The sequence below is a fragment of the Leopardus geoffroyi genome, chromosome A1 (genome assembly GCF_018350155.1).
Source record: "Leopardus geoffroyi isolate Oge1 chromosome A1, O.geoffroyi_Oge1_pat1.0, whole genome shotgun sequence".
In the NCBI taxonomy this organism is placed as follows: Eukaryota; Metazoa; Chordata; class Mammalia; order Carnivora; family Felidae; genus Leopardus; species Leopardus geoffroyi.
In genome coordinates this window covers 40,785,055-40,929,233 of record NC_059326.1, presented here as the reverse complement: position 1 = coordinate 40,929,233, position 144,179 = coordinate 40,785,055, and the positions used below count along the sequence as shown (strand labels likewise).

Sequence of the window (144,179 nt, the reverse complement as noted above, 5' to 3'; positions counted from 1 at the left end):
GTGGACATCTTTGTCATGCCAGGCTTGCTAGTATCTTGTTGAGAATTTTTGCATCCATGTTCATCAGGGAAATTGGTCTGTAGTTCTCCTTTTTTAGTGGGGTCTTTGTCTGGATTTGGAATCAAGGTAATGCTGGCCTTGTAGAACAAGTTTGAAAGTTTTACTTCCATTTCTATTCTTTTGCAACAGCTTCAAAAGAATAGGTGTTAACTATTCTTTAAATGTTTCATAGCATCTCCTGGAAAACCATCCAGACCTGGACTCTTGTTTGTTTGGAGATTTTTGATTACTGATTCAATTTCTTTACTGGCTATGGGCCTATTCAAATTTTCAATTTCTTCCTGTTTCAGTTTGGCAGTCCATATGTTTCTAGGAATTTGTCCATTTCTTCCAGATTGCCCAATTTGTTGGTATTTTATTGCTCATAAAATTCTTATATTATTGTTTGTATGTCTGCATTGTTGGTTGTGATCGCTTCTCTTTCAGGATTTTATTTATTTGAGTCCTTTTTCTTTTTGATCACACTGGCTAGGGGGTTATCAATTTTGTTAATTCTTTCAAAGAATCAGTTCCTGGTTTCATTGATTCTTTCATTGATTCAAAGAATCAGTTCCTGTTTTGTTGTTGTTGTTGTTTCTTTGTTTTAGATAACATTGAGTTCTGCTCTAATCTCTATTATTTCCGGTCTTCTGCTGGTTTGGGGTCTTTTTTGGTGTTCTTTTCCCAGCTCTTTTAGGTGTAAGTTTGGTTGTGTATTCGAGACCTTTCTTCCTTCATTAGGAAGGCCTGAATTGCTATCTACTTCCCTCTTATGACTGCCTTTGGTACAACCAGGAGGTTTGGGGCTGCCATTTTATCATTTTAATTTGCTTCCATGTACTTTTTAATTTCCTCTTTAATTTCTTGGTTAGTCATTTCATTCTCTAGTAGGATATTCTTTAGTCTCCAAGTATTTGTTGTCTTTCCAAATATTCTCTTGTGGTTGATTTAGAATTTCATAGCATTGTGGTCTGAAAATATGCACAGTATGATCTTGATATTTTTGAGCTTGTTGAGGGATGATTTGTGTCCCAGTATGTGATCTATTCTGGAGAATGTTCCATATGCACTCAAGAAGAATGTGTATTCTGCTGCTTTAGGATGAAACATTCTGAATATATCTGTTAAACCCATCTGGTCCAGTGTGTCATTCAAAGCCATTGTTTCCTTATTGATTTTCTGCCTAGATTATCTGTCCATTGCTGTAAGTGGGGTGTTGAAGTCCCTTACTACTATGATATTATTGTCAATGAGTTTCTTTATCTTTGTGATTAATCGATTTAAATATTTGGGTGTTTGACATTGGGGTCATAAATATTTACAGTTGTTAGATCTTCTTGGTGGATAAACACCTTAATTATGCTATATTGTCTTTCTTCATCTCATTACAGTCTTTATTTTAAAATCTAGTTTGCCTGATAAAAGTATGGCTACTCCAGCTTTCTTTTAATGACCATTAGCATGATAGATATCTCTCCATCCCCTTACTTTCGATCTGAAGGTGTATTTAGGTCTAAAATGAGTCTCTTATAAGCAACATATAGATGGGTCTTGTTTTCATATCCATTCTGATACCCTATGTCTTTTGATTGGAGCATTTATTACTCACATTTATCACTCACATTTAGAGTGAGTACTGAAAGATATGAATTTAATGCCATTTTGTTGTCTGTAGAGTTGATGTTTCTGGTGATGTTCTCTGGTCCTTTGTAGTCTTTGTTACTTTTGGTCTTTTTTTACTTTGTCTTGTCTTTTCTCCACTCGGAGAACCCCTCTTAAAATTTCTTGCAGGGCTGGTTTAGTGGTCACAAACTCCTTTAGTTTTTGTTTGTCTGGGAAACTCTTTATCTCTCCATTTTGAATGATAGCCTTGCTGGATAAGGAATACTTGGCTGCATGTTTTTCTGATTCAGCATGTTGAATATATCCTGCCACTCCTTTCTGGCCTGCCAAGTTTCTGTGGATAGGTCTGCTGTGAACCCGATCTTTCTTCCCTTATACATTAAGGACTTTCCCTTGCTGCCTTCATAACTCTTTCATTGTCTGTGTATTTTGTGAATTTGTCTATGATATGCCTGGTGACAGTTGGTTTGTGTTGACCATCTAATCTAATCTAATCTAATCTAATCTAATCTAATCTAATCTAATCGAAGTACTCCATGCTTCTTGGATTTTGATTTCTGTGTCATTCCCCAGATTAGGAAGTTTTCTGCTATAATTTGCTCACATAAACCTTCTGCCTCTTTTCTTCTCTCATCATCTTCTGGGATTCCTATGTCTTGGATGTTATTCCTTTTTTTTTTTTTTTTTAATTTTTTTTTCAACGTTTATTTATTTTTGGGACAGAGAGAGACAGAGCATGAACGGGGGAGGGGCAGAGAGAGAGGGAGACACAGAATTGGAAACAGGCTCCAGGCTCTGAGCCATCAGCCCAGAGCCCGACGCGGGGCTCGAACTCACGGACCGCGAGATCGTGACCTGGCTGAAGTCGGACGCTTAACCGACTGCGCCACCCAGGCGCCCCCGTTATTCCTTTTTAATAAGTCACTGAGTCCTCTAAGTCTTGTATCGTGCTCTTTTGCCTTTGGTTCCCTCTTTTTTTTGCTTCATTATTCTATAATCTTATTTTCTATTGTTTTATTTTATTTTATTTTCTATATCGCTGATGCACTGCTCTGCTTCATCTATCCTTGCCGTCATGGCAGCCATTCTAGATTGCATCTCTAGATGGCATTTTTAAATTCATTCTGACTAGATTTTACTTCTTTTATCTCTGCAGAAAGGGACTCTATGCTTTTTTTCCAACCCCAGCTAGTATTATTGTCGTGGTTCTAAATTCTAGTTCAGATATCCTGCTTATATATGTGTTAATTAAGCTTCTGGCTGTCATTTCTTCCCATTCTTTCTTTTGGGTAAATTCCTTTGTTTTGTCATTTTGGAGGAAGAAAAAATTAATAAAATAAGAAATTAAAATTAAAAAAATTAAAACAAAACAAAAAATCAAATAAATGAAGCTAGATTCTAGGTGTGTTTTGGTCTTCTTGTTGAAAGAAACTTAATATAATAGAGTAAAAATGAAAAGAAAAAAAAATTAAAAGGTAAGAAAAAAATAACAATTAAAAAATTAAATAATAAAATAAATTACAATGAAATAAACAAATTGAAATAGAATAATATATTTTTAAAAATAAAAAATAAAGTTAAACAAAAAAGAAAAATAAAATGTTCTCTTTCTGTATCCAAGAAAGAAAAAGAAAAGAAAGAAAAAAGAAAACAATTTAAGCAAAAACAGAAGGAAAGAAAACGAATAAATGAACTAGCAAACAGAATGAAACCCACATGAGGTTATATCCAATTTCCTCTAGAACTAAAACTATGAAGCCCTCTATAGACCGTACACTAAGCAGGTAGAATGACTTGTGCTGGTCTCCTAGGGGGTGTGCTTGGAGGGCATAGTTGGGCTGGGTTTGGTGTAATGGCTCTGCTCTCCACTAGGTGGTGCTTCTTAGTTTAGTGGGGTGGATCAGTGTGGAGTGCATGCACAGGTGCAGGCGAGGTGGAAATGGCTTCACCCAGCTTCCTAGTGTCTGGAACAGTAATTTCACACTTTCCCTTACTCATGATCAAGCACCCCTACTTTGTCTCAAGCCTCCATCCACTCCCTGCCTCTACCACATCCAAGCTGTCCGCCTGCCAGATGACACCTCCCTCCAGAGTTTTATCTCAGATGGGTTTGTGTTTTCAAACCTCATACTTCAGAGACCCCCACGGCTTGGATCCACACCAACTCTCTGGGGGAGGGTCTTGCTGAGCAATGGCTGGGTGCCAGACTGCCCCAGAAAACATTCATGTAATCATGCAGTGGCAGAGGTTCAGAGATTACGGCAAATCACAACATGCAGTTGGTGCCAGATTTCACTGCACTCTGGCTTCTTTGTTCCAGTCCCAGCATGGTGGCTGCTCTATGGGTTATGCTGAGATCTTTGCCTCTGGGGAGGCTGTATGGCCTCTACCAAATGCACTACAAGCAGTGGAACTGCTTCTCCCTTTGTAGCACACAGTCTTCTCAGAACTCACTGCCTGCTTCAGGGCATTCACTCTACTTCCTCACCAGAACACTGCCACGCATTGAGCTTCAGAACTTCAGACTCTGTGCTCCACTGTTTATAGAATCCTGGTGGTATTGAAACCTCCTTTCTTCCCATCAATGATTTTGGGGAACATATTTCTTGATCAGTCCCCTGTGAGTGTTTGCATTCTTCCTCTATCTTTCTCTTTAGCTTCATTCAGGGGAGTACTTTTCTTGCATGATCCCAATGTGCTGCACTCTCCCCCTTTCCCTTTCTCTGTCCTCTCTCTGCAAAAACAGCTCCCTACCCTCGGTGGCTTTTCTCTCTCCTAGTTCACCTCTCCGCACCAGATACCTGCCAAGTTCTATGGCTCAAGTTATGCAGACTGTTGTGCTAATCCTCAGATCAATTTCCTAGGTGTTCAAAATGGTTTGGTGCTGATCTAGCTGTATTTTAGAGACGAGACAAGCTCATGGTCTCCGTGCTGCTCCACCATCTTAACTCCTCTCTCTGGAATCAGTTTTTCATCTCCCAGTTTGAGATACTAACATTTGAAGGAAGAATCCATGGAAATAAGAATCCATCTTATTTTCCAGGAGATGCCTGACATTTTCACATATAATTGGTCTATTCAGACTAACATCTGACACCAGCTATTAGGCTATCATTCCCAAAGATTGCTTTGAAAAGGGTCCATGCACTCAATGCACAGCAGTAGTAGAGTCGCACAGTTCCAGGTATCTGGGAACATGTGTCCGGGCACACACCTCAACCACAGATCATGTATATGACAAGATCTAATCTCTATTTCTAAGGCTTTTTTCAAACTCAGTTTACTCCTTCTCATTCTGTCTTGAGAGATCATCAAGTGGAACACATCACATCACCATATCTTTTTAGTAACAGTTACTTCATTGTTTCATTGACCATTCATTGAGAAAAACATCCTCAACCATTTGCTCAGGCAATGCTTATGTGTGGATATGCATGTGCACACAGGATTAGTTCCAGCTTATTTGGGTTATATCTCTGTAACAGGACAATCTCCAAGGAATTTTGCTGTAATAACCTTTCACTTCCCAAATAGACTATTACCATGTTGCTAAGTGTGTGGGGCCTCAGATAGTTTTGTAAGGTTAGCTTAGTGATGTGGTAGGCAGAATCTTAAAATAACCCCTGAGATTTCTCCTCCCTGATGGACATGCCCTAAATAATTTTTTCCCCTGGAGTGTGGTTAGGGTCTGTGAATAAGATGGAATATCGCCTCTATGATTAGGTTACCTCATGTGGCAGAGGTGAAAGGATTTTACAGATATATTTAAGGTTTGTAATCAGTTGAATTAAGTAAACCAAAGAAAGTTTACCCAGGTTGGGTCTGACCTAAAAAGGTAAGTGATTTACAAAAGGACCTAGGTTAGAGACAGAAGTGAGAGAGACTCAAATAAGCTGAGACAACCCCTCATTGGCTTTATAGAAACAAATTGCTAGGATGTGGGAAAGGCCACCTGGCCAAGACCTGAGGGTCCCAGTACTACAACCATAGAGAACTGAACTCTGCCAATAACCAATGAGCTTTGAAGAAGACTCAAGCCTCAGATGAGACTCCAGCCCCAGCTGAAACTTTCATTTCATCCTAGGAAGAACTTAAGTAAAAGATCCATTAATCTGTACCCAGACACCAGACCTACAGAAATTGAGAGTTATTTTAAGACGTAGAACTTGTGATTATTTGTTACTCAGAAATAAAATAACTAATATAGTTAGCCATTCATTTTTCTATCTTGGTAAAAGGCATGGGTAGGAGAAGAGAAACATGCCCTAAGTACTTCAGGCCCAAAGACTTGTCATTTCTCCTCCAAATTTGTACTTGTAATTATACTTTTTGCTTTATAACTCCAAAATCAATTATTGAAAGCAGGCTAAAAATAGGTTTATGTAAAGATGTATACTTCCTTTTACTGAATGTGAACATTAGTTATATAATAAAAGTTGCATTCTAAGAAATATGTGGGGAAACTTCAGAGAAGAGCATTTCTCCCAGAATTTCAAACACATGTACACAAACAGACAGTCAGACATGCACATACAACTTGCCTCCCTTCAGGCATTGTTGAGTTCCCAATTGCTTGGATACAGTCTCATGACATATTAGTCTTATGTAGTGTCTGGCTTAGGAAATCCATCTTATTAAATTCATTCTAATACTGTACTAGTAATATATAATCACATTTATTAAGATAACAAAGCCAAACTTCTGATGTATAATCACTTAACGTCAAATTAGGCAAAGTTTGACAGTTTGGCATTCTAGCTTCTCATAGTCATTCCTCCAACAACAAAATATTATAAAATCACCCCAAAATTTAACAGTACCACTGCAAGCCTTGATGTCCTATTATTACTCTGCCTCACCACAACCATTAAGGACCTGCCTGTTGTCCTGAAATTGTGCAGGAAGTGTCGCTAATATATTAGTGCCAACCTGTCTCTGGAGTTCAGCGTATGGAATATCCAATGACAGATGACAGGGTCGTAGATAGCAAAGCAGACAAGTTTGTGTTCTAAGATATCTTTGCAATTATACTGAACAGACTCATCTCAATCCATATAAAAATTGTAAGTTTTTAAAATAAATTAACAAATTAGTTCTAAAATTTCTGTAAGAAAAGTATCTACTTAGAGTAGCCAAAATATTGTTGGAAGTGTTAAAACTGGATGTAATTTTAAGAATGATGAAATGATGATTTATTTCCCTTTGTCATCATCCTTCTAGGAAACTCCAATATTTCATCTTGTGTTATTATTTAGAATTTTTAGCATAGATGACAATATTGATAAGTAATAAGTAATTACTGGGGTGATAAAATAGCAAGATATTTCAAAAATATGAGAAAATAAGTTAGTGATTCCACTATGTATTTTTTAAGGCATTATTTTATTTTATTTTATTTTATTTTATTTTATTTTATTTTATTTTTAGAGAGAGAGAAAGCATGTGTTCATGTGGGGGAGGAGAAGAGGGAAAGGGAAAGAGAATTTTAAGCAGTCGCCACTGAGCACAGAGCCTGATGCAGGGCTTCCCATGACCCTGGGATCATGACCTGTGCCAAAATCAAGAGTCAGATGCTCAACTGACTGAGCCACACAGGTGCCCCTGCACTATGTATTTTAAGTTATAAAACATCCAATTGACTACTAATATCATTGCAAGATAAAATGTTTTATTCTATTAAAACAAAAGTAAATTTTCTTTTGTTATTTAGAAGACAATAATAGATGAATGAAAGCCATAAAAATAGATATTTACAAGAAGTTTTAACTTCTCAAAAATAAACTAAAAAATTTTGATTGAGGTCAATGGACCTTGATAGCATGTGAGGGTTAAAGCAGACGGCTACCAATTTACACCAAAAAAAAAAAAAAGAGAGAGAGAGAGAGAGAGAGAGAGAGAGAGAGAGGAGAGAGAGAGAGAGGGAAGGAAGGAAGGAAGGAAAGAAGGAAGGAAGGAAGGAAGGAAGGAAGAAACTAATGAACAAATGAATGGATGAAAGGAAGGAGGACAGACAAGCTTATTATGCGAACGAATTTTAATAGTTCAGTACATAAATACTTTATTTTCAGTGATGGCAGAAAGAGAAACCATGAGCTTAGAAATAAATTCTTGAAGCAAGAAATAGGTAGCACAATTAGAACAGTGTGGGACATCAGAAAGATGGGACAAAGAGGGAATCTGGTTGAAATCATGTGTTATTCTTCTTGATACTTAGTGATATGGACTAGACATTCATTTTAGTATCACTTCATATCCTTAATTTGCCAAATATAATTGTAGTATAATGTATTCCTTTCCACTTTTGACAGTAGGTATAGTCTTTAAAAATACATTATATTAATAATGAGCAGAAATCATCTAGGTGTCTACACACATGTTGGCGGACCCTCTCTGAGAGACCGAGAGACTTGTATACTATTGTGTACTCTGAGAAGGCAAACCAGGTGAGCCAAGACTTTGTTACAAAACATAAACATAGGTATATTGCTTTTGGGTATGCTATTTCTGGACACTGAGTTCTAAAAGTCTGACTTTTTCAACATTCCATTTAAGTTTTTGAGTATTATAGGACAGGTCATGATAGGCACTCCATAAATATTATTCAATGAAAGAAAAGGGTACAATGCTCTCAAGAAATATCACCTACAAATTTTTGTGGAAACATTTCACTTAATCTGTCCATGTGTCAATAATATGTCAAATGAATTGATGAGAGCAATCAGAGTGTGATTTGAGAACTAGAAATTAAGTGGTTTATGCTCTAACATGATTAATTCTGCAAAAGGAAAGATCTACATAATATCTTTATTTTAAGTGTCATATTCAACACCCCAAATTTGTTGAAAACCTAATGTGTACCTAAAAACACATTTTTGTTTAAAAAAATGAAAAGAATGTCATGCAGCTACTAAAAATGTATTTATGAAATGTATGTGACATTATTGAACATATCTTTCTATTCTTAAATTTTAAAAATATGCTCATGCAAATATATCTAAAATAAATCAATACTTTAATGAAATTCAAATTATATCATTAATTTTTTTATTGAGAAAAATCTCAGAAGTACTTTTCTTATATTCATCTCAGAGGAAAAACTATTAAAAAATAGACTGGTATATTTTCTGGAATTAATGTATTCATATTTGTAAGATATTTTAGAAAAGGCAAATTTAAACTGTAAAATAGGTTTGACTCCTAATGGAAAAAAGATGAAACAGAAATGGCAAAAGACATTCGAGATGAAATATACTGTACTTTGGTGATTATAACTCTTTTTTAATATTAATTATTTTTTGCTTGTTTCAAATAGCATTTGCCTTGCTTGGCAAGACATGAAGATAGAAATAAGAAACACTACCATCTTGAAAATGCAAAATTATCAACCAAACTGTGATTAGACATGCATAGTTAAAATATATTAATTGCATCTTATATATCTAAATCACTAAGCATGTTCTTCCTACTGCTAACTCACTAATATGTAGTTATGGAGACAAAAAAACTGTATTATTTTATACAATAATAATGATTTCTCATTGTTATTTAAACTCTTTTGAATGTATTCCATGTTCCAAAAATAACTTGTTTGCCTTATAAAAGTCAAGGTTCTTACTTTAGCCTTCCATTCTACCCTGATAGTCCTTGAACACTGGGCTAAGTAACCAGAGCTTATTGAATAAAACAATCAAAAACAATTTTATTCATGTAAAGATGATCTTATTTCTAAAGTGTATTTTTATATAACTAATTAATATATGTTAACATGATTATTTAGTATGGTAAATGGCACATCTCCTACATTATTTTCCCTGTTTAAAAAATTCATTCACTACAGATAGATAGTAAGAATTTTAAGGAACTTTTTGCTACAGATAAAAAAAAATCAAAGATAATTTTTATTTTTTAAACAAGTGAAAAAGCAAAAAAGATGATGCATTTTGCATAAAATTCCAAAATGACTGTATTATGTTCGTTTATTAAACACTTACTAAATACAGAGTGATGGCTCTTTCCCTTTTTCATTCAAGTAAAATAAACTGTAAATAACTAGAACTTTTGAGATTCAGGAGAAAACTGAAGTTCTGTTTTTAGTACCTTACTTAAGAGAAATATTTGTGGTTTGTTCCTGATACTAATGTGCATTAAATTTCAACAGAGAGTTTCACGTTATATTCTCATTTTTCTTTATGTAAATTTTATTAAGGAATTTGGTGAGAAATGTGTTGTTTTTCTATGGAAAGAAAAACAGATTCAAAGAATCATTGATTGTCTTGAATTTCTCTATATACCATCAAAGATAGTTAATATAGGAAGTTAACCTTTTTAGTCTTTGATAGAATAATCATGAAGTTATAATTCCTTTTATTGGAGGTTTCCAAGAGGTTATTTCAAGGAGATTGCTCTTGTATATGAGATGTAAGTAAATGTTTTCCAAGGTATAGAATGAGAAATGTTAATGAGTTCCTTGAAAATGTTGGGGAACAATAGGTCAAAATGAAATTGTGGCAGAATGTGGAAACACATGTTTTGAATTTGTATGAAGAAGTTTTTCAGAAACTTGACTGCTTTAATGAATTTTATGTTTATATAAGTATGTCCAAATTAATTATTTCTAGGTTTTTATGGAAACAGTATATAGAAATTGGTCTCATACTAGTATTTTCTTTATTTTTTATTTTATTTAATCATGCTTGTTTTTTATTAATTCAAAAACTTATGCATATCTTATAAGGATACTTCTTGGTATTTATTTTATTTGCATAATATAAATATATAATTTGAATTTCTTGCTTTTAAAATAGGCATATATTCTCAAATTTTTTCATATTCTGGTGTTTTTAATTCCAATTCTTCCCACCTCCATCCTTACTGCTTGCAAAAGGTGAATCTTTAATATTCACAGAGTGAAACACAAACATGCACACACAGAAATAATTTACCTTTCAAAAAATAAACTGAGCTGATTTTTCATTAGCTATACATTCATTTACTCAACAAACAAATGACTTTGAAGACTGGCTATGTGTGGGGCTATGTGTGAGGATTTAGTGATGAAACCACTAGGTGCCTGATTCATGGAGTTAATAATGTGATGGAAACTTACAAGCTGTGATCAGTTGACCAAGATCACTCTCAACTTATTAGGCGTTCAGGGAATCATTTATGAATTCCAAATTGTTTATAACCTTATATTTTTACCTAAATTTAGTAAGTCATTCACATATCTTCCATTTAAAAATGCATTTGTTTCCTGTTTATGCATTAAACATGCCATAATTGATCAAACTTTGTAGCTTCCTGCACAGAAAGCTGTAGACTAAAATCTGAAGCACTACAGTAACTGTTTGATATTCCAATTATGCTATTATCAAAATGGATGTTCTTCTCAATCTGTAATTTCAGATATCAATCATATATATTATGATATATATTAACGATATATTGTTAAAATTGACAAACTTTCTGATAGGCAGTTCAATATATTAATCATATTTATTTTGGATGGTCATCTCTAATACATGGCTATACTTATATAGGAACTACTTCAGTAGGTTTTATAACTCTGGAGTTTAATTACTGATTCTGTTGTTATTGACTCAGTTATCATTTGAACATCTATTTGTTGGCTATTTGGCATTAAGATTTTATAATACAAAAACAAAATACTTTGGTGGACTGCCATGAGCCATACTTTCTGATATTCACATTCTTGTGCAGTCTTCTTTTGAATAGGGGACTTGCCTGTGACTTGCTTTTACCAGTGAGACTGGTTTGAACCTTAAGAAAGCCTAACAGCTTACACTTTTACACTTTGGGGGAAGCTAGCTACTATACACAAAGTCTAACTTTCCCGAGATGGCCACACTATGAGAATCCTAATCTAGCCATGTTAAAGGAACACTTCACGGGAAACTGAGGACCCTGGCTAATAACCTCAGCCAGGCTTCTCACCGACAGTAAGGGACAATTCACCAGTCATATTCTATGAATGACAGGACTGCAGCCTCAGAGATAATGATTAGTTCCTGGCGAGTCAGCAAACTTCACAATTTTGGTGATCTTAGAAAAACAAGACTTGATCAAAATCTATAGATACTACAGATGAAACCTCATGGAGGGGGTTGAGTTCCTATTAACAGGATAAAAGAGTAAGTAAGTGAGGCTTTAAAAAGTCCAATCAGGGGCGCCTGGGTGGCGCAGTCGGTTAAGCGTCCGACTTCAGCCAGGTCACGATCTCGCGGTCCGTGAGTTCGAGCCCCACGTCGGGCTCTGGGCTGATGGCTCAGAGCCTGGAGCCTGTTTCCGATTCTGTGTCTCCCTCTCTCTCTGCCCCTCCCCCGTTCATACTCTGTCTCTCTCTGTCCCAAAAATAAATAAACGTTGAAAAAAAAAATTAAAAAAAAAAAAAAAGTCCAATCAGGGGCACCTGGGTGGCTCAGTCAGTTAAATGTCCAATTTCATCTCAGGTCGTGATCTCAACGGTTGGAGGGTTCTCCAGCCCCTCAACAGGCTCTGTGCAGACAGCTCAGAACCTGGTGCCCTCTCCAGATTCTGGGTATCTCTCTTTCTCTTCCCCTCCCTCCCTCACGTGCTGTCTCTCTCAAAAACAAATAAGCATTAAAAAAATTAAAACAAAATTAAAACAAACAAAAAGTCCAATCATGCATTCAGAATAATATTTCTAGATGGACATTAATTTTCTGACATCAGGAGCTGCTCAATACAATGTGGTCAAGGGGATTTCTTTGGTTAATTAACATCTCTTACTGTATCTACATAAATAATCCAAAACATGAGGAAATCTTCAATTTCATGTGATCAATAGCAGTCTTCAGAGATTATTTATTATTTAAATGGGTAGATTGTTAAGAACATATATTTAAAACATGTATTTTTAAAAATAGGCAAAAGGGACATTGCATATCCTTTCAAAGCTATTACCTTAGGAAATGAATGCTCTATGGCATCTATATTCTTTTTAAGAATTATCTCTGCCAGGGTGCAAATGAATATAGTGGATTGAAAAAAAATGGGCTCTGGAGTCATTCTGGCTGTAGTTAGGTCTCAAATCTATTGGTATATGTTTAACTTACAGTATATTCTATAAGTTAACATTCACTTAAGAAAGATTTTGCCATTAGCACAACACTCAAAGAAGACTGCAAAATTGAAGAAATCTCCTGTTCCCCTTAATCAGAAATGTTAAATTTTCCTAGGAACACTGCCAGCTCCACCCCACCCCACCTCCACCCCACCCCACCACCTTTCCACTTAGATCTCACAGGCCAGAACTGGATATAGTGCCATCGTTAGCAAAAGCAACAGAGGGGATCCTGCTAATTGGGGTTACATGATTGGGTTATACCAATTTATGACCTATTTCCTTAAGCTGGGCTCAGTGTTACCCTGAGCAAAATTGGAATTTTACTGATAAAGAAGAATGAGAACACTTAGTGGATAGGCAATTAAGTGTCTGTAGGGTTCTGTTCCTTTGTCTACCCAAGATACACACACATATTTTATTTTACACACACAAGTTTCAGGAAATACATTCCTTTCCATTCACCTCCAAAGTAAACAAAGTCTTATAGAGCTTTTGTTTGAGTTCCATTATATTCAGGGATCCTAGACTCTATCAAGTCCAGAAACGGTTCCATGTATTGATGCACCATAGCCAAAAGGCATCTATCTCCCCAAATATCACCAATACATAATGATGGAGATGCAACCTGATAACTGCAATAAAGTCATCTGTTCAGAATGAAGTGTTTAAGAAACATCAAGGAGTATGTATGAAATTATGATTGACAAGAATTATGAAGACTCACTGGTATAACAGTGGATTTGTTTTTTAGTTCTACTTTCTGAGATGATCTCTCCTATTTGTTATCCTTCAGAAATACAACTGAGATGTATCTTTTTTGGGGAACACATAACTTTCACAGTCCATTTCTACTAATGAAAATTCATGGGTCCAAATAATGCTTTATGTGTTCAAGAGTCACAGGAAGTGTCTAGCTAGTTTTGTTTTTGTTTGATTGTTTGCTAGCCATTTGTTCGTTCTGCATTATAGTTCCTTCCAATACTTCATAACCACAGACAATGAGATTTTAGACATAGCTTTTAAGCCTGAGGGTTTGTTTTGTTTCTGCTTGTATTTTCTTATTTTTTTTAATTATTTTATATATTCTTCTCTTTCATTAGTCTTAGGTTAGCTTAATGGACACTGCTTTGAAGTATTTTAAAACAATAACCTTTTGTCAAAAGGCAATGCTCTTAATCTACATTTTGCTTGGCAAAGATTTTTTAATGTTACATATTTATTAACAAAATGCTAAAATTAAGATTTAATCTTTTGCTGCAGCATTTATTACCTTTGTTTTGGTTTGCAAAATTTGTATTTTTCATACCCCCAAAGCTGTAAATTTGGAGACTCTCTGTCAATTTAAGATGGCAGGATATAGGCAGAGATGACTATTTTGGGAAACATTATTTCCCAATTATTCCCAATAATTTCCCAATTATTTCAAATTGATTACTTCTAGTCTGAGAGCAAACGTCTCTTAAAGGACTTGTTGAATGTGCTGATGAATCTACCTACACATTCCAAATTTTTTTTCCTATCATAGATTTTAGGACTACAGCCTTTCTCAGCCTATATTCTAAGACCCAAAGTATAGCAGTAACCAATAAAATGCTTCACCAGCACATAAAAAGGATACCAGTTTCTAGTTGGGGATGGCTATCTGTTCATTAACATTGTTGTATCATCTACATCCAATGAACTCAACATTATAGGTTTTGCAATTTGCTTCATTTCAGGTATGAAAATCGATCTTAACTTCCCTGCCTACAAGTTTTGAAAGGAGGTAATAAAAATCTCCACATAATAGGATGGTTGTGAAGATTAAATGAATTCATCCGTATATATAGCCTTAAGACAGACCGTAACAAATGGATAGATAACCAACCATTTGTTATTCACTTGTATATTTAGAAATGTAGAGTTTCTACATTTAAATTGTTTAATTTTTAAACCATTAAAATATTGTTTAATGTATGTTAAAAAACAAATAGGTTAAATAATTTCTGATAATCAAGTGCTAACTGCACATCTCAAATAAAAAGCGTATGAATCAAGAAATCACTGAAGCAAGAATGTATCTAAATAATCTGTTTTACATATTTTTAAGAAAGTGTAATGTAAAAATGTATTATTCACTAATAAATATTCACAGACTTAAATATATCAACTAGAAGACACATAAATAATTATTTACTAACAACTTTTCTTGCTGGACTCTGAAATGACCTTGCCTTAGCAGGTTAAGCAGGGTATTTTTCTCATTTGGAGACATGGAATTTTGAGCCCTAACAAAGAAATCACATTAAAGTGAGGTCTAATGTCAATATTAATCCACTTAACATATATATTTTAACAATTGAATAGGAATATAGCACCAATTTTCATATTTTTAATATATTGTGAGATATAGTATATTATAGATCAGAGAATATCGTTTTTGACGTCCCAATTAAGAAATACAAATTGAAACATATAACCTCGTTATTAATCATCTTGGGAACAAAAGACAAAGGAAAGTCATTTCAAAAGGATTACGCAGCGACAAGTTCACATTCCTGGTCCTGACAGTGGACAAACCTAGTTTTTGGAAACCTTGTGAGATCCATTTATTTTGAACATCTATCTTCAGTTCTGCTTGAGCTTCTCAAGCATTTCAAAAAGTGAGAAATCATCAACAAGGGTCTAAGAAATTAGAAAAAACAGGATCTGATTATCTCAATGTTACCTTGAATAGAAAATTAAGAAGGGCTTGTTGATAAACCTTTTTGACAGCAGCTTATCACTTGAAATTCTGAACCTTTCCTTAGGTGCTCTATTTAAAAATAATCAAATAATTTAGGGCCTAATATTTGGCCAAAATGTCCTTTAAAAAATCAAATTGTTTTCTACTCAGTGTACACAGAACTTTTAAAGTGTTGTTTGAGGGAAAAAATTGTTTTTTCCATTGAACTGTCTGTGCTTGAATAAACAGATTTATAGTCAAAATAAACTGGGAAGTATACAGATATTGATTCATTGTTCCTTGGCAAGTTACTATTTTTTCCCCCACCTTACCTTTTATCTCAAAATCCTTACCACTTCTCACTACTGATTGGTCCCAGCTACACTGAAGGAAGAAAAACACTAATAACTATACATTGAGTTGTAGTGATACGATGTGTTATCTGTGTTAAACCTGGCAACAGTAAAATAAAAGAAGGATAGTCAGTCTTATTGGTTTAGCTGTTTATTGAAACCATAATAAATCCATTAGAAATCTTCCCTGTATATAGTAGATAAATTAAAATATCCATAATTCAATAATGAATTGAAATAACAACAAAATAATATGTAAAGATAGTCGCCATTGGTGGATGTGATTGCTTGTAAGAGTGAATACTCATTTTGCAATATGATATTGTGATAGACCAATAATTTACTCATCCATCATATGAACATCTAATGTGGGAATTTTTGGTACAGCAGTATCTCAATAGGGAGTATGATTTTGGGTAAAGACTATTTTCTAGGGCTTACCACATCTCATGTTCTGAATAGCCTGATCCCAAATTTGGTAAAGTTATTTCTTTACAAAATTGAATCAGTTATCAAAAATCTCCCAACAAATAAGAGTCCAGGACCAGATGGCTTCCCTGGGGAATTCTTCCAGACATTTAAGCAGACATAATACCTATCCTTCTCAAGCTATTCCAAAAAATGGAAAGAGAAGGACAACTTCCAGACTCATTCTATGAAGCCAACTTTGATTCCTAAACCAGACAGAGACCAAGTAAAAAAAGAGAACTACAGGCCAATATCCCTGATGAATATGGATGCAAAAATTCTCAATAAGATACTAGCAAATCGAATTCAACAGCATATAAAAAGAATTATTCACCATGATCAAGTGGGATTCATTCCTGGGATGCAGGGCTGGTTCAACATTCACAAATCAATCAACGTGATACATCACATTAATACAAGAAAAGATAAGAACCATATGATCCTGTCAATAGATGCAGAAAAGGCATTTGACAAAATTCAGCAACTTTCTTAATAAAAACCCTCGAGAAAGTCGGGATAGAAGGAACATACTTAAAGATCATAAAGCCATTTATGAAAAGACCACAGCTAACATCATCCTTAATGAGGAAAAACTGAGAGCTTTTTCCCTGAGATCAGGAACACGACAGGGATGCCCACTCTCACCGCTGTTGTTTAACACAGTGTTGGAAGTTCTAGCATCAGCAATCAGACAACAAAAGGAAATCAAAGGCATCAAAATTGGCAAAGATGAAGTCAAGCTTTCACTTTTTGCAGATGACATGATATTATACATGGAAAATCTGATAGACCCCACCAAAAGTCTGCTAGAACTGATACATGAATTCAGCAAAGTTGCAGGATACAAAATCAATGTACAGAAATCAGTTGCATTCTTAAACACTAATAATGAAGCAACAGAAAGACAAATAAAGAAACTGATCCCATTCACAATTGCACCAAGAAGCATAAGATACCTAGGGATAAATCTAACCAAAGATATACAAGATCTGTATGCTGAAAACTATAGAAAGTTTATGAAGGAAATTGAAGAAGATATAAAGAAATGGAAAGACATTCTGTGCTCATGGATTGGAAGAATAAATATTGTTAAAATGTCAATACTACCCAAAGCTATCTACACATTCAATGCAATCCCAATCAAAATTGCACCAGCATTCTTCTCGAAACTAGAACAAGCAATCCTAAAATTCATATGGAACCACAAAAGGCCCCGAATAGCCAAAGTAATTTTGAAGAAGAAGACCAAAGCAGGAGGCATCACAATCCCAGACTTTAGCCTCTACTACAGAGCTGTAATCATTAAGACAGCATGGTATTGGCACAAAAACAGACACATAGACCAATGGAATAGAATAGAAACCCCAGAACTAGGCCCACAAAAGTATGACCAACTCACCTTTGACAAAGCAGGAAAGAACATCCAATGGAAAAAAGACAGTCTCTTTAACAAATGGCGCTGGGATAATTGGACAGCAACATGCAGAAGAATGAAACTAGACCACTTTCTTACACCATTCAAAAATAAACTCAAAATGGATAAAGGACCTGAATGTGAGACAGGAACCCATCAAAACCCTAGAGGAGAAAGCAGGAAAAGACCTCTCTGACCTCAGCCATAGCAATCTCTTACTCGACACATCCCCAAAGGCAAGGGAATTAAAAGCAAAAATGAATTACTGGGACCTTATGAAGATAAAAAGCTTTGCACAGAAAAGGAAACAACCAACAAAACTAAAAGGCAACCAACGGAATGGGAAAAGATATTTGCAAATGACATATCGGACAAAGGGCTAGTATCCAAAATCTATAAAGAGCTCACCAAACTCCACACCCGAAAAACAAATAATCCAGTGAAGAAATGGGCAGAAACACGAATAGACACTTCTATAAAAAAGACATCCGGATGGCCAACAGGCACATGAAAAGATGCTCAACATCGCTCCTCATCAGGGAAATAGAAATCAAAACCACACTCAGATATCACCTCACGCCAGTCAGAGTGGCCAAAATGAACAAATCAGGAGACTATAGATGCTGGCGAGGATGTGGAGAAACGGGAACCCTCTTGCACTGTTGGTGGGAATGCAAATTGGTGCAGCCACTCTGGAAAACAGTGTGGAGGTTCCTCAAAAAATTAAAAATAGACCTACCTTATGACCCAGCAGTAGCACTGCTAGGAATTTACCCAAGTGATACAGGAGTACTGATGCATAGGGACACATGTACCCCAATGTTTATAGCAGCACTCTCAACAATAGCCAAATTACGGAAAGAGCCTAAATGTCCATCAACTGATGAATGGATAAAGAAATTGTGGTTTATATACACAATGGAGTACTATGTGGCAATGAGAAAGAATGAAATATGGCCCTTTGTAGCAACGTGGATGGAACTGGAGAGTGTGATGCTAAGTGAAATAAGCCATACAGAGAAAGACAGATACCATATGGTTTCACTCTTACGTGGATCCTGAGAAACTTAACAGAAACCCATGGGGGAGGGGAAGGGAAAAAAAAGAGGTTAGAGTGGGAGAGAGCCAAAGCATAAGAGACTCCTAAAAACTGAGAACAAACTGAGGGTTGATGAGGGGTGGGAGGGAGAGGAGGGTAGGTGATGGGCATTGAAGAGGGCATCTTTTGAGATGAGCACAGGGTGTTGTATGGAAACTAATTTGACAATAAATTTCATATATTAAAAAAAATTATTTCTTTACAGAGGTCAAGAGTGAAATCCTACCTAGATGTAGCCATAGACGTATCTATATGTGGAATTCTTTCCTGGCATAGCAAGGCATTTTAGCATGAAAACAAAAAAAAATGATAAAAACAAATTAATTGTGGTGAATTGGATAGGTGAATTCCCGCTCTTCAGTATACTTAACTATGTATTTAAAATAATAAAAGTTATATTGGTGTCATAATTGCTACTAAGATAGAGTCACTGTCTCCAAACTATAAGAAATGTGCACATTTCTCATCTCCTGCTATAATAGAGTCTATCTCCATTTTTTGATGGCTGATAAAGGCTTGAAAGCTTCCTCTTTCCCTTCTGCCCCAAATCCAGGCAAGCTGACAAGAAAGCTGGAATGCAGCCTCTTTTGATCCAAAAGGTTCAAACCATGAAATTTCATCCCCCTCCCTCTTTCCGTACAGGAAGGGCCTTCACAATAGTCACATCAGTCTTCTTTCTCTGCTTTCTTTGCCATTTTCAGACCTGCTTTAGGGCTTCCCCTGTGCTGCCCAGAGAGTTTCATTATGTGAGTAATAACTCTCTTCACATTCTCTTGGTGCATACATGGCATTATTAGTTCCCATATCAAAACAAATTTTGCTAAATTTAGGTTACCAACAGTTTCACTAAGATGATGCTAACTAACTAGACCAAAATGGATCTGTGCTACATAGATACTTTAATGTCAAACCTGTATACTAGAATTGATAACAAGGATGTAAAGACACAAACAAAAAAAAATTTTTTTAAAGACACTATTTCTTTTTAAGTTTTCAAATCTTTATTTTTTTTTCTTTGTAGAGCCTATCTTTGTTTTATATATAAAGATGAGTGTTTATTGTAATGAAGTGTTTGGAGACATAATTAAAGAAGGTGTTACTCTGGTTATCAGTTTATGTGCTTCTGTGAAAACGTGACTGAGTCCAGAGAAAAATATTTTTCTATCATAACCTTATAAGACAACAGCTTTGCAAGTGAGAGCTAGATGCACAATTATAGTCAGAGGAAAAATAACACAATCACTTTTGAATTTCAGAGAGCTAAAATAGAAGTTCATTTAACTACTTCAACATGACAGTTATGAATTCCGTGTTTTGAACACAGTTATAAGTTGGTGTTTTTTAAGAGTAGGATACAGAAAGTTGAGTGTACAGACCTACCTTGTAAAATCAGTATGTGTTTTTAAAGTTCAGTTTAGATGTTTTAGAAAAGAACATTTCATAGATACATAAATTCTTCGAAGAATGGTGTAGCAAGATTATCTTGTTACTCTAAGTTGATTCAGAACAATAGCTCTAAATATTATGATCACAGAGTAATTATGCCCGCAAATACTAGAATATGGTTTCTTAGATAATCAGAGTCTATTTCATCCAAAGCTTTCTTATTAGAAAACCAAATGAATCTGGGGGAGGAAAGATGGTGGAACAGCATGGAAGTTTTTTGTGTGTCTCACATTCATAAAAAACAGACAAACCAACACTAAACCACCCTGCACACCTAGAAAACTGATTGGAGGATTAACACAACAATCTGCACAACCTGAACCACAGAATTCAGCAGGTATGCAGCACGGAGAGGTGAACTTGAGGAGAGAAGCTGCGGAGGGCAGAGAGGTACTTTTGCGGGAGGAGACAGGACGGAGATGGTGGGGAGAATACGGGAAAAGCACCCCCCCCCCCAAAAGCAGCTGGAGAGAAAGTGGAAAATTGGAAACAGCTGAAGGGACTGAACTAAAAAGGGAGAAAGAGGAAAGGAGAAAGGAGAGGGTTTAAATTCCATTAAGACTGTAAACAAGGGGAGCGCAAAGGCTGCAACTCCGCAGCTCCATACCTGGCGGTGCTCCGGTGGGAAGGACGAATCTCCAGTAACAGAGTGGGGTCCGGGAGGTTCTCAGGCCACACGGGGAAAAGCAGTTCCACTACTGGAAGGACATTTGGTAGAGACTGTTGAAGCCACCTGGTCCCAGCAGACTGCAGAAAATGACCACATTCGCTGGTGCTGGGGCAAGGTCGTTAAGGGTGAAGCCTGGTGCCAGATGTGTGTTGTGATTTTCCATAATCCCTGAAACGCTGCTGCTACACTTTCTTGCAAACATTTTCTGGGATGGGCTGGCACCTGGCCGCAGTCTCGGGGCAACGGCAGCAGCAGGGTCCAGCAAGCAAGCGTTCCCGGGTGCAGCCGACATTCAGACATTGCTCATTCGGCCATTGCTGGGTGAGACCCTCCCGCAGAGGGGCGGAACAGGTCAAAGCCGCAGTCCTTCCAAGTAAGGAGCCAGGGAAAACAGCCGCATCTGAGACAAAACTTGGGAGAGACGTACTGCCTGGGGCCTGGTTACGGACAGTGAAAACCGGGGAGTGGACAAAAGCTGAAGACAGAGGATGGGTACATGATTGCTGATCTGAGAGAAAAGTTCCATGCTAGAGACTGGGTACCTAGGTGAGGCTATTTCAACACTCCCGCGCATGTGCATACGCACCTAAAAGCGCCAGGACAACCCACCTCAGTGGGCTAGCAGCGCCATCTAGTGGAGAATGGAGCCATTACACTAAGCCCCACCCAATTGGACCAACCTCCCTCTTCAAGGACACAAGTCTCACGGCCTGCTTAGTTTATGGACTATAAAGTGCTTCGTAGTCTGACTTCTAGGGGAAAACGAAGTAATTTCAGTCATATTTAAATCTGTTAGCAGTTCCATCTATTCAATTTCTTTTTCTCTTTTTCACTCTTTTTTTTTTCCTGAATGCAGAAAGAGAAAAAATTCATTTTTATTTTCAGTTTTTATTAAAAATATTTTCTTTAATTTTTTTACTATATTTTTTATTTTTATGTAAATTTCTTCAAATTCTATTTTATTTCCATCATTTTATTTTAGTCTACTACAGTGTATTCACTTTTTCAAATTTTCAAGAATTTTTTTTCTTTTTTCTCTTTATCGTTTCTTTTCTTTTTCTTGAATACAGAAAGAAAAAAATTCCTTTTTATTTTTAATTTTTATTAAAAATATTTTTCTTTGATTTTTTCTACTATATTCTTTACTTTTGTGTAAATTTTTTCAAATTCTATTTTACTCCTGTCATCCCAATTTAATCTATATCAGTGTATTCATTTTTTCAAATTCTCAAACGATTTCCTTCCCCTCCCCGCTTTTTTTCTCTAATCTGTCAAACCACTTTCAACACCCAGACTAAAACACACCTAGGATCTAGCATCATTTATTATTTGTGTGTGTGTGTGTGTTTAATTTTTTTAATATTTAAAATTTTTTTTTAATTTTTATTTTTCTACCTCATTAATTCCTTTTCTCCCTCCAAAATGATGAAACAAAGGAATTCACCCCAAAAGAAAGAGCATGAAGAAACAAGAGCCAGGGATTTAACCAACACAGATACAAGCAAGATCTGTGAACCAAATTTAGAATCACAATAATAAGAATACGAGCTGGAGTCGAAAATAGATTGGAATCCCTTTATGCAGAGATAAAAGAAGTAAACAATAGCCAGAATGAAATAAAAAAAATGTTATAACTGAGCTGCAATCACAGATGGATGCAGCGGCGGCTAGGATGGATGAGGCAGAACAGAGAATCAGCGATATACAGGACAAACTTATAGAGAATAATGAAGCAGAAAAAAAGGGAAATTAAGACAAAAGAGCACGATGTAAGAATTAGAGAAATCAGTGACTCATGAAAAAGGAACATCAGAATCATAGGGGTCGCAGAGGAGGAAGAGAGAGAAATAGGGGTAGAAGGGTTATGTGAGCAAATCATAGCAGAAAACTTTCCAAACCTGGGGAAAGACACAGACATCAAAATCCAGGAAGCACAGAAGCGTCCCATTAGATTCAACAAAAACCGACCATCAACAAGGCATATCATAGTGAAATTCACAAAATACTCAGGCAAAGAGAGCATCATGAAAGCAGCAAGGGAAAAAAAGTCCCTAACCTACACAGGAAGACAGATCAGGTTTGCAGCAGACATATTCACAGAAACTTGGCAGGCCACAAAGGAGTGACAGGATATATTCAATGTGCTGAATCAGAAAAATATGCAGCCAAGAATTCTTTATCCATCAAAGCTGTCATTCAAAATAGAAGCAGAGATAAAAAGTTTCCCAGACAAACAAAAATTAAAGGAGTTTGTGACCATTAAACCAGCCCTACAAGAAATTTTAAGGGGGAATCTCTGAGGGGAGAAAAGATGGAAAAAAATACATATATATATATATATATATATATATATATATATATATGTATATATATATATATATATATACATCAAAAAGCAACAAAGATTAGAAAGGACCAGAGAACACCACCAGAAAGTCCAACTCTACAAGCATTATAATGGCAATAAATTCATATCTTTCAGTACTCACTCTAAACATCAATGGACTCAATGCTCCAATCAAAAGACATAGGGTAACAGAATGGATAAGAAAACAAGATCCATCTATATGCTGTTTACGAAAGACCCACTTAAGACCTAAAGACACCTTCAGATTGAAAATAAGGGGATGGAGAACCATCTATCATGCTAATACTCAACAAAAGAAAGCCAGAGTAGCCATACTTATATCGGACAATCTAGACTTTAAAATAAAGACTGTATCAAGAGATGCAGAAGGGCATTATATCATAATCAAGGGGTTTATCCACCAAGAAGACCTAACAATTGTAAACATTTATGCTCCAAATGTGGAACACCCAAATATATAAATCAATTAATCATAAACATAAAGAAACTCATCGATAGTATTACCATAATAGTAGGAGACTTCAAACCCTACTCACAGCAATGGACAGATCACCTACTCAAAAAATCAACAAGGAAACAATGGCTTTGAATGACACACTGGACCAGATGAACTTAACAGATATATTCAGAACATTTCATCCTAAAGCAGCAAAGTATACATTCTTCTCCAGTGCAGATGGAACATTCTCCACGTTCTCCCACATACTGGGACACGTATCAGCCCTAAGTAAGTACAAAAAGATCGAGATCATAGCATGCATATTTTCAGACTACAATGCTATGAAACTAGAAATCAGCCACAAGAAAAAAATTGGAAAGGTAACAAATACTTGGAGACTGAAGAACATCCTACTAAGTAATGAATGGGCTAACCAAGAAGTTAAAGACAAAATTTAAAAAGTATATGGAAGTCAGTGAAAAGGTAACACCACAACCCAATACCTCTGGGACACAGCAAAGGCGGTCATAAAGGAAAGTATATAGCAATCCAGGCCTTCCTAAAGAAGGAAGAAAGATCTCAGATACACAACCTAACCTTACACCTTAAGGAGCTGGGAAAAGAACAGCAAATCAAACCCAAAACCAGCAGAGGACAGGAAATAATAAAGATTAGAGCAGAAATTAATGCTATCGAAACCAAAAAAACAAAAACAAAAACAAAACCACAGTAGAACCGATCAATGAAACCAGAAGCTGGTTCTTTGAAAGAATTAACAAAATTAACAAACCACTAGCCAGTTTGATCAAAAAGAAAAAGGAAAGGACCCAAATACATAAAATCAAGAAAGAAAGAGGAGAGATCACAACCAACACACCAGAAATAAACACAATAATAAGAGAATATTATGAGCAATTTTATGCCAATAAAATGAGCAATCTGGAAGAAACGGACAAATTCCCAGAAACATATACACTACCAAAACTGAAACAGGAAGAAATAGAAAATTTGAACAGACCTATAACCAGTATGGAAATCAAACTAGTAGTCAAAAATCTGCCAAAAAAACAAGAGTCCAGGGCCAGATGGCTTTCCAGGGGAATTCTATCAAACATTTAATGAAGAGTTAACACCTATTCTCTTGAAACTGTTCCAAAAAATAGAAATGGGAGGAAAACTTCCAAACTCTTTCTATGAAGCCAGCATTACCAGACAGAGACCCCACTAAAAATGAGAACTATAGACCAAATGCCCTGATGAACATGGATGCAAAAATACTCAACAAGATATTAGCCAACCGGATCCAACAATACATGAAAAAAATTATTCACCACGACCAAGTGGGATTTATATCTGGGATGCAGGGCTGGTTCAATATCCGTAAAACAATTAACGTGATTCATCACATCAATAAAAGAAAGGACAAGAACCATATGATCTCTCAATAGATGTAGAGAAAGCATCTGACAAAATAGAGCATCCTTTCTTGATAAAAACCCTCAAGTAAGTAGGGATAGAAGGATCATACCTCGAGATCATAAAAGCCATATATGAATGACCCAATGCTAATATCATCCTCAATGGGGAAAAACTGAGCTTTCCCCCTAAAGTAAGGAAAAAGACAGGGATGTCCACTCTCACCACTGTTTTTCAACATAGTATTGGAAGTCTTAGCCTCTACAATCAGACAACACAAAGAAATAAAAGGCATCCAAATCGGCCAAGAGGAAGTCAAACTTTCACTCTTCACAGAAGACATGATGTTCTATATGGAAAACCCAAAAGATTCCACCAAAAAACTGCTAGAACTGATCCATGAATTCAGCAAAGTTGTTGGATATAATATCAACACACAGAAATCAGTTGCATTCCTATACACCAACAATGAAGTGACAGAAAGAGAAATCAAGAAATTGATCCCATTTACAGTTGCACCAAAACCCATAAAATACCTAGGAATAAATCTAAACAAAGAGGTGAAAAACCTATACACTGAAAACTATAGAAAGCTTATGAAAGAAATTGAAGAAGACACAAAAAAATGGAAAAAGATTCCATGCTCCTGGATAGGAAGAAAAATTTTGTTAAAATGTCAATACTGCCCAAAAGAATCTATATATTCAATGCAACCCCTATCAAAATAACACCAGCATTCTTCACAGAGCTAGAACAAATGATCCTAAAATTTGTATGGAACCAGAAAAGACCCCAAAAAGTGAAAGCAATCTTCAAAAAGAAAACCAAAGCAGGAGGCATCACAATCCCAGACTTCAAGCTATACTACAAAGCTGTAATCATCAAGACAGTGTGGTACTGACACAAGAACAGACACTCAGATCAATGGAACAGAATAGAGAACCCAGAAATAGACCCACAAACATATGGCCAACTAATCTTTGACAAAGCAGGAAAGAATATCCAATGGAATAAAGACAGTCTCTTCAGCAAGTGGTGCTGGGAAAACTGGACAGCGACATGCAGAAGAATGAACCTGGACCACTTGCTTACACCATACACAAAAATAAACAAAATGGATGAAAGACCTCAATGTAAGACAGGAAGCCATCAAAATCCTTGAGGAGAAAGCAGGTAAAATCCTCTTTGACCTTGGCCGCAGCAACTTGTTACTCAACATGTCCCCAGAGGCAGGGAAACAAGAGCAAAAATGAACTACTGGGACCTCATCAAAATAAAAAGCTTCTGCACAGCAAAGGAAACAAATCAGCAAAACTAAAAGGCAACCGTCAGAATGGGAGAAGATATTCACAAATGACATATCAGATAAAGGGCTAGTATACAAAATCTATAAAGAACTTATGAAACTCAACACCCAAAAAATAAATAATCCAGTGAAGAAATGGTCAAAAGACATGAATAGATACTTCACCAAAGAAGACATCCAGATGGCCAACCAACACATGAAAAAATGCTCCACATCACTGATCATCAGGGAAATACAAATCAAAACCACAATGAGATACCACCTTACACTTGTCAGAATGGCTAACAGTAACAAGTCAGGCAACAACAGATGTTGGTGAGGATGTGGAGAAAGAGGATCTCTTTTGCATTGTTGGTGGCAATGCAAGCTGGTGCAGCCACTCTGGAAAACAGTATGGAGGTTCCTGTAAAAACTAAAAATAGAACTACCCTATGACCCAGCAATTGCACTACTAGGCAGTTATCCACGGGATACAGGTGTGCTGTTTCGAAGGGACACATGCATCCCCATGTTTATAGCAACACTATCAACAGTAGCCAAAGTATGGAAAGAGCCCAAATGTCCCTCGATGGATGAATGGATAAAGAAGATGTGGTGTATATATATACAATGGAGTATTACTCAGCAAGCAAAAAGAATGAAATCTTTCCATTTGCAACTACGTGGATGGAACTGGAAGGTATTATGCTAAATGAAATTAGTCAATCAGAGAAAGACAAAAATCATATGACTTCACTCATATGAGGACTTTAAGAGACAAAACAGATGAACATAAGGGAAGGGAAACCAAAATAATATAAAAACAGGGAGGGGGACAAAACAGAAGAGACTCATAAATATGGAGAACAAATTGAGGGTTACTGGAGAGGTTGTGGGAGGGGGGATGGGCTAAATGGGTAAGGGGCACTAAGGAATCTACTCCTGAAATCATTGTTACACTATATGCTAATTTAGATGTAAGTTAAAAAAAAATTAAAATAAAGATTTATAGTGAGAAGAAAAAGAAAGCCAAATCTAATTAAGCTATAGGGCATGTACTATGGAGGGAACATCTTTTTATGTGCATATTTCACATATATTTTATATAACATATTTTATATTACATGTAATGTATATATTATATTTTATTAATTATTTTGGTTATTGTATATATGAATATATATGGTCAAGTGGTTGCATACATACAGTAAGGTACAACAATAATACCCTCATGAGCCACTGTAAACTAATAACGATCCTTTCCTGTGATATTTGAGTCATTTGGACAGAAGTAGCTAAGACATCATAGATTAGCGTCTGGGGTCATTACCCAAAGCAGCAAAATTGTTTGAATTTAAATGTTCTATATTTGATATCAGTAAAAATTAAAATATAGTCTATAATATGTCTGTGTAATGTAATATTTATTTAAATCATCACCAGAGGATTTTAGTCACATGTCCCCATGGTAAATTTTCAGAGATTATTCATTTACGATCTCATTTTTCTGAAATAGGCATCATTCATGAGAACTGATGCTAAATATCAGTGTTCCTTTTATTTTTGTTTTTTTTAAAAAAAAAATTTTTAATATATTCTATCCCCAACATGGGGCTTGACCTCATGACCCTGAGATTAAGAGTCTCAAGCTCTATTGAGTAAGTCAGCCAGAAGCACCATCACAGTGAGTGATTTTTAATCACTCATTGAAAATTAATTAATTTTAAATAATACGTATTTGCTTTCTGTTTCCTTAACTATAAACATTACACAGTATACCTTGATACCTGAAGGGAAGATTTAATGCCCCCATAATTTTTCTCTTCACCCCGTCTTTCACCAGCCACCTCAAAATACTACTTAATATATTATTTTTTTAATATTCCTTTTTTGAAAGTTTATTTATTTATTTATTTATTTATTTATTTATTTATTTTAGAGTGGGGGAGGGGTAGAGAGAGAGGGAGAGAGAGAATCCCAGACAGACTCCACACTGTCAATGCAGAACCTGACATGGGGCTCGAACTCAAGAACTGGGATGTCATGACCTAAGCCAAAGTGAGGAGTCAGATGCTTAACTGACTGAGCCACCCAGGAGCCCCTCATCAATATAGCATTAATTTTACATAATTAATATTAATGACATATTAGGTACCTTCTATACTTGTAATGTATACCATTTCAATATTTGATGTTAATAATTAATAATTAATTAAATTTCTATCATTTCAAGAGTTGAACACAAATGGCCAGATTGTATAATTGCCTAGGTATTAAATACTAGTCCTAGAAGAATCAAAAGGTATATTTGAATATAGATGAAGAGAAATATTCTACAACCTGTGTCACTAAAACTAGAATGTTTCATATAGAAATGGAGAAATGATTAGCAAGATGGAAGAGGGGTTAGTAAATTGCAACACACTTATTTGCTTTGTTATCCTTTTACTTCCTTAGATTATGCAGATTCTAGATATGTCACTTAGTACCTGAAATACATTTTCTCCCTTGTGATTTTTTTTTTTCTTTTCTCACAGCTTACAGATTTCCATCCTAATTTGAACTTTTGTCTTTTAGTCTAGAATTGGGTAATGATAATTCCTGCTCGGTCAGTCATAACCTTTCTCTAAAGAGAATATATAAAGGGTCTTCAATTTGTTTTCAGATTGGGGAAATAGGCCACTGGACAAGCAGGGAGGACAAAAGTACTGTGAGGATGGCCAAAGAATATGGCCATTTTGAAGACAAAATTGTGTGTAATTTCACACTACTTTCTCTGACCTCAGTAACTCATCAGTATGGCCTCTGCCACGAACCACATTTCACTCTGAAAAATTCTGTGTTTCTCAGCTGTGGGCATCTTAGTTCTAAGGTATTTGTGTGGAATATCAGTATCATTCCAACTGCTTTCAGTCTTTGAGAATTTCACTAAAATAGTTCAGAGAATCTGACCCCCCACCCCCATACACACACTATGGTCATCAGTATTTTTGTGAATACATTTGCATCTCTAATTCTATATTCTCATTTCAATGGCTTTTCAAAGGGAAGATAAATTACGTGTTCTCTTCTCACCATCCTCAAATAGATGTCTCCATTTTTAAGGGAGCTCTCATTCAAACTACACCTTCCCCTTGTAAGCCTTTTAGAAAACCTTAAATAGCAATTTTATGATATTCTATTTACTTATCCCTGGTACTTAAATGTGTTACTTTGGTATTATGATAATCCCAGTCTTTTTTTTTTTTTTCGAACAGTGTTAAATTTACAGATAAATCACAAATAGTACAGAGAGTTCCCATACGCTTAGCACCGAATTTCTCCTATTTCCAACATCTTACATTATGATATACTTTTTTAAAATTAATGAAGTCAATACTGAAACCTTAGGATTAACTGAAGTCCATAAATTATTCAGTTACTTAGCTTTTATGTAATATTTTCTGTTCCAGGATCTTATGCACAATACCACATTACATTTACCTTCCTGAATCATTCTTAGGCTCCTTTTGGCCATGACAGTTTACTCAGACTTGCCTTGTTTGGGATGGACTTGACTGTTTTGAAGAGTACTAGTCAGATGTTTTGTATAATGTTCCTCAGTGAGGATTTCTGTGATGTTTTTCTCATGATTTGACCAGAATTTTTGCTTTCACGGGATCCCAGTTTTAATGTTTATTTATTTTTGAGAGACAGAGAGAGACAGAGCACAAGCAGGGGAGGGACAGAGAGAGACAGAGACACAGAATCTGAAGCAGGCTCCAGGCTCTGAGCTGTCAGCACAAAGCCCCACGCGGGACTCGAACCAACAAGCTGAGAGATGATGACCTGAGCCGAAGTCAGACTCTCAACTGAATGAGCCACCCAGGCACCCCTAGGGATCCCAGTTTTAAAACCATAGACCTATGTCAGTTTTGTTTTTTTTTTTTTTTTTTTTTTTTACTCTTTATTCTGTGTCTATAGTCTACTTGTATCACTATGAAATTAACTAGTAACTTCTTTCAACTTAAGGCATTTTAAAACGTAACTAACTCTTCAACACTTGTTCTAAAACTTTACTTAAAATTTTAATCCTGGGGCGCCTGGGTGGCTCAGTCAGTTAAGCGTCCGACTTCAGCTCAGGTCACGATCTCACAGTCCGTGAGTTTGAGCCCCGCATCAGGCTCTGGGCTGATGGCTCAGAGCCTGGAGCCTGCTTCCGATTCTGTGTCTCCCTCTCTTTCTGCCCCTCCCCCATTCATGCTCTGTCTCTCTCTGTCCCAAAAATAAATAAACGTTAAAAAAAAATAAATAAATAAAAAATTAAAAAAAATAAAATTTTAATCCTAAATAATATAAAATTTCTAGCTTTACTAATGCCTTAAGAAAATTATATTTTTGTGATTTAATATTTACTCTATGGTGATTTTTTTACAGCCGAAACTATGTAGATACAGCAAGTGTTCAAGAAGCAATTTTTTCCCATCCCTGATCCTACAAAATACTTTATATATTTTTCCCCCTTTAGGAAATGTCCACTCCAGGACAACTAAAGGTTACTGATGGGGGTTTGTAGCTTTAAGGGGAGCAAAAGGTGCCCTCCATGTTGAGTGCTATCCTGTTCATTCCCACGGAATGTTCTAGTGGTTGCTGACTTACATTCTGCTCTCAAAATAACACTTTTAGAAACTATTTTAAATGTATATTTTTCTCATTATAAAAATGTGCATGCCTGTTTCTGTGAAAACATTTTGGAATATATGGAAAAGTTAGAGAAAATACAAATTATTTTAGCAATCAGATATGTAAACTTAATGCATATTTGAAAATTCACATATATAAAAAACATACTTATACATATGAATATGTATATGTATATATATATATCAAAATGTATTCAAATGCACACTTGAATATATAATTATTACCATTTTCAATATAATTTTTAATACTTCTTTATAACAGTATTTCATATATTTTCCTTTATTCAATATTATTCAAAAATACATTTTCACAATAATTGTATAATATACCATTGTAGGGATGAGCTATTTTGTAGGACATTTTTGCATTCTCCATATTTTGAGATTTTAAATAATGCAGTGAATAGTATTCTTTTAGGTAAGTTTCTGGGATAGATTCCCAGAAGTGAGATTAACTTTTCAAAGTAAATAAAACTCCTAAGAACTTAAAACTTAAACTAATTGCATTTGACAAAAATTATACAAATTTATTCTATCATCAGAGTTGTCAAATTTTCTTTTTCATTGTTTTTCATCTTCAGTTTCTGATTATTTATAATTCCCCTCAGAATACAGTCATTCCTGAGTGTTTTCATTTTAATGAGAAATGACTCCTTGACCTTAAACACACTTTGGCTATTTTTATTTATTTATTTAATTAAAAAATATTTTCAGTGTTTATTTTTGAGAGAGAGAGAGACAGAGATCATGACCTGAGCAGAAGCTGGATGCTTAACCAACTGAGCCACCCACGTGCCCCATAAACACACTTTAACTGTTAACTCATTTGTTTACTGTCTCTCTGTCTCTGTCTCTTTCTGTCAGAGTGAGACTAAGATAAAATATCACTTACTCTTTATTATATCTTTCCTTCTATTGTTCTAAAAAAGTCTTATCAGACTTTGATTCTACTTCAAAAAAGGAATAGAAACTTCTTTTAAAGTCAGTAAATACAAGATTACCTTTCTGTTCTTATCTTCCTTGACCTCTGAGTGGCATGTAACTAACTGATCATGTCTTCCTTTTTGAAACACTTTATCTTGTTTTGTATGACCACACAAAACTCTGGGATGCTTCTAACACATTACCCAATATTTTGTGTCTCCTTTATTTGCCGTCATTCCTTGTTTGACCTCTAAATGTCAATCTCTGAATCTTCCCAACCTGAGCTTGTAGTATTCAGTATACAATTGGCTTATACCAAAAATTTAACATCTCCACGATTCCTTGCTCTCATTCTCTCATCCCAAACATTTAATATTTCACCAGTTCCTGCTGTCTTTGCCTTCACCCAAACCAATGACCTTTTCTCCATCACAATTACTGCCACCCTAAGTAAGGCAGGACCACTGATCACTGGTTTTTTACTATGCTCTGAAAATATACATGTATGGGGCGCCTGGGTGGCTCAGTTGGTTAGGCATCCAACTTCAGCTCAGGTCATGATCACGCTGTTCGTGGGTTCGAGCCCTGTGGGGGGCTCTGTGCTGACAGCTCAGAGCCTGGAGCCTGCTTCAGATTCTGTGTCTCCCTCTCTCTCTGCCCTTCCTCTGCTCACACTCTGTCTCATTCTCTCTTAAAAATAAATAATAAAACGTTATATAAATATATATAACATTTTATTATAACATTTCATTTTCAAATAACACTTTCATTTTCAAAACTCTCCATCACATTTAAGTAAAAGCTAACAGGTCCTGCTTAATTGCTCCCTTTCTGATCTCCTTTTCCATACTGAGCTCCAGCCCTGCTGGCCGTATTTCTGGGGATGCTCAAGTTGACACTTACTTAGATCCTTAGATCCTTACTTAGATCTAGCTTTGGAAAACAACAGCAACAACTATTTTCTGTGCTTGCAAAAAAAAAAAAAAAAAAAAAAAAAACCCACAAAAAATTCTTTCCTCAAGGCTGGTTTCTTGCCATTCACAACCCCAAAAATGTTATCTCTTCAAAGAAGCTTTCACCGAGCACTCAATCCAAAGTAGCTCCTCCCAACTTAGTCGTTCTCTATTATACACTCTATTTAATTTTTGTTCATATAATTCTGATATTTCTGAATGCATTTTTATTGTTTATTTAGGTACTTGTTTTCTGTATCCTTTCACTAAAGTACAAATTCTACAAAAGCAAGTACTTTATCATGATAAGAGATGCACCTCTAAAATTTCAAGTGGGGCTACATAGCATGTACTCAAATATTTAACGGACAAAGAAATAAGCCATCTCTTCATCTTTTGTGTTTTTTATCAACCTTATATGGAAAATATGTGCCTGGTCTAGTTTGAATTTGTGTTACTAGTGGACTTGAATCATTTCTTATTTTTAAAAATTATGTGTATGTGTGTGTATGTATATATGTGTATGTTTGTGTTTATGTTAATGTTTGGTTTAGTTTTGTCTTTTTCATTTTCCTTATATATCTGGTGGGTAAGAAGACAGATTAAAAACAAGCAAAGAAACTGTATGAAGACTCCCACTCACCCCACATATCACTAAATACAGCTGTTTTCCCCTCTAAATGTTTTTTTTTTATTTCCACTAAATACACTTTCTTTACTGATAAAATGTACATTTTGAAAATGGAAATTTTTTTGTATTTATTGAAACCTCATACAGAAATTAGCTTAGATTGCCCTATCTGATGTACAAAAGGGGTATACTCTGATGATACTAAAATTTCTAATTAGACAATTTGCAGCATAGCCCTGGATGCCTCTCTTCAACATCAAAGTACCAGGATCGTGAGGAAGACAGTTGCTACTCAGTTAAATCAGTCAAAATCAAATATATGCTTCAGTAGAAAATAAAAGCTAAATGAGGTGATTTAGATAGAGACAGGAGACTGGTCTTCATTAAGCATCACAAAGAGGGTTGACACCAAGAAAGTAAAATTCTGAGTTTAAGAATTAGACTTTGCTGGGGCACCTGGGTGGCTCAGTCGGTTGAGCGTCCGACTTCGGCTCAGGTCATGATCTCACGGTTCGTGGGTTCAAGCCCCGCGTCAGGCTCTGTGCTGACAGCTCAGAGCCTGGAGCCTGCTTCCGATTCTGTGTCTCCCTCTCTCTCTGCCCCTCCCCCGTTCATGCTCTGTCTCTCTCTGTCTCAAAAAAATAAATAAATGTTAAAAAAAATTAAAAAAAATTAGACTTTGCTGCCAATTTTTGGCTATCTCTGTTTGCTAAACCAAGTGACACATCTACTGTGTCTGAGTCAAGATGACGTTTTGATTGCTCTTAAATCTTCTCTTGGCACACTAGAAGAGCCATTGCTCAGAGACCAGCATCAATGCTGATAGCCACTTTACTATTCTCTTTTCATGGATATTGTCCCTGTTTAATATCCATCGCATTAAGAAGATATAACTGCAATGTTTTAATTACTTTATAATGCTAGATTTTAAAATAATAAATTACCAATGATATATTCCTTGTTGCTTCCTAACAAAAGAAAAGCATTCAGTCCAGGGATGCCTGGGTCGTTCAGTTGGTTAAGCTTCCTACTCTTGATTTTAGCTCAGGTCATGATCTCATGGTTCGTGAGATTGAGCTCTGTGTTGAGCTCTGCGCTGATAGCATGGAGCTTGTTGGGGATTCTTTCTCTCCCTGTCCCTCTGCCCCTACCCCCTCCAGCAATTAAATTTTAAGAAAAGAAAAGAAATGCAGTCAGTCCAAATATGTGAGTTCAGAGAAGAAATGTTTATGCTCCAGATTTTTTCAGAGATTAATCAAAAAGTATGGCATTTCAAAAAGTGCAAAAGTGGTTTTATAGTGTTTCCCATGCTAAGGAAACCATATAAAGATGCATCTAATTTTAAGTACTGAAGCAAAACAGATAAAGTGTAGATCAACAATTATGATACGATATCGAATGCTTTAGTTTTGGGTAGTATAAACTGAAGATATATGCATCCATGAATATATACATACATATATATGTTCACATGTGTGTTTATGTGTTTATGTTTCTTAACCTTGGCTTCGTGGAATTTTATGTAAAGAGTGTATATATATAAATGCATATATATGCATTTATTCATTTTAGTTGACTGCAAATAACATTCCCAATATTCTCCAAGTAATTCATGAGCATACCTAAAAGCAAAAAAATCATATTTTTGAAGTTTCTGGCCCACCCAGAAAATTTTTACTCTATTGGTCATTTCTGTAATTTGAAGCTGTTCTGAAGGACATTGAGTTTTTTATGTTGTCATTAATTTTAGAAGAGAATAGAATGATAAGGAAGAAAGTTATCTTTTTGGATAGTTATCAGCATTAATTTAAATTTAATGTGTTCCTAACAATAATAAGAATAAAACAACACAGATTCTAGCCACCACATATTGAATGCTCACTATGTCCAGGAATTGCAGCTTGTGCTAGAATCTTAGCAGTTGAGTTTATTTAACTATCCTTATTTCACAAATATGGAAACTCAGAGAAGTTGGGTACTCTTCACAAGTTTACATCTGGTATACTGGTAGAGTACTTCATCTTTCATTTTCATAGGTAATGAATTCTGTAGAATGAATTCTGGCATTAAATCAAGGCCAATTTGCTGTCAGAAATTTTATATTTGGTTCAAAAATATCTTGGTGCTTCTAAATAAGGACAGCTAAGACACACATGATGGGTGTTGTTTATGAAGATCTTAAATATTACATAGTTTAATTTTATAGTAGACAGAAAAGAATCAGTATGAAGTCTTTAATTCAAATTCCATTTAATAGTGTTCAGTTCTCAGAGCCATGCTGGGTTCCACTGGCAAGGTGAAGAGCCTCATCTCTCTGTTTCCCTGGACAAAACACTACTCTAACCCTATCAGAATATGTAGGAACTGGGAAGTACCTCTCTCTTCTAATAGATGGTGAGCTTGTACCACAGCAGGAAGTTTGTCATATTCATTTCTGTATTACCTCTGAGCACTGCAGTGTCAGAGGCATCATCAAAATTTAATAATTAGTACTTTAACTGATGTATTAATTGACATCAAATGCTGTAAGTTTTATATTTCTCATACATGTTAAATTCATTTGCTTAGGTGGACATGTTATCCCATAAAAATATTTTGAAAGAATATTCCTACATAAGCATTTTAAAATACCGGTAGAGGGGTGCTTGGGTGGCTAAGTCAGTTAAGCGTCTAACTTTAGCTCAGGTCAGGATCTCATGGTTCAGTTTGTGAGTTCAAGCTCTGCATCAGGCTCTCTGCTGTCAGCGCAAAGCCCACTTCGGATCCTCTGTCCCCTTCTCTGTGCCCCTCTCTTTATATCTTTCTCTCAAAAATAAAAAAACATTTAAAAAATTTTAAGAAACCAAAAATAAAAATGCCAGTGGAAAAAAAGAGAACAAATCCAATGAAGAAAATCTGGATATTTACAAGTGCATTTATTTTTGCTTAATAAGAATCTGACATTAAAAGTCTGCCATTTTGAGTGTCCTAAGCTAAATATTAGCATATTTTGCCTATGTGTTAAACATTTTTTAAAATTTAACATTTACAATTGCTGTTTTGTATTTTTGTTCCTCAGTTATTAAGGCAAAAATATTAATTAAAGATCATAATAATAACAGAGTATTTACTAAATTACCCTCACATTTTAAATGATTCTAAGTGTAATATTCTAAGTGCTATATATATATATATATATATATATATATATATATATATAACAAGTCAGTGAGGTAGGTATTTCTCTAATTTTAGAGAATGGAGAAATGACATATAGCTCAGTGCCTCACCCAAAATCATACTGTTAATAAATATCAGAATGAAGAATTGAACCCAAGCAGAATGAATTTATATTTCTTGCTCTTCAACAAGCTATATTGCCTTTGCATAAATAGTAAGTCCCATTTCATTCCAATATTTTTTCTAAAATTTTACTTTTATTATTCTTGATGGGTATATATTTTCATATGTTTTCTTACTCAAAGTCTTTTGTTAATATTTAATTAAATTTCCCTGTATTAGCTCTTATCAGTGATACATAAGAGTTAATTGCTTTAACTCATGGCATTAAACAGCTAATACATAATAATTTGTTTTCCTTTTCCTAGAGGATTCTAGCCAAGCATTTATTATCTAAGACTTAAAATCTTTTTATGGACCTACTATATAGGAGAGAGTTCATCAGTCTTTACAATTTGGAATGAAATAGATTTTTATTCTCATTTCACTGATTGTAAACAAATATCAGACTTTGAAAATTTCTTAATACAAAACTAATTCTAGGATATTTTTGTTTGTTTCTATCCCTCCTATTTCTTTCCTTCTTCACATCCATGCTGTCACCTAATCAGGGATAATGTATATTGGGTCAGCTCAACTTGAGAAGTTATTCTGACTCAATCCTGAGAGGTCTCTCAAGTATTTGGAGCAATGAAGCAGTGTTGTAACAATCCTTATTGCACTTTATTCGTTCTATACTCTTCACATTTTCCCTAGCAAAATTGCTTTTTACAATTGGTACTTCACAGGATATAAAAATTTTATATGCTGGTATTTGTAGAATGTTACCCAGAAAAATGTTTACTGATTATAGCATACTGTATTTGTTTGTTTTCAACAGCTTTAAAAAACTGAACTGTCCTTCAACTTCAGTATTTGTATCATTGAACTTCAGGAACATTGCAATGAGTAAAGTGAGGAACTGATAAAAAAACAAAAGAGAGAAGTCATTAATAAAATGAAAAGCAGTAACATCTTCTTTGATGATAAGTATCACAGCTCACTTCCCTCAACTTTTTCTCATATTTTTTGGAATGATTTTTCTATTCCAAACCCTTCACTGGTTTCCATTTTTGTATGTATTACAGTCACATTAAAGTCCAAATATCTCATTATATATAGCCTACAGAAGTTCAAATTTTCAAAAACAGATGCAGAGACAAAGATTCAAATGCAAGTACTTATTTATTAGGTTTATTTATTTTGAAAGAGAGAGAATGCAGGAGGGGCAGAGGGAGAGGTAAAAAGAGAGAATCCCAAGCAGACTTGTCACTGGGAGTACAGAGCCCATGGTAGGGTTTGAAGTCTCAAACCTTGAGATCATGACCTGAGCTGAAACCAAGAGTTGGTCGCTTAAGTGACTGAGCCACCCAGGTACCCCTGCAAGTAATTTCTTAAGGAAGTACTACACAAAGAAACTGATGAGGGAGAGGAGGAAGCAGAAAAAGGAAAGGGATGAAGTCAAGTGAGGATGCAATTTCAATCAAAAACTCCTGCTACAGCTAATCACACAAGGAGCTCTGGAGCAGAAAATATATACTAGTGTTTGTCCTACCTGAAGGTGAGGGTGCTATGCTTGGGGTGGGGAGGTACTTACAATCAATATGAATGACACAAGGAATAAGATTGTCCAATTAGATGCATAGTAATCAAAGATCTTACCTGGTTGCAAGATTTACTAATAATTTTAAGGATACATCAAGAGCCTTTGACCAAGTAGGGAGAACTCTGGGCTATCACAGATATCTACAAGGCATGCATCTTCTGGCACAGAATAAGGGATGAAGTCTTTAAGTGAGGTTCCTGGTGTTATCTCACATAGAGAAGAAAACATTTAAATTACAAAACATCTAAGAGGCTGATAATTTATGTGACACTCATCAGGAAGGCATGCCTTATAGACTATAGTTCATTTACTATAAATAACCCTTATCTAAAGACATTCAACAGGAGTTGTCCTTCAAGCCTGGATGGCTCAGTTGGTTAAGCATCTGACTCTTGATTTCAGCTTAGGTCATGATCTCATGGATTGGGAGTTTGATCCTCATGGTGGGCTCTGCGCTGATGCTTGGGATTCTCTCTCTCTCTCTCTCTCTCATTCTCTCTCTCTCTCTCCCCCCAACTCTGTCCCTCCCCTGCTTGTGCTCTCTCTCTTTCTCTCTTAAAATACATAAAATAAATATTAAAAAAATAAATAAATACATTCAATGTATAAGTCCTTTTCCTCCTTGTAAACATCTTTAGTTTATTTACCTGGAAGGCTAATTGCCTAGAATAGTAGACCAGGTCACTTGCTTTTGTTCCTACCCCAGGGGTGAATGGATCACCACTCCCACCAGCAAATGGATCATAGGCCAATTGCTTCAACTGCTCAGAATACAGGAGATCTAAAGATCTCCAAGAGATCTAGCAGAAACCAGTCCACAGCATGTCCAAAACCAATCTACAGTCCAGACTCTTTTCTCAAATACCCTTCTCTGTGCATTATGTTCCAATCCTAGCAAACCAGCTGAACTTCCCCAAATGAAATGTCTTTACACATATTTTCCTTTTTCCTCTTGAGTGTTTTTTGTCGTTGTTTACTTGTTTGTTTGTTTTTGCAAATAGTATTGCATGGGGGAACTCCTACAGATTTCAGTGCCAGTATGATTTCCACTGTGGACTCCTCTTAAGACTCACAGAAGTGAGGTGGTAGTCAGCCCTCTCTGTATCATTGTCCTACATTATTTTTGTTATATCACCTACCATGCTCTGATACAAATGTTTACTTACATGAAATTTAATTCTGAGTATATTAAGTTTTGGGGGTCACTGACTCCTTTCAGATTCTGAAAATTTTCATATGATACCATATGCCACAGATTTTTTTTTTTGCATTCAATTATATGGGTTCAAAGATCCCTGAATCCCAATTGTGGATACCAGATTGAGAAACCCTATAAAATATATGTTTACTGAGAATACATTCTCTTTTTCACCATTTCACATTTTGTTTACACCTTAACATGATGAAATATATGTTGGATGTGGGAAGATTAATTTTTAAGACTTTTCATATCTCTTACATTGATCTCTCTCAGGCGTATCAACTACCCTCATTAGCAAACTTCCTACTTCCTCTTTGCTTTCTTCATCCACTCTCAAAAAATAGTTTATATTACTATATGCTAGGTACTGATCTCAGCATTTGACATATATTGGCCATACCAATTCTCACTGCAAACTGAAGAAGTATTTTCCATTATATCTCAATTTAAAAGTAGGAAACTTGGGCACCTGGCTGGCTCAGTCGTTAAGCATCTGACTTCAGCTCAAGCCATGACCTCACAGTTTGTGAGTTTGAGTCCCACATCGGGTAAGCACAAACCCTGCATCAAGTGAACAGGATTCTTGCTTCAGGTAAAACATGAGCCCTGCATTGGGTGAGCCTCACTTCTCTCTCTCTCTCTCTCCCATTGTGGGATTCTCTCTTCTCTCTCTCTCTCTCTGTCCCTTGCTCACTTGTGCCCTCTGTCTCTCAAAAATAGATAGATAGATAGATAAATAAATGTAAGAAACTTGATGACCAGAGTGGGCAGGTGAATTGCTCAAGGTCACAAAATGACCGAATAGCAATATATAGGGATGCCACATAGGCATCTAGACTTCACTTTTTCTCAGCCTTTTATTTTTATTTTTTCATTCAAGTCATAATTGACATATAACACCATATTAGTTTCAGGTATAGAACATAATAATTTGATATTTGTATATATTGTGAAATGATCACCAGAACAAGTCTAGTTAATAGTTAACATCCATCACCTTATGTAGTTACAAATGTTTTTTCCTGTGATAAGAAATTCTAAGATCCACTCTTAGCAACCTTCAGATATGCAATACAGCATTATTAGCTATAGTCACCTTGATGTATATTACATCTCCATGGCTTATTTTATAACCTAATGTTTGTACCCTTGATGCTCTTCATCCACATCTACACTGCTAATTGCAATATCAAATTCACTCTGAGGGGTTGCTATATCTCTTTCAAAAATGGCACCTGACGTTTTGGCAAATTCATTTCTCAAACAGCAATTTCTTGATTTGAGTGAAAAAAAAGAAAAGAAAAGAAAGAATTTCCTAGTTCTCCAAACACTTTGATTACTTTTTCGATGTCCTTTGAATGTTTCTAATCTTGGCCTGTATGTTGGATATTGTACTTTCTCCTGAGTTTCAATCTTAGTCTTCATTTATCACTTTACATATTTTACTTACACGATCACATTTTCTAACATCACTTCATTCACTCTCTTTAAAATGATGACTTCCAAATATACATTTCACAACAGATTTCATATAGACATTTAAACTAGTATTATATATATATATATATATATATATATATATATATATACTGCATTATATACGTGCCTGTGTCTCAAATGAATATGTTTAAAATTAAAACAAATATCTTTTCTCCTCATCTTATTTTGGTGAGTTTTGTCATTTACCTTATTTACAATAAAAACCAACCTTTCTCATCTTCCTTTCATTAATATCCTTTATCCAGTTGTTGTTAGAAGTTTGGTAAATCTAGTGCCTTAAAAATCCTTAGACATGTTACATCCTCTTTAAGCATGTTGATTCTTTCTCGGTCTAGATTCTCCTTATTTTAGCATGGGAAATACTACTTTCAGATACTTTTGTCCCCAGTCCAACATATTTCCTGGTAGTGCATAGATCCTTTTAAAACACAAAATCAATCATGCTATCTCATGGCTAAAAAATTTTAAATTACTCCTTACTTATTACACAGTAAGAACATGAAAGCCATACTATCATGCATCAGTTTTCCCAGAATATTAAAAGAAATATGTGCCAAAATAGTCCTTTATAGGTTAAATGAGTGACAAATGCCAAGAATATAGATTTTTTTTGTACTGGAAGATTTCCCAACTCTAAAAGCTAATGTATATTGGAAATTTCTCAATGGAAAGCCAAGCTTTCTATTTTCCTTACATATCAGGACATCCCTCTCACTCTCTCAAGAAGTATTTATTTGCACTCATTGAAACTAGTTGCAATAGTCAGAGTCAGGGTCAGGTTCACCAGAGAAATAGAATATACATATATATATTTACACACACATTTAATATCTATTATTTATCCACTGAGAGAGATTGGGATTTATGATGAGGAATTTATTCGTGTGATTATGTATACTGAGAGGTCCCACAGTCTGTAGTCTGTAAGCTATAGACCAAAGAAAGTGGATGGTGTAGTCCAAGTTTAAAGGCCCAAGAGCCAGGAGGAACAATGGTATGTGTTTCCGTCAAAATCTGAGGGTCTGAGAACCAAAGGACCAAAGGTGTAAAATCCATTCTGAGGTCTGGAGACCTATATTCAGCTCAAGCAGTAAGGTTGAGAGGCTGAATTTCTCCCTGCCTCTGCCTTTTTGTTCTATCAGGACTTGAGTGGATTGGATGATGCAAACTCTATTATGGAGGGTGATCTTTACCCAAGCTTTGAATTCAAATGCCAACTGCATCTGGAAACACCTGCACAGACACACATGGAAATAGTCTTAACCAAGTATCTGGGCATCCTATGACTTAGTCAAGTTGTCTTATAATAAATCAATCTCTCTCTCTCCCTTCCTTTCTCCCTCTCTCCCTCTGTCCCCTCCTCCTTCCTACCTGTTGGTTCTATTTCTCTGGAGAACCCTGATATATCAGCTGAGGTCAAACAAGATATAACTCTGCTTCCTTATTTCATCTCTCATATTGTAAGCAAGTATTTTTTGGTGGTCTACATAGTGCCACTTTTCTGCATTTTTGTGATCTTCGCTTGTGAGTTCACTGTTTAAAAGACCCCCAGGGGCAGAGCTGAAATCTATCTAGTGTTTCTAAACGCAAGAAGCTGTGATGTGCCTTACAGAGAATATGTATGTTAGACAGGCTTTGTTCAGCATGCTGTTGGACATGGTTCAATGTTAACTAGTTGACATATTAAATAAGATGTCTTTGAATAGAAATACACACAAAACAAGGTTATATATTGATCTGTTGATGGCAGCATGACTAGAAGTTCAGAGAAACTTAACCAAGTTTTCTCAAAGGAAATTTGTTAATTCAGTGTTTACATCAACTTTATAGAACATAACTACCAAGAATAATGAAAATTGCCTAAGTGTTAATGTATGTATACTTTCACAAATACATATTTTAGAAATCTCAAGTTCACATCAATATCTCTAATTCTAATTCAGTTTTTTTTCTAAATCATCCTCTATCAAATATCTGTAACTCTCTTCCTCCAAACTGATAGCCCTGGCTCCCAACAATATTAGCAATTTATTTATTTGCTCAATCCTATAATATATCTAAAATAATTTCAATATAATATATATAAAATAATTTGAATATAACTTCATCTGTAAAACTAAATGTTCGTAGGGGAACTGCTAAAAGAGTTGAGCATTTATTTGCAGTTTTCAAGTATTTCATCTTACTCAAAACTAAAGGAACATAGTCTATCACCATACTCATTAATTACTTTAATTAGTTCTTTTTTCTTTTTCTTCCCTATTCTTATTTTCATCACTGGAAACTCACTGTTCATTTTTAGAAAGTAGAATCATTTGTTTCAAGTTTTCTTCATAATTATGTTTTTGTTTTCCCCTTTCCATATCTTGTAATGTAATATATTTTTTGAATGTCTAGAACATTGACCTGTTTCCAAAAGTTAACACTGTACAAAATGGTATTCTCAGAGAAATGTCATTTCCTTTATATCTCTTTCACTCCATTACTCAGCACCTGCAGTTAACCAACTTCATTGTTTTTCAGTTTATCCTTATTGTTTTTTGGTTGACCTGGACATGGAAAACTACAAAACATTGACTAAAGAAATTGAACAAGATACAAATAAATGAAAAGATATCCCATGTTCACTGATCAGGAGAATTAATTTTGTTGAAATGCCCATTTTACCCAAAATGACCTACAGATTCAATGCAATTGCTGTCACAATTCTGATGTTATTTTCACAGAAAGAGCAAAAAAAAAAAAAAAAAAAAAAAGTCCTAAAATCAAGCTGGAAGCACTACACTTCCTCATTTCAAAATATATTATAAAGCTATAGTAATTAAAATAGTATGATAGTGGCATAAAAGCAGACACATAGATCAATGGAACAGAATAGAGAGCCCAGAAACAAACACTTACATATATACAGTCAAGAATTTTCAACAAAGGCACCAAAAATACCCAATGGGGAAAGGAAAGTCCCTTCAATAAACTGTGTTGGTGAAACTGGTTATCTACATGTAAAAGGATAAAGTTGGATCTTTTTGACATTAAAACGCACAGGACATAAAAGCAAAGTAGATAGGTGAAATTACGTAAAACTAAAACATTTCTGCATAGCAATGGAAACAATAAAAAAAAAGAAAAGGCAAACAAAAGAAATGGAAACAAAATTCTGTAAACCATAAAACAGATAAGGGGTGAATATTAAATATATATAAGAAACTAATATAAAAACATAATGGCAATAATAATAATAATAATAAATAACCCAATTAAAAATGGACAAAGGATCTGAAAAGACATTTTCCAAAGAAGATGTACAGATATCCAGCAGGTATATAAAAAGATGCTCAACATTCCTAATCATCAGAGAAATGTTAATCAAAACTACAATGAGATATAACCTCATAGTGTTAGCATGGCTTTTATCAAAGAGTCAAAGATAATAAGTGCTGACATGGATGTGGAGAAAAAGGATCCCTTGTGCACTTTAGCAGGAATGTATATTGGTACATCATCATGTAAAATAGTATGGAGATTCCTCAAAAAAACTGAAAATGAAATCACCATATGACTCAGAAACCCCACTTCTGAGTATATAGCCAAAGAATATAAAATCACTGCCTTGAAGAGATATCTACACTGACATGTTTGTTGTAGCATCATTCTCCATAGCTGAGATATGAAAACAACTGAAGAGTGTATAAAGAAAATGTGGTTGAGATATATACAATGAAATGCTACTCACCCTTAAAAAGAGAGAAAATCTTATTATTTGCAACAACATAGATGAACCCAGAGAACATTATACTAAGTGAAATAATCCAGACACAGAAAGACAAATATTACATGATCTCCCTTATATGCAGACTCTTAAAAAAGGGGAATTCATAGAGACATAGAATAGAATGGTGGTCATGAGATGGGGTTGGGAAAAAAAGGGGAGATGCTCATCAAAGGATAAAAACATTCAGTTCTAAGATTAAGAAGTTCTGAAGCCCTAATGTACAGCCATGGTAATTAAAGTTAATTAAAATGCGTTTGAAATTTGCTAGGAGAATAGATCTCAAGTGTTCTCACTACAAAAGAAAAAATCAGGCAAATATGTCAGGTGATGGATGTGTTAATTCATTTGTCTGTGGTCACCTTTCTGCAATGTATGCCTACATCAAAACATCATATTTCACACTTTAAATATACACAATGTTTACCTCTCAGTTATACCTCCATAAAGCTGGCAAAAATATTAACACCCCCCACCTCAAAAGCTGTGTCATGCAATAAGATGCTGATGGAATGATTTAATTGGCAGAAGTTGAAAAACTTTAAGGGGCAATAGAGTAAACATTTTAGGTTTTACAGGCCATATGTAGTCACTGTCACATATTCTTGTTCTTTTCCACAACCTTCTAAAAATATAAATTTATATTTAGCTCATAGTCTGTACAAAACCAGTCTGTGGGCCAGATTTGGCCCTCAGCTAGTAGCTTGCCAACCCTTGGACTAGATAATTTCTGAATATTCTAGACTCTTAGAAATGGATAAACTCCAAATAAGACATGTTAGCTGAAGGCAAATTAAAAAGAGATAAAAGTAGCACATCCAAAAAGTTCACATTCAGGTCTCTTTGCTTTGAAACAGAATTCCTCCCTAGAGAGAGAATAAAGTCTAAAGCAGATTTTTGTTTTTGTTTTTGTTTTTTTGGAACAACATCCTAACTTGCTTTACTAGGTAATACTCCAAGGAATTTCTAGAATTGCAGAGCAATGGAAGATGAAAATCTTTCTAATCAGGTAGTATTTGTGTTGAGCTGCGAGATACATCAAAGGTTTGCATTTTATTTGTAGAATAAAACTTACTCATAAGTAAATACCACGTCATTGTCTCCTACACTGAGGCAATAAAGTGCTAGTCTATCTCCTTTGAATTTGTACTTGAGGAACAGAAGTGGCAGCAAAGTTACTAGTACGCAAAAATTCCTGGACCTTTGTTGATAGCCTGTTTTTCATTGCATTCAATGTTGAGTTATTAAAATCCAGTGGCCTGTGAGTTATTCAAACCTAGTGGACTAGTAGCATGCCCAGCCGTCATCTACTATACTCAGTGCCTATGCTCAATGCCTGTAGTTCCATGTGGCACACACTGAAGTAAAACGGTGGAAGCCAGTCTTCCATCAAGAAGTGAATGAGTCTAAAAGAAGAGATATAGGTCCAGAGAAAAATATGAGAACCAGAAAATATACGTGATGTGGCACACAATGCATAGGGGTACCCATTACTTTGTCACAAGGCACATACATGCCCAAACATACAGATTAAATATATATTCAGGGCTAATCAGAGGAGGTGTTCTGGAAGTGTACATGTAAAGGTACCCATAAAAGCATGCATTCCATAATTTCCACATAGTAATAAATGATATATATCCTTGCAAGGACACAGAAGAGTATTCTATGTGACCTTGCCAGAATGGCTACTCAGACATTTTGATGTTTTAGGAAATTGAATACTCTTGAGTAACTTGATAAAACACTGCCTTTCTAATATATTTCTGTGCCTTACACTTTGGCATCAGCACTCAACTTTTTTGTTGTTGTTCTTTAGTTTTCCTGTCTCTATAATGGAGATAATGTTAATTTTCCTCCCTTAGTTGCTGAAAATGTTGATTTATACTTGTAAAGCACTTTGAAGATGAAAAGCACTTGTGCTTATTATTAGCAGTAACATTGGCCAAAAGAAAGAGAAGAATCATTTGTCTGAAGAGGGCATTTACTTTAGAGCAGTGTGGGAGAAGTAGCAAGGGCAACAGTAGAGGAAGAATGGATTGAAGAAATAAATATAGGAAGAAAGCTTTTCAAAGACTGCTATTTTTCATGATTCAAATCTCCTAAAATGATTTGAGATTCTTTTTTTTTTTTTTTTTTTTTTTACAGTGCTCGTAAGAGTAAGAGGCTTCCTAAAGTCAATATATAAGAAGAGGGCAATTTCATTTTCTCCATTAAACCTAGAGAATCATTACCTTCAGCTGTAAGGAGGTTTCCTAGTTTAGGAAGTATCAGGTTCGATTGAGACTGAATGAAGCATTTAATTTTTCCAATGTGACTGTAGAAGAGCCTTCACTGAATTTAATTTAAAGCATATACATTATCTTTCATTGTGCTAAATTATTTAAACACTCGATGATTATAAACACAAATTACTAATTTCTCACTAAGACTGACAAAGTAAACAGAATTGAAACACCCATGATATGTACAGATTACATTTGCCAAAAATATCACCTATTAATCATACTCAGAGAAAATAACAATGGCAAAGTCAAGAGCCTGACATTTTATATCTTATATAATTTGTGTTATAAGTACTTGGCTACAGCAAAGGGAGCTGTCATTGTAGTTTCATAAATGTAGCATCTGATTGAATTCTTTATATAGTTCTACTGGTTTATTGTTCTGCTATTCTTTTTATTAGTAAGGAGGCAAGTTTATTTCTCTTAAAGTCATTGATCAATAAAAATAAATCTATTGTAGTAAAAACTTGATAGAATAGAATTCTATATTGAGCTCAGATGTAAAATTAAGCAGTAACAGAAAATTGCTTTCAGATAATAGTTATGCTCTATCTGTAAGAGAAAGCAAAACAGGAATTCAGCAATTGATCAGAGAACTTTATCCACAAAGACAGAAAAATAGAATATATTAAGCACTTAAGAACATTGAGATACTTTTGTCAGGAAATTGTATTCACTTTCATTATTGAATCTTCTAGTCTAAGAATCTAAATTCAGTAAATGTTGAGTACATGCAAATAAATTGATCCTATGGACTAAAAAAATGGTGACAATTTTTAGGTTGATAAAAGTACTACTATTTCAGTGATAGTGATTTGCCATTTTACTTTAAAAAGAAAAAGAAAAAGAACATAAATTTCTTACCATGGCAGGTGGGTTAATGGCAATTTTTTACATATGGTTAACAAACATGCTATAGGATGTGGAAAAACCACATGTACATGCCTTTGAGTTTATTGTGTTTATGTCTGGAATAAATTGGCTCTATACAGGAACAAAGGGATACTTCTCTTAATGTTCCATTTCGTTTTTGTTTTTGTTTTTGTTTTTTTCTTTTTAACTCTTCAACGAACTATTACAAGTGTTCTGAATAAATGGAATAACGACATCCTTGCTTAAAACATATGTAGCCAGTTGTATTCTTAATAATTAAAAAAGCCATTCAAATTTTTTTTTTTTATTTCCATGTTCTCTGACCTAAAAAATATCTGGGATCAGTAAGTATTCACTTTCTACTGATCCTATTATTGATGGATATTCTACTGAGGAAAGTGAAGTAAGGGGTTATAGTAAATTGTAATAATTTAGAAGCATTTGGCAACCATTCAACTTGTAATAGATAAGATATTCCCATGAACATAAATTATGCATCTTCATTGACCATGTTGACAAGATAACTGCCAATTTTTATTTAGTGTTGACTCTAAAATTTAGAGCATGATAAAGAACTGAATATAGATAAGTAAGGAAAGATATGACATATCAGATATACAAATATATATGATATATAATCAGCACTATATAAGATGTATAATCAGCAATGTATAATACATAATATATATAAATATATAATATACATAATTAGCAACAACCATCACAACACAATTACTAAACAATAATAAGAACAGCTTTCCTGTTCTATTCTAATAGCAAAATGCACAAAGGTAATTAAAAGATACAGACTTCCAGTTATAAAATAAATAAGTCCTGGGGATGTAATGTGCAGCATGGTGTTTATAATTAACAATATTATAGTGTATATTTTAATATTGCTAAAAGAGTAGATGTTAAAAGTTCCCATCACAAGAAAAAACTGTGTAACTATGTGACTTATTGTGGTGATCATTTTGCAACATATACATATATCAAATTATTATGTTATACACCTGAAACTAATATAATGCTATATGTCAATTATATATCAATAAAAATTAATAGCCTTTCTTTCTACAATTAGAAACATAGGTAACAAATTCACTGTTGTTAATATTATTTGCTTTATAGAGTCTGTCCACTTAGGTTTAGATATTTCTGTCTTGCCCTGTGTAACAATTAACTGGTTGGAAATCTTTACTGGTATAATATAAATAAAAAGGTGTATTTTATGTATTATGGATTGAGATTCATACTATAACCAAATTGCATGGTTTTCCTTATCTTCCTAAAACATAGCTTTTCCCTTTCTCTTCCTTCCACATACCTCCTTTCCCCCTTCTCCCACAGTTTTCTTCTATTGTAACTGCCATAATAGTGGATGTTGTGGGATTTTGCCATCATAAACAGAAACCTAATCTCCAAGTGAGAAAAAAATAGTTAATAGGCAAGAATTAACTGCTATTTAGAAGAATTACAATCACCATCATCACAAAAATTTGAAGGCTTCAAGTTATTTATTAGAAAAGAGTTAAAATGCCATGTGAACAAAGAGATCTCAATCTGAGAAATCAATTGAATGAGTTTATTTCTTTCACGTTTTGAAAGAAAACTATTAGCAAAATATCTAAAATAAGACCTCTAACAAGATTAAATAAATTGAAGTATAATATTTATGTTAAATATATGAATTATAAAATAAAATTGTATTTCAGAAAATAATACTGTATATATGATCATCTTTTTAAAAGAGTAATATTGGTTTATCTTAAGAACTCATAATTGTTTTTGCCCACAAGCTAAAGAATTGTATCCAGATTTTAATTAAACTACCTTGGTATTTTTGTTCTGTACTTATTTATTAAAATAACTCATCTCACATATTACAAAGGTTTACATAATTAAAATTTCATCATTTAACTAGAAGAGGAGAATGTATGCTATATTACCATAATGTAATACATTTTCAAAACGCCCTACTTACAAGTCAAAAAAGAAGTGTATGAGAACTCAAAAGAAAAAAAAGGAAGAAAGAGAAGGTGTAAGTAATAGATGTATAAGTAGTTGCCCATTATATCTAATTTGACTTAATGAGAAGTAGTTCTTAACTTTCAATCAACCTGAATATAGCATAATATTCAAAATAACTTTTAGAGGAATCTTTTAAAGCTGGAATCATAGCTCTTTTGCATTTTATCCCCTTGATAATAGATTTTCTTATTTAGCTCTAAATTTTTGAGAAGTAATTATTAAAATACATGGCATGGAGTCCATTTTTTATTATAAAACTTTTATATTAACTAAGAGTTGTCTAGGTTGTCAAGGGAATTTACCAATTTATGTCAATCATTTGGGTTCATAATTAAACACAGTTCTTTTTTGAGATTTTTACATAAAACCTGCACCGTTTTCTATAATGGGAAAAGGGGAAACTAGGTCTTAGATACCTTAGATATCTTACATCACTAACTAACAAGAATCCTTACAAAATACTGTTAGAAGTATTTGTTTTATTATGAACTGTCTTCAAACATGCTGGCCAAGTAAGCCTTGTGATGGTAAATAGGAGAATATATTAATTGTAGATACAAACCTCATTCATAGAAAATAAGCCCATTTAAGTTGGAATATTTTGTACTCTCATAATAATTGCAAGTTCAGAAACAGGGTTGTGACAGCAAAGCAGAGGGAATCTAAGGTTACAAAGAGGAGTGGAGACAATGTGATGAGAAGGGCAAGTCACTTCTGCGATGTTCTCCACACAAATCCATAAATCCAGTGATTCATTAGAAAACAGCAGACAAACCCAAACAGAAAGACATGCAACAAAATACCTGACAACTAGTCTGTGAAAGTGTCGAGCTTATGAAAAATAATTAAGTATGGAGAACTCGTAAATGGAGAACACTGAGAAAAAATGCAACATGGTATCACATAGTAAATGCTGGAACAGAAAAAAAAAAAAAAACAAGGAAATTAATGGAAAAAGAAAACTGGTAAAATCTGAGTGAAAACTGTTGTTTAGTTCCCATATTGTATCAGTGTTAACTTTCAAGTTGTGATTAAGTGTTATATAAGATGTCAACCTTAGAGGAAACTGAGTAAAGGGCAGGTAGGAAGTCACTGAACAATTTTTACAACTCTTCTGAAAATATAAAATTATTAAATAATAATTATAATATGAAACAAGAAAAATCAGCCAAAAAATGAATAAAAATGAGAAATGAGCGAATTTATAAGGAAACTGAAAATGAATCAGAGGGTACCAAATTACATGGACATCAGTTAAAACTGCAACATTGCCTACACACTTATTTCTTAATGATATTAAGCATTATATATGAAGATTATAGAAATTTATATCTGTATTGATTCTAAAGACATGGTATATATATATATTAAAACAATTTGGAGTTGTCATGAATTTTCTACATGTTTCTGAATTCAGACATCTCCAGGACGAAAAATAGTCTTTACTCTATAGCTCCTTAAGAAAGCTTGGAGGTATACAATGATATATTCTGCTAAAGTAGTCTTGCTTTAAAGTAACATAGTCAGGGGTAAGGGGAGGAAGTAAATACACTCTTCAAACTGCATCCCTCGGGTTAGACTAACAGGGAGGATTACATGGGAGCAGAGATACAAGTCAAAGTTTTTTTTGTTGTTGTTACCAAATACTCATGACTCCAAAAGAATAGGAGACACCAGAGCAAATCGCTAAATAAGAACAACAATAAATCAAAAAAGATATCCTTCGGATTTCCACAACCAATAAGGCTGTAAACATCATCTGAGTTCAGAGAATGGATCCTGTAACCAAACACTGAGTAATACGAAAACCATCAGTGATGTGCAAACAGTGAATATTGAGGTAAAGTGTAAAATTTTCAAATCCTGTTTTACTGAAGATTTACTCACATCCTCAAAGATGGACGGGGGGAAAAACTTACTTAGTAAAAACATTTAGAAAAGATTGTTTTAAATTTTTTTTTAATGTTTACTTATTTGTGAGAGAGACAGAGAGAGAGAGAGATAGCACAGTCAGAAGAGGACAGAGTGGTAGACACAGAATCCGAAGCAGGTTTCAGGCTTCAAGCTGTCAGCAAAGACCCAATGCAGGGCTCAAAGTCACGAGCTGCGAGATCAGGACCTAACCCGATGCCAGACACTTAACCGACTGAGCCACCCAGATGCCCCTTGTATGTTTTAAAGAAAGGTTAAACGGTTTCTTATTGAATACTCCTAGACTTTCAGATGACAATTGTTTCTGTAAAGCTTGATGCTGAAGGGGCTGGGCATCTGAAGGGGAAAAAAAAATTAAAGAAAATATTGTATTTATGAAATTATTTTGTGGACCAAATTTAGTTTTTTTTTCCTTTTTTCTAGGAAAAAAATAAATATTTATATATTTAAATAAAGATACACTGAACATTCACACAGCAATTGTATTTACTGTTACTTTAAATATATTTAGTGGGACTATTGCTTACATATTTGAGTCTTTGATTGCTGGATCTCTTAGCACTTTCATATTTCCGGGCCTCTGATTTCAATACCTGCTAATGCCCCTGGTTGCTAATCTAGAGAGGTCTTATGAGTTCTCTGGTTACTCTTAGGTAATGTAAGAACTCTACATCAATAATTAATATGTCCAAGTCAATGAAATAAACCAAAGCATGTGTATAAACACACACATACATACACACACACACATACACACATGTACACGCACACACACATGCATACGCTGAACTGAGAGTAAGTCCCCTTCCCCAGTCTGGACTACTGTAGGTAAGCCATCGGCAGGCAAGCGATGGGGATAACAGTAGGTTTTGGCCTCTTCCAGTCTGAATCGGAGAAGAGAGGACAAAAAAATTGTCAAGAGTATAGGAAAAAACTCTTTTTTTTTCCGCTTAATAAAAATAAAACTTAGTAGCTCATATAAATGGAAATCCAGATGGAGGGCAGAAATCGAGGTTTGGTGATCTGTCAGCTTATTGTTATCTCAAAGAACTCAGTAGTTTTGTTTCTGTGCTGTGTCATCTGAGATGCCAGAGCAATTAGTCTCAGGGTTGTAGGACAGTGACCAATAGCAATCAAATATACAAGGTGCTTAATAAATACACAGTAAAAGAGAATACTTTTACCCAAAAGCCATTCTAAAATTCATCTTGATTGGCCCACATCTTTTCCCAAAACAACAGCTGGGTCTAGGAGAATGGATTACATTGATTGGTTTAAGCCTACCAAACTTGAACAATGAAGCAGGAGAGGGCTTGAAAGCAGTTTTGCCTGAAGGGAATGGGAGCTGTTATACAGTATTTGCTGTGCTGTTAACTTTCTGGTTTACATCAGGAATTTCTTTAATTCCCTGGATTTAGGTACTTTTTTTAAAGGTTTAAAGAGAGGATTAAATTAGACTTCCTCCAGGGAAGTTGGTGGAGTTGGAGCACCCCAAGCTCACCTCCTTCCATGGATACGAATAATTAACAGCCACCTAAGTGTAAATGATGCAGCAAACAAAAAGACAGGCAGAAAGAATTTTTCACAGCTAAATGTAAAGAAGAGGCCACATGGAAGAGGGCAGGAAGAGCAGAGATAGTGGAGCTAAATGGACTGTCTACAGGAGAAAAGGGATGCCATGGGTACAGAGAGGGGGGGACATAGACTCTCATACCAGAGATCCTGATAATGGAGACAAATCCCCATAACATCTGGCTCTGAAAAAGAGGGGCTGAATTTCACAAGTTCTTAAAATCAGCAGGGCTTAAAACCTGGAACTTTAAAAATCGATAGGCTCTGGGGAGACTCAGGAGGTCTAGAAGAAACTGAATCCCTGCCCTTAAAGAGACACCACAACTAATGGCCCCACAAAGATACAGCATAGGAGTAGCAGTTTGAAAAATGCTTGGGACATATGGAAGGCAGATTTGTTTATTAATCTCAGAGCTTGTGCTTGAGGGGCAGGGATTGTTGAGAGGTTTCTCCAGGAACAAAGCTGACGGGTACCATTTCCTTCCCCCACCCCCCAGCATAAACACAGAGACACATGTAGGAATCAGCATGGCTCCAACACTTGCTACCTAACTTGCTAATAGTGTGCCCCACCCACGTGCTTTCCTGTGCACATGCCCCCTCTGGCCAGCCCTCAGCTCTAGTTCTCCTCCCACAGCAGAGTAGCACATATCTTGCTAACACCATATGTCCTGCCCCCTCATGACTCTGTGGCTCTGCCTCCTCCAACCCGGCCTGCTTGGGTCCCCAGTGGCTGCAGGTCCCCTCTTGCTGGCACAACCTTGCTGGTACTGAAGGGCCTGCCCCCACATTCTCTTGCAGTTCCATGCTACTTCATCTTTGGCAAATGCAGGCCTGACTCAACTCAAACCCAAGCAGCCCCAGACTGGCTCACTACCAACACAGGTAACAAATGCTGTCCACAAAAAGCAAAGATAGTCATTGCAGATGATGAGACTAAAGGCAAAAGCAGCTCAGCCAGGTGCACACACCACACATAGGAGACACCTCTGAAGTACCAGGTTCTGGTGAACAAGGGACATTGTACTACAGGGCACTACAGTACCTCTTCTTTATAAGGCCACTACTTTTAAAAGCTGGAGACAATTAAACCATCCCTACAAGAAATGTTAAAGATGACTTTTGAGTGGAAAGAAAAGACTATAAGTAGGAGAAAGAAAAGTAGGTACAGAAAGGCAGTAAAAATAAGTATATCTATAAAAATCAGTCAAGGGATTCACAAAATAAAAGGACACAAAATGTAATAGCATATACCTAAAATATAGGAAGAGAGGAATAAAGAATGGATTCAAATTTAAATGATTATCAGCTTAATGTAGACTACTTATATGCATAAGATATTTATTCAAACCCAGTGGTAACCACAAATCAAAAACCAGTGATAGATATGCAAAAACTAAAGAGAAAGGAATCAAAGTATATCACTGAAAAAAGCCAACAAATCATGAGAGACGAGAGCAAGAGAAGAAAGAAACAAAAACAACCAAAAAATAAGTGACAAAATGGCAATAAGTATATACTATAATGATTACTTTAAATATAAATGGACTAAAAGCTCCAATCAAGACAAAGGGTGATGTAATAGGTAAAAAAAACAAAAAACAAAAAACAAAAAATAATCCAACAAAATATATAATAATTATAAATATTTATAAACCAAATATGGGAGCACTCAAGTACATAAAACAGCCAATAACAAACATAAAGGAAGTAATTGACAGTAGTACAATAAGAGTAGGGGACATCAACACCCTATTTACACCAATGGATAGATCATTCAAACAAAATCTACAAAGAAATAGTGGCTTTGAATGACACATATTACCAGATGGATCTATATATTCAGAACATTCCATCCTAAAACAGCAGAATACAAATTGTCAAATGGAACATTCTCCAGAATAGATCACATATTAGGCCACAAAACAAATCTCAACAAATTTGAAATGACTTAAGTCATACCATGCATCTTTTCTGATCACAATGCTATGAAACTAGAAATCAACCACAAGAAAAAGTCTGGAAAGAACACATATATATGGAGGTTAAATAACATGCTGTTAAGCAATAAATGGGTCAACCAAGATATCAAAGAGGAAATAAAAAAAAATAGAGATAAATGAAAATGGAAACACAATGGTCCAAAACTGTGGGAAGCAGCAAGAATTCTTCCAAGAGGAAGTTTATAGCAATACAGTCCTACCTCAAGAACAAGAAAAATATCAAATAAACAACCTAACCTTACACCTAATGGAGCTAGAAGAAGAACAAAAAACAAAACCCAAAACCAATAGAAGGAAGGAAATAATAAAGATTGGAGCAGAAATAAACAAAATAAAAAAACAATAAGACAGATTAATGAAACCAGGAGTGGGTTCTTTGAAAGATCAACAAAATTGACAACTTTTGAGCCAGACTCATAAAAGAGAGAGACAGAGAAAAGACTCAAATAATCAAAATCAAAATTGAAAGAGGAAAAATAAAAACTAACACCACAGAACACAGAAATACAAAGGATTGTAAAAATATTATGAAAAATTATATGCCAGAATTTGGACAGTGTAGAAGAAATGGATAAATTACTAGAAATATATAACTCCCCAAGACTGAATCTGGAAGAAATAGAAAGTTTGAACAGACCAAATACTGGTAATTAAGTTGAATCAGTAATTAAAAAAAAAAAAAAAAAAAAATCAGCAACCAAAAGTCCAGGACCAGGTGGCTTCACTGGTGAATTCTACCAAACATTTCAAGAATAGTTAATACTTATTCTTCTCAAACTATTCCAAAAAATAGATGAGGGAGAAAAAACTTCAAATTCATTTTATGAGGTCAGCATTACACAGATACCAAAACTAGATAAAGACATTACAAAAAAAAGAAAACTACAGGTCAGTATCTCTGATGAACATAGATGCAAAAATCCCCAGCAAAACAAACCAACAATGCATTAAAAAAATATTCGCCACCATCAAGTGAGATTTATTCCTGGGATACAAGTGTGGCTCAATATTCACAAATCAATCACATGGTACATGACGAGAGAAAGAAAAAAACATATGACCATTTCAATAGATTCAGAAAAAGCACTTGACATAGTACAACATCCATTCATGACAAAAACCTTCCACAAAGCAGATTTAGAGGGAACATATTTCAACATAATAAAGGCCATATATGAAAAACCTGCAGCTAACATCATTCCTTGTAAGGGACAAGACAAGGATATCTACCTTCACTACTTTTTTCAATATAGTACTGGAATTCCTAGCCACAGCAATCAGACACAAAAAAATGACAGATATCCAAACTGGTAAGAAAGAGGTAAGGTTTCACTATTTGCAGGTGACAGGGACTAATATATAGAAAACTCTAAAGAGACCACCAGAAAACTACTAGAACTGGTAGATAAATTCAGTAATTTTGCAGGATACAAAGTCAACATACAGAAATCCATTGCATTTCTATACATTAATAACAAAGTTGGAGAAAGAGAAATTAAGAAAATAATCCTATTTACAACTGCACCAAAAATAATAAAATACCTAGGAATGAACTTAACCAAAGATGTGAAAGACCTGTGCTCTGAAAACTATAAAACATTGATGAAAAAAATTGAAGACAACTCAAAGAAATGGAAAGATATTTTATGCTCATGGATTCAAAGAAGAAAAAAATTGTGAAAATGTCCATACTACATAAAGCAATCTACAGATTTAATACAATCTCTATCAAAACACCAATAGCATTTTCACAGAACCAAAACAAATAATCCTAAAAACGTATGGAACCACAAAAGACCTTAAGTAGCCAAGGCGATCTTGAAAAAGAAGAACAGAACTGAAGGTATCGCAATCCCAGATTTCAAGATATACTACAAAGCTACAGTAATCAAAACAGTACGATACAGGCACAAAAAGACAGACACAGATTGAAGGAACAGAATAGAAAGCCCAGAGATAAACTCACAATTATATATACGGTCAATTAATCTTTGACGAAGGAGGCAAGAATATGCAATAGGAAAAAGTCTCTTCAACAAATGGTGTTGAAAAAACTATACAGCTACATGCAAAAGAATGAAACTGGACCATTTTCTTATACCATACCCAAAAATTAACTCGAAATGGGTTAAGGACCTAAATATGAGATCTGAAAGAAAGAAAGAAAGAAAGAAAGAAAGAAAGAAAGAGGCCTGAGCTATAAAAATCCTAGAGGAGGGCAAAGCAATAATTTCTCTAACATGGGCCATAGCAACATTTTTCTAGATAATGTCCCCTGAGGCAAGGGAAACAAAAGCAAAAATAAACTATTGGGACTACATCAAAATAAAAAGCTTCTGTACAGCAAAAGAAACAATCAACAAAACTAAAAGACAACCTACTGAAGGGGAGAAGAGATTTTCAAATGATATATCCAATAAAGTGTTAGTGTCCAAAGTATATAAAAAACTTATACAACACTCAAAACCAAATAATCCAATTAAAAAGTGGGCAGAAGACATGAATAGACATTTCTCCAAAGAAGAACGGCAGATGACCAAAAGACACATGAAAAGATGCTCAACATCCACTCATCATTAGGGAAATGCAAATCAAAACCATATCATCTCATACCTCTCAGAATGGCTAAAACCAACCCACAAGAAACAATATGTGTTGGTGAGGATGTGGAGAATTCTCATGCACTGCAGGTGGGAGTACAAACTGGTGCAGACTGGTGCAGCCACTGTGAAAAACACTATGTAGTTTTCTCTAAAAGTTAAAAATAAAACTGCTCCATGATTTGGTAATTTCACTACCAGGTATTTACCCAAAGAATACAAAAATACTAATTTGAAGGGATACATGCACCCCTATGTCCACTGAAGCATTATTTACAATAGCCAAATTATGGAACCAGCCCAAGTGTATATATATATACACACACACACATACATATATATGAAATAAGTTAGAGAAAGACAAATATCATATGATTTTCTTCATATGTAGAATTTAAGAAACAAAACAAATTAACAAAGAAAAAAAGAAAGAAACCAAGAAACAGACTCTTAACTACAGAGAACAAACTGATGGTTACCAGAGAGGAGGTGGGTGACGAGATGGGTAAAATAGGTGATGGGGATTAAGAGTATACTTATCAAGATGAGCACTGAGTAATGTATAGAATTGCTGCATCACTATATGGTAAACCTGAAACTAATATAACACTATATTTTAATTATACTGGAATTAAGATTAAAAAAAGAGATAGTATTAAGTAACTTTAAAAATCTTTTAAAAGAATGATGCTGAAAACTCAGCTTCAGAGTGATTTCAGAATTTTATCCAACAACTGAACAGTTTTTACCATTTTTTTTTTTTTGTGATAGATACTGTTGTAATATCTGGGTAATTAATGTTCATAAAGGCAAATGCTTTATTGTTTTATGGAACTGACTTCTCAGTGGAGGAGAAAGAAAATAAATAAGAGGGATTAGGTTTGTAGTAAACTGCTAGTGATATAGGCACTAAGTCAAAAAAGAGAGCAGGGTAAGAGATTAAGAAATGTCGGAGAGAGATTTTGTAATTGTGGCCAATTATCTCATTCAAGAGTTCACATGCGAACAAATATTTTGAAGATCATGGTGTGTTCAAGGGATTTCTTTATTGAGAATGAGTGGTCAATAAAGCAGGAGGGAAACTGAGGTTTTGGTATCATAAAAGACAAGGGATGACTGTGCACTGGGACAGAGGGAGAGAAACAGAGACGTACTTGAAATCAGAGGTAATAGGGGTACAGAGCTTTCAAGGCTTTACAGGTCATTTTAAAGCTTCTGGTAAATCTAGGTCTTAGAGAAAGCCCGTCAGAATTAATGAATGAGAACGATCCCTCTTGTTTCAATGTTCAGCCACTACAGGTTCAATCCTATGTTAGGTCTCAGGAAAAGAGGCAGGAATTAACAGTAAAGGATGACATTTCATTGAAATCTATGCATCTGTTTAGAGTGTTGAAATTTTCTGTTGTTCGTGATGCTGATAAAACTATATAATGAATTTTATATGTTACATTTATTAAGCACTCAATTAAGGACAGTGGCTTTTAAGCTGCTTTTGGTTAAAAGAGTGTACTAGCATTAACAGAATTCAAACATATACCAAAAAAAATACATATTCCAAGCATTTCTGTCACGACTGCCACTTCATGAGGTACAAATATTTTTGTCTCGAAAATGCAATGCATAAGGGCCAAATGCACTAGGTGTTTGAAATTTATGCTGCAGAGTATCATGATTATCTGATGCTGAAATATCCAGGGAGAATTCAGTTCGTTCTATACTCAAATCAGTGTGAATCTCTTACAAATTTTATACAAAATGAGGCCATTTATGCTACAGTACATTCATATGTGGCTTCAGTATATGATGTGATTCTTTAGTGTAGCTTGAAATGAATTTTAACTAAAGGTATCAAGCCTTATTTGAGTTACTTTTATTCATCAATTGTCCATTTAAATAGAATGAGATAATTCTTCTCTTAGAAAATTTTATTACTTCAAAGAACAGAATATTGCTAATAATCATAAATTTAACTTTAAATGAAAATATGTTTTTTAGAGTTATTTTTCAGCAAGCACAGACCTCAGGAGATTTTTTGCTCTGCTCACAATTTCCCCAGTATATCCATTAATTAATTAACAACAAAATATCTATAGTGTATACACAGTCTTAGTTTTATTTTATTCAAATCAGATTACTAGTGTGAGGGAATAGGACTATAAATCAGAAATTATGGTCACCTTTTTCAGATTTAAATTTTCATAGAAAAACTGTGAGCTGGTAAAGAATAATACTGCTAAGAATTTAGTTCCTGGCTTTCTTCAATTCTACTTTTTAAAGTCATGGTGTTTTCAAATAAATATAAATTATTATTCTAATTCCCTGTTCTTTTAGCTCCTCGAAACTGTTTTCTCCTATGATCTTGTTTTCCACCATAACTCAGCCTCTCACTCCCATGGTCACTACCAAGATCTTGCTATTACCAATAATTCCATACATATGCTATAATGTCAATGTGTTCCATTCTATAACCAGTTATATTTTATCATTTAATTTTTTAATTTTTATTTTTAAGTTTACTTATTTTTTTTATTTTAGGAGAGAGAGAGCAAGAAGGGAAGGGGAAGAGCCGAGCAGGCTCCTTGCTGTCAGCGCAGAGCCCAACGGGGGGCTCAGTCTCAGGAACCATGAGATCATGATGTGAGCCAAAAGCAAGAGTTGAAAGCTTAACCAACTGAACCATGCAGGCACCCCCTGCCTTTTTTTAAAGTTTATTTATCATTTTAGCTATAATCTTCAGCTACCCTGAACCCAGCAATCTTTCCATTCCAACTAGACCACGATCCTACTATGTTTTCATCCTCTAAACCTCCTCAAGTCCAGATCCCGCTCTTGCACACCTTATATTTCATGGCCAATCACTGTAATCACTCTGCCTGAAAACTTTAACTTCCCTTGCCCATCTCTCTGTTGTAAAATCACAGCACTAGTCAGTTGTAACTTGCTACCCCCTTTGCACTGCATTCAGCTGAATGAGGAGCAGGGCTTTGCTGCTGTCAGGCAGTCATGCTCTACACCCTTTATTCCTCACATCTCCAGATGACTATTTTACATGCTTTCCTATTTCCTGAAACCTCCAATACTTCCTCACCTGATCTGTATTCTCTGATGATGGTATTACTGACCAATTAACTGAGAACATTGAGGTAATCTGAAGAAAAATTCTAGAAATTACCAACATTGTATCACTCACCTGAAATCTTCATCCATAAGATCTCTCTTTCCATCTTTTCCTTAAGCCGATTTTCCATTTATACACAAGATGCTATCTCCTCCCACCTATCTAATGATTAACTGTGAATTCTGTGAATAATTCTTCCCTCTCTTTTCTACATCATGCCTTCCATACTCTATCATTCCCCTCAGCATAAAAATAGCCTATCATTTTCCCCATTTCTTTTACAGTTCTTCCTCGATCAGCTACTTTTTGTTACCATTCTTCCTCCATCAGCTACTTTTTTTTTTTTTTACCTTTCTTCCTCCATCAGCTACGACCCCACTTCTTCACTGTCCTTTCTAACAAACCATCTCAAAGGAGTCGTCTTTATTCACTGTCTGTAATCTTTTTAAAACAGTCCACTCGATGTGTTTTTAAAGTCACCTTATGTCTACCATATTGGTAAACATATTTTCAATTTCTAATGCTCAACTCAATCAATGCTCAGCTTTTATCAGCAGGATTTTACACAGTTAACCCCCTTTTCCTCCTCAGTGCACTTTGTTCCCTCTGCTTTTATGACACCAAACACTCAGTTTCCCTCCTGCTTATTGACCACTCATTCTCAATCTTTCCTGACCGTTCTTTCTTTTCTCCCTAATCTCCTCAGTTTAAAGTGTCCCGGGGCTCAGACTTCTTTTCAGTAGCTGTAATATTTTCCAATCTTGTCTACACACCTACCTTTTATTACCTGCTAACCCTTCTAGCTCAGAACATTCTACTGAACTCCATATTCATAGGTATATTATGCTGCCTGCTTGACATTTCCACTTGGATGTATGCATAATAGAGATTTTAGTTGTTTCAAACAGTTTAAAATTGCATTTTTGCTCCCCCCCCCCACCAAACCTACTCTCCTCACAGTGCGTCCTTTCTCAACCAATGACGACTGTGCCAATACAGCTTGCTAGAGTAAAAAGAAAAAGGAAAATCACAGAACCATTCTTGACATTCTTTATTTCCCTATATTAAATCTTTTAGAGAACCTGTGGTCTCCATCTTCAAAATACACCCAGAATCATTAGTTCTTTCCAACTCCCCTATTCCAACACGTCCCTGGTGAGTGCAACGGGCATCTCTAGCCTGATTTACTGCAATCGTCTCATAACAGATCTTCCTTCCTACTTCTATCTTAACACCCGGGAATCTCTTCTTAGTACAGCAGTCAGAAGGTTCATTTAAAATGTAATTCACATCATCTCACTACTCTGCTCAAAACTATTCAGTGATTCCCATTTCACAAAAGCAAAACCTACAGGAATCTATAAGGCCCCACATGATCTCCCTCAGTTACATTTTTTTTTTTTAATTTTTTTTTTTCAACGTTTATTTTATTTTTGGGACAGAGAGAGACAGAGCATGAACGGGGGAGGGGCAGAGAGAGAGGGAGACACAGAATCGGAAACAGGCTCCAGGCTCTGAGCCATCAGCCCAGAGCCTGACGTGGGGCTCGAACTCACGGACTGCGAGATCGTGACCTGGCTGAAGTCGGACGCTTAACCGACTGCGCCACCCAGGCGCCCCTTTCAGTTACATTTTTAAATCCAAGGTCGTTCCTATCCTTCTTTCTCTAATTCATTCACACAAGCCTTCTTTCCAGTTCTCACAGATTGAATGTTCTACCTCAAATCCTTTTCCCCTGGATATCTGCATGGCACACATTTGGGTCTTTACACACAAACTGCCATGTCACTAACCCTCCTTTGACTAGCGTATTTAAAATTGCAAACCAGGGGTGCCTGGGTGACTCAGCCGGTTAAACATCCAGACTCTTGATTTTGGCTCAGGTCATGATCTCACAGTTAGGGGATTCAAGCCCCACCTCAAGCTCTGGGCTGACAGTGTGGAGCCTGCTTGGGATTTTTTGTCTCTCTTCCTTCTCTCTCTGCCTCTCCCTGCCTCTCTCTCTTTTTCTTTCTTTTTCTCAAAATAAAGAAACTTAAAAATAAATTTTAAATTGCAACCTGTACCATCCCTGGCCCTCTCAACACCCTCAGTCTTCTCTATGCTTTCCCCCTATAGCTCTAACTTACATTCTAACTTACTTATTTGCTTTTAAATTATGCTTTTAGTGTCATTTCTATTTTTTCTAATAGAGTTTAGCAGGGAAGCAGGAATATTTGCTTTACTAATGTATCTTAATTATATACAGGTTTCTTGACATGTGATAGGCACTTACTTCTTTTTACTAAATGAAATGGCAATAGCTAATATTTAATGAGCATTTAATATCTGTCAGACACTGTATTAAGTGCCTTACATGTACTACATGCCTATGTACATGTAACACTAACGTGTACATGGGTACTATTATATTTTCTGTTTTGTCAAAGGAGAAAACTAAAGTACAGAGAATTTTGTAACTTGCTTAAGGCTACATAGATAATAAATTGGGAAGCTGGCATTCACATCCAGGCAGTCCAGCTCTGGCATCCAAGATTGTAACCACATATATACTCTCATACTAGAAAGTAGGAAAGCTGAGATTGGAAGACAAGCAGTCTGATTCCAGAGCCCACATTATTAATGACCAACATATATTTCATTCACTCCTAGGCCCTTAGCAATAAATGAGGGCCCAGTGGTCACCTGAATATGCTCTTTTTCAGTTCTATTAAGTTGTCAACAGGCACTAGAAAGAAAGAGTAGAATGCTATAAATGTATTTAATGTTCTCAATGACTTTGAGATATCAGGACTTCAATTAACATCCTATGCTTTATGAAGCCATTAAATCTATGTCTGCACTGAATGCTACTCTAAGTGACATGTAAGCATTAACAAGTATGTGTATGAACATAAGCATGTCACTTAACTGCTCTAGGCTGTATGAGTTATTTCATCAACATGTGACAAACCTGAATTCTAAGAATTTAAAATTTCCAATCTTAAAATGTTATGGTCACAGGTGACAACAATGAATTTACACAATACCTCTACCTTTCCTTTAATTTACTTTATACCTTTATTTTTTCCAAAGTAACAAGAATAATGTAAGGCAAAATTTACTTTTACATTGTCATCATAATCTTCATTATCATCATCATCATCATCATCATCACCATGGACACCTGTTTCTCATGAATCCACATACTAAATGTGAAAGTTACATCAGCATTCATATGCTAATAAATATATTCACAAATGATAATGATGAGAGGGAATGAATTTGTAGCAAGAATTTCAATAAATTCTATTTGCAATTTTTCCTCTTTTGGGACTATGATTATAATTTCTCCTTTAGAGCTTATCTCATTAGGAAAAATCACAATACATTGCTGAAATTTGTTAAATATATCCATAACAGTTGCAAACTGTATGTTTATGGACTTTGAAGATGCACAGATATGTTGTTTTTAAGTGAACACCTTCAAGTCCTAATTTCTTTATAAGTTTTATGAGAAAGTTCTGTAAAAGTGTCAGATAATGAAGGAAGTAAAATCTACCATAGAAAAAAGAGATTCATGAAAACATCTGCTAAGAACTTTGCATGGATATTTAAGGAGCTTACACTGAACATTTTCAGGGCATGCTTTTGTTTATCAAGGCTATCTATGCAGGTTCACTCATAAATAATTGAAATTTAATTTTCCTTTCCAGCATAGTCCCAATTTAGATTTAAGTGTCCCAAACAATGTAACTCAGGGTTTTCTTCCTGGCAAGAGTACACTTCAAAAGCAGCTGCTGTCATTTGGAAGAAAACTTGAGCATAACTACACATTTTATCTTTCATTTTATGTTTCCTAGCGGAGGCAGAAATTCAAACAGAAGCTGCCTTCACACAATTATAAATTATAAAATGATCATGATATTTTGATCAGCATTTTTGAAACATATGACTGATATTTACTAGAGAGCTTATCATAGAATTTGACATTCATGGTGTGTAATAATCTTTAATATTCTCAGTCATTGTTTATTTACCGAAGTATATGAGAAATATGTTAGTTGCTACATTTAAAATGGACACTAACAAATTTTTTTATATAATTTGTGTTCCCATTCTTGAAAGGTTATTTTCATTTAAAAAGTTCATGTGTATATAAATGCATACACACCTATAAATTATATTTTTATAGGTCAAATATTATACATATGTTTGTATATACATGATGTTTGGGGTTTGGGAATGGTTTTACAGGAATCACATTTTTACAAAATGATTTTATCGAACTTTACCCAAGATTAAATAGTATTGAAACTGGACAATACAAAATCACAGAATTTAGACTTATATTTCACTCTGTCCTATATTAAAATCAGATCTGTATATTCACTTTCCAAATAAGAATGTAATATATGTATAAAGACTATTGAATAGTGTGAGGATATGCATGATTCACAGTATGGTAGTTATATTGAGCTAATAGAAAACATTGAATTGTCAGGTCAAACTCTCAGAAATCAGACATCTTTGCAGAATATTAAGCTTTACTTGTAAATACAAGGACATATATCTAGATCTAGATCTAGTCAAAAGGCAGAGGCAAAGCAGGAGATATTGGGATATGTGAGGTGGTTCTCTAGGTACTTTTTTTTTTTTTCCACATTAGACACATACTTTCCCTAATTTTTACATTCTCTATGTCAAGTAGACTGGTCATTTTATATGACAGGGATCATTTAGATTTTGAAACATCTCCACATTATACCTCAGATGTTCAACTAGCTTATGTGACATTTTCAAGGCCCACTCACAGAGGAAGGAGCACATATACCCTATATTTGAGTGTGTCTGAATTGGGCATAAGTGTCTTTGGTGTTCACCCAGTTGAACTATCCTAACATCAATTCCTACAATTTTTTAAATTGTCTTCCATTTCTCTCACTGAGTCTCAGACACTTCCTGAGCCAAACTAGTGCCTGGAATCATAATAACATAAACTGCTCTATTTCACCCCCTTTTCCCACATAGTGGATGTTGGCTCCAAAGTACTCTTCTCACCAAGTTGTAGTCTGTCGAACTGTTCCTAACAAAGAACTAGCAAGAAACACACTGTTATCGACCACCTAAATATTGCCTTTTCCTGGAAGTTTCTGTTGATATTACCCCTTCCCCTAGCCTCTTCCCAAATCAGGTTCCCTAAAAACTCACTGAAGCAAACCAGACCAACCTTCTGCTTCCATGACATTTTATACACTGCTCTGCTGTTTCAATCTCTTCCCTTGGGGGCCAGATTTATGGCCATGATCATTTTTTCTGGCCTTTACAGTTTCTCTATTATTTCCCCACGTTGAACTAATCCTGCTAGGAATTCCCAACTTAATGTAGTCTTAATAAACGACCTATGTTTCTGAAATTAGAAATAATTTTGATATATATACCAGTCGCTATTAACCAAAGATAATAGAATTACCGAGGAGGTATACTTTAGTTAGAATAGTAAAAAAGATATCCAGTCCACTCTTTACATTGCTTACTTAGAAGTACGGAAGACAACTTCATCTCAAGGAATACTGAAAAATTTATACACAAAAAAATTATATGCACATATATACGCATATATATGTCTATGTAAGACACTGTTTTAGGTGCTGTGAGTGATAGAAAGAATGAAAGGACAGGATTGCCATTTTGATACCCTGAAAATAACAACTGTAACACTCTGAATTCCATATTTGCATTCATTCATTGAAAGAGAAACAAAAATAGAAAGTATTGATATTTTTAGTTGACGTTTGATATATAGTAAGTAATATTGGAAAATAATTTGTGAAATAAGATCTGTTTCAAATACCCCTTTTTAATAGCCACAAGGAGTGTTACTATGACACGTACTTCTACTATAATCTTCCAAAGATCAAGTTTAAGATCATCATAAAATCACTAAAACCAGACAAAATTTATAATGTTTTAAAAACCAATATATTTGTGCTCCCCTTCTTAAAAAAATAAGACCTCTTGTATTTTTCAGGAAAGCATTTGTCCTTTTGAGTTTGTCTGAAAAGATTCAGACACACTTGATGATTCAGACCCTCGAAGCAGGGAAGCTCCTGTATCCAGGGAAACCAGTCTGGGTTGCCAGGTCCTAACGTTAAGACAGGAGGAGCCCTGCTGTCTGGATGTAAGGAAGCAATCTGCTATCCATCTCTTTTAGTAGAGGCTTCTTTGTGCCTGTGATGCCTCCTGACCCATCTGGAAACACAACTGTGCCCCTTGTCATGTTTGTTATAGACCACCTCACTGCCTACCTGCAATCCACCCATGGAGATGATGGTCATAATCAAAAGCCAACTTTTCCAGATCTGTGCTGATGTCTGGGGCACCACATGCAAAGCAAGGAAACAACAGCAGGAACAGCAGTTGTGTCTTTTGAATCATAGTGAGAAACTTCTACACTCTTCACTTAGCAGCTGCTTTCTTGGAGTCACTGAGCCAAAAGCACTGGCCTGGGTTCAATGCAATGTGAGAACTTAAGCTCTAGAATCAGAACGATGGTGGTTTGAAGTCTGACTGTGTCATTTGCCACCTGTCAGATCTTAGTGAATTACTTAGCCATGTTGAAGCTCTGTGATCTTCTCCCATTAGTGAGGGTAAACATAGAGGCTAATTTATAGTAATACTGGGTGGATTACATAAGACAGTGTATCTAAGGGGCTTATTATAATACAGGAATGAATAATAACTACTTTGTAAGGACATCTGCTAATATTTTTGTGGTGTGCTCACCCCTTCACTTTTCTTTCACTTCTGAGTACACAGAAAACTATAAGTAGCCAACTATAGTTGAGAATATGATTTAGGACCAAGGCTAAAAATGTATTTTCATGATGCCAGGCAAATCTCAGGCATGGGATCTGCAATCTCTGATGTGTATACAGAAAAACAGAGCAAGATAACTGGGTCTTCAGAACAAATTCCAAGCCTGTTCACATGGACCTAGAATGAGGCTGTGGGCTTGACTTTCTCACTGAGGTTTGGCCTGATGGAGATACTTGACTCTCTCACTCAGGTTTGGTACAGATAGAGATAAATGATTGATCCCAAATACTTAGCTCCTGTCTGGCCTTGCTTACCTAGATTATGACTGGGGAAACAGTCTGTGCCTATTCTCTTTTGAGAGAAGAATGAACAGAGAGGTAGGAGTCTGTCTTGTAAAGGAAAGATGCTGATTTTTATTAATCCATGAAGCGAAAAGAGCAAAAAGAATGAAGGAGAGGAAAGAAGTGTTGTGTTTTAATGCTAATTGATGTCTAAAAATGCGGATCCTCTAATAAATCAGTGGAATCACACTCTAGACCTTTCATTCCTTTATAGAGGTGAAGATAAGAGAGGAAGGAGATGACAGCTTCCTTCCTAATATTCTCTGCATAGGGAAAGATTTCTTTACTTAGATAGACCAAGACACCTTCATAAGCAAAGAGGCATAGTGTCTTTCCATTAATCACATGTTACATAGATTGATGAAGAAATAGATTTCATAATCATTATCATCTCATGATTATAATTATTACCTTTAAAATATTTACCCAATTAACAGAGATCTTTGCTCACTTTGATCTTTCATTTCAGGACAATTCTGAAAAAGAACAGAATTTCATCTAGGACAGTAAAAAATGACAAAAATTAGAGTCACTGGCAGCCAGAGTTCCTTCCTCCATATTCTATGAAACATTCTATGATTGATATCAACGTGGACCTTGCAGGCACAATATGGTCCCAGCAACCACCTGTCACTCTCTTTGTGCACTCAGACAGAGGGAGTCTAGCTGGCTTTGCTCTCATGAAGCACCCATATTCCTGTTTATTACTGCCACTATAAAGTAAACACACATCTGAAATATAAACAATGTTTTATTATCTAATAAAGGAGAACCTGCCAGAAATGAAAGATGGCATGAATTGTAAAATGCACCCTTATTTTATATCATGTTAAAACGCTTCCAATCACAAATATGTCAATTAAAATACTACCCAATACCTCCTAATCATATCAACTGTGAGATTTAAAGTTAAGGTTTTAAGATGTGTGAAAAAAATCTATCTTGGAATTAATGAGATGCAGTTCATCATATAGTACATAATATGCATGGTTATATCTGGCTTGTGGATGTCATTATTACTATATGAATATAACTTAATATTAGTCCCCATCTATTTAAGTAATACAAACACTGAGGACCCACAATTCACTAGCACTGTGCCACATTTTGCAGAATGAATAGCAACATGTGAATGTAAATTATCATTGTAGGGGTCATTCTCCTATTTGAGGAAACATTCCAATAAAATGACAGCCTAAGGAAAATCGAAAATGTGTGGTTGGTGACATTACAATAGTTCATGCAGTGCAAAAGCTGTTGGAAACAATCAAGAAAATAAAATAGATAAAGCAGGTGAGAAAAAAGCACCATTTTTTTTTTCAACAATGATGTTTACTGAATTTCAATATTTGGTTGTAGAATGCACTGACCTTAAATGCAGCAATCATTCTACTACTATGTTCGTTATAGGCATTTTGTATGCCCTGTTTTGTTCTTCCATTTTGGTGAGAGGAGGTGAAATACTTCTTTTATGACTAGGCAGTAGAATATCTGTTAATCCCTGAACTTTGTCCTTGCTTAATATATTTTTTTTTTTAAGTTTTACTTAAGGTAAATTACCTCAACCAAATTTTATTTGGTTTGCATTTAAAAAAAATATTGTTGGGGCGCCTGGGTGGCGCAGTCGGTTAAGCGTCCGACTTCAGCCAGGTCACGATCTCGCGGTCTGTGAGTTCGAGCCCCGCGTCGGGCTCTGGGCTGATGGCTCAGAGCCTGGAGCCTGTTTCCGATTCTGTGTCTCCCTCTCTCTCTGCCCCTCCCCCGTTCATGCTCTGTCTCTCTCTGTCCCAAAAATAAATAAACGTTGAAAAAAAATTTAAAAAAAATATTGTTTGAAACATCTTACCAAAGTTATGGACTGACACATGTTTGTAAATTGAACAGCAGTAAGTAAAGTTTGTTCCAATTTTTAAATATATAATATGTTTAACAAGATGGGTTCTAGTTAAATAATAGTCATATGAAATTAAGAATCAAGAAGTCAACTAATGCATGTGGTGAAGGGTGCAGTTAATGAATTTTACAAAGTTCTTGGTCTTGAACTTATAGGAATGGGATTTCAGCATTTTTATGTCTAGGGCCAGGGACATGTTAGGCCCTATTTAATTTGCTTTTACCAGCCAGGCTTTTTTTCTTTATTTTATTTATTTATTTATTTTTTTGTTCTATGAGAACAGCATTGGTTTAGATTACCCAGGTGGTAACTTTTGGTCTAAAAATTTGAAAAATCCATAGACTCTCTGATGGTTTTCTATAAGAAAAATAACAGAGCTAGCTAAAGAAAACTCCTGATTTTTATTCCATATTATATGAGTTTGGAGTTTGAATTATTTATTGTTAGCAAGATTTCTCTCTCCATTTTGACCATGTGGCACATATAAAAATTTCCCCAATAAGTTGACTTACCAAACTAAAACTCTATCTAGTAGCTTGTTTGTTCTAAAAACATCTTTTGTGTATGCATTTATGTACATTTGTATCATAAAAATTAGTATAAACTCATTTAAATAATCAATTTGAACACAGACACATGTGTGTATATCAAGTGATTTTCATACTTTGCATTTGGCAATGGAAACTAAAGGTTGTCTTTGGAGTTCTCCAAAATAGGTGAGTCACCAAGTGTCCTATGGTCCATGAATTCTGGACTCCATTTAGATAGTACCCACAACTCTTAAAGTAAACTAAAATGAAAAAATAAAAGAAACTAAGTAATTAAAAGCCTGGTTAGAAGGAGATTGTCCAGTTTTAACATTAATTGTAGTTAATATTAATAGCATTTTGTTTATAAGGCTTAACACTCAAGATAACTGTATATATTAGGTGCCTATTTCCCTTATTTTATAGAAGAGGGAACTAAGTCATGTAGGTAGACAGTATTAGAGGCTATATGTCAAACCTATATATTTTAGCTTTAAAGATTATTCTCTTCCCTACTAGAATATCTTGGCTTTATATGCTTAGAAAGCATATGAAATAATAAGTCACCACTGTATTTTTGCCCATGACAACTCTATACAGAGTCCTCAGATAGGTTACACATATAATATCCACTTAACCGTACTTAGATAGCACTCAGTTAAATTATAGGCACCATTAAAAATATTTTTTTGGCTCATTGGGCTGCCTGGGTGGCTCACTTGGTTAAGCCTCAGACTTCAGCTCAGGCCATGATCTCATAGTTCTTGAGATCGATCCCTGCCTCAGGCTCTGTGCTCACAGCTGGGAGCCTGGAGCCTGCTTTGGAGTCTGTGTCTCCCTCTCTCTGCTCCTCTCCCACTCACACTCTGTCTCTCTCTCAAAAATAAATAAGCATTAAAAAAAATGTTTTAAATAAAAAAACATTTTTGGCTCACCATTTCAAATTATACTCAAAATAAAGCTTTCCCATTTGCTTGTCTTCCCTAAATATGATATTTTAATATTCCTACATCAGAATAATAATCTTTCTATAATCATTGCACTTAGAGATGGCCATCTGATTTCTAGCTGATTTATCTTTCTTGTATGTAATTACTGTGTGCCAGGATAATTTCCAGGATATTTTTTAAGGCAAGGGTAATTAAGTCACAAAACTTACAAGTCAAATTGTTTTTTAAACACTGTGTTACAACAGTAAAAGATCTTTTAAAAAGTGATAACAAAACTGCTCTTATTTATAACTCCTTTAGCCCAGGAAGAGTGAATTTTTAATTTTCCATTTTGTTTTCTAAATTCTATTCTTTACAAAAATGTTCTTTCATTTTTGTGTCATTGCAAAACTACCTTAAATATAGCAGTCATGTCACTATATTCAGGGATTTTCATCAGTTGTCACCACCCTAGGATCTCTAGACATCTTACTCTTGTACTCAGCTTTTCTGACTTCATAATTTGTGGTGTGTTCTAATTGCAACATTACTGGGTCAGCGGTACAACCGACTTATTCCAAAATACCAAAATGACTATCTAACATTAGCCATTTATATAAACTTTGTATATTCAGTTCTATCTGCCAATAATACTTTGTTTCCTTGCACCATCAGGACTGTCAGTAGAGAATGAGTCCTCTGAGAGAAGAGATCATATCTTATTTGCATTTATTTTTCAACTGCTCTATGCTTCAACTTCTAATCATTTTTATACTTACTCAAAGTTTTTAAAAAAATCCTCAACACTTCACGTATATGTATATACACACAGACATAAAGAGAAAAAGGAAATATATCACTAGAATTCAAGCACACACACACACACACACACACACACACACACACACAAAATCTATCATATACTAAAACTTCAGAGGAATAGTCTCCTAAATAAAATACTAAGGGATCTGGATAAAGAAATACCTTCCATGAATGGAAACTTTCTGCTTCAATAGAGATAATCTGACTGGGAAAGAAGTAAGAGGTGTTCTTGGCTGATTCCCACAGATAACTTCAAACTCAGATAAGATAAAGCTATACTAATCTGAGAAGCATTTGTGTTTGTGAATTAGCAGCACTGAGATTTTGTGAAAAATGTAAAGAGAAAACAGTTGAATATTTGGTTATTGCAGGTCAGTTCATGTAGAAAGGCAGATAAAAAAAGAAAATGTAATGGAAAATAAATAAGACAAGAGATTAGCACTACCTCTACCTAATATTAGATGTATTATACCACTACAAGATGCTAGAGGTACTAGCATAAGAAAAGATCAAATGATGAAACAGACTTGAAAACACAATAATAGTTCATATCACTTTCAAGAATTACATTAAATAAAGAACTATAGATCAATTAAGAGGAGATATTGAGTGAATGAGTTTGTAATAAATATACCAATATAATATAAACACCCCAAATAACACAGATCAGTCATGTTAAAAATTAATAAAAATTCAAAAAATCATCAGTAAAATCGTTTGAATGGTTAATTTAAAATCTGAAGAATGAGAGAGTGACATCAGCAAGATGGTGGAAAAAGAAGTCACAAACCCTCTTCCCTACCATGGAGATACCAATTCAATAATAGAGAGACCTATTTCTTTTGTGAGAAATCTAGAATAGAGTTAAAAGGTTCTTGCATCTAGGATGAATTTGAAACCAGTTATACTGAATCTGGCAGGAAAATCTGTGGCACACTCTCACCATAGTCCCTCTCTCTGGCACAGTGTCATGTGATGAAGAGAAAAACAACTCTGTCTTCTTCCTGGGGAGGAAAAGAGAAGTTTGGACTGTATATCCAACGTTCTGACATTTTTAGGGGGCTATCTGAACCACTAGCTTGTCTCATGGCTCACAGTGATGTGGTTTTGGAGTGAGACAGGGGTCTGCCGCTGATGGCCAAGAAATAATTCTTAATATGTCTTGGTGCAAAGATGTCTTTGGTGATTCTATTAAAGCATGGGGACAGGGCCCATAAGCAGAAAGAGCTGCACTGGGGGTGTGATGGGTGACTGATTATATACTGTGGAGTTGGGGGAGATAAAGGCAAAAAGAAAGTTCCCAAAAGGACTTTCATATGCTAAAGAGGACTCATAAGATACCAGAAGCCTTGCTCTTATGAAACTAAGGTTGTTTTCTCTCTAGTAAGGCATTAAGACAAGCCAGTTGGCAGTTTACTGAAGGATTGTTGTACTCTGCCTGTCTCAAATATTTGCCAATGGGCCACAGGTTATAAAAAAATTTTTGATTTTATATGTATATTTTTGTCTTGCCTTTGTTTCCCACATCACCATGGAGGGGAAGGTGATGTTAGGGCTCCAGGAAATTGAGTCTATAGGTTTCTGGAGGTTAGGCTATTGATAAGATTACTTTTTTCCTGTAATTTACTAAGACAGTTGTAAACTGATAGAGACTCACATCCTACATGACTATGATCTCCATTGGTTAGCCATTGGTTATTCCCCTTTCCTTTGTTCTTGGGCAGCCAGGAGCACCTAGAAATGTCACATATCCCACCTGGTGTGTGTGTGTGTGTGTGTGTGTGTGTGTGTGTGTGTGTGTTGGGGGGGAGAGGGGTGTTGTTAGCTTGCCTTATGCTCCCTCATCAAAAGTACCAGGAGATCAGGAATTCCCTAGATACATGGAGACCAGTGAGAACAAAAAAGAGGTGGGCACCATAATGCTGCACACAGACACTGATACAGCCCATAAGTCCTCCCATGAGGGAGAAAGACATGAGCAGTGCATGTATTCAATGCTCCCACTTTCTGAGGGGATTCCTGAGGAATTGGTTTCCATGCAGCCTGACTTGGGGTGCAGATGAGGCCCATCATACTCTGGATACCTGGGGGCCACTGAGAATAAAAGAAAAAAAAACTGAGCAGCATACTCATAAAATGAGAAACATATGAAATGATATTTTATATAATTTAATCTCAGTAAGACTTTTTTTCGTATTAGAATTAGAAAGAAACACAAAAGAACATAGCTATTTTGGATCGGAGACTTTAGATACCTTTACTATATGTGCTGCCGAAGCAAGGACAAACTTTAGATCCTTTAAAGACTCATTATTCTTCCAAATATTTTTCAAATGTTGGCAAATAAGCATATCTTACATTCAAACAGGAAAATAAGCAAACTAAAATATAAGAAAAATCATTTATATGTTATAAAATAAATTATATGCTTTAGCTATAGATCTTTCCCATTGTATTTGGAAATACCCATTTCATGTTATCTGCATATCTCCAACATAATAGTGGAAGTGCTAAAACATATTTGTAAATTCCTTGATATAACATTCATTAAGAAATGAAGTCTGTACCCCTTCTTTTTGAATTTAGTGACTTCCTTGTACCTAGTAGAAAGCAGCAGAAGTTACAATCTGTGACTTCTGGACATGTCCCTTAGGATGCTTACTCTGGAGGCAGCAGCCATTGTGTAAGAAGTCTGGCCACCTTGAGATTGTCAGGCTGGGAAGGCCATATTTTGGCACTCACATCGACAGCCCCAAATGAGCTCTCAGCAGACAGTCACTATTAACCCCCAGAAAAGTGAGTGAGCCATTTTTGTATGCCTGCAGTCCCAATCAACATCTGAGTGCAACTGTGTAAAATACTTCAAGTTACCATTGCCCAGTTGAGTCATTATGGAAGCCTGGGGCAAAATAAAATCATAATTTGAGACACTAAATTTTGGTGTGATTTGCTATACAACAATAGTTAAAACACAATATTTTCACATAGGTAGTAATTAATCTAGTTGATACATACACAACAGTATTGAAAGGACTACAACATCAAAAGGTCATGGTGAATAATCAGGTATTCAACAAACATAGGTAATAAAAATATCTTAATCTGCTTTATCCACATTAACTCTACTTGTTTTAAAAAAATTTTTTTTTCAACGTTTATTTATTTTTGGGACAGAGAGAGACAGAGCATGAACGGGGGAGGGGCAGAGAGAGAGGGAGACACAGAATCGGAAACAGGCTCCAGGCTCTGAGCCATCAGCCCAGAGCCAGATGCGGGGCTCGAACCCACGGACCGCGAGATCGTGACCTGGCTGAAGTCGGACGCTTAACCAACTGCGCCACCCAGGCGCCCCAACTCTACTTGTTTTAATAAGCAGTTCTAGCAATCGTCATTTGTATTAATAAACAATCACTATTCCACAATGTAGTTTCTTGTCCCAAACACAATATGTGTTTTAAAATAAGACCTTCTTTTGGAGGCACCTAGGTGGCTCAGTTGGTTGAGCATCTGACCGTTGATCTGGGCACGTGAGGTCATGATCTCATGGTTTGTGAGTTCGATGGAGCCTGCTTGGGATTCTGTCTTTCCTCCATCTGCCCCTCCCCTGCTAACGCTCTCCCTGTCTCTCTCAAAATCAATAATAAACTCAAAAAAAATAATAAAGAAAATAAGATAAAGAAAATAAAATGAAACCTTCTTTTAAACTCTAGCTTACCACTTACTACTAATATTACTCTGGGATAGTTATTTAACCATTTTCAGGAAACTGGTTCCTCATATAGAAATTGATGAGGGAGCATGGGGCAAACTGAAGGCAGGCTGGCACACCCCCACACCCAGATGGAATATGTGTGATATTCCTCAGACACTCCTGGCTACCCAAAAACAAAGAAAAGGGGTTTAAGTGCTTGCCACAGTGATGTGGGCAAATGAGGCAAATGAAAAATTATATTCTCTTACTGCCTACAGCCCATTGACGAGTCCTTGAAACAGGCAATGTGACCTCCCTCTAGGACCTTAGCTGCCTGGATGATGACACTTTGCTAGGGCAAAAGAGAATCTCAGCTTAACATTATCCCAGCGTTATCCTGTAAGTCTACTTCCTTTATCTCAACTGCCCCAAGATATATGCTGGCAATCAGACTCCAAGCTTATGGCTCCGCGATATACATCTGAAGGGTCTTATGACTGGAGTTTTATTAAACGCTAATAAATGGCATTTCCCTAGCAACAGCTAGCCCCTCAAGGTCCTGGAAACCTTGCTTTCAAAATTTCTTAGAGACTTACTCTATCCCTGACCCTCTCCCAACCTGAAGGTATATAATAAGTTACCCGTCACAACCTCAGTGCAGCTCTTTCTGCCCACAGGCCCTGTCCCGTGCTTTAATAAAATCGCCTTTTTGCACCCAAGACATCTTCAAGAATTCTTTTTTGGCCGTCGGCTCCAACCCCCCCCCATCACCCCAAAACTTCACAGAAATCATTGAAAGTTGTTGTAAGGATTAAGTAAAATTTTGTATATGAAGCAGTTAGTGTGACTACAATATAGAATATATTCAATGTGAATTACAAATATAGATATAGATTATATAGAATATATTCACTGTGAATTATAAGGATGAAAATACTTCCTTACTGATTCAATGTAGTGTATATATATATATATATTTTTTTTTTTTCAACGTTTATTTATTTTTGGGACAGAGAGAGACAGAGCATGAACGGGGGAGGGGCAGAGAGAGAGGGAGACACAGAATCGGAAGCAGGCTCCAGGCTCTGAGCCATCAGCCCAGAGCCTGACGCGGGGCTCGAACTCACAGACCGCGAGATCGTGACCTGAGCTGAAGTCGGACGCTTAACCGACTGAGCCACCCAGGCGCCCCTCAATGTAGTATATTTTAATGATGTTTTCAAGAGATGCAGCAAACGGCAACCTTTTGGATTAAGTAAATTAGTCACATCAGTGGTTCTGTAAAGAACTGATTTCTTTAAATTGTATTAATCTATACTATTTCTAATTATATTTCAAAACCATATGACTTTGTTAAATTATATCTAGTTGTTCTTTTCTTTTCTTTGTTTAACACGAAGAGCATATTGTATGAACACTGCCATCAGTGATTCTCTAATGGGGTAAAGTGCTGCCTTTAATGAAATAAAAGCAAAAACATCTAACTCATAACTGCGTGATAATCCTTTCAAGTTTTAAGGTATTTGCCATTTATTAGTTTAAAACTGGAACAGCTTAATAGATGAAGTTTTTTTAATAGATTTTATTTTTACTGTTTTTATTGAAGCCGTTTTATGAATGAAATTTTTTTTTGTAATTTATTTTTCTGTCAACACAGATGACAGAAATAAAATACTTAAAACAATTGCTGGTAAAGGGTGTGAACACTTCAAAAGTGAAGCTTTGATTAGTATTATGAATATGTATATACATGTGTTAAAAATTATATTGCTATGTTATACACATTAAGGGCTCTTTGGAATAAAAGCCCATTTTAATATTATTATATATATATATAAGTATATACAGTCAACTATGCTCATGTATGTATTAGATTACATAGGTGATACTACATTGTACATACTATTTGTTCTATGTATAAAAATATATTACAGGTGTGTAGTATCTATAATAAATATCCATACTATTATCTATTTATCTATCTATCCCATTCATGAAGCCCTATTATCATTTTGTGATAAAGTATTGACCAAAATGGCCTTAACATTTCCCTCAGCTTGATCAAACTTTAGATAAGCTTCTTTCTGCCAGTAAGCCTCTGACCTTTCTCCAATCCTTCACCTTTACAGAATCTACCCCTAAACACAAAGGCCTCTGACCTCCCTTTGCTTTAAGCATCATTTACTTCAGAAAACTTGTAACTGCAATTTTTTTCTCTTTCCTTTGAGATGTAAATCTTTTTAAAAGCTTCTTGCCAGTTTTACCAGGCAGAAATGTTTTTCTCAGGGACCTGGGAGGCACAGCTTTGAAATGTAATCATCAAGGAAGACAGCACCTTTTTCTTGCAGTATCTGTAGGAGAGTAGGAGCTGGATTTCAGGCACCTTTCTCCAAATTGTGAAACTATATTCTGTCATCAAGTTATGAGAAAAGGTTGCTTTACTTTTGGGTAAAGCCAATTAGCAAACACAGAAGGCCTTTGAACCACAAGCCTTAGCTCTTAAAAACTGATTTTTTTTGCTTTGACAATATTTTGTTAATGAAAAGAAAGAGAAAAGGAAAAATTACATTCCTATAACATACATAGTAAAAGATCTTTGGGATTAAAGCCCCATTACAATCTTATCAGTTCTTTGTTTGAAAATTATAACTGAATAAGTAATTACTTTGGATCTGCATTGCACAGAATTATGGCCAATTGTATCTAGAACTTATAATAAAAATCACAATTATTTAGCGAGCAGGACATCCATGCAGAGTATGTTGCTAACCATGAAATTAATCACCATTCCTGAGCACACTACCTAAGAAAAACCTACCTTCTACCCAAAGGCTTGTACTGATCTGCAAGGATCCTGTTTCCTTATATATGCATCTTGTTGTTTGTTTACTGTCTCCCTCATAGGCAGATTCCCTGGAGGCAGGGCCATTGTCTTTTTTGTTTGTCATGATATCCTCAAGACCCGGCTCAATAGACACATTAAGTAAATATGAATTAATGCATAAATGACCAAGGGAAGAGAATCTGGAAAGTCAGTAATCAAGTATCTAGACAGCTTCTGTTTCTCATTTACTCTTTCTTTCTTATATCCTATTGGATTCTCAGCTTTCTTTCTCTTTAAGTTGATTTCACTTCCTCTGTGTGCACATAGCCTGAAATAGTCTCTGCAAAATTCCTGAGTTTATATAAACGTTCAATCCACTTTCAAAGATGATTGACTATATCTCAGACCCAATTTCAAACTCCAAGAGGAGAGAATCTGATGAACTTACTTTGGGTCAGTATTCATCCACAGAGCCGGCCAAATAAATAAAACCAAGTGTTAGCAACCTAATTATTGGGGAAATCTATCCCTATTGGATTAGAGAATGTCTCAGCAATATGTTTTACATCTGTTGATGATGAGGGAGTGTTGGGCAAGCAGAGGGCAAAGTACAGGCTAACAGTGTCTCCCCACCCCCAGGGTGGAATAAGTGTGATATTCCTCTGACACTCCTGGCTATCCAAGAACAAAAGCAAGGGGTTTAAGTGCTTGCCATGGTGATGTGGAAAACTAAGGCAAATGAAAAATTAAATTTCCTTAATGTCTACAGCCCATTGACAAGTCCTTGAAACAGGCCTTCTAAGGAGTCCAGCTGCCTCAAAGTTGACACTTTGCTAGGGGCAAAAGGGAATCTTGACTTAACATTATCCTGACCCTTCAGGATCCTGTAAGTCTACTTTAACATGTAAAATTTTTTGAAAACTTGCTTTATCTTAACTCCCCCAAGGTATATGCTGGCAATCATACTCCGAGTTTATGGCCCCCTGATATACATCTTAAGGGTCTCATGATTGAGGTTTTACTAAACAGTAATAAATGACATTTTCCTAACAGCAGCTAGCCCCTCAAGATCCTAGAGAGCTTGCTTCCAAAATACCTTAGGGACTTACTCTATCCCTAACCTCCTCCTAACCTGAAGGTATATAATGAGTTACGTGTCACAAACCCAGTGCAGCTCTCTCTGCCCATCGGTCCTGTCCCTGAGCTTTAATAAAATCGCCTTTTTGCACCAAAGACATCTCCAAGAATTCCTGAAAAATTTCTTGGCCATCAGCTCTGAACCCCCACCATCACTCCCAAAACCCCATCAGCTGATAAACGATTAACACCACTATACTAGAATTTAAACGTGGCTGTCCAGAGTGTTTGTTGATAATGAAATTAAAAGGAAAGTTTTAGCATGGCCCCATTTTTTCCCCCACACCCATTCAGCCAGAATGAGATTTATGTTCCCTCCCCTTGTATCTGGTCTTTGTAACTGCTTGACCAATAGAATAAAGCATTTGTGACTTTAGACCAGATTATGAGTTCAGACCTTAAGGAACTGACATCGTCCATGTTCTGTCCCTTAGGATTCTTGCTCCTGAACCCCAGCAATGAGGAAGAATAAGTGACCCCATAGACAAGCCCATGTGAAAAGAAACAACCATCCAACAACTTGCTACCCATGTGAGTGAGCCATCTTGGAAGTTCATTCTTTAGCCCCAGTTGAGCTGTTTTAGCTGACACAGATGAGTCCTATCCAAATTGCAGATTCATGAGAAAAATAAGTATTTTTTAAGCCAATGAAGATTAGTTGATTTGTTTCACCACAGTAAATAATCATAACAATCCTAAACATTGCCCTGTTCTATGCTCAATTATTAATAGTGCATATATAATAGAATCTACCTGGATTTAATTCTCATTTAACCTCTGATTTTACTTTATTCAGTTAAACAGTTAATCACCTTAACTCTATCTTGCTACAATTATTAATTTGAATTTAGGTGTTGGGTGAAGGAAAAACTAGGTGTTGGGTTTTTTTTTTTGTTTTGTTTTTTTGCAAAGATCTCAAAAAATGCAAACAACAATTTTCTGTGTTATGTTTTGGGACATGCTCATTGGTAACAAAAAGTGCTTAACTGTGTCTTTTACATAATGATTATTCCTGATAATGACTGGTACAGCAGGGTTTTTTAAATTATATTTCAAGCAGAGTTCTAAAAGCAGAATAATCATTCAGATTGATGGATTGATTTTTATAGGTATCTTAATGCAGTTGCTTCTTACAATCTATAAAAGTGAAGGTCAGCAATATTTCAAACACATGGAGCAAAAAAAGAAAGGAACTCCAGCCTTATTTAATAAAAGTAACTAAGAAAAATTGGGGAATGGTGTCAAGCTTTGGTGGGTGGAAGTGGGAGGTATTTGGTTTATGAAATCTCTGTCATTACAGGTGAACAGTAAGAGGGAGACAATATCATTTCTATCAGCAAAGCACAACAGCTGAAAATCTTGTCCCTTGCATGTCAAAATGATTAAGATGTTTTAAATTCACTATTTCCTACCACATTGCATAACTCTGAATATATAATTAATATTTACAGAAAACATTATATAATTGTACTTTTTATAGTATTCCATTTCAAACTTTTATAAGAGGAGAGAGAAACATTGGTTTGCTGTTTTATAACAGACTTCCACATTCACTTGCCTACATGAGCTGGGCCTATTTTTAAATGGACATTTGCAAAATGACAGTTCTCTTCACTTTTCAAATATTGATGTTTCTATGTCTCATAAATTGAATGGACCACAAGATTGCAGATACAGTCTTATTTACTTATTGTGATTGTTCTGTTTGTTGAGGTTGGTAGGAATAAACACAACACTTAAAGACCAGCAGGAGTCATAATAGGAAATCAGCCCAGATAAGTTTACAATTTTCCCTATTCCAATTGGAAACTAATATAATGAGGAAAATAACATTTTTCATTAGGACAGATACAAATACAATCTTCCCTATAAATAGAGCATTGTGCCCTTCACTAAAAACCAGAAATAACCAAATCAGAATTATAGAAGCTGGGTATATTCTAAGGAGAAACTATGGAGAGAAAACTGTACAAGTAAATAAACACTATTGTAATGGATTCTAATAGACTTATTAACAACTCTCTGCTCTTAGAAGAAAAAAAAAAAGACCAAAATGGAATTTAATTTTTTATCACAATACATAAAAAAGCAAAAAATAAAGGATAGGATTTTATACATAAATGAGACCCTTTTATAGATTTTAATGCCTTTGACAGATCATGAATTGATGTATTTCCTAGCATTCATAAGTCTATTTAAATACAGGTTGGTTTAGGTCTACAAAGACAATGTGAACTCAATGTTCACGCAGGTGAAATAAATGGTAAAGTATTTACATTAAAAGTAAAACTTCAAAATATTTTCTGAATAAATTGGTTCTGTGTAATGTTTTTAATCTTATTGTGTTGGCATAATATTTAAATTACATTTGGGGACAGGTAATGCATGAAACATAGGGAGGTTTGTAATAAGGTAATAAGTTTAAATCTGTTTCTGTTTCAGGGGTTAATAATGGACCCCCAGCTTACGTTGACAAAATGATAAAAAATTTTTCTCTACCTTCCGTAGAAATGCTATGGCTTTGTACGTAATTTAATTTACTGAATATGTCAATCTTATTTTGTGATATTCAATTAGATATATGTATTTATTTTCCATTCATTTGTATTTATTTTTGTTTTTTATAATTTTCCTCCCCAAGAAATTGAGGTTTTATTTATAAACATTATAATAAAATTATTGAATTGTTTCTTCATTTGTAAATAATTCACAAACATTTGGACATAATTAGGATTTTTTTTTTTAAATAATGTTTATTTATTTTTGAGAGAGAGAGAACCAGGAAGGGGCAGAGAGAGAGAGAGAGACAGAGACAGAGACAGAGGGTCTGAAGCAGGCTCTGTGCTGTCAGCCCAGAGCCCGATGTGGGCCTCAAATTCAGGAATGGTGAGATCATGACCTGAGCCTAAGTAGGACACTTAAACAACTGAGCTACCCAGGCGCCCCATGGACATATTTAGGCTTGAACTGAGATTATTAGGAAAATATCGACAAAGTGAATTATAAATATTTTATAATTGGCCAATAGAGCAAAAGGTAGCTTGGATATGGCATGCTGTGATTTTAACGTTCTATTTGACATAGTCATATTTTTAAAAAATTTTTTAATGCTTATTTATTTTTGAGAGACACACAAGAGTGTGAGCAGGGAAGGGGCAGAGAGAGAGGGAGACACAGAATCCAAAGCAGGCTCCAGGCTCTGAGCTGTCAGCACAGAGCCCGATGGGGGGCTTGAACTCACCAACTGTGAGATGATGCTCTGAGCTGAAGCCGGATGCTTAACCGACTGAACCACCCAGGTGTCATTGACATAGTCATTTTCATGACCTGATACTATATATGGACTAATATTATCTGAATGAAAATGGACTTAAGTATCTTTTTGAATAAGGAAAATAATATAATGTTATTTTACAAAACAAAAGCAGTCAAGGAGGAAGTCTTAAGCAAGATGCACAGAATTCTGTTTTTATCTAGATCCTATAAAGCATATATTATTAAATATTTGGATGAAGATATAGTAGACAAGTTCTCATATCTTCCAGATAGCACCAACCTAAATGGGTTCTTAGGTAAATAATTAAGCTAAAAATCATCTTTCCATGAGGAAGTGATAGGTTAGAAAAATAGAAATTTGGCTCTCATAAGGATAAATCTAAAGTCTTATAATCTTAATCTTCAATAACAAAGCTCCAGTAGTTCATCAAAATATACTGCATATATATTTCTCTAAGGTGTTAATATATGTACCTCAAAAACAAAACAAAACCAAACAAAACTAAAAAATAGGTATGATCAAATTGGTTTGGGCAACGATTCAAGCCATATATAGAGATTTGTAAGATACAACAGTAGAATATTAACAATTTTTTATTGTGGTACTGAAATTTAATATAAAATTTACCATTTTTAAGTTACAGGTCAGTAGTGTTAAGTATATTTACATTGTTGTGACACAGATCTCCAGAACTTTTTCATCCTGCAAACTGAAACTCTGCACCCATGAAATGACAACTCTCATTTTCTCTTCTCTTGGTAACCACTACTCTGCCTTCTGTTTCTATGATATTGACTACTTAGATACTCCATCGGTAATTAATAACATTTTATAAGTTCTGTTTTCTAGAAACCTGTTAACACAGTACCTCTCGTATATATTTTATAACAGAACTGATGTCCCATAAACATATCTAAATATCACTTGTGGAACATAAACCTGTGGAACAGTATTTTGAGAAACACTCAACTACTATTTTTTTATAGCAAAAGTAGTAAAATTTCTACTGCATTCTGCCATTTTTTTAAGGAGAATACTTGAAGAGTAAAATTTATAAGCTAGACAAATATAAGAGGAGACAAACAGAATTATGAAATAATTGAATTGGTGTGCTGTGGGAAGAATATTTGATATTTGATTTGAGAAGAGAAGATGTGGGATCCAGAGTATAAGTTTATTTTATTATTTATTTTATCTTATCTTATCTTATCTTATTTTAAAAGTTTATTTATTTTGAGAAACAGAGTGTGCCAGAATGGGGGACAGGCAGAGAAAGAGGGAGAGAGAATCCCAAGCAGGCTCTGCACTGTCAGCACAGAGCCTGACATGGAGCTCAATCCCACAAACTGAGATCATGACCTGAGCTGAAATCAAGAGGCAGACACTTAACCACTGAAGCCACCCAGGCACCCCCGTATTATAAATTCATATGATTATTTAAAGTGATATAATTTTAGTAAAAAACTGAGTGGATATATAAATTTAATGTTGATATCAAACATTAGATATTAGTGGATATATCAAACTAATGTTAGGTCAGCCAGGAAGATTTCATATTAAAAAAAGAAGTAACAGGTTATAAAATAATTTGGCTATCTTTTACCAGAAGTTTAAAGTGCAAGATTATACAACTTAATGTATGAAATATTGTAAAAAGAGATTCCTGATGAGATACAAAGGTAGACCAAATGCCTGTTGAGTTTGTCTACTGTTATTACACATGAGCCTAGATTCTAAATTAAAAAAAAAAACAACAACAATTATTCCTTTTAAACTGAAACGGGATATGTATTGGATGATTTTTCCTTAAAAATATTTAGCTAATTTTCTCCATTACACTTTTCAACAACTTCTGCAACTATGATACACATTAATGTGATCTAATTACATAATGTAATTTTTGAATCAAAAATTCTGAAAATTCATGTAGTCCTTTCAAACTTCATATTAAACTTAACTGAGAATGATAAACACCTACCACTGTGAAAAATCTCAAGATCTGCTCCCAGTGGGTTTAGGCAATGCTCATGTTCCTCTTCGCAGGCTATATTTATCTCTCCCTAAACATTATTATAGTCATATAGTCAGTATAATCTGTTGATGACCAAATGTTTCCTGGGGAACTTCAGTTTTCTGAATAAATTCGTTTTGTTAAGTGTTAATTGTAGGAATGTCTTTGTAGACCCAAGAGAATAGAGTAAAGAATACTGAATGCTTCCTTTAGTAAAATCTGACTTTCTGCTTATTTGGTATTTATGGGTTCCTAAATGATACACAACTAGTAAATGTGTCCTAGAAACCCGCCTTCTTATTTGTTTTCCTCTAGGAAGTAGGAATCATATCCTTTATAACAACGTAAAACTTTAAATATACAAAAACGAAAAAAATTTTAAAAAGTGCTTAGCACAATCATCTCTGATATTTTTATAAATACATACTGTCTTCACCACATATATCTTAATTAAAGTGCCGTGTTCAATTCAAACATTATGTTAAGTCTCTCAAATATGGGGGCTGGTATTGTGTTCGGTCACAGAAGAAATCAAATGTCTTCAATAGTTGAAATACTAAAAGTGAAGACACTTGATGTATTTTTTTTTACTTGTATTTGAAAGCTCTGCTTTTACATATATTTTGCTTTTTATGTACATATTATGATAAACATCTTTGAGAAAAATGTTATGTGTTTGATCTTTTTTCTTTCAGTTTATGTGTCCTTGAATAAAGTATGATAAAGGAAGCTGTCATGGTAACACTGTAGCACATGGATAGATTGTGACAGAGGACTAGTGGGAAACAGAAGAGCACCCTTGCACTTGGCAGTGCTCTCTGAACATTTCCCATGCAAGTAACAAAATCATAAAGCCTTTTATTTGGCAGTTGTGCAGAGCGAGAGACTGATTTGACTCTTCTACAAAAATGCTCTGTGTTGCTTGGAATCATTGCCTATATCTCAATTATATTCTGTGGGGGAGAAATGAATTTGGCTATTATTTTAGCTGACATAAAAGGGTAGAACTGAAGAGTTCCATCTTTTCACTAGCTCCTATGGATAGTGAAATGGGAAAATGAGAGGCTAGAATTTACAACCTCTTCCTTTAACAGGCTGTGACTGTTGCAAGGACAGAGTGGTAATATAATGGGTTTGTCAGGAGTCTGCAGCTGAGAATACCAATATCTAATCCCCTCCATTGAGAGAAAAGACATTTTAGGAAACTAGGAAGCTTTATTTGCATTTAAAAAGCTATGTTGTGTAAACTCAAAGTAAGTTTGTTGCAAAGACCATGTAAGAAAGTGTTTAGAGTGATTAATGATTCCATTTCATCTATAAATGCCATGTAGAGAAATATAAAACCAGCAATTGTATCAAAGTGCAAGGTCAGAGTACATAAAAGAGTGGAAACATTCAAGATAAATACTCTTAATGTTGATTACTTAAGATGCTGAACGTTTTTGTTCAAGCATGGGTCACATTCCATAAAATAATAAAATACATTTGCAACAACCTCAGCATATAGTGTACTTTACATGGCTTTAGAGACGACATCACAGTGATTTTACTTTATAAAGTGTTTTTATAGAACTGTGGTGAAGTTGTCAACTGGTTCTTGAAAATCCTATTCCTGCTTTAGTACTCATTCTGTTGTTAGTATATTTCACCCACCAGGCTCTGTTAGAATTTAACCTCTATACTATAAATTTTTTCTGAGTCACATTTTGATAAAACATGGTAAACATTTGAGGTTTAATAAATTAATGAAAATCTTTCTGTCATTTGTTCCTGATACCCTTCCTTTGAATAATGTACTACACTCATAAAAAAGGAATGAATTATGGGGTTGTTAATTAATTGTCTCTTATAATTGATGTATTTATTTTGATAAATGTTGGAATAATTACTTATAATTACTTCAAATACTCTATCAACTTTTAAAAAGAGCAAATTAGAAAATTGGCTTCTTATATGCAGAATTTTAAGTAAGTAACAGCTATAAAAATACACCTGTAAACGTACCATCTGGCACAGTGGTGGGAAAGCAAAGTCAAAAGCAGAATCTAACATAAGTTTTTCACTGATTCTGAGCTTGTTGCTCAAAAGGTTGTGATCCGAACCATTCAGTGGGGTCAGAATGCAGTTGGGATGGCTGGTTTTAGATTCTGTTCTTTCTGTATCATTTAGAAACAGCTTTATTAAGATATCATTTTCAATTATTCACATACTCCAATATGCTTAACAATAAATGGACCACTATGGAGATGCAAAGTTTATGGCAAGCATTTGTTTCTCTACAATGTGTTTCTAGAACTTTTTACCAGAATTGGAAAACTTAGACTAAGGCAGGGGACCTTAAGGGGCTTCTCTGTTCTAGCTGTCCTAAATTCACTTTTGTTTGTCTTGTAGCCTTGGAACAACTCCAGTGCTAGGAATTAGAGACAAATCATCCTTTCTTACATATCTTGTTTTTTGTCCTTTGACTAAACTCAAATCTCTCTTGTGTCTTGCATCCTTTGAGCTACACAAATAGCTTGAGCACAAACTTAATTGGGAAAGTAGATAGTCATTTGCTGTGTGACTAAACACGGAACATGTGAAAAGGAAAATTTCCAAGCCTATCATGAGCATTGAGCATATAGAAAATAATCTTCTAGAGTTATTTATCTGTCCACTCTATATAGTTCTCCCCATTTAAAAAATGAATTCAGCATTCATGGAAAATGCCAAGTTGAGAAGTCTTCTGTTTTTATATATAATAACTGTAGCATTATCTACTCCATTCTGAAACAATGCCTCAGGCCTGAGCTTGAGGAACCACCTATGGGGATCAGGATATTTTCATCCCTGCTGCCTTAGTTCAGATACCAGAGGGTGCCAAACATGTCAATTTTGGTCCAGAAGATACATTGAGTCTTTTGTGTAGACCTCTGAGAATACTGGTGGGATATGAAATGGATACCTAGATCTTCAGCTAGATAGACACTGGAGATACACAAAAGAAAGTCTAGCTTCCATTTCTAACTTTAAACTCCAGGGTTTGCTTTTTTATATCTCCATGAGTTTTGGAAGGATTTTTTTCAGTCTTTCTGTAATCAATATTCACAAAGCTTCAGCAGGGTTAAAAGACATATATAGAATATATTAAATATGAGGCATGCAGTGGGCTAAAATTCTTATAGAAAAAGTACACTATACATACATATAGATAGATAGATATCCTATATATACACTATGTATCTCTATATATCTCTCTCTATAGGAAAATACATATCTATAGTCATATATATATATACATATATATGTGTATATAAATATATGACATTTATTTAAGATCATTGTATACTAGAAGTGGGTAAGTTTGCTGAATCATTTTCTTAATTCAGTTCTGGAAAATGGCAAGTATCTGAGGCATGTAGCTCTTTAAGCAGGAGTAGAGTTTATGATGATACTTTAAAAATAGATATGATGATCTGTGTTATTGATAGATTGAGTGACTGAACAGAGACATTTTACATTCCAACCGGAAGATGAATCTCTCATTAAACATTTACATCACATGAATGCACAACAAGATAGATAGTGAGGGAAACATGTTTTTAATACACATATTTCAAACATTTCACATAACTGAAACAAGAGGCCAGAGAGAGAAAAATGATCTGAAATTCAGAATAAGATGAGAATGCTCATATAGTACCTATTACTGAGGTCAGCTCTTCTTAATGAGTGAACACAGCATCGTGTGTAAGGAAGTTGAATCACTATGTTGTACACCTGAAACTAGTGTAACATTGTCAACTACACTCAAATCAAAAGAAAAAAATTTTAAAGAATGGATATTTATAAATATAGAGATAGTAGAAAATAAAAATAAGTGAAAGACATTTCTCATCAAAAATTTTTTGACTAAAAGGATTTAAAAACTAAAAAAAAAATAAAATCAAAAAAAGTGTTAAAATGGAATTATTTTAAATAGTTATACCTAATGAAGATTTGGTTCATTTAACTAGGATTTTAATTTTTTTCCTAATGTTTCTTTATTTTTGAGAGAGACAGAGCATGAGCGAGGGAAGGGCTGAGAGACAGAGACAGAGACAGAATGTGAGTGGGTTAGGGGCAGAGACAGAGGGAGACACAGACTCTGAAGCAGGCTCCAGGCTCCCAGCTGTCAGCACAGAGCCCAATGCAGGGCTCAAACTCAGGAACCATGAGATCATGATCTTAGCCGAAGTTGGATGCATAGCAGACTCAGGCACCCAGGTGCCCCTAACTAGGATTTTAAATTAGACAAAGGAGCCACTCCCAGAGTAAAAGAAAACAAAACAAAACTAGACTCAGAAAATGAGAGTGGACCTTAATATAAGGAATTTGTACTTTAACAAAGATAAGTACCTGCATTTTAAGATGCTATTTTTAAGACTACTGCTATATATTTTTAGTTAGAATCTCAGGGCATAAGAAATAGAAACTCATTCAGGTTTATTGTGTTAACAAAACTTTATTTTAAGAATATATACGGCAGTGTGAAGAACAAGGGTATTAGTAGCACCACCACACTTAACAGTAATTGGAAAACTGTTTAAGGTACTTCAGTAGGTCCAGTCACCTTGGAGTCCCTGTGAAGACCATACGACAGCAGCATTAGCAGTCTGCTTCTGACCCCCTCCTCCCAAGTAAGAGTGCCTGGTTTCCCACATTACATTGTCACCCAGAAGTAAGAGCTTCGGCTCCTGAATCAACTATGTTTGAATTAAACTGTCAATTTGTAGCCCAATGAACTTGGAAATGTTACTTAACCTTTCTAATTCTCATAGGTAAAAAAGAAGATAATGATACCTACCAAATAGAAGTGAACTTGAATAAGTTAAATATCTATTAACCACTAGTATTTAGCCATTTCATCATAATCATGATTCACTTTTCTATCTTTGAGTTCCCCTACTTTTCCTTAATTCTACTTTCTCATGACTTGTTTTCTCCAGTTTTATCTCTCCCTACTCTCACAGACTCACCAGGTATACCTCTATTTTAAGGAAATTATCTTTAAACACATGAACGTATACCTTGGAATACGCAGAACCATTACAATAGATATGACTATGTAGGAATAGTTTTAAGGGCTTGAATATTTTAGATCCTAATACTTCTCAGGTTCCATTCCCTCTATTTGCTCTATCAGTCATTCACCCTGCATAATTTAGTACAGGTATGGTGGGAACTTAGTCTAAATTATTTTGCTATAAGTCTTGGAAATCATATGGGAGAAAAAACAGCATCAAAACTGAATTAAGTGTATCACATATGAAAATATATGAGAAATCTGGCTTATTTCAAACTATGTGCAAATACTTACAAACAGACAAAACAAGCAGAACTGGTATGAAGTGCCCTAACAATCTAGAAGGTTTATGTAATAAGAGTTGGGGGTCAGACTATCAGAAGCCAGAAATTAGCAGTAAATATTCAAGTTCAGTAGGCAAGGACCTCACTCTGAGTAGAAACTATGGTAACAGTAACAGAACATTGAGGACATACAATATGTATGAATATAGATGATTATATATGTGTGTGTGTGTGTGTGTGTGTATACACAAATATATATATACACACGTATATTTGTGTGTACGCTGAAATTATGTACTGAAAATATGTATATATATGTATATGTGTGCTTATATAAAACTTTAAACACTCCTTTGGGCAACAAGGCATATTGATCAGGTCACTTAGAAAATAGAAAAGATTATGTAGGCAAGGATTTATCCATAGCAACATATTTACATAACTTCTTTCATTTTTTGAAAGTTGTAAAAAAAATTGCCTCACTCATAAGAACGTCTCAGGAGAAAAAAGAAAATACATATTAATACCATATAGAATGCCCAAATGTGTTTTATTTTCCACATGTTAAACATGAAGAATTATTCTCAGTCATTCTTAAGCAACCTCGAGCAACCAACTCAGTATTGTTAAGATATGCTGATTGTTTAAATCTAACAGTAGTGTTTTTCAAAACAACCAATTTAGTTTTGAGATATATACATATATATACAACACACACATATATGTGTACATATATGTAATATATGCATTACATATATATATTACATGTATATACCTTACATATATACTTAAAATATATGTATATATGTATTCGATATATGTTTGACATATATTTGAATTGGTAGTATGTATGTGCATACACACCCACAACTTTGGCTAAAACTATTTAAGATATTACCTAGTTTCCTTCTATTTCAGTATGTATTATCCAATAAAACATGTGAATATTTTATATCATTCTACAATATATTTATTGCAAATAATCTATCCTATCTTATTCCATATTGTAAATGCTTGTTTCTGTTTCTCATATTTTAAAAATAAAATTAGATTCCATTTGTTTGATGGATTATTTTAGCCAAAAAAAAAAAAAAAAGACAAATGACTATAAAATTGTATGAACTGTAAAGTTGTAACTCACAGTTACCTGAAGCAAGTGTATGACATAACCCAAGAAAGAAAAGGGCCATGTTACTAATGATATTTTAGAAGGTGACCAGATGTTTCATTACCATATTTAATTTCCTTCCCCTTCAACTTTAAAATAAGTGATTACCTGAAGCATTGATATAGTAGTTACAAATTGTATATCAGTTAAAAAGAGATAATGGGTTGGGGTGGCCAGCTACAGCTCCTAAGGATTTTACTCATTATGACTCTTGACAGGGGTATGGAAAATGAGAAGAGAATATGTTAAAATACATTTTTCATACATATCTTTCATGATTATATAAATATTAATGATTATATGGTCTTCTCATATTACACATTCTCTAAGACTTCACCTTTCCTAACCTAACTTTTAATTGAGTGTGCTCATACAGGAAATAATGTCTTTCAACACATTTTAAATATATCAGTTTTCTTTTTCAGAACTGTTTCCAAATTTTGTATTGTATATTTTATAGTTTCATAGGATGCTGAATACACCTTTTAAGAATAATATTTTTTGGTTTTTCATTCAACAATCATTTGGTAATATTAACACCTATATAGGTCTTGGTTTGCCACTTAGCAGTCCCACTGGAATGTTTTCAGGGAGTATTTTGCAATCAATTATCATCCAATAATTTTGAGTATTATGGAAGGTCAAAAACTCTTGTAAGGTAAGGTAGGATTCCAAACACAATGAGTTTACAATGTTAACTAATGATAATTTTCTTCCAAAACATTTTCAAACTTATATTTCAACAAGCTCTTTTTCTCTTCTTTTCTTTCCTTGTTTTTACTATTCATTGACATCACATTAACTCCATATAATTATATCTTCTATATGTGTACAACTCAGAATCTAAATATTTGTTTCTATATACACTAAATTTTGTATGTTGAAGTCACTTTTAGACTTCTACATAATTACAATGAGCCCCCTCTTATAAATAGAGACTGGAGTTTTTCTCATTATATATTCTCTATATAGTAAATCACTTACACTGACATATACCTAACACTCATGCAGTTTCAGTCTTAACTCTACTGCTTGTGAGTAGGAAAACAGTGGAGCATTTTTCTATCCATAACTGTTTAGCATTCTTTGAAAATTAGAATTTTGAAGTTTGCTTTCATCTGCAACACAGTAAGAACAATACCAGGTACTTTATTCTTTGGGATCTAAACACTCTGATTACATGGTCTTCAAAATGCTAAATTATTATTAGACATGTCTTATCAAATACTAAGGGGCCACATATTACATGTTAATAAAATACATAAATTCAGATTCTGGTTTTCTAGATTGAAGTGAGAGGTAGTATTTTTTTTTAGAAGCACTGACTGGGTCCTGAGATTCACTTCCTTAAAACTCCCATCATAATTGCTACTCTCATCACCATGTAGCCTTAGAGAATCTTGTCCTAAAAACGACCAAATTTAAATTTGTGCCCCTTCCTTTTCCGTGATTATACATAAGGTAAATCTGTAACATTTTAACACAAAGTATGGGCAGTGAAGGGTGGCCTGGGTGGCTTAGCTGGTTAAGTGTCTGACTCTTGATTTTGGCTCGGGTCATGATCCTAGGGTCATGGGATCGAGCTCCACGTCAGGCTCTGTGCAGAGCTTGGAGCCTGATTAAGATTCTCAATCTCTCTCTCTCTGCCCCTGCCCCTCTCCCCCCCACTCACGCTCTCTCTTAAATTAATAAATGAATGAATGAATGAATGAATAAATAAATAAATAAATAAATAAATAAATAAAATGGGATCTTCAAGTATGGCTTCTGTGGAGTTAAATGATTCCTTTTCTAAAAGTGACCAAATAAAAAGTTTTGAAAAAATTAGATTTAAATAGGGGACTCTAAGTCAAAAGTCTAGGTAAGCTATACATGGAAAATGATGTTTGCACCAAGTAACTAAACAAGTACTATGGTAACAAGTAACTGAGATCAAAATTCAATGGTCAATAACATCAGAGTCCAACTTAGTGGGACAAGAGGACTACAGTTAAAATGTACTCTACTATATTCAATTTCTCATAGACATAGTCTCCCTGAATCTTGGGCTCACTATTCTCAACAAAAGACCATCAAATTATCCATGGAAGAGGAAGAAAAAGGAGATTCATAAATTGGAGATGTTTTCTGCATGCATCTGGCCTGGAAGTGGCTCAACACTACCACTAAATTTCCACTGGTTGGAAGTTATCTCATGACCCCACGTAGACACCAAGTACCAGGGATATATATCCTCCTTTGAGCCCTGGGAGAAAAATGAAATAGTTTACTGAACACAGCATTGTCTCTTCTACACCGCTGTTACCTGGTTTCACCATATTTTTCTCTACTACCCATCAAAGCTATTGTTATCAAATTCTTTATTTTCTGATTCTCCTTTCTGTCTAAAAATGTTCTCTTACAAGGGACATGCTTTGCCATACGAATGGGTTGTGCTGAGGCTTTGAGGGAAACGGAAATACAAAACAATTAGATTTGAATACTGATGTCATAGGTGGGAGACTTTCCTGATTAAGACAAAATAAAATATATATTTTACGTATACATCATTGAACATATACAGTTCTAATTAAAAGACATTTCAAAGATGAAAGGATTACAAAAGAGACTATGGAGAAATTTATTCTTGGACAAGGATTTTTTGAGTTGTAAAATACAAGTTATCTTGGGCCAGAATGTTCCCTACGATAAAGATTTTTACTTTAAAACACTATTCTCTTTTTAAAAACTCCTTTTGAATCATGTATTTCCAAATTAAATGTGATTTCAGAATGATAAGTATGGAAACTGCAAAAGCTCTCATTATTTGGCCTGGTTTAAAGATGGAACTTGAGATTTGTATTAATAAATATAAATTAATCCCAGATTATTTCCAAGTAGGTATTTTGAGTGTGCTAACAATGTCTAAACAGCAATTTAGAGTTCATTTAAAAGCCCTAAGCAGTGTTTTATGTTGGCTTATTCACAAGTTTAAAGGTGTGAATGTCTTTTCCTGGAGGATCCTCTAACATAGCACCTGCCGCAAATGTTCACTTTATCACTCTTGCCAGTGGCTGTACACGCAAGAAACTAATTTTTAAAATTTATTTCTAAATCCACATTAGAGACATTATCTCACTAAGCTTCCCCCAAATCCCTATTATATTTATATTACTGATGAGGTAAGTAACACAGAGAGCACTAAAGGACTTTTCCAAGGTTATATGTATAAAAATGGTGCAGGGACCATCCCCCATACCTTCAGATGCCTGGTATAGCAACCCTATCTCTTAGCTTTGCTTTAGTTATTTTGCCCAAAGGAAAAGGTGTCCTTTTATAACAGACACCTAAACTTTTCCCAGGAGGGGAAACACTTTAATAGCATCATTTTTTAAAATACTGGAGCTTTCAAATCCAACCTTCTCCATATCCTCCAGGAGAATACATTATCAAATGTCTAATCTCTCTCTCCTGCCATCAATCACTCTTCTGACCCTCGGCCTTTGATCCCATTTTAAACAAACAATGTTCCATTCTAAACAAAATAACTACTAAAACTTCCCTTTGATCCAGTTAGCCTTTATATATAGCATTACTTCTTCCTACCATTCCAGAAAGGAAATGAACATGTAGTTGAAGTATACACTATATATGTTTATCACTCTTATTTCTTGACGTCTTGTATTGAAATGGTCTTCTAGGTTGAATCTGAAATCTCTTTTGGAAGCTACTATTAACCTCTTAATAACCAGCATCAGAAGTTTCTATCCAATTTTTTTCTTTTTTCTTTCCATTCTCTTTCCTTTCTTGTTCCTCCTCTCCCTCCTCTTCATTATCTCATTCTCTTCCTTCTCTCCATTTATTTCTTTATTCAATGACCTTCCTTAAATTTGGAAACATAATACTTGGACACAATGGAAATAAAATATTCAACCATTTATATTAATATTTGTCAGATGGGTATTACCATAATTTTAGGTAATATGGTTAACCTCTATCAATTTTTGTGATGTATGATTTAGTCCTGATTGGAAAACAGATATCACTCTAGGTATTTTAAGGAGGGAATTAAGTATACAGAATTGGAGGGGCACTTGTGGTTTGGGGTCCAACATATGAGGTGCTTAGTAGTTGTCATCCATGCACACAACAAGAAAAAAAGAGATGAACAAACTGAAAATATGCATCTCTTCTTTGATCTGTAAGAGAATTGAGATCAGGGAAAACTTCTGTCCCCAGAGTTGAAGAGACAGACAGACAGAAAGAAAGAAGATAACAATTTATGGAGGTTTTCTGTTTCATGGGAACTAGGACCAGGGAAAGAACACCTAAACTATAATTGGTGAATTGCTAGAAGCTCAGTGTGGACACGTTTGAGAATCAAAGTCTCCAAAAAGTCCAAGTTTTAAAGAGGCATTTGTACTGGCAGCCAGCCCAGGCCCCTGTGGCTGCTCAAATGGAAGACACCAGCCTATAAACCTCCAGGCCTGACCCCGCTGCCATGTGCGCGCTTGAGGTGAACTCTTCTAGCTGTGTACTTGAATATTACTGGCATGGCTCCTATCACTAGCTTCTACTACCATGGGCATGCCCATGTGAGATACTGCAGCCACTGAAGTGTGAACCTGCAATCTAAGCCCCTACAGCTGTGTATGGGCTCAGATTCAGTCCTATGTCCATTTACTGGCCTGCACCACTGGGCTAACCTATAGCTAGCCCTTTAGCTGTGCATCTTGCACAGTCCAGCCCAGCTCCCAACACCAGCCTCTACTGCTGAACACAAACCCAAGGGGAGACCCTGCAGCCATAAGAGTCCATACTGACTGCTAGGGCCCCCAATCTGATTGTGGCCTGGATCTGGCCTTGGCCCTTGTGACTGCTTGCACCACTAAGCTCCCCTCCAGCTCGTCTCCCAGCTGTGCATCCAGCACAGTCAGACCCCTATCACTTACATACACACTACAATGTTCCTATGGGAAGACTATGCTGCCACAGGAGTGCACAGACATCCACAGTTTCCACAGCTGCCTGTGGGCTCAGAGACAGCCCTATCTCCTCTCACTGGCCTGCATCATTAGGCTTCCTCCCAATTAGCCCCTCCAACTATGCATCTGTACATCACTGGCCTGACCCCTTTCACTGGCCTCCACTGCCATGTGTGTGTTCATGGGGAGACCCTGCAGCCACAAAAGTGCACAAACACAGCAAGGGACCCCGCAGCTGCCAGCACGCCCATAACTGATCCTAGCTCCACTGCCGGCCCTGGCCTTCACCACTTTGTGTGTGTCTGCAAACAGTCTCTAACACTACAAAGGCACCTGCAGCTGGCCCCTCACAGCTGAATATATGCACACCACCAGCTCCTGCCACCACCACTGCCTGTCCTTATCCCTAGCGCCTCATCCTAAAGATGCCACTGAACACCCCAACAGCCCTTGAAGCCACTGTGGGTCTCCCAAAGAAGTCACAAAGGATTGAGCAGTTGTCAATGTGGTGAATATATACAGTGGGATATGATGCCATTAAAATGGGGAATAAATTGCCATTTGTGACAACACAGATACATCTCGAAGGTATGCTAAGTGAAATAAGTTAAACAGGGAAACACAAATACTGCCTGATCTCAATTATATGTGGATCTACAAACATCAAACTCATAGAAACAAAGAGTAAAATGATACCTCCTAGGGGCTGATGGGTGAAGGAAATGAGGAAATGTTGGTCAAAGGGTATAAACATTCAATCATAAGATAAATAAGTTCCATGGTTCTAAAGTGCAGCATAGTGAGTATTGCTGATAATGCTGTATTGTATATGTGAAAGGATGAGAATAGAGCTTTAATTTTCTCACCATAACAACAACAAAATTGTAATTATGTTAGGTGAAGAATGTGTTGATGAACTATATTGCGCTAAGCATTTTGCATTATATATGTGTATAAAATCATCACATTATATACCTTAACATTACACAATGTTATATGTCAATTATATTTCAATAAAACTGGAAAAAAAATTTTTTAATCTACTGTGCAGAAACTGATGCAATCCTAATATAGTCTTTAGCTTATTTAACCTATTATACCAATGTTGATTTCTTAGTTTTGATAAATGTACGTGGTTATGTAAAATGTTAACATTAGTGGTAGCTAGGTAGAGAGTATACAAGAACTCAATTATATTTCCAGCTCTTCTCTAAATCTAAATTATTTATAAAAAAAGATATCAACCCAAAATTAAAAAGAAAAAAAAAGAAAGCAAAACAAAACAAGAGTTCTCTAGGGACACCCAAAGATAACAAGAAAGAAACCACAAGAGCAAATTTTACCCTCTTATACCACAGTTGCAGCAAACAATAAACACAGCATAACTCCGAGCGAGATAAATGTAAAACCGCACACTAAAACCTTTTTATCTAAGTGTTTAGCCCAGTACATTCTGTCCCACTTTCAACAACAACAACAACAACAACAACAACAGAATTACAAGGCATACTAAAAGGCAAAACACACAATTTGAAGAGACAGTGTGAACATTAGAGTTGTATATAAACCCGTTTTTAAGTTTAAAAAATAAAGGAGAGGAAAGTAGGCTGGATAATTTACAAAAAAGAAAAGAGGCAATACAAGGATTTGGCTGCTACTGATACCCATGAAATCTACAGCAGCTGCTGCACTATATAAATGCTTTTGCAACTACTATTTGAAATGGTACTGGGAGTTTTAGCCAGTGCAAGTAGACAAGGCAATTGGAGAGATAATACTCAGAATGGAAAAGTTATAAAGCTTGGTGGCAATGAATAAACTGAACTTTGGGGAAATGCAAAAAGTACATGAGGAAATTACTGCAAATAATAACAGAATTTAGTTACATAATAGGAAATACAATTACCAAGCAGATAAGGCAAAAAAAGTGTGAACCTCAGTCCATAGTTTTATTGTTAAAAGTTGTATTTGTATTTAAAAACATATATCCTTCATATATTTAAATGTATATACAGATAAAGCAAATTAATAATTTTATTAATGCTCTTCAGAACCAAGAAATGAGTGTAACAGAAGAAAAAACTAAAGTATAAAACCATAATTTAACTAAATCCCTTACATTTAAAACTTTAAATATCATTAGAGACTCATTTTCTTTTAAAAAATAAATGTTTACTTTTGCCCACGTAAAGACCAAATACCAGTAATAGTTAGGCAGAAACAAGCGTGACTAATGCCTAGACCTAGTGTCTACATATATTCTCCACTTAAAGGACACAAGGCTTCTAAATGAAATGACAAACCCTGGGTCTTGTCGAGATGTATGAAATGAAACTGTAATGTCATATGCCACAAAAGCAAATAAGCTTTCAAAGACAGATTGAAGTGTTCACTTGGCCAAAGAAGAGGTAATCGGGGCACTAAAAAAATGACTAACGCTGATTCAAACTGATTGAATATGTAAAAATCCAGTTTTACCAGGGTCAGCAATTAGGTCACCAACATCATTTAAAATGCCAAGCAAAGGGAAATAATTAAAAGTTAATCTTGTATTTTCTGAAATAACTATTACTGGACTGGAAATAACTATTACTATAACAACTATGTTGTTACATAGCCCTCTCTGATGAGAGAAATTCCTTTCTACAGAAGTCCACCTAATAATTGTGGAAAGAATTAGAAAATCATAATTTTGGAATCCCTAATGAAAAACTAATTCAAACAAGTCTTCTAACTGTGCAACTATTTTATAAAATGCTTATAAAAACTTTATAATTCCAATAATCAAACAACATCACTAAAAGTGAAATAATCTATTATTATCTGGGATATGACAAAATATCAGTACATGCCACAATTTCTAAAGTGTTCCTAGCAACAACATTTGAACCAAAATCTAATTCAACAATTAGAAGTAACTTTTAATTCTTACTCAGGTGGATAGGGTGAATAGAATTGCAAGTTAACACCTCAAGGGGTCAGATAAACAATTGAAATTCTCACACAAACAAATCAAAATATGAAATTTGTAACCATTTTGTATTTTGTAACCATTGGGAAATTTACATAAAGTAGATATCAAATGATGCTAAGGAGTTATTTTTAATTTTGTTATGGTGATATCACTGGTGCTATGTAATGGCCATTTTTTAAGAGATGTCAACTAATATAGAAGGGCAATGACATGCAGAAGATTTGCTCTAAAATATTTCAGCAGCAAAAAAGCTAACAAACACCAAAAAAAAAAAAAGTAGCTAAAGCTAAAGCACCAAATTACTGATATGAGTTGATCAGTTTGGGTGATGAGTCTTTAGAAGTTCAAAACCTTCTCTCTAGTCTTGCATGTTTGTAATATTTCATAGATAAGAAATTAAAAGCAGTGAATAAATAGATGAACGGCTAAAAAAAGAAAAAAAATAGGCTGGCAGAGAAAATAGAACAAAGAGTCACTATTCAAATTAAGCTTTGGAGAAAACAAATACAGAATAAGATCAATGCCAGGAATCCTAAAGCTTACATTCAACTAATAAAAAATGGCAGTAACAAAGTCTGGAGCAAGATAAAAGGAAATTTTCTTAATGCAATACAACCAGCTGCCCACTGGACTTCCTATGCTGAGAAGAAGTAACAATGATAATTTCCAACAGGTTAGAAAAGTATAAAGCTGCTTTCCAAGTAAGTTAAATATCTGTCTGGATAGTTCTTTTACCAGGATCCAGGTGCTGCAGAATAGATCCTGAAGTATCTCCAGATAACCCCAGGAGACCAGAGGAAGACAAAACTGTAAATGGAAAGCATCAACTCCAGTGTAAGCCTCAGGATAAATTCCTAAGTATAGGTCATAGAAATTGGAACTATGAGAGAAGAAATAGCGTATCTGGGACAAGATTCATGACAATGACACTAGTTGAACGATAACGTCTAATAGGAACTTGGAATCTAAAGGCTTTGAGATCCAGAAAAGTGGAGATACAGACCAACTGCCATGCATCCATTCACCCTCCATAGTCAGCAGAGGAAGACTACTTCTCCTAGTCTTAGGTGGACCATGTTTCTCCAAAGATGAAATCAAGTGAAGATTTATTTTTCATAGCATTTAAACAAGCTAACAATAGAAGTAAAACAATACCAAGAATTAAAAGTCCTTTCCAGCTTCCCTTGACACAATTAAAGAAGGATTCAAGGTCCATCAGATCAAGAGACAATAAAGGGAGCTACTTTCAATACTCCAGGCAAGGTGTTGAGCAGGAGATGGTGACCAGGTGTGGATCCTGTAGGTCCCAGAGGACTTGAGTTGACATCTTCTAGTGAGGGGGGTATTACAACTCTACAATGGGATTCTCAAACATGCAGGTGTAGGGGCGCCTGGGTGGCGCAGTCGGTTAAGCCTCCGACTTCAGCCAGGTCACGATCTCGCGCTCCGTGAGTTCGAGCCCCACGTCAGGCTCTGGGCTGATGGCTCAGAGCCTGGAGCCTGTTTCCGATTCTGTGTCTCCCTCTCTCTCTCTCTGCCCCTCCCCTGTTCATGCTCTGTCTCTCTCTGTCCCAAAAATAAATAAACGTTGAAAAAAAAATTAAAAAAAAAAACATGCAGGTGTAACAACAACTTCACTTACTAGAGATACTAAATGTCAGTTCAAACTGCTTCAGAAATATATATGGTGATGTTGTTATTTTTTCTGTTTAAAGCAGTATATTTTATTGTTTTGTTTGCAAGTTTATTGAGGTATAATTGACAAAACTGTAAGATATTTAAAGTGTAGAATGTGATGGTTTGACATATATAGTGTCAAAGGATTCCCCCCACCAAGTTAATGCACATATATAAGCTGACGTTCTTAAAGGTCCAAGTAATTTAGTTGTCATAATTTCCAGGTACATACTTTGGATTCAAAGTGTGATCTACGGCCCCAGCATTGGTATCACCTGGGGATTTTTTAGAAATAATGATCCCTTCGCAGAACTATTGAATCAGCAACTGCATTTTAAGAATATTCAAAGACAGTCTGTAGATACATCAAAATTTGAAAAGAACTGTTGTAGAAATCTGTGGAATTAGGAGCTAGATTACTCATTGTAAAAACAATTTACCAATCCTATTAAAATAAGTTAATTAAACCAAATACACTCTTAGTTTTCAAACACAGAATTTATACCCAGGTATATACATGTAGTACATTACAAATAAGTTGTATTACCATATTTTTAGTTTAAAATCTTCAGGTTCCAACTAACAACTGACCAAAGAGAAAATCTCACTGTCGAATAGCATTTGATTTGGAGGTCTAGGACCCAAAATTAATTTGTAAATTGGGATCCTAAATACTTTACTACGTATACCATAACTAGCATATAAATATACTATTAAATATACTACTGCAATAAAATCTTACATTTCAGAATAAGAAAACACAAATTTTCAAATGCAAAAAGAGAAGGAGAGAAGAGAGAGAGAGAAAGAGAGAGAGAATGAGAGAACAGGAAATTAGGCATTTTGAAAAATCAAATGAATTTAGTACAAAAACTAAATAGAAAATTTAATAGTCTCAACTGAGAAATTAAACACTTAAAAATTATAGTGTCTCTAATATCCATAAAATAAGAAAAAAGACATTATGTGGTAGGAATAAACAGATTTGTGAAATTTTAATATATTTTTCTAAATTTGGGAGAAAAATTCAACTAATGAACTGAGTAATACTATGAACATAGATAACAATAGAAATTTGAATCTGAGGACAGAAACTGAATATTCTTCCAAAATGCAGGTGATATGAACCAAAATGGAAAGTGTTAATGAAAACGTAAAATGCTTGATGATCCAAAATTTCTCTTATCCTTCTTTACAGGCATTTCACAGGGAGAAAAATGAGATACCTGAGATGTTATAAAAATAAAATAAAATTGTAACTGAAAATGTTCCAAAGCAGAAGAAAATAAATCAATTAAAATAAAAATCGAAAACAGCAACAAGTGTAGAAATGTTTACAGGAAGAGGAAAATAGTTATCCACAAAGGAAAAAAGAGTCCAGTTGGCATCAAAATTTTCAAAAGCAATTCTGGACACAAAAAAACAGTATCAATTTCGAGTTATTTTTTGCAAGCTATAGAGGCTAACACCGGCTTTCTTAAACAAATAGGGGATTGATTGGAGTGCTGCTACAAGTGGATCATATAACTAATATCGGTATAGATGAGTAGGTTCAGAAATTAAAAAAATAAATAAAGACATTTCACAGCTTACACTGCAGAGATAATTTGGTCAGGAAACTACTGTTACCACTACTGGGTGCTGCCCTTGCTGAGGGCAGACATGAACAGGGAGTTCCAGCTTCTCTGTCATCTCGCCTTCAATCTCTCTCTCAATCTCTCTGTCTCTGTCTCCCCAGCTTCAGTGCTTTAGGAAAAACAATGTACTTGACTGATGCTTCTTCTGATGCTTACACCTTAACTATTAGTGGCTGATGAGAAGAAAAATTCCTCTCATTATGATCCTACAGGTATGATGCAACAAAGCATCACACTAACATTATGAAACTTGGAAAGCTACCCCAAATACCAAGAATTGCCCTACCTTTTATCACTTGATGTTGTGATACGAGTAGAACCTCAGGAATCCCTATCGTCCATTCTTCTGTCTCCACAAGCTCAGTGCATGACAGAAATCTTAACTCCTCTGTCACCACCAGAATTAGTCATCTCAGAGAGTCAGGTAACTGCATATCTTGCGTAGGACTCAGTCACGAGGATCTTCAAATACACAGGAGGCAGGCTGACCTTCCAACAATAGTGGAAGCATGTTGATTCATAATGAGAGCACTTCATTCATAATGAAAGTATATTGTGATTCATAATGAAAGTACTTCTCTTTGGAATTCTCATAGCATGATATCAGATTCCATAATCACAGGGGATAATGGTAAAAACTATCTAGTAAATATTAGTGTATATTAGCGTCAACCCCACTTCTAATATTTGGTCTCAAATCTATGAAATTTGAAAATGGGAAGAACAGTAATCTAGTTTATTAGGTCAAAAAGTATACAATATCCTAAGGAACAGCACCTTTACTCTTCTGAACTGTAGTCTTCTAGCATTTCAATAAAATAGAAGGCTATATTTTCTGGCTGATACAGCGTTATGATAAGACAGGTATATCACATGGCATCAACTCTTTATTTCTTTCACTGCAAAAAGAGTTTTTCTTCAGGAGCACAGTTGTACGGTTTAATAAGTTTTAACAGATCCAGTAAACATACCGATACAATTAATAGAAATATGATGGGTAGGATAATGTGTCCTATGTCTGATCCTGCTGTCCCCACTGTTATAGGAAAAGTCCAAGGCAATTAATTTGTTTTCCATCTATTCTTCTTCTCCCCAATATTTAGTACCTGGAATGACAGTAGCCCAGTCCTCAACTAATTTCTGCTTTAGGAAAAAGCTATAGGAGCCAACTCTTTATGTGAATGTGCTAGAAAACGTGAAGTGTAGGTTATTAAGATAGAAGGGCATCTCACTGCAGATATGACAGACTCAGCAGAGGCTATGTTTCTGTCACTGACCCTAGGTTCCTTCTTTTAGTCATTCATGGACCCGGCCTGGTCCAGTGATGGCTGTGTGAATGCTGAAAATTTAAAACTGTGGGCAATATTGAAAGGTTGAGGATACTTAAGTATAGGTTACCTCTAGTAAAACAGGAGATAACAAAAATAAAACAATGCATATGAGCAAACAAGATTAAGGGGTCAGATAATTTTTTTTTTTTTACTTTTTAACAATGTTTATTTATTTTTGAGATTGAGAGAGCAACAGAGAGTGAGTGAGTGGGGAGGAGCAGAGAGAGGGGGAGACACAGAATCTAAAGCAGGCTGCAGGCTCTGAGCTGTCAACACAGAGCCCCATGTGGGGCTCGAACCCATGAACCACCAGATCATGACCCCAGCTGAAGTTGGACGCTTAACTGACTGAGCCACCCAGGCACCCCTCGATAATTTTCTTTAAGCAATAGTTCTTATGTTGGCCTGACAGATGGCATCTTCCTTGATGGGTAATTATGTTTTATACCATTCACTGTGGCGTCCCTAAACAGAGCCTGACCTCTATCCTTTTCAACAACATTGTAAATACACAAGATTTTATAATTAAATATATTCTAATTTACAACAATTAAAATTAGTTGCATTTATTGTTCTGAATTTAGAACTCATACAGTAGATGATATCAAAAGTGAATTAAAATGTATGGAACTGACTAGTTGTCAGTGGCAGAAAGCAAAGAACTCTAGTTATTTGTTAATCTGTGGCAAAATATTTCACAAAACTGTAACCTGTGTTATTCTCAGTGGCGGCTCATGTTGCCAAGAACCTGAGCATTACTAGAACCATCCCGTAAATCTCAAAATGTAACTGTGTGTTGGATGCTGCTTTTGACTTTTACCAAATTATTGCAAGAACTGAGGCTCATTATAACAGGTGGTTGTGAAGATGCAGCCTTAGCAGAAAGTAAGACTGAAAAAATTTTCCCAAGAGACTCAGTAGAAGCCAGGCAAATCAAACAGCCAACTATCAGATATCAGATGGTACCTTTCCACCACAGCCTGTAATTTTGATGCCCTCAAGTTTGCCATAAATCTAAGAGAGAGGAAAGGGCTCAGCAAAAATGCATTGATAATAGACAAAGTCAGATTCAGTGCTTTGTCTAGACAAGGTTTTCCATGTGTTCCCTTGCCCATATAACTGACTGAAAGAAAACATATCCAAAGCCAAATCAGTTTCTAGTGATTTGTATTGCCAAAGATACCACAAACCTGGCCTGCAAAGCACAGTGGCTGTTTGATTCCTAAGGCAAACTCTGGGCTTCAAACCTGTACCAGATGGAAGCTGGCCGTGAAAGCCATACAGTCACAGTAGACATTGAGCAGGGAGACTATTCCCAGTGAGCAGAGCCAGAGTCTACAGAACACAATGAGACAGGAGTCAACCCAGAGAGTAAAACTAGTGTTTCTACAAGTAATTTACAACACTGCCAACATAGGCATTTTTCAAAATTCTTGCTCAACAATATTTTATAACTCCTGTGGATCAGGGACTGCCTGGAATCTCTGATTCTTTTGTTTTCTTTTCTTCTTCTTCTTCTTCTTCTTCTTCTTCTTCTTTATTTTAGTGTAGTTGACACACAATGCTACATTAATTTTGGGTGTACAACATAGTGATTTGACAAGTTTAAACATGATGCTGTGCTCACCACAAGTGTAGCTACCATCTGTCACCGTACAATGCTATTGCAATTCATTGACTATATTCCTTATGTTGTGCTTTTTATCCCCAAGACTAATTCATTCCTTAACTGGAAGCCTGTATCTCCTGCTTGCCTTTACTTATCTTGACCATCTCCCCATCCCCCACCCCTTTGCCAACCGTTTGTTCTCTGTGCTGACAGGTCTGATTATGCTTTTGTTTTGCTGTTTATTCATTTGTTTTGTTTTTTAGATTCCACATATGAGTAAATTCATATGGTATTTATCCAATAATTCCACTACTGGGTATTTACCTAAAGAAAACAAAACACTAATTTAAAAGCATATATATATATATATATATATATATATATATATAGGCTTTTATGCTGCTCATACAGCACCAATGGATACTGGCTGCGAATTGTTAAGATATATTTTTGTTAGATTATAGGTCACCAGACCACAAAATGCTACATCCAAAATGATAAAGTCTACACCAAACTTAGAAATTGTAGACCTGGATATGGATGTGAAAACTATTAGACTTGAGTTGCTTCATTTCAGGGAAGTTGGAGTTTGTGTTATTGCTAGAGGCAAGTCTGAGCATTGCTATGCCACATGTAATGTCCTCTTTTTCAGAGTACAGATGCAAAAGCATCTCTGAGTTTTAGGTATGTAACTGAGGTCAGGTTTTTGGGAGTCAGATTTTTGGGCCCAACCACGACAGAAACAAGGCCAGACCTGAACGTCAAAGCACAGTTGAGGCTTTATTGGGGCAATAGCACTAGCTGAAGGGAGACACAACACCAACAGAAAGTAGGCCTCCCCAAACAAAGAGGAGGTCCTGCTTATATAGAGGAAGTCCCCACTCAGTTTCCACCCTAGCACAATGCTAATAAGGGACAGAAAAGTGACTTGTTCTGATTGGTTGATATTGGCAGGTGAACTCAGGGAGCTCATTGTTTTTTAAAGCTAAGGTCTTTGAGGTTTGTGGAGCCTCTGTTTCTTCCATGAACAAGATATGGCTGTGGCTGTTGTTTGTAAGGCTTGCTTATATATTGGCCACAACCTGGTTTTGCTTGGTAAGAGAAGAGGTTCAGCAAAAACAGCCAAGAGGAAGTGCCCCAGGTATATAATGTTTTTCCTTAGGGGCTTGTTCCCATGGTCCCTGGCTGTTTAGGGAAGGCATATGGTGACCAAGGTAGGCAAGACATGCTTTCTCCACTTGAAGCTAAAGATGTCAGTGTGATAAGTACTTGATAATGAGGATGTAAACAAAAATGATAGTTTTAACATTACTGTGAGAATTTATGTGACACAGATACAATTATACTTTTATCTCATTCTTCATCAATGATATAATAATACTACATGTATTCACTCTTAATTCAAAACATCCTTGAAATGTTTTTTTAATGACTCTCCTTTCAAATTTTGCAGGTATAAAACTGTATGTCAGCAAAAAGTGACTGACAAGAAGAAAAGAGTTAAACCTGAGAGACCTAATGCATAAGAGAATGTTGGAGAGATTTTATTTTCCTTTGTCACAGATGGGAGAAATTTGAAGAGGACTAATGGTTTAGAGAACATTCCTATATACTATAAAATCTGGAGACCTGCCCATTAGAATCTGTATCTATGCCCATAAAAGATCTACATCTTGAAATCAAAGCTTCTGTCTTATATTTGTGTTTTATTTACGTAGCTTAATCCAGCTAATAAGCTAGATCTAACTAGAAAACTCTTATATATGCCTTTCTTTGTTCTTAATAGATGGAAAGGTAGAGGACTTTCTATGACGATATTATGTTGGGAACATATTCTATGACGATATTATGTCGGGAACATATTCTATGACGATATTATGTCGGGAACATAAAGTATGCATCTTTGAAACTGGACGTTCCTTGCAAGGATAAATGTCTTTTTAAAATCTTATCTTTGTTGGGGCGCCTGGGTGGCGCAGTCGGTTAAGCGTCCGACTTCAGCCAGGTCATGAGTTCGAGCCCCGCGTCGGGCTCTGGGCTGATGGCTCAGAGCCTGGAGCCTGTTTCCGATTCTGTGTCTCCCTCTCTCTCTGCCCCTCCCCCGTTCATGCTCTGTCTCTCTCTGTCCCAAAAATAAATAAACGTTGAAAAAAAAAATTAAAATCTTACCTTTGCAAAAATGCAAAAGGAAAAGTCATTTTTAACATCTTTTTAAAGGTGTTTTGAATTTAGAGTAAATGCAATGAAGTGTCTCCATCGCCCTGATCAAGGGGAGGGATGAAAGTACAGGCACATGTCTGTCACTTAGCAAATTCTCATAACAGTGTCAAACCTAAATCTGGTGTAAAAAGGACTTGTATTTATGGTAGGAACTCTGCAAACCATTAACTGTTTTGTGTATATGTATAAGCAGCTCAAAATAATTTGTGGTAAAAGCACTAATGTTAATAAATTTCCATATCTTAAAAGACTTACTGCCGGTAAATTTGTGGAGCCACTTAAAAAAATTTCTACCTAAAGACAGTTTTATCTTCTCCTTACTTGTTTTCTCTTTTTCTCTCTATTTCTGAGCTTAGAATATTTACTGTTTTGCTTCTTCTCAACTCAGCCTCTATTTCTGCAGATGGCCTAATGAATACATAAGCACCACATAACTATGAAAAGTTAAAATGGAGGAGCCAAAACCAGGCTAGTGAGCAAGGCAATTGTACTAAATCTACCTTTTCTGTAATATTCTGGCAGCTCAAAAATTTCCCGACTGGAATATTTCTTTGAATATATGCTAATTTTCATAGAATGATATGCACTTTAGAGGATGTAAAAACAAAGTTTGCTCGTATTGTAGGTAGATACTCCAAGTGTGCACATAGCTGTCTGTTAAGTATCTGCACAGAGACCTGTTATTAAGATCAAATTTGCAAGGAAACTTTGTTATATGCTTGGGCATAATAAGAATTCAGACACTTTTTTACCTATTATGGGAAAATATATACAAACAAAAAAATATAAAATGGTACTATACCAAAATAAAAAACAAGTCTCTGAAATGATCCTGTGACTCTAGAACTCTTCCTAAAGGAAAACTGTTTTCTGATTGGAGTATTCACTTCTTTAAGTGATCACTCCATAATATACATTATATGAATTTATATCTACTTTTCATATAAATGTTTTTTTACTCTCTAATGTCTTTCCATTTTGGAAATTAAAAGTTTAACTCACTCATGCTCATTTTACTATTGCTCACTTTTTTTTTTAATGTTTATTTTTTATTCATTTTTCAGAGAAGAGAGAGAGAGAGAGAGAGCAAGGGAAAGGTAGAGAGAGAGAGGGACAGAGAGAATCTCAAGCAGGTTCGGCACTGTCAGCACAGAGCCCGATGTGGGGCTCGAACCCACGAACTGTGAGACCATGACCTGAGAGAAAATCAAGGGTTGGACACTTAACCAACCGAACCACCCAGGCGCCCCTATGGCTCACTTTCTATATTCATATTAACTTTATTTAGGTAGAAACTAATTCAAGTCAGTTAGTTAGTTTAAATTAGCATACTTTTATATTGCCTGGTTTCAAATCCTGACTAAAACTCTCTCAAAAAATATATACATATATTAGCATATATTCATTTTGAGAAAGTTACATGACTTTTATGTTTCTTAGCTTTATAATCTATAATGTCAAGACAACTGGCCATATTGGAGGCAGTTATGTGATTATGTGAGAGAATGCATATAAATTAGTTAGAATAATACCTGGCACTTTTAACTACGTAATAAAATTATCTAACATTGTAATCATTTTGCCATTAAACCTATAGAAGTATACAAATATTTCCATGATAGTTACATTCCCACCTTTTGTTACATATATGTTAGACAGTATGATAAGCCATTGCTAACATCTTTTGCCTTTTCCACCTAATCTCTGTGTCAGACAAGATGGTTTCCAGTTACATTCAAGTATAAAATAACTTTTTCAATTATCAAAGTATAGTAATTTAATATTTATTTCTATAGACATAATTAGATCATCCATGCTTTCCAGATAAATTGACCCCCAAAACTGAAAATCTTTGAAAATATTATGTTTACAGCATTATGGCTATGCTAACAATGTTGAATACACAAACCAAATTGGGAGTTAGAATTACACTATCTTCATCATAGCTTCATTGCCTTCATTCCTGCCGAGTTGAAGACAAAACATCTAAAATCGTAATTTTAAATACATTATTTTTAAATTTTCCCTTATTCAAAATCAGGTCCCAATTTGCTTCATAAATGGGCCATACTCCTTTTAAATATTCTCATTTGATATTACTAGTATTCTTTCTTTTGTTTTTGCATATACAATGAACAAATGTCTTTATCCTAAACACATTGGCATTCTTCTATATTAAACTATAATCTCCAGAGACTTTTACCCTCCTGCTTTTCTCTGCTACAGCTGCTTTCTAGGACTGTGTTACAGCTAAATCCTGGGAGTTTATTCATTGCACTTCAGTCATAGGTCAGTATTTGATTTATATATGCATCGTATGCCTTAATTTTCTTGATTGTCTTCACATTTTGCCTTATTTGCCTTCACAATTGATTCCTATTTTGGTTGTGTTGAATTAAAATTTCCAAATCAGGGACACCCGGCTGGATCAGTGTAGAGCATGTGACTCTTGATCTAGGGGTTGTGAGTTCAAGCCCCACATTAAGTGTGTAGTTTAGTTAAAAATAAAATCTTAAAAAGTAATAAAATAAAAAAATAAAAATTCTAAATCATTCTGTATTAGAAAGTTGAGGCATTTCTCCATTTAGTTATAGAAAAACGTGTAGACAATCTGATTTGCATTTTGTGGTGGTTAAATATATTCTTCTACAAATCTTTAAAGCTTATAATTTTATTCTTATAGTTTTGAAATCTCCATGAGAATATGCTTTTCTATGGGCATTTTAAATATAAGCAGCTTGACATTCTATGAGCTATTTTCGTTCGGACACTTATGCCTAATTGCAATGCTAGAGTATTATCTACTGTTATCAATTCAGAATTGCCTTTCCCACTGTTTAGTCAACTCTTTTTTTCTTTCAAAACTATTATTAACATTAACTTCTCTGACATTGATTTTTGACATTTTTAGTTTTGTTATTCTCAGATAGTGGTGTTGTTTCATGGTATTTGGTTCTTATGTGAAATGTGTGCATGTGTGTGTTGGAAGGACTAAATGACTTCTCAAATTCCAGTATATACATTTATTATTTATGAATGCTATTCTACTCCTTCATTCCCTCGTTTACCCAGTGTTCACTTTCTATAAGTTTATTTTTGTCATTCTTTGATTTCTTTCCTCCCTTCCTCCCTTTCTCCCTTTCTTCCTTCCATCCTTCCTTCCTCCTTTCCTTTCTTTCCCTAAAGAAATGGAGCTGTAGTGTGTTTTTGTACGATAATAACATCTTTACCCAAAATTGATTTCTTTTGATTATCCTTTTATGATTTATTAATTTTATTTTATACTCATACTCAATAAAGAAGAATTGAGTTAATAAAAACAAGTAGTCTTTATGTAGTAAGTATGTAGCACTTTTTTCTTTATTTCTGAGCAATAATAATGATATTATTTCTCAATTAATTAGGATTTAAAATATACAGATTGAAGTAAAAGCAATGTTAAATGGTTGAGTCTAAGAGGTAGAAGAAAGGTATTTGCTATCTGGAGTAATAAAGTTCAATTTTATATAAACTACAAGGATAACACAAAAAGGGGTATTTAAGTAACAAAGCGAAACAGTATCTACTTCCAAATTCTATCAAGGATCTTATCATTATTTATAAGTGTTATGATGGACTCAATACTATCAATAATATTAAAATTCTAGGAAACATAAACTGATAGTAGTTACCTTCCACTGGTAGTCTCATAAAAAAAGCAGAAAATATGTTTTTGGTAAAAGGTATCCTGAAAATATCTCCTATACTACTATGCTGCTGGAGCTAATATGCATTATTTGATGTTAACACAATGATCTTACTCCTAGCTGTTCAGGAGGTTTATTTGTGGGTCTTTCCAACAAAGAAACACTATGCAACTACCAATCAAAAATAGCTCAAAGAAGAACATAAATGTCTTTATATGTTAAAAAGTTTCATGGCTGAGTTTTGTTGCCTAGTTACAGGTAAAAATAACTGTCAAGAAGAACTGTCTTAAGTACAAATACTGCTGTGTCACCAATAACCTGCATTTTAGTGGCACAAAAAATCAAAATGCAAATTTCATTATGCTCCAAGATTCTGTGCATGAAGAATTTTGATAAGGCATATTGGTGATGTCTTCTCTGCTCCATGATATCTGGAGCTTCAGCTGATAAGACTTGAATGACAGGAGGTACTTCAAGAAGCTAGGCGATGGAGAAAGGGGAAGTCTCTTATACAGTTGATGGGAGTACAAACTGATGCAACCATGCTAGAGAGCAATATGGAGGTTCTCAAAAAGTTAAAAATAGAACTACCCTACAGGCAGCGACTGCACCACTAGGTATTTACCCAAAGGATACAAAATACAGATTTGAAGGGGTACGTGCACCCCAATGTATATATATATAGCAGCATTATCAACACTAGCAAAACTTGGAAAGAGCCCAAATGTCCATCAACTGATGACTGGATAAGGAAGAGGTGGCATATATATACACAATAGAATACTACTCAGCTATCAAAAAGAATGGAACCTTGTCATTTGTAACATGAATAGAGCTAGAGTGTATTATGCTAAGTGAAATAAGTCAGAGACAAATACTATATGATTTCACTCATATGTGGAAATTAAGAGACAAAAACAGATGAACATAGAGGAAGGAAAAAGAAAGAGAGAGGGAAGCAAACCATAAGAGACTCTTAACTACAGCGAATAAATTGAGGGTTGATAGAGGCAGGTGGATGGGGGAAGGGTTAAATGGGTGCTGGGTATTAAGGAGGGTACTTGTAATGAGCACTGGATGTTACATATAAGCAACGAATCACTAAATTTTACACTTGAAATCAATTTTACCATACATGTTAACTCACCAGCATTTAAATAAAAACTTGAAAATAAAAAAAATAAATTAAAAAGAAGCTAGGGGATGCATTAGACTGGAGGCATCTTTACTATCCTTTGCATGGTACCAGAGTTGTGATGACTCCAAGGCTAGAATCAAATAGCTCTTTCAAAAGGCATTCTATATGCAGGTTTTATATTTGGTTTGTACTTCTCTAAGCAGAGTACTAGAGTCCAGATAGAACATCCCAAGAGGCAGCAACCAAATACCAAGGGTTGTGATGGAACAATGCACGGACTTTTCTGACTTAGGTTCAGAATTTACATGTTAAGTTCTATTCTCTTGGTTAGGAGTAAGTTACAAAAGCCAACCAACGCTTAAGAGGATTAAGAGAATTAGACTTCATTTCTTAATAGGAGAATGACAAGACCACGCAGTAAAATTAGAGCCTATGGGATGGCTAATGTTATTGTGTACATCTTTGCAAAATAACATTTCCCACAATATTTCAGAAACATTTGACTGTTTAAGAAGAAATACATAATTCACAATACAGTTAAATATGTATTTATTATTACTTCTCATAATAGCGCAATAAATAAAATTTGCCTGTGTAAATTGTGGTAGGTAAGCAAAATCTTTGATTATTCTACATTCATGGATGGACCTTGAGGGCATTATGTTAAGTGAAATAAGTCAGACAGAGAAAGACAAATGCCATGTGATCTCATATGTAGAATCAAAGAAGAACAAACTCATAGAAACAGAACAATTGATGGTTATCAGAAGCAGAAGGTGAGGGAAATGGGTGAAGATGATCAAAAGGTATAAACTCTAGTTAAAAGACAAATAAATTCTTTGGATGTAATGTATAGCATGGTGACAATGCTGTATTGTATACTGAAAAACTGTGAAGAGAGTGGATCTGAAAGTTCTCATTACACACAAAAATATTATAACTATATGAGGTGATAGATAAACTAAACTCATTGTGGTGATCATTGTGTAATAGATACATATATCAAATCATTGTTATACACCTTCAAACAATAAGTGTTACATATCAATTATATCTCAATAAAACTGGAATTGTTTTATTATAGAAAGCAAAGCATATCATAAACATTTGGATAAGTTCAGATATGCTTATAATAAAAGATATAATAATTGTTTTAATTAGTCTGTAGCACCAATATAATAAAAATGAATTAAACTTAAATTTCAGTAGTAAAAATAACTCTAATGGAAACCAAATATCATAGGAATAGGGAATTATTAAATATAAACACAAAAATGATTAACTAGAAAACTGTTATTTTGACAAAATAATTTAAAAGTTATTGGTTTGTGGGGCACCCGGGTGGCTCAGTCAGTTAAGCGTCCAACTTCGGCTCAGGTCGTGATCTCACGGTTCGGGAGTTCGAGCCCCGCATCAGGCTCTGTGCTGACAGCTCGGAGCCTGAAGCCTTCTTCGGATTCTGTGTCTCCCTCTCTCTCTGCCCCTCCCCCAAAATGCTCTGTTATTCTCTCTCAATAATAAATAAACATTAAAAAAAGTCCTTTTAAAAGTTATTGGCTTGTAGTGATAAAATACATAAAAATTTAATGAAGAAAATATCCACAAATAGACAAAAAATTACAATGAGAAAGACATACAACCACATTTATAAGATTAATTTAATAACTTCAAGAGATAATTTACTTCAAAATAATTCACTTCAAAAAATTTGAAGGTTTCATTCTAATTATCTTAGTTATTTGAGAAAATATAAATAGAGAAATAATTCAAGAACAAACTGTAAGTATCCAAGAACACTAATAACTATAAACATTAAGAAAGCTTCCAAAAATACTTTCAGGGATAAGTAGTACCTATGCCATTTTAACTTTTCCAAAGTAATAAGGAGAAGGAAACTTGCCAATGGCACTTACTGAGTTAGCGTTACCTGAAACAGTAACAAAATGGAAATAGCACACAGTGGTGTTACACACATTAATTTCATTTATATATATTGATGCAAAAGTTATAAGCATGATATTACCTCATAGAGGCTATCGCATGCTAAAGGAGTTATGGCCATTCTATTAAGAAGTGGATTCATTCATGGATAATAGATTTGTTAACACTAAGACTGTTGTTCATACATTTCACTACGCTAAATGAAAAAAGAAAACATATATTTTGATATGTGTTGAAAAGTTTGTTTCACAAACACTTCTCTCTCTGTCTCTTTTGCTTTCTTTCTCCATCTTTTATCCCTTACACTCGTTTTTAACATTATTCATAATATAAAGAGGCAGTAAGATACCTGTCATCAATATTTTAACATTGCTCTTAGAAAAGTAAAACAATAAAATATGATATTAAAATAGGAAATAATAGAAATTTGGTGACACAATGATAATTATTTGCAAATGAATAGGACTTTCTACCAAAAATATCAGAGGCAATCAACTGCAAAGCCATTAGAGATGATAAGACACTTTATTAAGATACATGCTGAATATGATTAAATTTAAATATGCTTCTCTGCAATAACTATGTTCGAAAATGTATTTTATTTTTAGCTATATAACAGATTGTATGTTCAGAAAAAAAACTACCTAACATGGTTAACTAAAATGATAACTATTCAATACTGTTGGAAAGCCTTTTATTCAAATGCATGGTTGAGACAGAAAGAAAATAAGATGATCCAAAGTATTGTTCTATTTGATTAAATGTGGGTATTTGTAATTGGGAGTGAATTATTATTATCTAAAATAGACAAATAGGCATGGTCACTGTTTTGTGTGAGTGACATATTTACCAAAAAAATCAAAATACAAAATATAGAAAAAAAAATCATTTCTTCAAGCATAGTGTAGTCTAAATTACTCAAAATTTAGAAATAAATTGGGAATAATTATACGATGTTAATATCCTAAAATTACACACACACACACACACACACACACACACACTGAAATCTATCAATTAAAAAAAAAAAAAGACATGAGAAATTTCCCGTGAAATTAGAGGTAATTACCTAGTGTAACATTAATGCCAATACCACACAAATTAATGTATTATTTTAATGAAATAGCAAGCAAAATAACAAAGTAATTTTTTACTTCTAATTTGGTAAAAAATACCATGAAAATTTTCAAATGGAGGATAAAATACATTAAAGCCCACAATATGTTTGAAAACTGTTCCACTTGACATCCAATACACAAAAAAATCTCTGAATGAATATAAATGTCAGTTGCTAAACAACTGAAGAAGAGAGGTAGATACAGTTTTCTATTAGTGTGAGCCCTGGATAAAGAGTTTCCTCAGAAATATAAATTCCCTGTGATGTGCTTTTAAACACAATAGCAGAATTTTGAAAGACAATAGTTGACATTAATAATTCATCAAAAACACCATGTAAAATATATTTTGCTTTGTTTTCTTATTCACAATATTTAGAATTCGCATTTTTAATAAAAATGAATGGTACACTTAAAACCACTTCACCATCTGTTGCCAGAAGGATTAGACTACAGTTAGCTGTTTTCTTTGAAGGAAGAGTCTGGGGATAGCAGGACAGAATGCCCTAGGGCAGAGCATCTTAAATTTTATCAAGGTAGTATCTCTAAATCTGGATAAAAGTTTGCTTCACTCTTGGCCTATAGCCTAAAGGCACTTTCAACAAGCATGAACTTTATCTCAGAATTCCCCATTTTACCTAACATTTTAGGGGAAATCCTACCTTTTTGTCATATAATATGTATATATAGTGGTATAAATCTTTTAAAATATTTTCCATGAAATAAAATAAATGCTACCTAACTTGCACATGCAACCTTCCAAATTTTAAGTATTAGCTGATAGGAAAGAAAGAAAAAGAAAAAATTATTTTATAGGCAAGTAAGAGAACACCATGAACTGGTCAACTGGTATTTACAATAAACATTTCTGGCTTTCAATTAGAATTGGTCCAAACCTTAGAAATATGTGTTCATCCACAAAATAATAATGTGGTCTCCAGTTACAAAGTGAAATGATGATGCTATGGTTTATATGTTATCTACTATACAATAGGTTTATAAAATTTTATAGTTCAATCAATTATGCAGATCAAATGCAACAAAACAAAATGTATAGTTTTATTTATTTATATTAAAAAATTTTTAATACTTATTTATTTTGAGAGAGAGAGAGAGCACAAGCAGGGAGAGGGGTAGAGAGAGGGAGACAGACAATCCCAAGCAGGCTCCATGCTGTCAGCGCAGAGCCCAATGTGGGGCTCGAAATCACAAACTTAGAGACCACGACCTGAGCTGAAATCAGGAGTCGGTTGATTAACCAAGTGAGCCACCCAGGCACCCCCACAAAATCTGTAGTGTCAAAGGATTAAAACTTGTACTTCTCCCTTCCTATAACTATCACCTTTCTCACATAGTATTATATTTCCTCTCATGTCTGCTGTACTTCAATGTTTGGATCTTGTAGCCCATCTGTATTCTTTTACTGGGAAGAGAGACAAGTGAAATAGAATGTATGCATACCATAAAATATTATTTATCGGAAGCAACAAATTAGTTGTTCATATATGGTCATAAATGATCTTGAAGACATACTGCTAAGTTAAAAAAAAAAAATAACAGACTTACTGTAGATCCATGACAGAGTTTTATCCATGTCATGAAAGGTGAGTGCTTTCAAAACCACCTTTATTTCACCAGATAATTGTCAAACTAAAAATACAGATATTCTTTTCCTGTGAGGTTATACAAATTTTAGAATTTCTCCTAACTAAAGCACTTCTTTTGTTGCATCTCTGCTCACTTCCATTATCATCCCACCTCTTTTATTCTTGAGTTGTATTCTTCACAGTGCACTTGAAATTCATTATCACCAATTCTTTTATTTTGTACCTGTATTATTTATAATAATGTTAAACCACAGCAACAAACAGACTGAAAACTTCTAACATATATAAAAGGGCAACTTTTTGTAACTCACAGTTCATAGCAGTACTTTCGTATAACAAGGGCTTTGTTCTACATGGTAATTTAGGGATCTAGTCTCCTTCCAACCTTTGCATCTATCCAACGTGTTATAAAATTGTACCACACCCCAGAATTGCCTAGAGGACATACTAAAACAAAGATTGCTTTGACTGCTCAGACCCTTTTTATCCCTGTATTTCTTATTTACAAAGTCAGAAGTAAGCCTGGGAACCTGATTCACCTATGTTTCCAGATACTTCTGATGCTGCTGCACACTTTTGAGAATCCCTGTCCTGAGGTGTTGTCTCTGTTTACATACAGCTGGGGGAGATCGGAGAACATAGAGAAAGCACAATCATTCCTTATATCCAGGATCTGAAGTAATAATATTTGCCGATGTTATTCACATAACACAGGCAAAAAAGTTTCCATTGTGAGATGCAAGGAAGTCTCAGAAATGGCGTGTCTGTCTTGCAAGGCACTTCTAGGCAGTAACTGTACAATATAGAAAATGGAGCAAACCGTGGCTCAGTCTCTCACTCTGGTCACCAAACCTATATACTTCTTCACACAGAAGAACAAAATCCCCATCTCTTATGCAAGCTCAACTCAAGTCTCATTTTGTTACAATATTCCTCTCATCCCACTGTCTATGGGTGATGCTTAATCATCTCCATCCAGTTCGGAAGTGGTTCATTGTGATTCAGCCATGTATTTTTATATGAGAAAGGAAAAATTATGTGACTAAATCATTCAACTTCATGTTCAGTGCCCACTTACCAGTGCTCAAATTTCACGACCAGTGCTAAAGGGACACTGAGTGATGCTGAAACATATTGAATGGCAAGAAGTTACAAAGACATTAAATAGAGCATAATGATAAAAACTGATAGGCAGCAAAAGGAGTGCTACTTAACCTACCCAACTGTAAAAGGTAGGAAGGCAAGAATTGAAGACAAGATTCAGTCCTTTAGTCAGTACTCACATTTGAGCCAATTTAGAATCCAGAACTCATTGGCATAAGAAGATGTCAGCTCCCTAAAAGGAAAAACTGTATCAACATAGCAATTATACACTATAATGATTTTCCCAGTGTCACCAAAAGTAGCTACAGTCATTTACTCAGTAGATTCTACACTAGGCACAAAATAGGTATTTTGAGGACTATTGGGGATGAGTTCTGGTTGACACTGCTACTCAGAGACACGAATTGTGTTATAGATACCTTGTTAGCATGGGGTCTTAGGGAGAACAGATAGTAAATGGGGCTGGGGCCCTGGCTAGGCTAGCTCGTGGTGGGTTCAATGAGCCCATAGCCCCACCTATTGTCCATTTCTCTACTCACCAACTACTACTACAATGGCCAATTGGAGTAACTTCTATGTTGATTCCTTGGTGAAGTGAGAGCTATCACATTGGGAAAGCCAAATGAAACTCTGAAACTACCCACTCCTTAAAAAACATAACATCTGAAGCAGAGATTTATACACCTTTTGAGAAATAGCTCCTGGCATGTCACTGAACCCTAATAGAGACAGAACACCTAACCATGGAGCAACAAGTAACAATGCATCTGGAACTTCCCATTATGAGTTGTGTTTTGCTGAACCCACCACATTATAATTTTACAGAGTCCCATAGGTGGTCATAATTTGGGAGTGTTTACCCTAGATTGAGCTTAAGGAGTCTAAGAGGACACTGAGAAGCTTGCATGAGTGGGTAGCCTAGACTTTCACATCAGCACTAAGTTACACAAACTTTTCACAGCTCACATTTTTGTTTATATGCGTGTTCCTGTATGTTCAATTGAAGGAGAAAGAACAATCCTCAGGCTTCATTTATAATTGAGTTGGCTCACTATGTGGGTGCAAGCTGAAAATGGGTGCCATCATGTTCAGAGTGGCTACAAATGAAAGTGGAAAGAAAATATTTCCCAAAGGGTAGAGCTGCTGACAGTGAATCTGGCCATCTACTTTGTGTGGTAGCAGAACCAGCACATGGATGTATGGCACATGGAAGTGGACCCCAAGTGTGAAGATATTTGTGTCACACGCTGATGCCCATCATAAAGCATCCACCATGAAAATAGTATGGGATAACCAAGCAGATAAAACGACTTGGACATCTGATGTTAGCCAAACTTCATGTGCCATTTTGGGAGTGCCATGATAGGGACACAAATGGAATAATGGTTATGTTGTGAAGGTTAATTATAGCAAGCTTGGAATTAGCTTGAACTGTCTTGCTGAAGTTTGTGCACGGCAATGACCCTTAGTCTAGGCATGAAACATTCTGATTAATAGTGTTGCTTTATAACCATGGGTCTAAAGAGTTTCCAGCCCATTTGTTCCAGCTCGTCAGCACTGTTTATTGATAACAATGAGATTGATGATTCACACCTGGTCTCTGTGAGACCCTGGAGGACTCTGCTGTTAAAGCTGGTTATGTAGCAGAAATATGTTACATGGCCAGCAAAAAATAAAAAATAAAAATCTCCAGCCAAGATCCCTTTTTGAGCTCCCTGATTCCAAGGTGTTCCATGCACACACTGGTGGTTCCTGATCCAAGAAAAAAAGTGCATCCATCCATGGCCCTTAGAAATGGATTACAATAGGAGCCTGCACCTGATGTCTCTGGACCCCTGGCTGTGAGACAGACTTTGGCTGTAATGCATTTGCTTACTTTAATGCTGTCATTGATATATTATGTCTGTTTGTGGTGATAAACTGTAGATTTGTAAGTATTTCATCTTGGATTTCGTGAATCTATTTCAGCAATCAAACCCTGCTTAACATCGACTGCTAGTGCAGTGAGTGGCAGAAATTGAGGCTATGAATTGACTCAGAGACATGGACTTGTACTTATCAAGGCTAATCTAGCTACCACCTCTTTGCAATGCCCAACCTGTCAGACAGACCTATTCTGAGCCCGCAATACTACACTATTCCTCAAGTATAAGCAACTTGGTGCCAAATCTCGTTTTTCTTGAAGAGCCAGAATTTATACTGAAACATATTCCAGGTATAGGGTTGGCTTTCCCACCTACAGAGCCTTAGCCAACACTACTGCACGAGGGCTTACAGATTTCTATCCCACGTGTATGGAATCTATACAGGTTTTATATTGCTTCACTACAAATTATCACAAACTTGGTGGATTAAAACAAAATACATTTATTATTTCTCAGTTTCTGTGGATCAGAAATCCAGGTACAGGTTAGCTGGATTCTCTTCTCAGAATCTTAAAAATTAAGAAGTTGGTTGTATTCTTTCATGGAGCACTTCAGGGTCTTTGTCAAACTTATGTGGTCATTGGTACAATCAGTTCCTTGTAGTTGTGGGATGGAGATCTCTGGCTGTCAGCAGAGGACAACTCTCAGCTCTGACTGGCTGCTTACCATTTCTTGCCACATGCCTCTTAATGACATATTCTTTTGTAAGGCCAATAGAAGAGAATCTTCTATAGCTTCAAATATCTCTGATTTATTCTGTCTCTAATCTCTGGATCCTCTTTTTAAAAGGCTCCCCTGATTAGGTAGGGCCACCCACACTAAAGGGGAGGATATACTTGCCAGTTGGAGTAACTCTTACATTGATTCCTTGGCCTGTGGAGAAAGAGCTCTCATAGTGGGTAAAGCCAAATTAAACTCTGAAACTATCCTCATTCCCAGTAAGAACAAAAAATCTCCAGCAGAGATTAATATGTCTTTTCCAAAACAGTTCATGGTATGTCACTGAGCTTTGGTAGAGGTAGAACACTCAACCACGGAACAACAAGTGACCAAGTATCTGAAATTTCTCATTGTGAGCTATAGTCTTCCAGACCTATCAAGTTATAAGTTCAGCAGTGCTTATAGGCAGCCATAAAAAGAGAATGATATATAGTGGGTTATACAGTGTATACATATCAAGGGATGGGAATCTTGGGGACCACTCTAGAACTATCCTTACCACAGGATTCCAGGCAATAATGCATGCAACTAGGAGACTCACTTCATTGCAAAAGTGTGAGTGTGGAGGCATAACCAGGGAATCCACTTGCTGTATCACCAGTGTACTACTTAGAAATAGCTGGTCTCACAGAGGGCTGGAACACCCTTCAAAAAGCAAAGATGAAACACTAGCTTAGAGGCAGTCCTTTAAAAGGATAAATTGCCATGCTTCAGGATGCAGAATATGCTTTAACTCAGAAGTCTCTGCATCGCAGGGGCGCCTGGGTGGCTCAGTCGGTTAGGCATCCAGCTTCAGCCCAGGTCATGATCTCATGGTTAGTGAATTCAAGTCCCACATAGGGCTCTCTGCTGTCAGCACAGATTCCACTTTGGATACTCTCTCACCCCCCCCCCCTCTCAAAAACAAAAGTCTCTGTGTCCCAAATAGGTCTGGAAACCAAGTGATAGAAGTAGGAGTGGCCCCATTTGACATTATTCTCAGCGATGCACAAGAGTATTTTGTGCTTCCCATTCCTGAAACTCTGAGCTCTGCAGGGTTGAAGGTGTTTTCCCTAATATGGCCCATTCTTGCCACAGGACACAGTACACAGTACACGTTCCATTGAACTACAACTGCCACCTGAGCATTTTGAACTCCTTATGTCCAGAGACCAACAGACTAGTAGAAATGGCAACATTACAGTTAAGTGTAATTGACTACAATCAGCAGGAGGAGGTAGGATTGCTTTTGCCTGAAGAGGTCATGGTAATCTATATGTGGAACTCAGGCAATCCACTGGGTACCTCCAGTATTCCTTGCCTCATGATTGTTGAGTGGACCCTTACAGTAATTCAACTTGGAAAAGGCGTGATTTCCAAGGACGAATATTGCACAGGAATACATTTGGGTCACATCAGTGGGTAATATGCCAACACATGCAAGGAAATAGAGGAAGGTGAAGGAAATTTAAGATGGATAATCAAAGGAGAGGATGACTACTAGTTATGGCCCTAACATCAACAGCAACAAAATAGTTTGTTCCCCTGACCTGCTTTTTCTAAGCTTCCTCTCAGGAGGAGAGGCCCAAGGAACCTGTGGAGGAACTGCTCCTGGAAACTGTAGTGTACGTCACTACAACCACTCCTACTCAACAAGTGGTAGACTGTTAAGATGATGAAAATAAGACTCTCATAGCTCCTACGGAAAGCATATTAATGGATGGCTGATATACTCCTATTCTGTATCCATCCCCACATTTGTGCTGAAGCCACATTTCCATGGGTTCTCCTAACCAAACACTGAACAAGGAAGTACTATGATGAGCAAAGTGGTGGTACCATGCAGGACCATTCCTACAAGATGCAGAATTCTTTAAATAGGCAATTTTAGCCCTAGGATGCTCCCAATGACCTGGCTGAAACTTTCTTAGGAGACACGGTTGTAGTCTGAGAAGCTTTCTACCTAATCCTTTTTACTTCATTCTCTCCACTGGATCCAGACAGTTGGAAATTGGAAGACGCGCCTGGCTGACTCTAGATTACTCTTCTGTTTTGTTCATCCAGTGCATCTCTTGCACGTGTAATCTCATGTTGGCATCTGACCTGCCACTTTGCTTTTTTTTTTCCTACGGAGGTATAATTGACATATAACATTAAATTAGCTTCAGATGTACAAAATAATGATGTGATGTTTGTATATATTGCAAAATGGTGACCACAGTAAGTGTATTTAACATCTGTCACCATACATAGTTACAAAAATATTTCTTCTTGTGATGAGGACTTCTAAGATTTACTCTCTTAGCAACTTTTAAATATGCAATATAGTATTATCTATGGTTACACTGCTGTATATTTCATCCCCATGACTTATTTATTTTATTACTAGAGGTTTTACCTTTAACTCCCTTCACCCATTGTATGTGATCCCCATCCCCTGCCTCCAGCAAATAGCAATTTGTTCTCTGAATCTGTATATCTATCTATCTATCTATCTATCTATCTATCTATCTATCTATCTATCATGCCTTCTTTATTCATTCATCCATTGATGGACAGTTAGATTGTTTTTATATCCTGGCTATTGTAAATAATGCCACAGTAAGTATGGGAGTATACATCTTTTCAAATTAGTGTTTTTGTTTTCTTCAAATAAATACCAAAAAGTGGAAATTTCTGGATCATATGGCAGTTCTTTTTCTAATTTTTTGAGGAAACTTCATATAGTTTTCCATACTGTTTGTACCAATTTACATTCCTGGGCATCTACTTCTTGAAAAAGAGAACTGATACCTCAGGTTTCCCCCAACAGAGTTTAAAGTTTACTTGACTTTGAGAACAAATAAGAGACAGAAGTGATACTGCCTGTACAGCAAGAGTAGAGCAAAAGCCTCATGGATTCCAGATGTAGCTGCTGATGTTCTCAGATTGTACAGCTTTCGGGACACATGTGATCACTGACCCAATGGCAGGTGAATTATGATTAACTTAAAACAGAAACACCATCAACTATGAGATCTCTTCAGTTGAAAAAGTTTCCTAGTCAAGTAGGACCCAAAACTGTATATGAAAGTTCCTATTCTCTGGTGCTGCTACATGTTATCAATTACCATTTATTAATTGGTTATAGATTAGGCAAAAAAAAATTGTTCACAGTAAGGTACAGTGTGAAGTCAATGTATAGCAATCTGAGTAGTTCCCTCGATGCTGGTATAAATATCCCAAGTTAGGATTAAAGGAAGATTAGAATAAAAAGCAAGTCCTCAGGCATCCCTGAGCCTGGAGAAAAGACCTGTTAATCCCTTCATCCCAAATTTAACACTTAATTGCTTTTTTTAAAAATTTTTTTTAATGTTTATTTATTTTTGAGACAGGGAGATACAGAGCATACACGGGGGAGGGTCAGAGAGAGAGGGAGACACAGAATCTGAAACAGGCTCCAGGCTCTGAGCTGTCAGCACAGAGCCCGATGCGGGGCTCGAACTCACGGACTGTGAGATCATGACCTGAGCTGAAGTCGGATGTTTAACCGACTGAGCCACCCAGGCGCCCCCTTATTGATTTTAAAAGCACTATTTATTATTTGAGATTTTCCCACAACTTACAAGTTTCTGAATTCACTAATTTGATTTATCTCTTGGTTCACCTTGTTTCTTAAACTCGTATTTTGGCCAAAATGTTTGTAATCTTTAGCCATGATTGCTTTCCTTTTTGTTTTGTTTTGTTTTTTTTTTTTTCCTTCTTGTCATCTTAATCATTTGTTCCTAATTTGGGGGATAGTGTTTCATATCAACTCTTTTCCCATCAGAGTTATATATCTATTGGGGTCCCTTCCCGAGTCCAGTTGGAAACAAATGTTCTTCTTTCCCCCTGCAGAGATGTCAATATGTGACTTCTTGTCTTTACTGGGAAAAACATTATATATTTTGGATTCTATATCTTATACTGCTTTGATTTAGTATCTCATTTTGATGAAGTACAGCCTAAAGAATTTCCTAAAATATTTGTAAGAGGTGAAGTTTGTGATTTCTTGTGATTCCAAGGTTGATAAACAGTTGAATGTTAACACTAGTTTAAAAGCCCTTTCCTGCAGAAATTTAAAGCATTACTTTGTTGTCTTCTAACAACCAGGGGTGCTGGTAAGTTTGATGCTGGTTCTTACCCCATAACTTATTTCACCAGCATCACTGCTGTTTTACTACAAATATTTAACTCATTTTCTTTCTTTTTATATGCTGATTTAAATAACATAGTATTTCAATAACAGAACAAGACAATTACTTGTTTTAAATGAGCGTTTAAGTCAATCCATCATTTTCTCTTCATGACATTAAGCAGATTGCTTACTTATTTACTTAGAAGTAACTTCTATATTATCAATAATTTTATAGAAATTATCAGTTGTTTACTGTACCATAGACACATTTAATATAAGACATGGCCAGTGATTCAAGGAAAATTTTAAAAAGGCAAACTTCAAAATTCACTCATATTACATTTAAATCATCTCCAAATACAAGTGTATATATACTTTAAAGTCCTAAGTAGATGAAACACATCTGGTCAAGGTTGATGTAAAAACCTTCCTTTGTATAAGGCTTATCTCCAAAACACAAAAGAGAATTGTTTAACCACAACTTTGGCATAAGTATGCTGCACAGAAGAGAAATGATCTGTTTGCTTTAAATATAGATATAGAAGAAATTATAATTATCAATTCAGTGTCATTCAGAAACTGATTCTTGATTAAATTTCACTGTTCTGAAATTTTTAAATTTTTTGTAAATATTCATTTTAATACTAATGATGAATATGTTACGGAAATCACACTTGGAATTTAGAACTTTGTTTTGCAGTTGTCTTATACAAACAATGCTAACTGCTTTTATATGGTAATGTTCAGCCTATATTAGATTTTTTACATTAGGGAGCTTCAGAAAGACTGACCTTGAACAATTTACATTAGAGAAGCTGCCATATAGATATAACACAGACCATATGGTATGTGATAGTTTTCTACTTTGTAGTCAAAGACTGTGAAAAAGGTTCTAGTACTTGAGAATGATTACATCCATATTTACATCACATCTGCTATGCATGTTTAGAAGTAATTCTACCAAATTTCCTTGAGTTTTAGGATTTTCTAAATTGGTACATATAATTTGACCTACTGTACTTTAAGCAATCATATCGTTAGAGTAAGTAGCTTAGCTAATTGAAAAAAGAACTGAACTGGAATAAAGAGATAAAGGGTTTTTTGTGTGTCAACAACATTATCCATTATTTGAAAACCTCTCAATATAACCTACTAGATACTCAAAATATATTTGTTGAATTAATTTATGAATTTAAAATTAAATTAGTTAAAATAAATAAGTTCTGAAGATGTACTATACAGCTGGTGACTATATTTAACAACATTGTACAGTATATTTGAAATATGCCACTTGTAGCAAGTAATTAATATGATCCTATTAAACTACAAGCTTGATATTGATGGCTTCTGGTTGATTAGTCTTCATCAAAAGAGTGATTTCTTTAAGAATTCTTGTTTAGGGAAAGCAATTTGGCCAACATAGTTTGGGAAAAGCAGCTGTAGGATTTCATTATAAGATTTTAGTTTTAGAAACTATTAGAAGAGAATAATTTTTTTTAATTTCATATTTTCTTAATACCTTTTTAAGTTTATTTATTCATTTTGAGAGAGAGAGAGAGAGAGAGAGAAAGAGAAAGCGTGCATAAGTGGGGGAGGAACAGAGAGACAGAGGGAGAGAGAGAGAATCCCAAGCAGGCTCTGCACTGTCAGCACAGAGCCTGTCCAGGGGCTTGAACTCACAAACCATGAGATCATGACCTAGCCAAAATCAAGAGTCGGAGGCTTAACCAACAGAGCCACGCAGGTGCTCCTTCCCCTATATTATCTTTGGAATTAAAATTTGTAGGGGTGCCTGGGTGGCTCAGTCGGTTAAGTGTCCAACTTCGGCTCAGGTCATGATCTCACCGTTCGTGGGTTTGAGTCCCGCGTTGGGCTTTGCGCTGACAGCTCAGAGCCTGGAGCCTGCTTTGGATCTCCCCCTCTCTCTGTCCCTCCCCTGCTCGTGCTCTGTCTCACTGTGTCTCAAAAATAAAGAAATGTAATTTAAAAAAATTAAAAAAAAAACTTGTGAATGGTATGGAGCAGGTATCCAATCTCTTCTCATGTGGACAGTTGTTTCAATACCAGCTAGATAGCCCATCCTTTTACAGTGATCTGTAATACTGCTTTTTGTGTGTCCCAGTGTCTATTTGTCTTTATTGTGTCCAGTACCACTCTGACTTTATTACTTTAGATCATATAAATCTTGGTAGCTATCAATACAAGTTTGTCCAATTGTTTTCTTCTTCATGAGGCACGTGGCTATACTTTTTTTTTTTTTACCTCCATTAACATTTTGAATCAACATCACAAATTATCTCGAAAAATGATTAGAAAAAAACCCAGTATTATTCACCAGCAAGAATGGAACCATGTAGAAGTGAAGCTTGTTAGCTTTGGAATCATGTAAGATATATGAAGTCATACCCCTTTTTTTACCATGTTCAATATGTGTGTCTCTGCATATGTTACTTAGCCTCTTTAGGCTTAATTCTTCTTCTGTAAAATGGGCACATTCATAGTTGTTAGAATTGAATGAGCTAATAAATGTGAAGTGATTAGCAGAATGCCTGAAAGATAGTGTTACTAAATTTTAACTTTTATTAATAGTATTAATGATCTTAGATGCAATGGTAGCAGTTGTGTCAATACTAACAAAAGTGATGGTTTTAAAAAATCTAGTGGAGTATCCCTGAAAATAGTAGCTGAATGAATAAAATAATAAATTAATTAGATGCAGGCAACAATAAATCATACCACTGCTACATTTCAGCTATCATGAAGTACTTTTGCCAAGAAAAATGAACACATGGCATCCTTTTTGATAGTTCTTCCTCCTGTGGTGTGGTAGGTGATGAGCTTCATCCACAGAATCACAAGTAGGAGTATGCAAATGGCACTGAGACTATCTGCTTGTGTGAGGGGGGTGGTTTGGCAAGGTCATCTTCTCCCTACTCAACAGTAAGCATATGCTTCCAGGTTTCTCTAATCCGTTATATTTCTTACTCTGTGCAGGCAGCTAAGACAACTAAAGAGTGGGAGCCTTCCCATGAGGAACAAGGACTATGGTGGAGAGCTGCCACTAAGGTAGCGAACTGACGTCGGATCTTGTTTATCATTTTTGCACTACTTATTTGTTCTTTTACTAATGGCATGGAGGAAAAGTAGCTTAGCTGAATCCTTATTACCATTTTCAAATCTGACCTGGCCACTTCAAATGTTTATGCCACTTTTTGGTAGTTGACCAATAAGTACACAAAATAAATTACCAGCAGAAAAATTCTTTAAAAATGCATGAGAAATATAAATCAGAATTCTTACCAACATTTAGCTGGGCTGCTACACAATTGGAATTGACTAAATACTCTGTCCAGTTTCTTCACAAAGAACAGTAGCAAAATTATTACATACCTGGGTGTCTGAAATCTCTTTTTGAACCAATACAATTCTAATCATTATTTGTATTTAAAATGTCAAAAACCTTGGAAAGGATGATGCTTTTATTTATTATCTCTCACATAAAGCCCTATGTAAATAAAAGTGTGTGATTGATAGAAAGTGTGGAGTTGGAGAGGGTAATCTGAGAATATGGAAGTTTTAGAAAATGCAGACAATGTTAGGATTGAAAGAATGAAGCGACAGTAGCATCAAGCTAGAAATATGTCAAATAGTTTATTATTTTGCATAGAACTTTTTGTGTATCTTTTACCATACGAAACACATGACTTAACCAGTGATGAAATCTGCACATGCCAAGGGGAGGACCGGTCCTGAGAGAATTTAGTTCTTTTTTTTTTTTTAACATTTATTAATTTTTGAGAGAGAGAGAGAGAGAGAGAGAGAGAGAGAAAGACAGAACATGACTGAGGGAGGGGCAGAGAGAGAGAGGGAGACACAGAATCTGAAGCAGCCTCCAGGCCCCAGCTGTCAGCACAGAGACTGATGCGGGGCTCGAAGTCACTGACCGTGAGATCGACCTGAGCTGAAGTGGGACGCCTAACCAATGGAGCCACCCAGGTGCCCCAATGGACCTGAGAGAATTTATAAAACAGTAGTTCATAAATAGTTTCATCTCATGATTCCTTGTGAGACATAGGATTCTTTCACAGTGAAGAATCAGTTCTTCTCTTTCATTGATTGGGAGAAAAATCTAAATGTTGGCATTCGTTTCTTTAACATCTGCTCATATAAGAATTATTTAGTGAAAGCAAAAGTGAGCTGAGGGTAAAGCCTTCAACTTCCAACTTTTTCTCTGTGTTCTGACTCCAATTGTTGAGCTCTCCCTTTGATTGTACATTGCACTCATTCCAATGATTGTAAAGTTTGGGTTGAAGGTATGCTTGGATGAACATAGGCTTTTTTCCTTTAGTATAGTCCCAGCCTTCAATACCACCCAGAAGCTTCTACATAGGCTAAATTCTGCGGCTCAGCAACTAAGTGGTACAAGCCACAGGGAGTGCATAATACCAATTTTCCACAGCCTGCACTGCCTACCCATTTGCTTAAAATTGCAATTCAAAGATGTTGACTTTACTCTATAAAGCTCTAAATAGTTTGGGCTCTGGCTCCCTCAGAAATCCCTTCTCTCCCTCTGCTATATAATGACAATTGAAGCCAGGCAGTATACTCCTGATGAGAGTTCCCAAATTTAAGGCATATGGAGCTTTATTTAAAATGGGAAGAGCACTTCACACGGTCATCACTTTCTTAGGTATCCCTGTGTTACAAAAGCTTAACACAGTCTGATTATGTTGACCTCTTGGGCATTTCCTTCTTATGACCTTTAATTACGATAGTTACATGTAACAATGTCATGAATTGTTTCTAATATTTCTGGAATATTTCTGGAAACTCCTACTTATTTAATATTTTCATTTTTGTTGTAATTTTGTATTTTTATTTTCTATGTTGTGATTGTTACAAGTGTGATAAAGGGTACAATTTAAATACATTATTTAAATTAATTATCTTTAAATTTTTCTAAAATCAGCATAATGGGAAGATTTAGCACAAGTAAAGAATATTTTAAGACCTTTTTGGGGGAAAGTAATTGGGAGTGGTGTTTTAGAAAAATGTTATGACTGAAATGTAAAGAAAATCATCGAAACATATCACTGAGGGCTAAAACATTGTGAAATCTTTTGATATACACCGAGGCTGCACATACATATATTTTTTGTCCTGTGAACAATTTATTTTAATTAGAATATAATTGCTTGAAAGAAACTAATTTATTGGTGACACAGTTTGCTTTTTCTTATACATATAAACTCCATTTCAATATATCCTTTTAATAATCCATATTAAATTTAATTGAATAGATTTTCAGACTCAAATTTAGCAACTAAAATATTCTAAGAGCAAAAAAACCAATAACTATATAACCATAAATTACTCTTAAATTGCATTGATTTTTTCTTTTTTCTTTTTTTCTTTTATATTTATAATCCGCTCTACATGCAATGAAGTTACCAAAATTCTTACTTTATATTTATTTTAAAATATGAAGTTTAAAACTAAAACAATATACTCATTTGGGATAGTAGATTTTAGCTTTAATTGAAAAGGGCTGATATTTAGATTCAAAAACCAAGTGTATGAAATGAATATTAAAATACACAAATTTTAGAGGGTCCATAATATTTCATACCCCAAATGGTACAACAGGGAAAGTACTCCAGCTAGTTTTAAGGACGTTTGAGGAAATACTGAAATTTCCTTATATTTGAGAAATTCTAGGAATCTATGTAGCTATACTGAGGCTATGCATTTGCTGGTATATCATCTTAATATTTCCTTATACCTAAATGTTACACCCTCCCATGTTTGTTCTTGGAAATTCACTCAGTTCTGTCTTTTACCTATACATTTCTACCAACTATCTTGCCGTATAGCTCTACCATTTTTCTACAGAAACCAGTGATTCTTCCCCTACGCCCACCCTCTTCAATCACTTCTGCCATTGGATTCCACTCTCAAGTTATTCTGATCACACGATTGTTGTCAGGCAATTTCCAAGTTCAACAATCTAGTAAGCCTCTAATATCTTTGTATTTTCTATCACATAAGGCTTATATCTTCTGTTTCTCAGGATTCCCAAATCTCCTTAATTAAGGTGTGAGTAAGACTTCTAGAGTATCTGGGGGAAATTCCATTTCTTGTCTTCTTCCAGCTTCTGATGGCTGTTGGCATTCCTTGGTTTGTGGTTATGTTACTCCATTTTCTGCTCCTATCTCATGGCCATCTCCTCTTCAGTCAATGTGCATCTGCCCACTCTTATGCCACTTATTATTGGATTTAGAGCTCACTTGAGTAATCCAGGATAAGCTCCTCCTCCCAAAACCTATAGGTTGATCACTTCTTTTACTCTATAAGCTAATGTTTACTCTCTTACCACATAAGGCAATATTCACAGTTTCTGGAAATTAGGATATGAATTAATCGTTTTTGGGTTCTCCACTCAGCTGATGACATCTGGTTATATGCAATACTATTTGCTCTTATCTCCACATAACTTAGTAGAGTGTATGATGTAGAGTAAGCACACACACACACACACACACACACACACATTTTTGAAAAAAAAAAATAAATGGTAGACTTCATAAAAGCTCTTTAGCTTATGAAATTCTTAAGCTTATGTTACCATACTGTACATACATGTGAAAGCATATTTTTCTAAATATATTTCTCCTAATAGTATAATTTAAAATGGACATTTCAGTCTTTATAATTCTAGACAATATTAAAATTATTAGCATGAAAACTTTACTATTTAAACTGTGGATCGCCTGGCCAATATGATTTTAACACTGTGCTCTCATAATGCTAACTCTTATGCTTAATTTGATTGAAAAGATATGATCAACTCAAACCAAGCTTAGCCAAACAATTCACTTTTGAGTTTTAAAAATTACATATAAACAGAGAGCAAGACATTAGGATTTCATATAGCAAAATAGAAACTCTCCAAGCTTCTTTACTGTCTATGAGAATGGGGATTAACATACTTACGTTTCCTAGTGGACAAAACAGTGAATCGTATAACCTTCTTTGAGGAATACATGTATTGAGAACCTTCCACTGCAAGGCAATGAACTCTGCCTTAAGGATAAATTGATGATTATCAGGCAACCATTGATATGTAAGAATTTAGGATTTAAAGTAGTTACATTTAGATACTATTTCATAATTCATGAATTAGTAAAATGATTACAATTTAACACAGAGGACAAAGTTTTCATGAAAGCACAGGTGTGAAAGACTCCTTTGTTATCTTGCTTAATCTATATGATTTAAATACTTACATTTAGACTCCTTGTACAGAAGTTCAGGTAAAAAACTCTTTTCATAAATAATAACCTCAATGTCAATGCTCAAAGAAGTTAACAGTATCTTCCAAATCATAGAACTGGTAAAGGACAGAGTTAGGACGAGAATCTGATTAGACTTGCTATCTGAGTCTCAGACTAGTACAAATTTCCAGGATAGAAAACTGTTATACAGAAAGATATTTAATTTTTTTTCTTTCCTGTGATTTATACTAAGATCAAAACCTAGGAGAGACACACTCTGAATACATCTTCTAAAAGGTGTGTAGATCTCCACTATCATGTGATAGTTTCTATTTATTAATTTATTTGTATATACAACATTCTTTACATGTTAATGTTGTAGTTTAAGTTTTATAGGTTTCCAAAGCCAATGGAACTATTAAACTTTTTTTTTTTTTTTTTGGTTCCTGTGACAAATGGTGGTACTCAGGTAACTCAGAATTTAGTAAATCACAGTTAACAAAAATAGCAACTTCTAAACGTAAAAGAGATATTAAACACTTTAGAAATTATGATTTTAAGGCAATAATTTTGTGATTAGCTGGGAAAGTTTTAGGCACAATAAAAGCAAAATTTGCAAAATATGTCAAATAAAATCATCTACTCAATGAACAGGCACATTATCTCTGAGAGAAAAAAGTTCACTCAGAAATTTTGTTTAGTACATTCAAACTTTGAATATTCTATTTAAAAAATCTTAGACCTTTCACATCTTTAGGGAAACTCAATTTAATTTTATTCTTAACTAAAATTCTGATATAGGCATATAAAAGATATGAGTAAACAACTGATCTATTTTAAGTAATCATTTTATTACTTGTCAAATTCACCAGTATGTTCTACAAAATAAAATCCTACATCCGCTAATTGTTAAAGTAAACTTGGAAATACTAGAGGAATCTAACACGTAGCACATGTGTAATAAAAATTTAAGTACAAAAAGCTATGGTATTGTATTTCTCTAGCTAACTAAAGACTGAACAAATTAAATGTGTAATTTCATATTTGCAAGCAGGACTGGCTGCATTAACTTGAAGATCAAATATGAAATGCAAGGTCCCTTGCTCAAAAATTATTAAGGATATCAAGTGACAGAAGATAGCATAAACCAAGCCTGGAACCCTTCTAGTAAGCACAAAGCACTGATGATTTCACAGGTCACCTGCTCATGACCATGAAGCTGGCTCTATTAATTGAGTGTTATGGTGTCGTTTAGCAATTGTGCTACATATGGTATTCCAACATTGGTATCTGATCGTTAACCATCCTATGTCTCTCCTCTTCTGGAGATTACTATTTCACCACTTAACAATGGCCCATTCTCATTACAATAGGATTTTTGTTGCAAAGATATTCCAGATCCTAGACGTTTTTAGTAACTCATGTTCTGATGTTACTGTGGCTCCAAGTCTGTAATTGTTGAACATATTTTATTCTGGGAAAATATGACTTTCCTATCTCCTATTGCGGGTTCCATTTTACCTTAAATCCTCTATCTGAACGTTTATTGAATTCCTACCATGATCTAGACTCAATGATTATGGTGAATAAAACAGACAAAAGTCCTTTCCTCAAGGATTGTATTTTGTGAGGAACACAAGCCGTAGGCAAATCTATGTAGTATGATTACACTAAGTAAGTGAGTGCCTTGCAAAACTTGAAGGAGATTAAGAATATACAGGGATCATCGGAATATTTGTTAAAGAATATTAAGTAATTTCTAATATAAGAGATATGAAAGTCCCTTTCATTGTTAATGCATTTCTATCAGTGAGTAAGGAGGAAAAAGTCGATGCAGAAGAGAGAGGGTATCCATTCAAGGACACATTTCTTAAGTAGGTGAGAGAAAATACCATGCAAAAAATGAAATGTTTGACCTTAGTAGCTAGTACAGAGTCATCATTTTAACTGGAAATAAAGCGGAAAATAAGGGCACAAGATCGAATACATGAATAGATTTTGTAGGGTGAAGATGAAATAACTCATTCTGTTCACTTTGCTTCTGTGAATTAAGAATTTAGGTCACCAGCCAGAAAAATCTTAATTTGTGTGTGTGTGTGTGTGTGTGTGTGTGTGTGTGTGTGTGTTGGAGCTTTTAGTACTCTGGTAGACACCTCACAAGTTCACGAAATAAGATACATAAGATGACAAAGGAAATCAGTTATACTCAAAAATTATTGAGTGGTTTGAAATGTTAATAGGGACAGATTTAATATAATAATGAATTCATTTTTAAATTAATGTATGAAGTTATGGAGCTGAGCATTAGATTTTAAGACTTACTTTGAAGTAGTGATAAAGATATACATAATTCAAGACATTTGCACAACTGTAGTGTAACATTAAATAAATGCATTTTCTTTTTCTTTAGTTTTTTTTTTAACATTTATTTATTTTTGAGAGACAGAGAAAGAGCACAGGCAGGGGAGGGGCAGAGAGATTGGGAGACACAGAATCTGAAGCAGGTTCCAGGCTCTGACCTGTCAGCACAGAGCCTGACGAGGGGCTTGAACCCACAGACTGTGACAACATGACCTGAGGTGAAGTTGGATACTTAACCCCCGAACCACCTAGGCGCCCCTAAATATATGCATTTTCTATTGATGACAAGGTCCAGAGACTTTGTTAAAACAACAGTGGTTTGTTGTGTATATTTAAAGCTAAAGGAAAAGTTTCAGTTAGTTATCAGTCAACATTTCCTATTCTATTTTCTCATTTAAGCTTATGAAAACCTAACTTTTCTTCACTGACTCCCGAAGGCTCTGTGAATGCCAGATTTAAAAACCTCTGCAGTATGAGGAAGCAGAGGGGTATAGAAATCTTTAGGAAGACAAAAAAAAGTGGAAAAAATTCTATTTTAAAATTGAGAGATGAAATCCACTTGGCAATATATCAAGTGTGACCAGTTTGGGAATTATGGGAAATGTGTTAGATAAAGTTCAGTAACTTACTGAAGTATGTATTCTGCTCCAGACAGGTTTAGCTGTTTGTGTGAACACAGGATAGATGAAGCACTGGGATTAAAAATAGTGCAATTTTACCATAGAGTGTGGCAGAGGGTGTCATAAGAGAGATGAGAATTATTAATGATGCACCATGGAACCTAATCCAGGTGACGAAGAAATTGGGAACATGGAGATTATGGCCAAAGAAAAACTGGTAGTATCAATTGGCTGGAACTCCCCATAGGATGAGGAATAATTGCAGTATAGTTTGTAGAATAAGTCACTTGAAAAGATGAAAGATGGAGAGAGACTAGGATGCGTAATTTGAGATTTCGGGGAAATATATATATATATATATATATATATATATATATATATACACACACACACACACACATATACTTATATATACATATACATATATATATTTAAATTCACTAACATTTTCTGGATTCAGAGACAGATATTTGATATTATTCATCCTTTTTAAATGTCAACTTTATTAATTTCATAAGTTAATCTCTTAACACTTATTTAAATATTAAAACTTTCTCCAAATAGTTACAGTAATTACCCAGAGTTCATGAAATCTTATGGATTTAGATAATTACATTACCACAAATCTTTAATAATTGTTTCTAAAATATAAAATCACAACTCATATGTGTATATATCAGATTTTTATGTGACCATGGACAAAGTACACAAAATTGCATAAATTTAAAAAATAAGTGCAGATAGAGTCAAATGGATGGAAAGTCTTACTACATGTATTTAAATATATTTCTTCATTAATCTTCTTAATTCTTTTCTTTACTTAAAAAATTTTTTATCTATTTATTTTGAAAGAGAGAGAGAGAGATAGCACATGCATGCAAGTGGAAGAGGGGCAGACAGAGAGAGAGAGAGAGAGAGAGAGAGAGAGAGAGAATCCCAAGCAGGCTCCATGCTGTCAGCACCGAGCCTGATGCAGGGCTCCATCCAACGTGAGATCACCGTCAGCCAAAATCAGAGTCAGAGGCTTAACAGACTGAGCCACCCGGTGCCTCTCTTTTCTTTACTTTTATACTTGTTAAGGCTACCTTTTAGATTTAAAGGATAATTTACCAGATGAAAGCTTTGCATTTTGATAAGATCTTATTTAAACCAAACCTAAAAGTAAAAGGGAGAAAGGAAGAAAGGTAGGGAGGGAGGAAGAAAATGGAGGGAGGAAGGAAATGAGAGAAAGAGAGAGAGACAATGGACAGAAGGAAAAAGGGAGGGAGGAAGGAAGGAAGGCAAGGAAAGAAAGAAGGAGGGGGGGGCGGGGAAAGAAGAAGGAAATAGTCTCAAACCGACCGAGGTATCAGGATATGAGTTTTTGTCAGTTGATTCTTGGTCTGTTCATAATATTTATTTTTGCTATTGAAGATCATATAAAGCAGAGTGTAATTTCCGTTTATAATAAAGTTTTATTTGTTTTATCACTGGTGTTTTAAGTTTTTTACTTTCATATAGATTTCATTTTTTTTTTTTTTTTAGTCTTGGTAGATTTCCCAGAAAGGATGTTTTCTCCAAATTTTGTGAGACCAGAAGTACCTAACCTATTGTTCTGTCATTGTGATACATTGACCTAGTTATATTGTTACATTGTTATAATTGGAAACTTATGTATATCTTAGCAATACCTCTCTAAAATTAGTCCAGTCATCTAGAAATTTTATTTCAAGGGATAATGACGGCACTGGTAACTCTTCCCTTTGGGATTTATAACTAATACATCATCTTGGAGCACACTGGTTACAGCTGCTATTCACTGATATCTTTGATTCCCTAATAATTGTTTTCCTTCCTCTTTCTCATTAGTACATAAATTAATAAATATACATATATACTCATTTATATTCTCACATACATATATCTTCACACTCAATGTAACAACAAAATAATAAAATCTTCACAAATAGACATAAACATTTTATTGAAATTAAAAATAAATTAAACACATAATAATGTTGTCTCCATAATTCTGTTACTTCAGGTGCATTTTGACCACTTCATAGTGACTTATTTTTGTAGGCATCACCATTAAATCATGGCCTTTCATAGACTCAACATGTTAGAATTAAACATGGTATATTTCTCTTTCCCTTGAAAATAAAATTATCAAAAATTGAAGAGCATGATCTTCTTCAATATGGATCTTTTTTGTTTCAGCCTTAACTCCTGACAATTTTGAAAATCTCCACTTTCCAGAAACAAAAGGTACTTTAAAACTGCCCAAAGACATATAATTAATTAACTATTCTCCAATTTTCCTTTTTCTTTTTTCTTAAAAAGTGAATTACTTTAAGACATTATCAGTTTAATTGTTGTTCGATTTATTAGTCTCTTACTAATTATACTCATTATAATTATATTTTCCTATTATATCTTTAGTATTTTATTTTTCTATAATATTCTTCTTTGAACAGAATGTCTGAATTAATCAGGTTTTTGTTTGTTTGTTTGCTGACCACTTTGTTTGCATTATGACTTTGATGGATTGGATCAAAGATATTCTCCTAAACTTATTTTCATCAGTTTTATAATTTTATCTTTCATAACTCCACCATTAAACCTCTGGTTTTTCTCTGTAATTTTATAATGATTTTTGTGCTAGTCTCACTATCTTTTTTCCCTCACTGTTCCTGACATTGTTCTTAGTGAATTTTCCATTTATGTACATTAGGTTTCAATGGGTCAAATCTGGCCAATGGCCCATTGTAAACAGAATTTTATTGCAACACAGCCACACTCATTTGCTTATGTATTGCCTACAAAGCTTTCATGCTATTATGACAGAGTTAAGTATTTATGACAAAGTTGTACAGTCCACACAGCTTTAAATATCTATTATCTGGTCCTTTACAGAAACAAGTTTGTCAAACCATTTCTAGAGGAATTCCTGCATATCAACAGGAGAAGACAAGAATTCTCATTTAAAAAAAAAATAATAAAGATAATATAGGAAACATCTATAGAAGAAAGAACCAAGAAAGTTTATAAGAATACTCAGAGATGCTGAAAACCATTACTAAGCAGAGAGTGGCACTTAAAAGAGCAGTAAGATACCACGTTTCACCTGTTTGATAGACATAAATCATAAAGCAATGTCAAGTGCTCCAGGAACACTGGGGTGTGAGATCTTTTATACCCCTGCTAGTGTGAGTGTAAGAGAGCATAGCCACCTAGGGTGAATAGTTTTTAGCATACTAAATATATATAACTCCTATCACTTAGTGATGCCATTACTGAATATTATTAGGGGAAAAGAGTCTCATATACATAGATCACAATGAAACACAAGTGAAGATATTTTTCACAGCATTACTTCTGATATCAAGTTGTTAGACTGGATAGGAAAATATATGGAGGATGAACATCATGGAGTTCTAGCCTTCAGTTATATATAATAAATCAGATCTAGACATAGACATGAAAATTTTATAACCATGATGATGCTGACTGAAAACAAAATTATGAGAGAGAATGATATCTATAATCTAATACATTCATATAAATTAAAATGACTCTATGCAATCAAATACATTCTACCAGAGAACACCCATTAGACACATTTGGGCTGTTATAGGAGTTAGTGGATAGCAAGAAAAGAAAGGGAGACGGAAAGAAGAGAAGGGAAGAAGAAAGATGGAAAAAAAATAAGGTAATACCTATATTTTTGAGCCATGGAAGTTTTATTATTTTACTTACTTTTATTTATTTTAGTGTTTATTTTTAATTGAGGTCTAATTGACATACAATATTATGTTAATTTCAGATGTGCAACATAGTGATTTGACATTTATATACATTGTGGAATGCTCACCATGGTATTTTAGTAGCCAACAATCGATTATGAAACAACTCCATACAACTGCACTTAATTTTTTTCCTAAACTCCATAGGTATCAAATTATGTTTCTTCAATAAAGAAGATACAATAAAATCACTATTCTTTTTGTCATGAACTTTGTGATGAATAAATACTTTTTTCAATATATTGGGTTTCACTTGAGTGCAATAGCATGAAATTCCCTAATCTCACACAGCATCTATCTATTGCCACTTCAATGCGGGGGGTGGGGGGGGTGGGGGGGGTGGAGGATAATCTGAGTATCTCCCATACTATAAAAATCTAACTCTTCACTCAGCAATGTATCTTAATAAAATTTAAAGTATTTTTCTAAAACATATAGATTTATATAAATTTAAATATTGTATAAGGAAAAAGGTTTTGAATAGAATTGTATTTATTGTTGTTTGCTTTCTCATTATTTGAATTTGTTGTGAATGTAATAGATGCCTTCAGCACTAAACAGGCCATGGCTATGGAAGGAGCCAAACATTGAAACCATGACCTGTTTGGGCCTTATCCAGATTTGTATTTTCTGTACTTAGAAGCACGTCACATTTTCTGAAGACATCATAAAACAAGGGATGTGAACTAAATATATTTTATACTCTGAGAAGCTAAGATTTTCCACAACTCGGATTCAGTTCAGGATTCTGAAAGGCACTTTGAATGAAATGAACCTCAGTCAATGTGTTGCACATGATTAAGAGGATAAGCAGAGTCATTAACTAAACTGACTAATGGGCTACAGAGCTCTAAAACTCCCAAATGCCATCATGATGAAAGGAAGGCATTTACTTATTAATTTTCCTGCATAGATCTTATTTTGGTAGCAAGAGATTGGATTCATTGCTTTACAGCTTCCCTGACTTGGTGTCATTGGTCTAGAGTGATATTGCCCTCCTTATCATATAAAAAGCCCATCATTTGCATGTTCCAGGTATAATTTCAGACAACCCGTCATATCTGCTCTTTTTCAGCAGACACAATTTCATGAAGACTTCAGATCCGTCAACAACAGATAACATTCTCTAATTTTTACAACAGGATTCATTAAATTGTGTAAGGTCCCATTAGACTGAGCAACAAATAGATGTAATCACACAAACACAGGAGTTTATTTATAAAATACAAAAGGAGTCCACAAAACAAGTTGTTCTGTTTTAAAATCTAAAATTTAGGGGTGCCTGGGTGGCTCAGTCGGTCAAGCATCTGACTTGAGCTTGGGTCATAATCTCAGAGTTAGTGAGTTCGAAACCTGTGTCAGGCTCTGTGCTGACAGCTCAGAGCCTGGAGCCTACTTCAGTTTCTGTGTCTCCCTCTCTCTCTCTCTCTGTCCCTCCCCTACTCATGCTCTGTCTCTCTCAAAAAAAAAAAAATAAATAAACATCAAAAAAATTTAAAAAAATAAAATATAGATTTGGGGAATTATATATTTTGCAGCTCATATGTTTCTTTCACAGCGTCTCTCTTTACACCATAAATCCAACAGAGTAAATAAATTTGAGTACTATTGTATTGTTGTAAGACACTGAAAGAGACTCCCCGCCAAAAAAGTGTAGAAAAGCTTCATATATGCATATATATTAATGCTATCATATGTATAATTGATATCATTTACATATACACACACATATATATAATTGATAAGGAAATTAAATGTAGTTGTAGAGATGCACAGCATATTAGGTCATTGATGAGTTATAGATGTAGAAGAGCCCTATTTTTATAGAGGATGCTGCAGGCTAGAAGACTTTTGACACCCCTGAGAAGACAAGTACTACTGGATTCCGGGAGAGGTGGCTGGAATATAAAATAAATGGATGTGAGGTAAGCATTAACAAGTCTCTGGAGACTTTATAAATAGAAAGATGTTGACCTGGTTCATAAAGTGGATAAAACCTATTGGAAATAAGTATGTAAGGATGACAATAATGAGTTGTGGAGAGAATTTTTGTTAGTCAATGAAGGTAAGAGTTAGAAAGGGCATTGACACTCTTGCTAAGGAGGAAAAAAAACTCTAAGTGGTGTACTGTTATAAAGGGAGAACAGAGTTAGGAGCCAGAGGACCTAAGATTTACCACAATCGCCACCCCTTTCTAACTCTGTGACCTTTGCTAACTGGCTGAACTCCACTAGGTCTGTTTCTGCATGAGTGAAATAGTCAGAGTAAGAACTGCCCTTACAAGATTGTTGTTATAATTAAGTGATATAAGCAAGACAAGGAGATTTGTAACAGGAAGTACTCAGTGATTATGAGTTAAATTTATTCATAATAAATTAGAGTTTCATAGAATAAGAAATCTATAGTTATTCACTGCACATGTACAGATATATACACACAATTATGTACATGTTTAGTAATTTGATGAAATCACTAAAGTAATTAACATAGTAACTGACACATGGGAGTTTGTCTACTCCATTGTTACTTATGTACCATAAGAGCCAATATTTCTTTGCTGATATTTAAAATACTATGACAGTTAACTAATATATAAAGAGAACTAAAACAGCCTACGAAGACTAAAGGCTACAGAAACATATGAGAATTGCATCCAGGATAGAAGCAAGAAAAATGCCCAGTGTTACAATCAATGAAGAGACAGAAAAATTGTACTTTAAAAGTGATATTTATTAATACTTAGTAGAGACAGAGAAGGCATCATCTGTACTTCTGTAGGGATCACTGAATAGATAAAGATCATTTTATTCACAAAACTTTTAGGTTTCTTAATAATATCATTCCAACAGGTGATAGGTGGCAACTAAATACAAAAACTTCACGTACATTATTTCCTCTCTATGATTTCACTTTGTTATCTAATATTGCATATAAGCAGTATATATTTATTTATGGTGCTATCCTTGAAGCATAATGACTCATCTGTTCACTGAGACACTGGGGCATACTGACAACATTTTCTGTTATTTGACTATCAGACTATTCCCTGAAGTTCCATTGTTTTCTTTAATTGATTATTTATATGTAATATTAACATATGTAATAACTTCTAGTTACATTTGACAATGGCTTTTATTTTAACGACAAATCACTCATTCTAGTTCTCTTATATTTGGTTACGGGAGCTACCTAAATTCCATTAAGTGTGCGGAAAAAAACAACAACAACAAAGACCATACAAGTATCTTCGCATTTAGATTATACTTCAGTTTGATTTTTAAGGATTACTGAGTTTCAGATTCCTAAGAAATAATAAAAAATAAGAAGTCTGAACTGGTCAAAAGTCAAGTTCATTTCTAAAGAATGGGATTTCACAGAATTAATGCTGCAACTTCCTAATTTAACTTTCAGCAAATAATCAGATAAACGTGTGCCTGTCATTACAAACTGTTCATATTTTCTTGAAAAATTGAGGTTAATTTTATTTTAAAGACTGGAAATTTAGAAAACGAAGTTAAGAAACATGATCATGTCTTGATGGAAGAATTCAGATGAAAAGCTCTAACTATTCAATCTCTAAAACTTCGAGCTACACATGCTGTTTGTTTCCAGTTGCAAAGAAGAGGACACATTAAAACGTGAAAAGAGTATAACGGCACTGAATGAAACATATTCAGGAAAGTAATTACAGTTTATATGTTATCATTTTTATGTTTACCTTAAACCTTATTTATATTTTATACTTTCTTTTTTTTAAAACCTTTATTATATTTTGAGAGAGAGAGGGAGACAGAGCAGGGAAGAGGCAGAGAGAGAGGAAGAGAGAGAGAATCCCAAGCAGGCTCCACACTGTCAGTGCAGAGCCCTATGTCAGGCTCCAGCTCATGAACTATGGAATCATAAGCTGAGCAGATACCAAGAGTTGGATGCTTAACCCACCGAGCCACCTAGGTGTCCCTACACTCTTTCTTTTCAATTACCCTCTTTATGACACTTCATAACTTATATTTCTAGGTTGTTTTCAATATAAAAATTCTTCAACATTGGTGTTTATGACTAAAATCCAGATACAAATTGTTCTCTCTTCTAGAGTTTTAACTTTCTTCTATTGGATTCAGGAATTATAACATAAAAAGGCAAATTTCTAAATTATAATTTATCTGTAGAAGTTAGCTAAATGACAACTTCTATCATAGCAATAGATATATATTTTTTAATTTGAATATATGCTTCTTAATTC

At 35.0% G+C, this 144,179-nt stretch overlaps 2 long non-coding RNA genes across 2 annotated transcripts; both read left to right on the top strand.

The window, feature by feature from the left end:
- Positions 1-80,781: 80,781 nt before the first annotated feature.
- LOC123579296 lies at positions 80,782-139,839 on the top strand. Its single transcript, XR_006702775.1, has 4 exons — positions 80,782-80,863; positions 128,894-128,965; positions 138,354-138,401; positions 139,050-139,839. It is a non-coding gene; the product is annotated as an uncharacterized LOC123579296 (long non-coding RNA).
- On the top strand, positions 103,097-107,992 carry LOC123579763. Its single transcript, XR_006703036.1, has 2 exons — positions 103,097-103,916; positions 107,762-107,992. It is a non-coding gene; the product is annotated as an uncharacterized LOC123579763 (long non-coding RNA).
- Positions 139,840-144,179: the final 4,340 nt, after the last annotated feature.